The sequence below is a fragment of the Coregonus lavaretus genome, assembly GCF_964263955.1.
Source record: "Coregonus lavaretus genome assembly, chromosome: 11".
Taxonomy (NCBI): domain Eukaryota; kingdom Metazoa; phylum Chordata; class Actinopteri; order Salmoniformes; family Salmonidae; genus Coregonus; species Coregonus lavaretus.
In genome coordinates this window covers 41,899,453-42,003,036 of record NC_139998.1, presented here as the reverse complement: position 1 = coordinate 42,003,036, position 103,584 = coordinate 41,899,453, and the positions used below count along the sequence as shown (strand labels likewise).

The window sequence follows — 103,584 nt, the reverse complement described above, 5'->3', positions numbered from 1 at the left end:
CAAGACCATCGCCAAGCAGCTTGGTGAGAAGGTGACAACAGTTGGTGCGATTATTCGCAAATGGAAGAAACACAAAATAACTGTCAATCTCCCTCGGCCTGGGGCTCCATGCAAGATCTCACCTCGTGGAGTTGCAATGATCATGAGAACGGTGAGGAATCAGTCCAGAACTACATGGGAGGATCTTGTCAATGATCTCAAGGCAGCTGGGACCATAGTCACCAAGAAAACAATTGGTAAAAAACTACGCCGTGAAGGACTGAAATCCTGCAGTGCCTGCAAGGTCCCCCTGCTCAAGAAAGCACATATACAGGGCCGTCTGAAGTTTACCAATGAACATCTGAATGATTCAGAGGAGAACTGGGTGAAAGTGTTGTGGTCAGATGAGACCAAAATCGAGCTCTTTGGCATCAACTCAACTCGCCATGTTTGGAGGAGGAGGAATGCTGCCTATGACCCCAACAACACCATCCCCACCGTCAAACATGGAGGTGGAAACATTATGCTTTGGAGTGTTTTTCTGCTAAGGGGACAGGACAACTTCACTGCATCAAAGGGACGATGGACGGCGCCATGTACCGTCAAATCTTGGGTGAGAACCTCCTTCCCTCAGCCAGGGCATTGAAAATGGGTCGTGGATGGGTATTCCAGCATGACAATGACCCAAAACACATGGCCAAGGCAACAAAGGAGTGGCTCAAGAAGAAGCACATTAAGGTTCTGGAGTGGCCTAGCCAGTCTCCAGACCTTAATCCCATAAAAAATCTGTGGAGGGAGCTGAAGGTTTGAGTTGCCAAACGTCAGCCTCGAAACGTCTGACCTCTGTGATTGCCAACAAGGGTTTTGCCACCAAGTACTAAGTCATGTTTTGCAGAGGGGTCAAATACTTATTTCCCTCATTAAAATGCAAATCAATTTATAACATTTTTGACATGTGTTTTTCTGGATTTTTTTGTTGTTATTGTCACTCACTGTTCAAATAAATTTACCATTAAAATTATAGACTGATCATGTCTTTGTCAGTGGGCAAACATACAAAATCAGCAGGGGATCAAATACTTTTTTCCCTCACTGTAGGTCACCAGGGATTAAGTATTTATTGCACTCACAAATGCATCATCAATTGAAGTTACATAAGATTGATCAGATGTTACTTAAATTCAAACAGTGGGCCTATATGGAAAAGCCATAACATGAAAATGACAGTTGTGTTCTCTCAACTCTTCTATCTTGGCAATCCATCAAGTAGGTACAGCAGCACGGCATGAATTAGAATTCAGCAGAATGTAAATGTCCCATCAATAGCAAGGCGTGCGTAAAATCCTCGGGATGCCCTTAGTGCTCAATTCTGTCGACCACCTTTGGGATAAGTACAGCTGGGAGGGAGTTTGGTCAGAGGGAAGTGTGTCTTCATTTTTCCACGCTTCTCTTTTCCTAGAGATTATTCTCCCTCAGGCCCCTCTTTACTCCAGTGGTTTGGCGAGCGCAGCGTTGTGGTGCGTCGGGCGTCCGGTCATGCCTCTCCAAAGCAGTTTCTTTCCCCCTCGATTGTTTGACGCTCAGCTCACAGGCCGCGCGCTGTCTTTGGTTCAAGAGAAGAGACCTGCGTCTCTCTGCTTGACATTTTGAAGCTGAGCATTTCGGGAGTGCTGTGCCTGTGTAGATTTGTGCATAGTTGCATATTTAACGGTCAAATCCTTTTGATTTACAGGTGTAAACGAACCTTCAGATATTGTTACAATGGAATATGACTTATCTGTTTCAACAGGTCAGTTGGTAGGTTAAATATCATTGAAAAATGTTTGCTCCATGTGTGTTTCATTACTAATGGCAGAGAAAAGTAGGCAGGCCTACAGTCCTACAAATTATTTAATGTTTTACTTTTTGATTGTAGCTTTTTGTCTCCAAACAGTCTACTTTATAGCTTTATATTGTTCAAAAGATAAAATAACAATGAATACATCTGAATAAATTAGTACATGAATACACCTACAATATGTCCAGCAGCTGACAGCTAATAGCTATTATTAGCCTAAATCGGGAACAAATGAAAGTGGTCGGATTTCCAATTAGGCTACACATGATTTAATCACGCACATCCTGGCCTCTTGCCTATTGCAACCAAGACTGCTCTGCCTCCTGTTGGATAGTCGGGCGGGAAGAAGGGCTGAACTGCTCTTCCACTGTGACGTCATCCAGGTAGACCAAGGCCTTGCGCTGAGCGCGAGGGAGTTTGCGGACATTGGAATCGTCGTACGGCATGCACCCAGTGACCATGACATACAGAATCACACCCAGGCTCCACACGTCATATTTATTGGGGTCATATGGGACTCCGAGCAGTACCTCTGGTGGGGCATAGGCCGCAGAACCCCAGTAGGTGCTGCTCAGCTCAGGATAGCCCATGGCAAACCTCCCAAAACCAAAGTCGGTGATCTTGACCTGGTTGTCCCTATTCAGCAGCACATTCTCACATTTCATGTCTCGGTGGACAATGTTGTTTTGATGGAGATAGTTCACAGCACTGACAATCTGGAAGAACATGGTCTTGGCTTGGGCCATAGGGATGGAATTGACCTCTTGGATTTTTTGGAGAAGGTCGGTTGTTGCCGCTTCCATTACGATGTATAGTCGGCCGTTGCAAACCTCGATGAATTCGTGCACATGGACAATATTGTCATGTCTCACTCCCCTCAGAAGTGTCAGCTCCCTGGGTAGAGACTTGTGGACAAAGTCGTGAGGAGCCTTTTTGCGGTCCACAATTTTTATGGATACCTCAGAATTGTGTTTCTGGGAGCTGGCCAGTTTGACTTTGGAGTAGCTTCCCTCGCCGATTGTCACCCCCAATTTGTAGCCCATCCCGCGCAGAACTTTCTCCGTGCACATTTTCAAAAAGGTATGTTTGACTTACTGCTTCAAAATGTGTCTGGCTGCTGCCCCATCGGGTCATGAACCCCCGGTGGTCACACGCTCGACCAATTTGAGGAACAGTTGGGTGTCTCACTTGGTGGTGACAAAGTATTGATAAAAAAAATGGAGAAACATATTTATAAAGTTACGGTCGTGTTTGCGCGTGCATTATGACGACATTAGTATGACATAAAACCATAGACATTAAAACTAGCAAAACCTGCCAGCACATGAGGGTTGTTTAGCGTCAGTGGCATGTTGAAGCCTATATCACCACATACTACTGTATCTGATCAATAATAAATACATTTCTATCTTATTCTGCCTGCCTGGCTGTATGAAATATAACAAAATCCTTATGGTTGGATATTGTTAACTGTAATGTCATCATATGACCTCAGGGTGGCAGACTGCATCAATAATCTCCTTGGCCTCATGCATGTCTCTGTCTATTAATATACAGGTACAGCTGTTTGGGGTTTCCTTTTTTACAAGGACTTAAATAACTCAACAGAAGGAACAAAAAAAAGGAGTCTAATCTAAATTGTCCCCAAAATTGGTGTCCAGATGAGTGTTTTCCCATTGTCCTGTCACTCACCAGACTATACAAACTGACCAAAAACAACTGGAATTTCAATTGTTCATCAAATGAGCAGGCTGTTGGCTGACTGTTAGATAGCAGGCCTGCTGGAATGCTGAACAGGCTAGAATGTTCAGAGCAGCACTGACCTTTCCTGAACAATGTGAGCTATTGTTTGTTATCTTGACCCAGTTAGGAGCCATAGCCCTTGGCTTGGTAGCTATTGGCAATGGTTGTTTCTACTGTACTGTATACACTTCTACTTATGGAGGTTGTGTGTGTTTGTGTCATAGACCTGCATGCATAATTTGTGTGTGTGTGTGTGTGTGTGTGTGTTTGTTTGTGTGTGTGTGTGTGCAGTTGGGGATTTACCGTACATTTTAATTATCTTTCATGCTTCAAACATATGATCTCATCTACTTCAAGTTTCTCATCTACTTCAAGTTGCGGGCGCTGCAGTTGAAACCATCAATACATTCAATGCAATACATTCATCTGGTATTTATGGTATTCTGTGATTGTTGTATTATGCTCAATGCCACCAAAGATGTCAAATTCAAATGTTTCTATATAAATGTGTATGCATTTCCAGCCTCCCCCTCTATAAGATGACAGGCATTGTTATTGTGTGTGTGTCTGTGTGATTGTCATCTGCAGAGCTTTGAGGCATTCTCCATTCTACTCCAGTTTCTCCACTGAGGGTTTGTTGGTTTAGCCACTGAGGGTGGGGCTGCACTTTCTGTCTGAGCTTCTACGACTCACCGCAGGCTGGGCCAATCAGCTGGCTACGTCCGTATCTCCCTGCCTCTTAATTCGCTGTCTCTCTCAGAGAAGGGCTGCTGATACGAGAGAGAGAGAGAGAGAGAGAGAGAGAGAGAGAGAGAGAGAGAGAGAGAGAGAGAGAGAGAGAGAGAGAGAGAGAGAGAGAGAGAGAGAGAGAGAGAGAGAGAGAGAGAGAGAGAGAGAGAGAGAGAGAGAGAGAGAGAGAACAAGAGTGTATTCTAGAGAACGAACAAGAGTGTATTCTAGAGAACGAACAAGAGTGTATTCTAGAGAACGAACAAGAGTGTATTCTAGAGAACGAACAAGAGTGTATTCTGTAAAACAGTGCAGCTCATTCTACCCTTCTTCTTCTTCTGTGCTGATTCCTCCCAGACTGCCAAAAGATGAACCACAGCTCGACTGAACCGGCAGAGACCATCGAGCTACTGCGGTATCTCAGGTAGGCACTTAGCAGAATTAGGGCAACACAGCTATTCCTGCTCTCAATTCACTTAAATTCTCCAATGCCAGCTGGCGGTAGCCTACATCTTTTATTATGGATTGTGAACTCTATTTTACACATCCTGCTTGTAAATGTGAACTGACCTTTGATAGCTGATGGCGTGTGAGCTTTTATGCACGTTTTTATGTTATTATATTGTAGACATAAAGTTGGGTGTGTGACGCAGGTTTTCATCCAGAGAGGTGCTTCTCTGTGTAGAGACGTGTCCAGAGCAGTCCCCCCTGTGGCTGCCAGCTGCATTCATCACTGTACTTTTATGCAACCTGTCGCACCAACTCATGTTTCTCTCGCAGCCCTGAGAGAGAGAGAGAAGCACAGAAAGTGAGTGAAAGTGACACTGTTTGAAAAATAACAAAGGGGGACTCAAATCAAGGCGGCAGTGACACTAGCCCAATAATGGACTAAAGCAGCCTAACGTTACTCCTTATAGTCCATGGACCTTACATGTTTAAAGGTGAATTGGCTCTGGAAGCCGAAACAGCCGAATACTCCATCTAAACGTGAATTGATTCTCAATTGTGGTACAGTTCTAGAAACTTCCTCTACTTTCATATCACATTAAAATAATTTCACAAATACAAAATACACACTTACTGTACCCTGTTTGAACACAGTTGCAGGCGACAGTATTTTTCAGTGACAATATAATTGTGGCGTTAGACAATTTGAAAATTATTTCTCGCTGGTATGAAAGATAAGGACCTTATGCTTCCAAAACCGTACCGCAAGTGATGCGTGTTAATGTTCAGACCGAGCATAGAAAACGCCTTCGTCCAATGACTCTTATGTGTAATGTAATGGAACTGAGAGTCATGATCAAGGGCTACAGTGACGCCTGCCTGTTTGGTGCTGATGAGGAGCAGGATGTGAATCACCTGTCGGAGATAAAATCAAATCAAATGTTATTGGCCACATGCGCCGAATACAACAGGTGTAGACATTACCGTGAAATGCTTACTTACAGCCCTTAACCAACAATGCATTTATTTCTTAATAAAATAAATAAATAAAACAACAACAACAAAAAAGTGTTGAGAAAGAAAGAGCAGAAGTAAAATAAAATAACAGTAGGGAGGCTATATACAGGGGGGTACCGGTGCAGAGTCAATGTGCGGGGGCACTGGCTAGTTGAGGTAATATGTACATGTGGTTAGAGTTAAAGTGACTATGCATAAATAATTAACAGAGTAGCAGCAGCGTAAAAAGATGGGGTGGGGGTGGGGGGGCAGTGCAAATAGTCCGGGTAGCCATGATTAGCTGTTCAGGAGTCTTATGGCTTGGGGGTAGAAGCTGTTGAGAAGCCTTTTGGACCTAGACTTGGCGCTCCGGAACCACTTGCCGTGCGGTAGCAAAGAGAACAGTCTATGACTAGGGTGGCTGGAGTCTTTGACAATTTTGAGGGCCTTCCTCTGACACCGCCTGGTATAGAGGTCCTGGATGGCAGGAAGCTTGGCCCTAGTGATGTACTGGGCCGTATGCACTACCCTCTGTAGTGCCTTGCGGTCGGAGGCAGAGCAGTTGCCATACAAGGCGGTGATGCAACCAGTCAGGATGCTCTCGATGGTGCAGCTGTATAACGTTTTGAGGATCTGAGGACCCATGCCAAATCTTTTCAGTCTCCTGAGGGGGTATAGGCTTTGTCGTGCCCTCTTCACGACTGTCTTGGTGTGTTTGGACCATGATAGTTTGTTGGTGATGTGGACACCAAGGAACTTGAAGCTCTCAACCTGTTCCACTACAGCCTTGTCGATGAGAATGGGGGCGTGCTCAGTCTTCTATTTTTCCTGTAGTCCACAATCATCTCCTTTGTCTTGGTCACGTTGAGGGAGAGGTTGTTATCCTGGCACTACACGGCCAGGTCTCTGACCTCCTCCCTATAGGCTGTCTAAGACAGAATACTAAGTTCCAGGCTGATTGTAACACACTGTGTTGATATGAAAGATGATGATGGATAAGATAAACGTGTGTACAATAACTTTTGGCTCTCCATTGTGACTCGACCTAGAGGATGCCTAGGGTAGGGCTATAGAGGTGTTGCATGAACAAATCCCCAAGGTCGGATAATGTACTCTATAATGTACATTATTTATAAATGTATGGCGTTTAAAAAATATATATAAATATCAAACCATAACTCTGAAGACAATTTGCATACATTGATCTAAGAGCATTGTTTTTAGTACTTTGATTAGATATTGGCAGAGACTACGGACAAAACATACATCCGCCCTAGAAAATCGAACCGTTCCTGCTGCGTGTATTCTAGGCAGTTCCAATCTCTCTCCACCTGTCCTCCTTAGCGGGATCAAGATGCCTGAATGAATTATAATTACTGTTCCTATGATTGAATCAGCTAGTCATGTTTAATTTAGTGTTGGTATGCTAACCATGTCCCTGCTGCCGTCCTAAAGTGTAATTTCATCACTTGTAAATCAGGGCTGCCTGTTAGCTAATCAGTCCATTACATAACAGCATGACAGTGGTACCTGGCGGTGGGCACCTCACAGCAGGTTACACTCATCCACATGTCCTCATAGTCCACATACAAAAAAGTAATACATTTCAATATATTTAACTTAGCGTAAAATGAAGTTAAAATGCATGTAATGCCTTAAAATGTATTCCAGAGATGCATGTACATACATTTCCATCTTTACTAAAATGCATGTAATGCCTTAAAATGTATTCCAGAGATGCATGTACATACATTTGCATCTTTGCTCAAATGCATGTAATGCCTAATAATTCCAGAGATGCATGGCTATGACATCTGGTCTACAGGGTGGCCAAGGTATTTCCTAATTCGGCATATGACATAGTTTGGCCCTTCAGAGGATTCTTAAATTACTCTTTAAGTATTGATCAGTAGCTAGGTTTCCATCCAATTGGCAACAGTGGTGTGTTTCCACCAAACTGACTTGTTGCAGATAAAAATCAGTGTGTGATGAAGTAGTGCACACAAAATGTACTTTTTCGTTTACGTTTTCATGTACCGAATAAAAATCTGAAGTTCAATGTGTTTCCGTCGCATTTTCAGCTCTACGGATAGTTTTGTCACAAAAACTGTTGCATTAAATAGCAAATGTGCCTACTCTGGTCTTGGCACATTGCTCTAGCCAACAGTTCACAGATACAGTGTGGGTAGGCTGTGCGGGTGGGCAGGTCTATATGATGAGATTATTATGGATAAGAGCGAGAATATGTTTATTTGTCAAACAGCAGTCAAACATCGATCATCATGTCACCAGAAAAAGACCATCGATATTTATTGGAAAGGAGCATCAAGATCACCGTGCACTTTCACCACCCTGTGAAGTTCATCATAATTTATGTCATCTGTAGCCTAATAAACTGCATGCTTTCCCAAGTCATAGTGGGAGGACCACACACCATGTCATTGCATGACTCCCAAGTTTATTTCTATATGATGGTTGTTATATCAATATTTGCGCATAAAAACATTTCTCGAATAATACATTTTACAGACAAAAAAGATCACACCATGTTGAACGAACAAATTATGTCGGCATTTATACAATAGTACTGAAACTTCCCGTTTCCATCACAGCTATCGTGACTTTTGTCAATGTTTCTGCCTTGAAAAGTAAAATCAAATAATAGAGATTTCATTACATTATGATTGGTACATTTTTTATATTTGCCATACATTTAAATGTAAACATATATTTCTTACAAATACAATCAAAAGTAATATTTTTCACAAGACATTTCCAAATACATAAACAAATATATTTACTAAATATATCGATAAATACATGTGAAAAAATGTTTTTACGGTATGATATTTGTGCGTCTGTAACTTTCTCACTCCTCATTATTCACAATTCATTCAGGACTATCCATAATCATAGTAGCATCCACATGAATGTAGAAGTGTTTAGAAACATATTACAGTGGGGGAAAAAAGTATTTAGTCAGCCACCAATTGTGCAAGTTCTCCCACTTAAAAAGATGAGAGAGGCCTGTAATTTTCATCATAGGTACACGTCAACTATGACAGACAAATTGAGGAGAAAAAATCCAGAAAATCACATTGTAGGATTTTTTATGAATTTATTTGCAAATTATGGTGGAAAATAAATATTTGGTCACCTACAAACAAGCAAGATTTCTGGCTCTCACAGACCTGTAACTTCTTCTTTAAGAGGCTCCTCTGTCCTCCACTCGTTACCTGTATTAATGGCACCTGTTTGAACTTGTTATCAGTATAAAAGACACCTGTCCACAACCTCAAACAGTCACACTCCAAACTCCACTATGGCCAAGACCAAAGAGCTGTCAAAGGACACCAGAAACAAAATTGTAGACCTGCACCAGGCTGGGAAGACTGAATCTGCAATAGGTAAGCAGCTTGGTTTGAAGAAATCAACTGTGGGAGCAATTATTAGGAAATGGAAGACATACAAGACCACTGATAATCTCCCTCGATCTGGGGCTCCACGCAAGATCTCACCCCGTGGGGTCAAAATGATCACAAGAACGGTGAGCAAAAATCCCAGAACCACACGGGGGGACCTAGTGAATGACCTGCAGAGAGCTGGGACCAAAGTAACAAAGCCTACCATCAGTAACACACTACGCCGCCAGGGACTCAAATCCTGCAGTGCAAGACGTTTCCCCCTGCTTAAGCCAGTACATGTCCAGGCCCGTCTGAAGTTTGCTAGAGTGCATTTGGATGATCCAGAAGAGGATTGGGAGAATGTCATATGGTCAGATGAAACCAAAATAGAACTTTTTGGTAAAAACTCAACTCGTCGTGTTTGGAGGACAAAGAATGCTGAGTTGCATCCAAAGAACACCATACCTACTGTGAAGCATGGGGGTGGAAACATCATGCTTTGGGGCTGTTTTTCTGCAAAGTGACCAGGACGACTGATCCGTGTAAAGGAAAGAATGAATGGGGCCTTGTATCGTGTGATTTTGAGTGAAAACCTCCTTCCATCAGCAAGGGCATTGAAGATGAAACGTTGCTGGGTCTTTCAGCATGACAATGATCCCAAACACACCGCCCGAGCAACGAAGGAGTGGCTTCGTAAGAAGCATTTCAAGGTCCTGGAGTGGCCTAGCCAGTCTCCAGATCTCAACCCCATAGAAAATCTTTGGAGGGAGTTGAAAGTCCGTGTTGCCCAGCGACAGCCCCAAAACATCACTGCTCTAGAGGAGATCTGCATGGAGGAATGGGCCAAAATACCAGCAACAGTGTGTGAAAACCTTGTGAAGACTTACAGAAAACGTTTGACCTGTGTCATTGCCAACAAAGGGTATATAACAAAGTATTGAGAAACTTTTGTTATTGACCAAATACTTATTTTCCACCATAATTTGCAAATAAATTCATTAAAAATCCTACAATGTGATTTTCTGGATTTTTTTCCCTAATTTTGTCTGTCATAGTTGACGTGTACCTATGATGAAAATTACAGGCCTCTCTCATCTTTTTAAGTGGGAGAACTTGCACAATTGGTGGCTGACTAAATACTTTTTTCCCCCACTGTATATTCTTATTTACAATAAAAGTGACTCCAAAATGACACTATTGTCACGTTCACACCCTCTGTCCTGTGTTTATGTCCTGATGTCCTGTCACGCTGTCAGTGGCCTTGATAGCTATGGCCCATTCATAAGCATTACCCATAGACATTCTATATTTGTATTGATTTGTATGTATTAGTCTGCTGTGAAACATACCATGAGGTTGGCCTGTCCCACTGTCACTGCTACTGGCCTGATAGCTAACAGCCTATTTATATGCATTACATACAATGCTGTATTTGTATTCATCTCGTCTGCATTACCATGTTATGAACCAGACTAGTGATGTTGGTTTACATTTTCCTCACATTCACCAGTGGTGGGTCTTTCAGCATCAGAATAACGTTGTCTCAACATTATCCATGTCTCCTATGCCAGTAAACGTAACTGCCACTCTTTCTAACACTGTCTGTTTCTCATTGTAATGAGTCCTGTAGTGCCACTGTGCCACTGCCTTCCATATGTGAGCTGAGCCTCATTGACTAGAAAATTACCCTGGAGAGAAGGCTCCAGCCTCACTGATCTCCCCTGGTTGTTTTGGGATGGTTTATAAAGCTGCTGCCTGCGCAGTGTATTGCTGTTAATTAAGTTATAGCCGCATGAAGCCATCATGGTAACAGATTACACTGCTTTATAGTCTTTACCTCTGGGCTTTAGTTATACTGCAGGGAAACAGCCACTCACATAACCAGGCTGATCAAAGTGGTTCATTTACCAACCACCAATAACTCCCTTCATAATGCATAGGGATTTAATGTAGTGTGTGCAATGTATATTTTACATATGCATAAATTCTTTATGATGAAGGGGCGATACATCCATGCATATGCTATAATATGTTGTTGTCACAGCAACTGTTTTAGAGTCTGGGAAGGATATGTGATGGTGGTGATGTTTGGAGTGGAGTGTTGTCAGTGTTGTAGCTGTGAGGAGGTGGGCTGTGGGGGGTTGGGTGGAGGTGAGGAGGTGGGCTGTGGGGGGTTGGGTGGGGTGAGCAGGTGGGCTGTGGGGGGTTGGGTGGAGGTGAGGAGGTGGGCTGTGGGGGGTTGGGTGGAGGTGAGGAGGTGGGCTGTGGGGGGTTGGGTGGGGTGAGCAGGTTGGTTGGGTGGGGGTATTTGCGTAGCTGCGGATAGGCCCGCTTCAATTGAATTACAGTATGGGACTGAAAAAGGGTTTGCAGGGTTATGAGACCAGCAAGCAGGCAGGCAGGGAGATACACTGTGTCTTTGCCCACAGCGGTACATCCATGCAGTGCAGAGCTAGCTAGCCACTCCCGGTCCCGGGCAGTGTGGAATGAGGGACACAGCTGCCCAACATTTGCTGAGATTGGAGCTTTTGTTCTTATGCATGTCTAAATTCTTTAGCTACTCTTGACAGAACCCTGCCGAGTCTGGTTTATATTAGACCCAAGGCTTCATTCAGCAGGGTGTCCAGGCTTTGTCAACTTGGTATAAAAAGAGACAGAATGAGAGAGGGGGAGGGCAGGGAAAACACTTTCTCAGTACAAATGAGCTCTTTCAAAAAGCCTAACATTTGTTTTACATTATTCAAATGATCGAGCTAAATCTCGTTTATCTGACCTCTAAATATTGGATTTTTTTTAGGATGCCCTGGCAATTATTTTTGCCTGTGTGTAATCTCTAAGTGGATACACTGAGCTAGTCTGGCAGGTCTGGCTATGTGTATGTGTGTGTGTGTGTGTGTGTGTGTGTGTGTGCGCGCGCACGTGCGCGTATACGTGCATACGTCTGTGTGTATATACACTGAGTGTACAAAACATTACGGACACCTGCTCTTTCCATGACATAGACTGACCAGGTGAATCCAGGTGAAAGCTATGATCCCTTATTGAAGTCACTTGTTAAATCCACTTCAATCAGTGTAAATGAAGGGGAGGAGACATTATTTATGTGTGCCATTCAGAGGGCAAATGGGCAAGACAAAATAATTAAGTGCATTTTGAATGGGGTAGGGTAGTAGGTTTGTGTCAAGAACTGCAACGCTGCTGGGTTTTTCATGCTCAACAGTTTCTCGTGTGTATCAAGAATGGTCCACTACCCGAAGGACATAATATAATAATAATATGCCATTTAGCAGACGCTTTTATCCAAAGCGACTTACAGTCATGCGTGCATACATTTTTTATTTTATTTTTTGGTGTATGGATGGTCCCGGGGATCGAACCCACTACCTTAGCGTTACAAGCGCCGTGCTCTACCAGCTGAGCTACAGCCAACTTCACACAACTGTGGGAAGCATTGGAGTCAACATGGGCCAGCGTCCCTGTGGAACGCTTGACTAATTTAGGTATTAAGGTGATGATGAAGGAAGTGGGGGAGGGGGGGGGGACTCACAGCAGGAGTCACTGATGAGTAAGATGAACAGTTTCTCTTCTCTTCCAGACCTATTTAATGAGCATCAGCAGAGACTAAGTCTTAGTAATAAAGAGATGTGTGTGTGTGTAGGGGATGCGGGGGGCAGTTAGAGCTGGAAAGGGGAGGAGGGGAATCAGAGAGGTTATAGGTTGTTATGACGAGTTTCTCTGGTATCAAGTAATTCATGATACAAGAAGATATTTAACACTTAGATGGAAAGTTGATTACGGTACCGGGTTCGTATAACAAATGGCACATGCTTCGCATGTCATCAGAACTCTGGACAAAGGAAATCTCTCAGTTTATATACTTCATGTTATGTACCCGAGTGGCACAGTGGTTTAAGGCGCTGCATCGCAGTGCAAGCTGTGCCACTAGAGATCCTGGTTCAAATCCAGGCTCTGTCGTAGCCGGCCGCGACCAGGGCGGCACACAGTTGGCCCAGGGTAGGGGAGGGAATGGCCGGCAGGGATGTAGCTTAGTTGGTAGTTGTGGGTTCGATTCCCACGGGGGGCCAGTATGAAAAATAAAATAAATAAATACAAATAATGTATGCACTCACTAACTGTAAGTCGCTCTGGATAAGAGCGTCTGCTAAATGACTAAAAATGTAAAATGTAACATTTCTTCAACAACATCTGGTAACCATCAGTGGGATTCCCCCACTCTGATGGTATCACCCTATACCCAAGTCAGTATATTCTATCAATCATTCTAAGATAAGCTCCCTCGACATAATGGAATCCTTGGCATTCAGACTCTGTGGCACCAAGAGTTACATATCTAACAGATTTAACTTTGTTCCCACAACACAATGACAAGATGTAATAACATACAGTGGGGAAAAAAAGTATTTAGTCAGCCACCAATTGTGCATGTTCTCCCACTTAAAAAGATGAGAGAGGCCTGTAATTTTCATCATAGGTTCACGTCAACTATGACAGACAAAATGAGAAAAAATAATCCAGAAAATCACATTGTAGGATTTTTAATGAATTTATTTGCAAATTATGGTGGAAAATAAGTATTTGGTCAATAACAAAAGTTTCTAAATACTTTGTTATATACCCTTTGTTGGCAATGACACAGGTCAAACGTTTTCTGTAAGTCTTCACAAGGTTTTCACACACTGTTGCTGGTATTTTGGCCCATTCCTCCATGCAGATCTCCTCTAGAGCAGTGATGTTTTGGGGCTGTCGCTGGGCAACATGGACTTTCAACTCCCTCCAAAGATTTTCTATGGGGTTGAGATCTGGAGACTGGCTAGGCCACTCCAGGACCTTGAAATGCTTCTTACGAAGCCACTCCTTCGTTGCCCGGGTGGTGTGTTTGGGATCATTGTCATGCTGAAAGACCCAGCCACGTTTCATCTTCAATGCCCTTGCTGATGGAAGGAGGTTTTCACTCAAAATCTCACGATACATGGCAATTTCATTCTTTCGTTTACACGGATCATTCGTCCTGGTCCCTTTGCAGAAAAACAGCCCCAAAGCATGATGTTTCCACCCCCATGCTTCACAGTAGGTATGGTGTTCTTTGGATGCAACTCAGCATTCTTTGTCCTCCAAATACGACGAGTTGAGTTTTTACCAAAAAGTTCTATTTTGGTTTCATCTGACCATATGACATTCTCCCAATCCTCTTCTGGATCATCCAAATGCACTCTAGCAAACTTCAGACGGGCCTGGACATGTACTGGCTTAAGCAGGGGGACACGTCTGGCACTGCAGGATTTGTGCTCACCGTTCTTGTGATCATTTTGACCCCACGGGGTGAGATCTTGCGTGGAGCCCCAGATCGAGGGAGATTATCAGTGGTCTTGTATGTCTTCCATTTCCTAATAATTGCTCCCACAGTTGATTTCTTCAAACCAAGCTGCTTACCTATTGCAGATTCAGTCTTCCCAGCCTGGTGCAGGTCTACAATTTTGTTTCTGGTGTCCTTTGACAGCTCTTTGGTCTTGGCCATAGTGGAGTTTGGAGTGTGACTGTTTGAGGTTGTGGACAGGTGTCTTTTATACTGATAATGGTGCTTGCCTATGGAGCAGTGAGGAGCAGTGAGGGGAACGGCACCTCTGTACCTTCGGGCTCTGATCAGTCCCTACACCCAAACGAGGGCATTGCGTTCATCCACCTCTGGCCTGCTGGCTCCCCTTCCTCTGCGGAAGCATAGTTCCCGCTCAGCCCAGTCAAAACTGTTCGCTGCTCTGGCACCCCAATGGTGGAACAAGCTCCCTCACGACGCCAGGACAGCGGAGTCACTCACCACCTTCCGGAGACATTTGAAACCCCACCTCTTTAAGGAATACCTGGGATAGGATAAAGTAATCCTTCTACCCCCCCCCCCCCCCCCCAAAATTGTAAAGTGGTTATCCCACTGGCTATAGGGTGAACGCACCAATTGGTGAGTCGCTCTGGATAAGAGCGTCTGCTAAATGACGTAAATGTGCCCTTGAGCAAGGCACTTAACCCTAATTGCTCCTGTAAGTCGCTCTGGATAAGAGCGTCTGCTAAATGACTAAAATGTAATGTAAAAATGATAACAAGTTCAAACAGGTGCCATTAATACAGGTAACGAGTGGAGGACAGAGGAGCCTCTTAAAGAAGAAGTTACAGGTCTGTGAGAGCCAGAAATCTTGCTTGTTTGTAGGTGACCAAATACTTATTTTCCACCACAATTTGCAAATAAATTCATTAAAAATCCTACAATGTGACTTTCTGGATTTTTTTTCTCTCAATTTGTCTGTCATAGTTGACGTGTACCTATGATGAAAATTACAGGCCTCTCTCATCTTTTTAAGTGGGAGAACTTGCACAATTGGTGGCTGACTAAATACTTTTTTTCCCCACTGTAGGTGATGGAAGAAAACACCTCAACTAGTACCGGCAAGGCTCTCCAGGTCCTGGACAATTTAATGTGATTGAGATGCCCTTGAGAAAATGCCCTCTGTCCCCGCCATCCTCCCTCCATTGTTGTTGCTTTTCCTCTCTATCCAAATCAGTGTCCTCCTTGTCATTCTACTTTCAGCAGGCCTTACCCCATTTTAAAATGGGAAAGAAAGTACATTATAATGTGCTGAGCATTGCAGAATTTCACAGAGCTTTTATTTGTATTTTTATTTATTTTGGATCCCCATTAGCTGCTGCCAGTGCGTATATTATCGTGTGTATGCATGTGTCTGTGCCTATGTTTGTGTTGCTTCACAGTCCCCGCTGATCCATAAGGTGTATTTTTATCAGTTTGTTTTTAAAAAATCTAATTTTACTGCTTGCATGAGTTACTTGATGTGGAATAGAGTTCCATGTAGTCATGGCTCTATGTAGTACTGTGCGCCTCCCATAGTCTGTTCTGGACTTTTCTCTGTGCATTCAACATGTCAATACCTCTCACAAATACAAGTAGTGATGAAGTCAATCTCTCCTCCACTTTGAGCCAGGAGAGATTGACATGCATTTTATTAATGTTAGCTGTCTGTGTACATCCAAGGGCCAGCCGTGCTGCCTAGTTCTGAGCCAATTGCAATTTTCCTAAGTCCCTCTTTGTGGCACCTGACCACACGACTGAACAGTATTCCAGGTGCGACAAAACTAGGGCCTGTAGGACCTGCGTTGTTGATAGTGCTGTTAAGAATGCAGAGCAGCGCTTTATTATCGACAGACTTCTCCCCATCCTAGCTACTATTGTATCAATATGTTTTGACCATGACAGTTTACAATCCAGGGTTACTCAAAGCAGTTAAGTCACCTCAACTTGCTCAATTTCCACATTATTCATTACAAGATTTAGTTGAGGTTTAGGGTTTAGTGAATGATGTGTCCCAAATACAATGCTTTTAGTTTTTTTAAATATTTAGGACTAACTTATTCCTTGCCACCCATTCTGAAACTAACTGTAGCTCTTTGTTAAGTGTTGCAGTCATTTCAGTCGCTGTAGTAGCTGAGGTGTATAGTGTTGAGTCATCTGCATACATAGACACACTGGCTTTACTCAAAAAAGTCAGGGGCCTAGACAGCTGTCCTGGGGAATTCCTGATTCTACCTGGATTATGTTGGAGAGGCTTCCATTAAAGAACACCCTCTGTGTTCTGTTAGACAGGTAACTCTTTATCCACAATATAGCAGGGGGTATAAAGGCATAACACATATGTCTTTCCAGCAGCAGACTGTGATCGATAATGTCTAAAGCCGCACTGAAGTCTAACAAAACAGCCCCACTATCTTTTTATCATCAATTTCTCTCAGCCAATCATCATTCATTTGTGTAACTGCTGTGCTTGTTGAATGTCCTTCCCTATAAGCGTGCTGAAAGTCTGTTGTCAATTTGTTTACTGTAAAATAGCATTGTATCTGGTAAAACAATATTTTTCTCAAAAAGATTACTAAGGGTTGGTAACAGGCTGATTAGTCGGCTATTTGAGCCAGGTAAAAGGGGCTTTACTATTCTTAGGTAGCGGAATTACTTTTGCTTCCCTCCGGGCCTGAGGGCACACACTTTGTAGTAGGCTTCAATTGAAGATATGGCAGATAGGAATGGCAATATCGTCCTCTATTATCCTCAGTAATTTTCCATCCAAGTTGTTAGACCCCGGTGGCTTGTCATTGTTGATGGACAACAATAATTGTTTCACCTCTTCCACAATCACTTTATGGAATTCGAAATTACAATGCTTGTCTTTCATAATTTGGTCAGATATACTTGAATGTGTAGTGTCAGCGTTTCTTGCTGGCATGTCATGCCTACGTTTGCTAATCTTGCCAAAGAAAAAATAATTAAAGTAGTTGGCAATATCAGTGACTCCCGAGTGGCGCAGTGGTCTAAGGCACTGCATCGCAGCGCTAGCTGTGCCACTAGAGATCCTGGTTCGAGTCCAGGCTCTGTCACAGCCGGCCGCAACCGGGAGACCCATGGGTGGCGTACAATTGGTCCAAGGTAGGGGAGGGTTTGGCCGGCAGGGATGTGGGTTCGTTTCCCACGGGCGGCCAGTATGACATTTAAAAAAAATAATAATAAACGTATGCATTCACTAACTGTAAGTCGCTCTGGATAAGAGGGTCTGCTAAATGACTAAAATGTAAAAATGTGATGAATAAGCAATCTGATTCAATGAATGATGGAGCTGAGTTTGACTTTTTGCTCAAAACTTAATTTAAGGTGCTCCAAAGCTTTTTAACTTTCGTTCTTTATGTCATTTATCTTTGTTTCATAGTGTAGTTTCTTATTTTTATTCAGTTTAGTCACATGATTTCTCAATTTGCAGTACGTTTGCCAATCGGTTGTGCAGCCAGACTTATTTGCCATTCCTTTTGCCTCATCCCTCTCAACCAAAACATTTTTCAATTCCTCATCAATCCACAGGGATTTAACAGTTTTTACAGTCATTTTCTTAATGGGTGCATGCTTATTAGTAACTGGGATAAGCAATTTCATAAATGTGTCAAGTGCAACGTCTGGTTGCTCTTCATTACACACAACGGACCAAACAATATTATTTACATCAACAACATAGGAATCACCACAAAACGTATTGTATGACCTCTTATACACTATATTAGGCCCAGCCTTTGGAACTTTGGTTTTGCTAGATATGGCTACATCGGATGGATTTGGATACTGCTTTAAATCAAATTTCTCCAGCATTAGTAAAGAGGTGATCAATACATGTTGATGATTTCATTCCTGTGCTGTTTGTAACTACCCTGGTAGGTTGACTGATAACCTGTACCAGGTTGCAGGCACTAGTTACAGTTTGAAGCTTTCTCTTGAGTGGGCAGCCTGATGAAAGCCAGTCAATATTTAAATCACCCAGAAAATATACCTCTCTGATGATATCACATACATTATCAAGCATTTCACACATGTTATCCAGATACTGACTGTTAGCACTTAGTGGTCTATAGCAGCTTCCCACCAGAATAGGCTTTAGGTGAGGCAGATGAACCTGTAGCCATATTACTTCAACAGTATTTAACATGAGATCCTCTCTAAGCTTTACAGGAATGTGGTTCTAAATATAAATGGCCACACCTCCACCTTTGGCATTTCTGTCTTTTCTGTAGATCTTATAACCATGTATTGCTACCACTGTATCATCATACATATTATCTAATTGAGTTTCAGATATTGTCAGAATGTGAATGTCATCTGTTACTAGCAAATTATTGATTTCATTAACCTTGTTTCTTAAGCTACCTATGTTAGCATGGGCATTTTTTTAGCACTTTTCTGGAATGCTTGATTGTTTTTATTGCTTCACTTGGAAGCTTAGCAGAGGTAGACATGTTCATGTTATTTATGTTAGTGCAGGGTGAGCTGCACGCAGTTGACTTCCTACTAGGGCACACCGCCTCAGTGTTAACAGTATCACTCTGGTTAATAAGCACATGATTACTGCATACAATAGCTGTGGGATCAGCAGAGGCATTCAGGGCAGTAAGACGGACATAAATTAGGTTACTTACATTGTGTCTTCCAATGCCCCTGGGATAATGAACATTTGCTGAAGCATTATGACAACTCAGCAACACAATGGTAGGGATTAAATGAGCTGGGCTTGGGTAATTGATAAGTCATTGTCTCAACGTAGCCTTATAATGCTGTGAAAGATCTCATCCTCCTCATAATACGAGCTTTGTTTCCAGAAGGTATCAACATTTTCAATAAATATTATACCCACAGAGCTGCAATAGTCTCGTAGCCAGTTATGGAGGGCTAAAAGTCTGCTGAACCGTTCAATGCCACAATTTAGGGAGGGCAGAGGGACAGATACAGTGGGGAAACAAAGTATTTAGTCAGCCACCAATTGTGCAAGTTCTCCCACTTAAAAAGATGAGAGAGGCCTGTAATTTTCATCATAGGTACACGTCAACTATGACAGACAAATTGAGGAAAAAAAATCCAGAAAATCACATTGTAGCATTTTGAATGAATTTATTTGCAAATTATGGTGGAAAATAAGTATTTGGTCACCTACAAACAAGCAAGATTTCTGGCTCTCACAGACCTGTAACTTCTTCTTTAAGAGGCTCCTCTGTCCTCCACTCGTTACCTGTATTAATGGCACTTGTTTGAACTTGTTATCAGTATAAAAGACACCTGTCCACAACCTCAAACAGTCACACTCCAAACTCCACTATGGCCAAGACCAAAGAGCTGTCAAAGGACACCAGAAACAAAATTGTAGACATGCACCAGGCTGTGAAGACTGAATCTGCAATAGGTAAGCAGCTTGGTTTGAAGAAATCAACTGTGGGAGCAATTATTAGGAAATGGAAGACATACAAGACCACTGATAATCTCCCTCGATCTGGGGCTCCACGCAAGATCTCACCCCGTGGGGTCAAAATGATCACAAGAACGGTGAGCAAAAATCCCAGAACCACACGGGGGGACCTAGTGAATGACCTGCAGAGAGCTGGGACCAAAGTAACAAAGCCTACCATCAGTAACACACTACGCCGCCAGGGACTCAAATCCTGCAGTGCCAGACGTGTCCCCCTGCTTAAGCCAGTACATGTCCAGGCCCGTCTGAAGTTTGCTAGAGTGCATTTGGATGATCCAGAAGAGGATTGGGAGAATGTCATATGGTCAGATGAAACCAAAAAAGAACTTTTTGGTAAAAACTCAACTTGTCGTGTTTGGAGGACAAAGAATGCTGAGTTGCATCCAAAGAACACCATACCTACTGTGAAGCATGGGGGTGGAAACATCATGCTTTGGGGCTGTTTTTCTGCAAAGGGACCAGGACGACTGATCCGTGTAAAGGAAAGAATGAATGGGGCCATGTATCGTGAGATTTTGAGTGAAAACCTCCTTCCATCAGCAAGGGCATTGAAGATGAAACGTGGCTGGGTCTTTCAGCATGACAATAATCCCAAACACACCGCCCGGGCAACGAAGGAGTGGCTTCGTAAGAAGCATTTCAAGGTCCTGGAGTGGCCTAGCCAGTCTCCAGATCTCAACCCCATAGAAAATCTTTGGAGGGAGTTGAAAGTCCGTGTTGCCCAGCGACAGACCCAAAACATCACTGCTCTAGAGGAGATCTGCATGGAGGAATGGGCCAAAATACCAGCAACAGTGTGTGAAAAACTTGTGAAGACTTACAGAAAATGTTTGACCTGTGTCATTGCCAACAAAGGGTATATAACAAAGTATTGAGAAACTTTTGTTATTGACCAAATACTTATTTTCCACCATAATTTGCAAATAAATTCATAATAAATCCTACAATGTGATTTTCTGGATTTTTTTTTCTCATTTTGTCTGTCATAGTTGACGTGTACATATGATGAAAATTACAGGCCTCCCTCATCTTTTTCAGTGGGAGAACTTGCACAATTGGTGGCTGACTGAATACTTTTTTCCCCCACTGTATTATGGGGCATTTGTTGGTGTCAAGTCGTGACCCAATCAGTTCTTTAAAATCCATCTTCAGCTGTTCTGAGCTGCCCATCATAATGTCATTGAATCCCACATGAACTATGATAGACTCAATTTCCTGATGCTGGTTTAAAATGTTTGGGAGCAGCTTACTGATGTCCTGTAATCGTGCTCCTGGATAGCACAACCTTTTTGCTCCAGGGACTGAGACATTTCTCACCATTGAACTGCCCAATACAATGGCTGGAGAAGGGAATGGCAAAATCCGCCCCATTCCCACCCCTCACACAATTCGTTGAGTCTTTCACTGGTCCACAAAAAGCAGGATAGCGTACACCTGGCGATAGGTCCAGACCTCCCACAGCAGGCAGTGTCCCGTCAGGTCCAGAGAGCGGGAAAGGAGCCAAACTCAATGACCAAGCTGCTGCTGGAGTCAGCGTAGTTTGAGTCAGCACCGCCGTCGCAGGCACAGGCAGTCCCAGCGATGAAGGCGCAGGTAGATCAGGAACCAGTGCAGCGAAGCTATTCCTTATGTCAATCTGCTCCGAACCTCTCACTCCCGTCCACTTAGCAGCATGCCGCTGCCTTCGGTTTCCACGACTTGTGACATGGGACCAGCGCTGACTGGAACATTCTTCTTGCTGTTCTCCATCTACTTCACTACAGTATGGAGGAGGAGAAAGAGATGGAGATGATTTCCTTGGCAGGCAAATTCCAGGTAGCACAGGCCATTCGGATAGAGACAGATGACAAGGCGGGGAAACATCCATCAGGCCCGAGCGGCATCCATCCATAGGAGTTGAGAAAGTTCCAATTTTTGTATTCCCCATAAATTTGCGCAGAATTGAGATTTGTTTGCTAAGCATAGCCGCATTGGAACTCCGAATTGTCAATATTGTCCCGTACAAGAGCGTAATAAACACAGCTTCTACAGCGCTGGAAACATTTGTTAGCTATTCCAGGCGAAGTGGGCTCCATTGCAACCTAGCTAGCTAGCTAGCTGGCAAGTTGGTAGCAGGTGTTGACACAGGTATCCGAGTTCTTGAATTCCGAAGTTTTTGGCGTCGAGTCGGTGTCCCCCGACAACAGCTGGCAGGGAAACACAAGAAGAACAATGTGGGGCTATACTGATCACAATTTGGAATCACACTCACTCACACACTGGAAATAATCATTTTCCTTTAGCTTGTGCTATTGCGAGCTTTGAGATGCCTTCTAACCTAAAAGAACCCATTCTTTATTATTTATGCCCTCACCTCATGTATGCCTATGAGGAGGGATAGTTGAAGTATAATTCTAAATAGATTCCAAACTTCCAGACTAGATATCAAATGTTTCGCTGTAGCGACTGCATCAGTTCTTGGAGAGGCCATTGATCATTAGCATGGATATGGTATGAGTAGAAGTGTATTAGCAGACGTTTTGGTAACTGCGTACGTGCATGGAACCCTACTAACATGATCCACCGTGATAGGTGGGGTTAATGTGACAGGCAGGACCAATGAGAGCAGCATCCTGTCCCTTAGATGCCAGTATCTATTCAAACTGTTGTTTTATGTGTCTCTGTCCCCATTCAACTCCCGGCTAAATCTCCATCAAAGAGGTGGCTGGAGTGGCAGAGCACAGTAATACACCAGCAGCCCCTGTACTGCTGTCAGCTGTAAGGTTTCAGGGACAGCTGAATGATAGATTATCAATGTGTGTGTGTTTTAGAAGCCTAGTAATATTTACTCAGGCTACTGACTGCATATCAACCCTTATGGAGGGTACGAGCAGCGCCCTCGGTGAAAGTTGTTTTCTCAGGTCTAGTACTTTGTTATCTCCATATCTACCTGAGAGGGGAATGTATGGTACATTAGGGGCTCTGAGAGATAGTGGGCAGGACTGAAGTGTGTGTGTGTTTCTGTGTATGTGTTTCTGTGTGTTTGTGTTTCTCTCTCTGTGTGTGTGTGTTTCTCTCTCTCTCCTTCACTTTTATATCTCCATGACAACAGGAGGCCAAATTCCAGCACGGCAAGTGCAGGAACATTCTTGCTGGCCCAGGGTTATTTTAGGAAGGTCTCTATAACAGAGGATTATTTTCAGAGGCCTCTTTTACGCCATAGAATATCTGAGTTTAAACCTGTGCCTGAGGGTGGATGTCTGTTTGTTCACTTTTAATGAAAACACGATCAGTGTCAAAATATCTATATTCATTTCCAACAACCAGTGAGTTGTGCTCTGTATATTTCATCATTATGTAGAGGAAAAAAATCCCCTTGACAATTATGTAAGCACAACAGTGGTCACAGCAACTGATTTTTGTCTATGTCTGCAATTATGGATTTTAAGTGGTGGGAGAAAATCTCAAATTGATTGCTCTAAATTGCTTCTAGCCTGGCCTGTAAATCTCCAGTTGAACTGTGTACACAGCGAAGTCAGTAGGGTTATCGAGCATGTCCATGCTGTTATCTATTTGTGGATATGGCCCGGCTAGAACAGCACCGATCAATCAGATCCATAGAGCTCACCAGCTTTTAGTCTAAAAACAGGAAATTAGTTACCTCTGGTTCGTTCAGCCATCCCTATGGGGGAAATGAATGGGGAAAGAATAGGGTTTTGGGATACATACCGAAAATATGGTCTGAGGTTAACACAGGCTTTTATCCAAAACCCTCCAAAAACCCCATACATTTTCCCATAGGCTTCGACCAATGAGCCATGGCGGAGTAAGTGCCTACAAAAATACACCATTACTATTGCTCTCTATACTGCACCTTTCCACTGGGAGACCAGCCTGAGCTAGCTGGTCACAGGATGATATATAGCATGGTGGTTCTCACAGGAGCCAATCAGAAAGATGTATGGCCTGGTGATTTTGTACAATAGCCAATTAGAAAGATGTATGGACTGTTGGTTTTTTACTAGAGCCAACCTGGGGATAATACTGTATATAGTTTGGTGGTTTTCTGCATGAGTCAATCAAAGGGAAGATATATAGCATGCTTTTCTACAAGAGCCCTGTGTGTGCATTGATGGAGGAATGCATGACTGACTTTGCAGCTCCTGAAGCCCTTGTTGTACAAGGCAACATCAGAAACATAGTATAACCTCATATTATCCGCTTTGTTGACACCAAACTACCCATGACTAACTAATTTGTACTGGCACCCGAAATCTGTTTGACTTTGACAAACTCTGTGTATCTACAGTGGGGAGAACAAGTATTTGATACACTGCTGATTTTGCAGGTTTTCCTACTTACAAAGCATGTAGAGGTCTGTAATTGTTATCATAGGTACACTTCAACTGTGAGAGACGGAATCTAAAACAAAAATCCAGAAAATCACATTGTATGATTTTTAAGTAATTAATTTGCATTTTATTGCATGACACAAGTATTTGATCACCTACCAACCAGTAAGAATTCCGGCTCTCACAGACCTGTTAGTTTTTCTTTAAGAAGCCCTCCTGTTCTTCACTCATTACCTGTATTAACTGCACCTGTTTGAACTCATTACCTGTATAAAAGACACCTGTCCACACACTCAATCAAACAGACTCCAACCTCTCCACAATGGCCAAGACCCTGTGTAAGGACATCAGGGATAAAATTGTAGACCTGCACAAGGCTGGGATGGGCTACAGGACAATAGGCAAGCAGCTTGGTGAGAAGGCAACAACTGTTGGCGCAATTATTAGAAAATGGAAGAAGTTCAAGATGATGGTCAATCACCCTCAGTCTGGGGCTCCATGCAAGATCTCACCTTGTGGGGCATCAATGATCATGAGGAAGGTGAGGGATCAGCCCAGAACTACTCGGCAGGACCTGGTCAATGACCTGAAGAGAGCTGGGACCACAGTCTCAAAGAAAACCATTAGTAACACACTACGCCGTCATGGATTAAAATCCTGCAGCACACGCAAGGTCCACCTGCTCAAGCCAGCGCATGTCCAGGCCCGTCTGAAGTTTGCCAATGACCATCTGGATGATCCAGAGGAGGAATGGGAGAAGGTCTGATGAGACAAAAATAGAGCTTTTTGGTCTAAACTCTACTCGCCGTGTTTGGAGGAAAAAGAAGGATGAGTACAACCCCAAGAACACCATCCCAACCGTGAAGCATGGAGGTGGAAACATCATTCTTTGGGGATGCTTTTCTGCAAAGGGGACAGGACGACTGCACCGTATTGAGGGGAGGATGGATGGGGCCATGTATCGTGAGATCTTGGCCAACAACCTCCTTCCCTCAGTAAGATCATTGAAGATGGGTCGTGGCTGGGTCTTCCAGCATGACAACGACCCGAAACACACAGCCAGGGCAACTAAGGAGTGGCTCCGTAAGAAGCATCTCAAGGTCCTGGAGTGGCCTAGCCAGTCTCCAGACCTGAACCCAATAGAATATCTTTGGAGGGAGCTGAAAGTCCGTATTGCCCAGCGACAGCCCCGAAACCTGAAGGATCTGGAGAAGGTCTGTATGGAGGAGTGGGCCAAAATCCCTGCTGCAGTGTGTGCAAACCTGGTCAAGACCTACAGGAAACGTATGATCTCTGTAATTGCAAACAAAGGTTTCTGTACCAAATATTAAGTTCTGCTTTTCTGATGTATCAAATACTTATGTCATGCAATAAAATGCAAATGAATTACTTAAAAATCATACAATGTGATTTTCTGGATTTTTGTTTTAGATTCCGTCTCTCACAGTTGAAGTGTACCTATGATAAAAATTACAGACCTCTACATGCTTTGTAAGTAGGAAAACCTGCAAAATCGGCAGTGTATCAAATACTTGTTCTCCCCACTGTATGTCCTCAAGGCAACATCATCCACTACATTAGTCACAGACATGGGTCAAAACACAGTATCTACATGCATATGGGTCAAAATATTTAGCTGCAACAAGATGCTCTCATACTGACAGAATGAGAGCATTGTCCACCAGTTGTCTCATGTTATAATGTCACAGGATGTTGTCTAGAGGGGGTCATTGACCTCTGCTACTGTGTAGCTGATGACTAACACACACACACACACACACACACACACACACACACACACACACACACACCTTCCCAGAAAGACACATTCAGGAGCTGAGAGAAGCAGGCATCAGTTAATAAGATTTGTCGGATGATTTGTGAGCAGATGCTGCTTTATTATCAGTTATTAACACTTGCCACTCACATATGTTGAATACGATTCAGTCACCATGGAAACCGTGGGCGTGCAACCAGTTGGATGGGAAATGGAAAAGTAGGTTGTAAGTGTGATTTGTGCTAAATCTGGAGGGCTTTTCATTGTTTTTAGTCAGAAACACAGTTACCGGTATTCAGTTTGTTTCAGATAAAAGCGAGTATGTTATGTAAGAGCATGTGTGTGGTATTGTGTAATCTTCAACTACAATGTCCGAGAAGAGAAGTGACTGTAGGAGGATATCAGTGTGGGTGTTGGGCTGCAGTAGGTACATGTACGGCATTACATTTGCCTGTTTGACTATGTTTCCTCCTTTCACTTCATTGCTGTCTCTTTTCTCTGCCCCTGTGCGTGTGCATGTGTGTGTGTGTGTCCCTGTGTGTGTGTGTGTGTGTGTGACACAGGAGACAGAGAGGAAGGCTTTCCTCCGTAATTAGGTTCACTGTCTCGCTCTGCTGAGCTTTGACTGTTGCACTGTTTTGTTCCCGCTCAAGGAGTACCGGCTCATGATTTTGATTATGTAAATGTCCGTCCTGCACTTCACCAGCCATTTGTTGGACTAACACACAGAATGGAAAGTGCCACTGTCATTTGCATTAGCTTCACATTCCTTTCCTGTTTTCCGTCAGTAAATAGATGCATTTGAAGCTTTTCTATTAGGTCTATGTCTTGTTGCATGTTTAGTATTTTATGTATCACAACTTTGTTGCCTATCCATAAACAGAATAATTATAATGGTGCTATAACAAACCAAGACAATGCAACTGTCTCTGACACCTTTCGTAAAACGCTCAGTGACAGTAGGTAGGACAATTCCATTGTCAGGTCCTGTGATTCAATCTTGTGAGTGACAGTTGCTAAGGCCAGTTCCCCCACTGGCTACTTGTGACCAGTCATCCTGATAGTGATGTGGAGAGAATGCCAACGGCTGGACAGGGCCGACAGCCTATCAACATGACTCTCAGGACTGGCCAGCGGCCATAGTCACCCCTTTGGGGGGCAGGGGAGAGAGAGAGATGTCTCCTGTCTTAAATCAGTCTGTTGTCATCCAGTTGAATGGTGCTCCGGCCTAGAATTTTCAGAAGAGACCAGTGGATGATGTGCTGGGGTGCTATGAAGGGATGGGGGGTTTGAAATAATTTCAGTATTCGATTAGTATCATACATTTTTGTTGGATATCCGGATATTCAAAATACATGTGTTTTTTTAAACATACATTTTTAACCTGAGCACTGCTGCGGTGAGGGAGAGAGGCTGGCACTCTATTGTTGCAGCTGCGGAGGGGGCGGTGTGTGTGAGATGGGAGCGAGCAGACGGAGGGAGAGAGAGAGACGCCAAGGCAACTTGGCTACAGCCAAGACTAGCTAATTTGTTGCAGCCACAATGTTATTATCATCCCATATAACAGTGTCTGTCTTGACTGGAGTAGCCTAGAGAAGCCAGCTATAGCTAGCTAGGCGTATTGAGGCCACATGCTGCACTTTCTCCCCAACCCCATTCAGATAAAACAACACTCGTTGTAGCCTACTCCTTCTCATTTCGCTTACTTTGAATTCCGTAATTTTATTCCATCTTGCATTGCATTAGTGATTAAGACCAAAAAGGAATGTTTTGTTTTCAGCCAATTCTGACTTTGTGGCTGGGTTATCTAGTAGAGACCCCGGCCTCCTGGTCAATATAAACACACAGAGGGGTGTTTCCTCCATGTCTGTGATACCCTTTCAGTAAGGCTGTTGAAAGTAGCTCTTCTCAGCAATTTTCAGATGTTTAGTCTCCCGTAATTGGTGACATTCCTTGTGATATCATATCGCTATTTTATTACAGTCTGACTGATGCTATTGGCCCTACTTGTGTAATAACATCCCACTTGTGATGAACATGAATTAATAGTGTATTGTGCTCTCAATGTCAGGTGTCGGTGGATATTACACTGAGGTTTATTTGATGAATGGAGCGGTGGGTTAATGGGGCTGGCGAGGTGAAGTGCTTGAGAAACTAAATACATTCTAGCACTCCATTACACTCCCAGAATGTACTGAATGAAAACCAGTGTTTTGACACGCAATGCCTTCTTGCAGGGTTGAGAGATGAGAAGTACTGGCATTAGCTCATCTTCTCTTGGCCTGTTGGTGATTGGAGGTAATGTGAGTTGGAATTCCTCCATTAATGTCCTCAGTCAGAATGATAGTGTACTATACTGAATGTCCTGTCCTCTTTGCTTGGAGCTGCCCCTCTATGACTGTATATCAAACCAAAGTTTATTGGTCGCGTACACAGATTTGCAGATGTTATCGCAGGTGCAGTGAAATGCTTCATGTTTCTAGCTCCAACAGTGCAGTAATATCTAGTAATATAATAACAATACCCTTGACTTTTTCCACATTTTGTTACATTACAGCCTTATTCTAAAATAGATTAAATAGTTTTTTCCCCCTCATCAATCTACACACAGTACCCCATAATGACAAAGCAAAAACAGGTTTTTATACATTTTTGCAAATGTATAAACCCCCACCTGTATTTGGGGAGTTTCTCCCATTCTTCTCTGCAGATCCTCTCGAGCTCTGTCAGGTTGGATGGGGAGCGTCGCTGCACAGCTATTTTCAGGTCTCTACAGAGATGTTCGAACGGGTTCAAGTCCGGGCTCTGGCTGGGCCACTCAAGGACATTCGGAGACTTCTCCTGAAGCCACTCCTGCGTTGTCTTGGCTGTGTGCTTAGGGTCGTTGTCCTGTTGGAAGGTGAACCTTCACCCCAGTCTGAGGTCCTGAGCAGGTTTTCATCAAGGATCTCTCTGTACTTTGCTCCGTTCATCTTTCCCTCGATCCTGACTAGTCTCCCAGTCCCTGCAGCTGAAAAACATCTCCACAGCATGATGCTGCCACCACCATACTTCACTGTAGGAATGGTGCCAGGTTTCTTCCAGACGTGACGCTTGGCATTCAGGCCAAAGAGTTCAATCTTGCCTATTATTCAAAGCCTATTCCCCCTCAGGAGACTGAAAAGATTTGGCATTGGTCCTCAGATCCTCAAAAAGTTCTACAGCTGCACCATCGAGAGCATCCTGACTGATTGCATCATCGCCTGGTATGGCAACTGCTCAGCCTCAGACTGCAAGGCACTACAGAGGGTAGTGCGTATGGCCCAGTACATCACTGGGGCCAAGCTTCCTGCCATCCAGGACCTTTATACCAGGCGGTGTCAGGAAGGCCCTAAAAATTGTCAAAGACTCCAGTCACCCTAGTCATAGACTGTTCTCTCTGCTACCACACGGCAAGCGGTACCAGAGTGCCAAGTCTAGGCCCAAAAGGCTTCTTAACAGCTTCTACCCCCAAGCCATAAGACTCCTGAACAGCTAATCATGGCTACCCGGACTATTTGCACTGCCCCCCCACCCCACCCCACCCCACCCTGTCCCCCTCTTTTACGGTGCTGCTACTCTGTTTATTATTTATGCATAGTCACTTTAATCTACCCACATGTACATATTACCTCAATTACCTCGACTAGCCGGTGTCCCCGCACATTGACTCTGTACCGGTACCCCCCTGTATATAGCCTCCTTACTGTTATTTTATTTTTACTGCTGCTCTTTAGCCATTTGCTTTAATTTTTTACTTAGCTATTTTTTACTTAACACTTTTATTTTCTTTTTTCTTTTAAAAAACTGCATTGTTGGTTAAGGGCTTCTAAGTAAGCATTTCACTGTAACGTCTACACCTGTTGTATTCGGCGCATGTGGCAAATAACATTTGATTTGATTTGGTTTCAACAGACCAGAGAATCTTGTTTCTCATGGTCTGAGAGTCCTTTAGGTGCCTTTTGGCAAACTCCAAGTGGGCTGTTATGTGCCTTTTACTGAGGAGTGGCTTCTGTTTGGCCACTCTACCATAAAGGCCTGATTGCTGGAGTGCTGCAGAGATGGTTGTCCTTCTGGAAGGTTCTCCCATCTCCACAGAGGAACTCTGGAGCTCTGTCAGAGTAACCATAGAGTTCTTGGTCACCTCCCTGACCAAGGCCCTTCTCCCCAATTGCTCAGTTTGGCCGGGCAGCCAGCTCTAGGAAGAGTCTTGGTGGTACCAAACTTCTTCCATTTAAGAATGATGGAGGCCACTGTGTTCTTGGGGACCTTCAATGCTACAGACATTTTCTTCCCCAGATCTGTGCCTTAACAAAATCCTGTCTCGGAGCTCTACGGACAATTCCTTCGACCTCATGGCTTGGTCAGTCCTCCCGGCCTGAGTGAGGGCCAGTGGGGCTGGGCCAGAGTGGATGTGATGGTGGCACAGTGGTGAAATGATGGTGATTGTGCTGGATGGGAGCAGATGTCACTCCTTGGGACTCTGATGATAGATCAGGCCATGTAAGGAAATGGTTCTAGCCCCCAGGCTCAGTATGACACCCCTCATCTCTCCTGCACCTCCCCCACCCCACCCCTACTACGGCGAGTGATATACACATTCTTGTACCTCCTGTCCCTCCCTGCTGCTTCCTCTCTTAATCATCAGAGGTGTGCCAACAGTGGTAGACCCCCCCCCCCTCCCCTCCCTCTCTCTCTCCCCCTCTACCACCCTGTCTGGCTCCCCAAGCACCCTTGCTGGTGACATTCTGTGCATAATGTATCCAAATGGCAAGTGTGCATACATTATAAGTGAGCATCACAGGTTAAGTAGAAGCTTTAATATGTTAGGAGACTCACACTTTGTAAAGATCAGCGGTGCCCTGAGGTTAAGGTTAGCAGTACAAACAAGTTCTCAGCATTCTCTCTCGCCCTTCATCTTATAAACATTGAGGAGAACAGAGGAGGCTTTAACAAGGGCCGTAATTGATCTTTAACAGGCCTTTTAACTGGGCTGTTTTTGAAGCATAATTCGATTATTTCAAGGTTATCTGCCTGGAAGGTAATTGTAATTCGCTCGTTGCTGCAAAGTATCGACTTGATTGGCTGTTGTGTGGGCGCTGGGCTGGCAGGTTGCTTGCCCTGCTGTCACACCCACCACCACTACCACCTCTCTTCCTATTACCGATGTAACGTTACACATCTCCTCTGGGTGCAGTGAAGATCTATGGTCCTCTCCCCATTGCTCATTGGAGACAGCTCAGATACAAGGCATCTTTGGAGCAGTATACTGTAGTTTTCCTCCCCAACAGCCATGTTCTCTCTGTGGCTTGACTGGCTTCCCTCCACCCACCATCCACTTCCACACCCCCACATGCCACATGCTAGCAAACTGTAAACCCCAATGTGCTGTCATTACTCAAAACCTTTGTGGAAACCCGTTAAACTACCATATCAGAGTACAGTTACTTGAAGTGATTGTGCACCCAGAGTAAGTCAAGAAAGGTTTTAAGTACATTGAACTTTAAGATCATTGTTAATTAAATGTGGGAAAATGTATGCACTCTGGATAAGAGCGTCTGCTAAATTACTAAAATGTAAAATGTAGAAATGCTAAACTTATTAGTGGCTTAAACTCTAAACAGATGTGTTAAGAAATGGTTAATGTTAAGTTGATTGAACTACATACATTTAGTAACTCAATATTTTTTAGTTACATAAACATATAATATTTTCAAGCTTTTGCTACTTTAAAAAAAATCTAAACGTTATATTTTTATGTGCAATAAGCATATTTCTTTGTTTTTCCCAACTACAAAGAAAATACAACTTAAGTTCCAATACAAAATAGCATAACAGGGAATTCAGTAGAGACCATTACTGCTCACATCTGTCTCTTGCACTTCTGTAAGCTTTTTCAGTAGCTTCAGAACTGGCAGCACTCATCTAGAAAGTTGGCCAACCAACAGAACACCTACAATGACATTCTCCGTAACGGTTAGACACGTCCACTAAATGACCAAAATGTAAATGTAAAAATGAACAAAAATAAAGCATGCTGGGTCTTATTCTAATGAGCTTTTGAGTTGCTTGAACTCAAAACCAATTAAATGTTGAGAAAACGTAAACATTTTAGTACCTAGTTGTCCTGACAGCAGTTAGAACTACTTATAAAGTTAATAATAATATGCCATTTAGCAGACGCTTTTATCCAAAGCGACTTACAGTCATGCGTGCATACATTTTTGTGTATGGGTGGTCCCGGGGATCGAACCCACTACCTTGGCGTTACAAGCCCCGTGCTCTACCAGCTGAGCTACAGAGGACCACGTTAATGCTCAATAAACAATACATGTTTTTGTTATGTCAACAGTTTAAAATCAAGTTGTTTAAACTTTCTGTGATATAGTTGTACCTACTTAAAAAGTTATCATTTGTTCTCATAACTTAAAAAAGAATAGTTTATTTGACTTCTCATTTAGTTTTGAGTCAGTACCACATAAACATTTTAAGTAATAAAGACTTTTCATTTAATTTGAGTTCAACTTACTAGAAGTTTGAGGTAAAAATGCCTTGGGGCTTACAGTGCAGCTGTAAAGGTCACGGCTCCTTGCCAGGGTAGACACCTGGGCCCCTGCCCTCTGTCATGATCCCCCCCTGCTGCTCCACTCATCAATTATACTCAGGCCAGGCAGAGGAGGAGGCAACCCTGCACCTGGTGTGTGTTAGGAGGAGTGTTGCAGGTGTGTGTGTTGGGAGGGGGGTCGGGATTGTGTATGTTTGTGTGCATATCTGTGCCAGCATAGTCCCAACCATCTCCCTTGGTGGAGCATGCCTCCAGGATGCCCCAGCCCAGGCAAAGTGAACCTCATGACAGATTAGGTAAATTAGATGATCCCAAAGTGAGAAAAACAGTGTTTGTTTATGGGTTTTCAGTCCACCGCCCAAGACATTCTTCAGCAGCACTGTGTCCCATCTCCTCTCCTGGACCAAACCCAGGAATTTCTCATGTTGCCCTTTATTGGCGATTGGACTGCAGAACAGAACAGAGCCATCAGTGATGAGATAAATCTATTTCATACAGAGGAAGCAGCTCTCAATGAGCCTCTCTCTTCTCCCAAAGGCCCATAGATATTGTATTGCAGAGAGTTGATTCAGAGTGGCTGAAATAATCAAAATGCATACATTTACCCTCAGAGTTTCTGAACCTTCTTTTGAATCTGGGATTCACCTCTTTCAACACCTTTCTCTTTGTTGTCGTTCTGCTGGTGGCTTTTGAAGTGTCTCGATGAAAGGAATATTATGTGTGAATGACGTTGTCATCAAGTCTATGATGCTATTGGCTTTGTTACATTGAAATTGCCTTTCATGTTAAGATTGCATTTGAAATGGACATGAGATTATGTGACGGTGCTTTCTCTGAGAATGACAACACCTTTAAAGGTCCAATGCAGCCGTTTTTTTATCTCGATATCAAATCATTTCTGGGTAACAATCAAGTACCTTACTATGATTGTTTTAAATTAAAATGGTCAAAAATAAACAAAAATAGCTTAGCAAAGAGCAATTTATTAAGCAAGAATTTTGCTAGGACTGTCTGGGAGTGGTCTGAGTGGGGAGGGGAAAACTGAAAATGGCGGAGAGGCTTGGAACTGTCTTTCTTATTGGTCTATTAACTATATAATTTACCAGGCAGGCCAAAACTCCATCCCACCAAAACAGACTGACATTTCAGGTGGTCTTTTCAAACAGCTCTTGCACTAAAAGGGCATTATCATAATTTTCACAATTACACAGTATTATTCCGACCTCGTAGTGTGGAAATATATACAGTTGAAGTCGGAAGTTTACATACACCTTAGCCAAATACATTTAAACTCAGTTTTTCACAATCCCTGACATTTAAAACCTAGTAAAAATTCCCTTCTTTGGTCAGTTAGGATCACCACTTTATTTTAAGAATGTGAAATGTCAGAATAATAGTAGAGAGAATGATTTATTTCAACTTTTATTTATTTCATCACATTCCCTGTGGGTGAGAAGTTTACATACACTCAATTAGTATTTGGTAGCATTGCCTTTACATTGTTTAACTTGAGTCAAACGTTTCGGGTAGCCTTCCACAAGCTTCCCACAATAAGTTGGGTGAATTTTGGCCCATTCCTCCTGACAGAGCTGGTGTAACTGAGTCAGGTTTGTAGGCCTCCTTGCTCGCACACGCTTTTTCAGTTCTGCCCACAAATGTTCTATAGGATTGAGGTCAGGGCTTTGTGATGGCCACTCCAATACCTTGACTTTGTTGTCCTTAAGCCATTTTGCCACAACTTTGGAAGACCCATTTGCGACCAAGCTTTAACTTCCTGACTGATGTCTTGAGATGTTGCTTCAATATATCCACATACTTTTCCTTCCTCATGATGCCATGTATTTTGTGAAGTGCACCAGCCCCTTCTATAGCAAAGCACCCCCACAGCATGATGCTGCCACCCCCATTCTTCACGGTTGGGATGGTGTTCTTCGGCTTGCAAGTTACCCCCTTTTTCCTCCAAACATAACGAAGGTCATTATGGCCAAACAGTTCTATTTTTGTTTCATCAGACCAGAGCACATTTTTCCAAAAAGTACGGTCTTTGTCCCCATGTGCAGTTGCAAACCGTAGTCTGGCTTTTTTATGGTGGTTTTGGAGCAGTGGCTTCTTCTTTGCTGAGCGGCCTTTCAGGTTATGTCGATATAAGACTTGTTTTACTGTGGATATAGATACTTTTGTACCTGTCTCCTCCAGCATCTTCACAAGGTCCTTTGCTGTTGTTCTGGGATTTATTTGCACTTTTAGCACCAAAGTACGTTCATCTCTAGGAGACAGAACGCGTCTCCTTCCTGAGCGGTATGACGGCTGCGTGGTCCCATGGTGTTTATACTTGCGTAATATTGTTTGTACAGATACCTTCAGGCGTTTGGAAATTGCTCCCAAGGATGAACCAGACTTGTGGAGGTCTACAATTTTTCTTCTGAGGTCTTGGCTAATTTCTTTAGATTTTCCCATGATGCCAAGCGAAGAGGCACTGAGTTTGAAGGAAGGCCTTGAAATACAGCCACAGGTACACCTCCAATTGACTCAAATGATGTCAATTAGCCTATCAGAAGCTTCTAAAGCCATGAAATAATTTTCTGGAATTTTCCAAGCTATTTAAAGGCACAGTCAACCCACTGGAATTGTGATACAGTGAATTATAAGTGAAATAATCTGTCTGTAAACAATTGTTGGAAAAACTACTTGTGTCATGCACAAAGTAGATGTCCTAACCGATTTGCCTAAACTATAGTTTGTTAACAAGAAATGTGTGGAGTGGTTGAAAAACGAGTTTTAATGACTCCAACCTAAGTGTATGTAAACTTCCGACTTCAACTGTATAAAACAAAGGAAAATCACGTTTTTGATTGCACTGGAACTTTAACTTTGTGATTTAAAAAGTATTTTGATTCACACATTCACACAAAATCAGTCAGATAATGTTTCAAATAAACATAACCACACCAACAGAGTTGTTTGAATGGAACACATGGGCAAGCATGAGCCAACATTGACAGACAGTTTTGGTTTGAAAAGATGAGTCAATATGATATCACACACGGACCAACATGGGAGAGACACTGTAGGACTCCCAATGAGCACATTAACCTGCTTCTTAAAAAGGAACTGGCAGGGGACATGAGAATGACAGTAGAGCGAGAAAGAGAGGGAGGGAGAGAGAGAGATATATTACAATTATGCACCTCCATGATATAAAATAAATAAACCCACGTAGACCAAAACAATTCAGGTACTGTATGTCCCTAGCACAATGACAGTCTCTATTACCCTATTCAACAAACCCACTGACAAATATGCTTGAATGAATAACCATCTACCAAAGGGAGTATTCAACATTATTCATTCCACATCACTTCACTTCTAGTAATCTTAGTGTTCAAGAACCACCTTAAAACAAAACAAAAAAGACACAATGTATTTCAAAACAAACCAACCAGGAGGTATAATAAATCCAGGCACGTCACCTGTGATACAAGTCAGTATTCGACGTCCATCAATGTCTGAGGACGTCGGGAGATGACGTGGAACCGGCCACTAGGGGCAACAGTGAGCGCTGTTACCTTCAAGTAGGTTTCGGTTTTGCTAGGGCAGTGTGGATGGGTGTAAGCATCTGCTGTGATTCCAAAGGTTGCATGTTTGAATACAGTGATAGGTTGTTTTTGATATTTTTGTTTTAAGTCTATCCCAAACCTTAACCCTTACCTTAAACATTCAGAGTTAATGCCTAACCTTAAAAATGTGGAGTTAATGCCTAAACTTAACCATAAACACTTGAAATTTGACATTTGGAACAACTTCGAAATTTGACGTTTGAGAAAAATGGATGAACGTCTAATTCTGACGTGAGACTGTGAGAGCTTGTAGAATAAATCTGGCAACCATTGGCTATAAGGAATTGTGTTTGCCTGTAAATACTTACTTCCAAATAGTTTATCATCTATTTGAGACCTTAAAATGATAAATGCTGTATAAATGCTGTAGATTAATGATACCTTATCTATTTCATAGACAACTACCTGGTATCCCAAGAAACACATTTGTGTTTGCAAATACCTTGAATACTTTTAACAAAAATTAAACAACAGAATGCAAATGCAGTCAACTTTCAAACTCGTGTGATTGTATATTTTACACATTCGTTTCAAATTACTAAGGAATACATTATTAAAACCATCGATTTGTCCCACACAATCATAGAGTCGAAAGCTCTATGTATTTAAATTACTTTACAAGCCTTGGCTTGGCTCCAGAATTGTTTACCTTCTAACAGCGGTATTCCAACATTTCACAAAAGTTTACTCTGAAAAAAGTATTTTTCTTTGGTAAGTACCCCATTTGTATTTTTAAAGTAGAGTCCTTCCAAAACATTAGCGAACTGTTTCCTTACGTAAGTTATTTACCATTAAAATCCATTTAAATATATATGTGTATTATGAACCATACCATCAACACTCCGGCCAAAAGGTTTGGGGTTAGTAATTACTAACTAAACTTCCATCTGATAGACAGTCTTTTATAAATGATTGTTTTTTAACAGTTATTTTCCGGGCTTGTATCCCCTATTTCTTATTATCCTAGGTTAAACAAATAAGATAGACTATTTCACACCTGCTGTATCTTAGCTCTACATTTGATATTATCGATTGGCTTTTACCCCGGTTTAAAGGTTAAACCCCTTTTCATTAGATACAGTGAGGGAAAAAAGTATTTGATCCCCTGCTGATTTTGTACATTTGCCCACTGACAAAGAAATGATCAGTCTATAATTTAAATGGTAGGTTTATTTGAACAGTGAGAGACAGAATAACAACAAAGAAATCCAGAAAAACGCATGTCAAAAATGTTATAAATTGATTTGCATTTTAATGAGGGAAATAAGTATTTGACCCCCTCTCAATCAGAAAGATTTCTGGCTCGCAGGTGTCTTTTATACAGGTAACTAGCTGAGATTAGGAGCACACTCTTAAAGCGAGTGCTCCTAATTTCAGCTTGTTACCTGTATAAAAGACACCTGTCCACAGAAGCAATCAATCAGATTCCAAACTCTCCACCATGGCCAAGACCAAAGAGCTCTCCAAGGATGTCAGGGATAAGATTGTAGACCTACACAAGGCTGGAATGGGCTACAAGACCATCGGCAAGCAGCTTGGTGAGAAGGTGACAACAGTTGGTGCGATTATTCGCAAATGGAAGAAACACAAAATAACTGTAAATCTCCCTCGGCCTGGGGCTCCATGCAAGATCTCACCTCGTGGAGTTGCAATGATCATGAGAACGGTGAGGAATCAGCCCAGAACTACACAGGAGGATCTTGTCAATGATCTCAAGGCAGCTGGGACCATAGTCACCAAGAAAACAATTGGTAACACACTACGCCGTGAAGGACTGAAATCCTACAGCGCCCGCAAGGTCCCCCTGCTCAAGAAAGCACATATACAGGCCTGTCTGAAGTTTGCCAATTAACATCTGAATGATTCAGAGGAGAACTGCGTGAAAGTGTTGTGGTCAGATGAGATCAAAATCGAGCTCTTTGCCATCAACTCAACTCGCCTTGTTTGGAGGAGGAGGAATGCTGCCTATGACCCCAAGAACACCATCCCCACCATCGTCAAACATGGAGGTGGAAACATTATGCTTTGGGAGTGTTTTTCTGCTAAGGGGACAGGACAACTTCACCGCATCAAAGGGACGATGGACGGGGCCATGTACCGTCAAATCTTGGGTGAGAACCTCCTTCCCTCAGCCAGGGCATTGAAAATGGGTCGTGGGTGCGTATTCCAGCACGACAATGACCCAAAACACACGGCCAAGGCAACAAAGGAGTGGCTCAAGAAGAAGCACATTAAGGTCCTGGAGTGGCCTAGCCAGTCTCCAGACCTTAATCCCATAGAAAATCTGTGGAGGGAGCTGAAGGTTCGAGTGGCCAAACGTCAGCCTCGAAACCTTAATGACTTGGAGAAGATCTGCAAAGAGGAGTGGGACAAAATCCTTCCTGAGATGTGTGCAAACCTGGTGGCCAACTACAAGAAACGTCTGACCTCTGTGATTGCCAACAAGGGTTTTGCCACCAAGTACTAAGTCATGTTTTGCAGAGGGGTCAAATACTTATTTCCCTCATTAAAATGCAAATAAATTTATAACATTTTTGACATGCGTTTTTCTGGATTTCTTTGTTGTTATTCTGTCTCTCACTGTTCAAATAAACCTACCATTAAAATTATAGACTGATCATGTCTTTGTCAGTGGGCAAACTTACTAAATCAGCAGGGGATCAAATACTTTTTTTCCTCACTGTATCTACTTCAGGACTATAGCAAATAGACCATATTACCTTTTAAGTATGCAGCGCTGAGCTGTCATCTGCATTTTCACCAAACAAAAAGTCCTATCTACAATCCTTGCTGTGCTATGTTTCCAAACTTGATCTGTCATGTAGGCTACTTTGATTGAATTATCAGTAGTTCTATTTATTTAATTTTTATATTGTCCACATAAAAATAAAACATACTGTACCCCAGGATCATCCAATAAGTATTTCAAATTACACATACTCCTATTTTGATTTACTCTATAACCTGGAGCCCCAAGTGTGGCTCCCAACAAAAAGGTTTTAATAATTAAATAAAGAAGAGACCTTTTGTTCACAGGGATGCCACAACCCCCCTTTACGTTCTCCTTATCGGAAGGCCTATAAGGTCCTCTCCAACTACTACTGCTGCATCATCGAGAGCGTCCTGACCAGTTGCATCACGGCCTGGTACAGGAATTGCTCCATCCACGACCTCAATGTCCTCTAGTGGGTGCTGAAGACAGTCCAGTACATCACTGGGGCCGTGTTCCCACCCATCCAGGACATCTACTTGAAACGGTGACTGAGGAAGGCCCGCAGCATCATCAAGGACCCCACACACCCCAGCCACGAGCTGTTCACTCCCTTACCGTCGGGCATACGGTTTCGGAGCAGGAGGTCTGATACCAACAGGCTCAGAGACAGTTTCTATCTACAAGCCATCAGACTGCTGAACACTTGAACTGGACTGACCACCTGCACTGACTCTCTGCACTTTAAACACACATGCACTCTCTCACACACGCACACACGCGCACACACACACACACTCACACACACACACATATTCATGCTACACACACATCACAACTGCTGCTACCAGACCCTTATTTACAGTACTATTACTAATACTGCACAATTTAAACACTTGTCCCCCAATCCCCCCTTCCCTGATTCATGTGTAAATATTGGACTATAAATTGAGCCTTCCTGTATTATGCTTATGCTATGTTTATCCTATTCTACTGAGCCATTTACTTTATGTTCGTATTCTCATCTTTTATTATTTCTTATTGTTGTTGCATTGTCGAGAAGGAACCTGCAAGTAAGCATTTAGTTGGACAGTGTATACCATGTGTATCCTGTACATAGGACTAATAAAACTTGAAACATAGTTTATGTATTTTAAAAATATGTAATGGACCCAAATTATCAAATAGATCAGCCATATACCAATGTTCACATCATTTGAACTACTCCTTACAGCTTTTGACAATCAAAACATGCTTTCCCAACCACAGCCGCCTCTGCCCGATCACTCAGTAATGGTCTGATCATAGTCATACAATTTGTCAGACAACTCAAGATCTTCACATTAAAACAAACAATAGTGTTGCGATAAGTCAGAGAATCTTCCCATCATTCACCCATCACCATCACGGCGGCATTCTTAGCCTTATCTTTCTTATTTTAACTTTGTTTTACCAAAAGAAGCATCTAATAGGGGAGAGTGGCAATTCACAAATATAGAACCATAGTTACAAAATTAGACAGACCAACCAAATTGGGACAACATGAACCAACGAACACACAACACAGGCTCTACCCACCAGAGGTTATTCCTGACTTGTCAGAATGAATCTGAACAAGGTTTTTTCGCTCCGCTACACACAATACAAAGAGGAACACTGTACATTTTGCTATAGCAGTATTGAAAGTAGACCAGGGGTTGCTAATCCCTGGTCCCGGAGAGCTATCACAATTGTGTGGTCAGTAAAACATATTGGTTACTTTTCCACCAGGCCGACACCGCAGAGGCAGATGCCACTCGAGTTTTAAAGATGTCGTTTTGCGCCTCCAGTTAACAAACTATACACACAGCGGACTTGTCTTCCACTTGAGGAACACGTTTTTCCACTCTGCTGACCCCGTACCTACTGACCACGCTACGGAAAGGCCAGTGGTGTCTGATACCAGTATCACCTTTTAACCAAGTAGTTGACTACAACAAAACCAAGATCATCTATTGACAGTACAACAAGGCTCCCACTGGGCAAAAACTGGTTGAATCAACATTGTTTCCACGTCATTTCAACCTACAAAATCTATGTGATGACGTTGACTCTGTGGAAAACAAATTGGATTTACAAAAAGTAATCAATGTAAGGGAATTTCGTAATTTTTTTCACCCAACTTTTAACCTAAATCCAATGACATGGTGAATTGTGTGTTGATTTCACGTTAAATTCATGTTAGTTGACAACTCAACCAAACGTAAATCAAAACTAGACGTTGAACTGCCATCTGTGCACAGTGGGCTCATTCACCGAATTTTAGTGGTTCGTTTTAATACCAAGGAAACAAACCTGAAACAAGGCTGAAACCTTGAGTATTCCATCCTCGAAGCCATCTGTAACAGTTATTTTCAGGTGAACAAAAAGGAGAGGAGTTGTTGATAACATCAATCAAAATCATTTTGGTTTAATTACATGTTGCAACAGAGAAAATGTCTGACGGGCGTTCTCTGAGGAGACCTTTATATATTAGTCACACAGCACCAAATCTTCTGTAAACACCAGCCTGAGAGGTTTGTAAATAAGAATTTGTTCTTAACTGACTTGCCTAGTTAAAGGTTAAATAAAAATAAAAATGTGTAGGAAGTCACAAGATCAGCAGCTACAGAATCACACAGTGTCACCGATACATTATCAGTGTCACCGATACATTATCAGTATCACCGATACATTATCAGTGTGTCCTTGCCCCAGTCTGGTGTAAAACTTTAACGATAACATTGAACACGGGCAGACATTTGATACTAGCAGTTAATCAGGTCAAAGGTATGAACATCAGTACTTAGTTACAACAGATAATTATAGACTAACAAGTGACATGGTTAACCCATGTTTCCCTTCCCCCAAGGGAATGCATCTATTTGCGTCTCCTTACACATACAAGCATGTTTATTACATATCAATCCACATCAACACTGTATCAAATACAGGAAAATAATGAATCAAATATTTTCCCATTACAGAGAGAGAGAGAGAGAGGAGGACAGAGAGAAGAGGGTGGTGGAGAGAGAGAAAGAAATGGAGAGTGAGAGGAGAGAGATGGAGACAAAGAGAGAGCGATAAATGGAAAGAGAGAAATGAAGAAAGAGAGAAAAAAATGCAGTAATAAGGATAAAGTGAGAGAGGGCGTGAGAGAGCTAGGGAGAGAGGGAGAGGGATGGAAAAAGAGATCGCTCTATGCCTTATGACATCACAACAAACCAAGCCCTCAGGCTTACAGACTCAGAACAACAACACCTAGCTTACTAATGTTTTTGTTTGTCAATGTAGAGAAGCCAGTCTTACCTAATCTAGCAACATCATTGGATGTCATGTAATCCTCTTCACTCTTCTTGCCATGGTTTTGCTTGACAAATACCAAATCTTCCCTCTAGGTTACGCACCACCATTAGGTCTGTCAGTGCACTGCTAACATTATACTGCTGTTTTCTACGTTTCTAGAGAAGAATAGAGTACAAAATGGAGGGTCCACTGTTACTGTAGCTCCGTAGGCTTAACTGATGCCCTGACTCTGATGTGTTTCATAGGGCAGGTAGATGAGAACATCTCATCCTTGGTGTCTCTGTATGTCTCTATGTGTATGAGAACACTGGTCAGAGGTGTAAGACAGGAAGCTGAGATGGTAGGAGGCCACCGGGGAGATGTCAGAGAGGTCAAGCGAAAATATGGTATTCACTGGACAATTGGCTAGTGCTGCCTGCCTGCCCATCCCACAGCAGGAGAGAGCTACAGTGAACTGCTTGTTGTTTACTGCTGAGAAGCAACCTCCAGGGTCAAAACACTATTTTGTCCAAACTGAGCAGTGAGAGAAAAGAGGTGAGGTGATGTGAGGGTGGTTTATTATGTTGCTGTCTGAAAGCACAGCTCAATAGATGGAGAGTTGACTACAGTGTAACTACACTGAACAACAATATAAAGGCAACATGTAAAGTGATGGTCCCATGTTTCATGAGCTGAAATAAAATATTCCAAAAAATGTCCATACGCACAAAAATATTATTTCTCTCAAATTTTGTGCACAAATTAGTTTACATCCCTGTTAGTGAGCATTTCTCCTTTGCCAAGATAATCCATTCACCTGACAGGTGTGGCATATCAAGAAGCTGATTAAACAGCATGATCATTACACAGGTTTGCGTTGTGCTGGGGACAATAAAAAGCCACTCTAAAATGTGCAGTGTTGCCAGATAATTAAATGTTCTGAAACAAAGCTGAAAATGTCCCAGTTCTTCCATGGCCTGCATACCCACCAGACATGTCTCCCATTGAGCATGTTTGGGATGCTCAGGATCGACGTGTACGACAGCATGTTCCAGTTCCTGCCAATATCCAGCAACTTCACACAGCCATTGAAGAGGAGTGGGACAACATTCCACAGGCCACAATCAACAGCCTGATCAACTCTATGGGAAGGAGATGTCGCGGTGCATGAGGCAAATGGTGGTCACACCAGATACTGACTGGTTTTCTGATCCACGCCTAGGTATTTATATGCGGGAACACGTTCGATTTGAGAACCATCTAATGAGTGAACATGTAGTTCTTACAAGAGTTTGAAAACAACATGTATTTAGTTTTGTCCGTATTAAACACAAGTTTTAAATCAGCAAAGGATTCCTGCATAGCTATAAAATCTGACTGTAGTTTTGACACAGCCAGATCAACAGTCGGCAATAGCATACATAATAGTATCATCCGCATGTAGATGAAGTTTACAATTTTTAACAGATTCACCAATGGTGTTAATATAAATAGTGAAGTGAACAGGTCCCAAAATCGACCTCTGTGGTACACCTTTATGTACTTCAAGAAATTCAGGCTTAACCCCATCTATCACGATGGCCTGAGTTCTGTCACTAAGATAATCATGAAACCAAGAACATGCGTCAGAGCTCAGGCCTATAGAGGACAACTTATTCAATAAATTAGCATGATCAACAGTATCAAAAGCTTTTGACTGGTCCACAAACAAAACAAAAAAAAGAATGAAATAAGAAAGAGTTGGCAGCGAGAGGGAGAGAAAGTGAAAAACTCTCACAGGCACGTAACCAGACCCAGACTGTCTATTCATGAAAACAGGACAGTTGATGCGTTGTTGTTATGTTTCAGTTGGGTAGTCGGGTAGAAGTGGAGAATGGTCATCAGTCTGGGCTGTATCCAGGCCAACAGCTTTTTAAATTGAGTTAGTGATCCTCTCACTGGTATCTGCAGCATGTTTTAAGGTCACTGAAACCCAATGGGATGTGACAGGACTTGGTCTTTAATGTATCTGTTGATTCCCAGTGCCCAGTGGCTGACAAATGGTTTTACTGCTGATCCGTATAGGGTATTGTAATGGTAGCCAGAAGTTAGCGCTAGTAGCACCCGCTAAAATGATGACTCCCTGCCATCCAGGACCTTTGTACCAGGACCTCTATAAAGACTCCAGCCACCCAAGCCATAGACTGTTCTCTCTGCTACTGCATGTAAAGCAGTGCCAGTCTGGAACCAACAAGACCCTGAACAGCTTCTACCCCCCAAGCCATAAGACTGCTAAACAAAACAGCTAAATAGCTAATCAAATGGCTACCCGGACTACCTGCATTGACCCTTTTTTACACTAACTCTTTTGCACTGACTCTATGCACACACTGGACTCTACCTACACACTCACACTGACATCCCAACACATACATCACACACACACACGCACGCACGCACGCACGCACACACACACACACAATCACACACACACACACTCACCACATACGCTGCTGCTACTGTCTATTATCCATCATATTGCCTAGTCACTTTGCCCCTGCCTATATGTGCATAGCTACCTCAATTACCTCATACCTCTGCAAATCAACTCTGTACTGGAACTCCCTGTATACACTGAGTATACAAAACATTAGGAATACCAAGACTGACCAAGTGAATCCAGGTGAAAGCTAAGATCCCTAACTTCAATCAGTGTAGATGAAGGAGAGGAGACAGGTTAAATATGGATTTTGAGCCTTGAGACAATTGAGACATGGATTGTGTATATGTGCCATTCAGAGGGTGAATGGGCAAGACAAAATATTTAAGTGCCATTGAATGGGGTATGTTAGTAGGTGCCAGGCGCACCAGTTTGTGTCAAGAACTGCAACGCTGCTGGGTTTTTCACGCTCAACAGTTTCCTGTGTGTATCAAGAATGGTCCACCACCCAAAGGACAACCAGCCAACTTGACACAACTGTGGGAAGCATTGGAGTCAACATGGGCCAGCTTTCGACACCTTTTAGTCCATTCCCCGACATATTGAGGCTGTTCTGAGGGCAAAAGGGGGTGGTGCAACTCAATATTAGGAAGGTGTTCCTAATGTTTTGTATAATCAGTGTATAGACATGTTATTGTTACTCGGCATTGTTATTCGTTATTCACTGTGTATTTATGTGTCACTATATCTGTGTGTCACTATTTCAATATTATTATTATTTTTATTTATTTTTTATAAATCTTTAACTCTGCATTGTTGGCAAAGGAACCGTAAGTAAGCATTTCACTGTTAGTCTACACCGGTTGTTTACGAAGCATGTGACAACATTTTATTTTATTTTATTTGATCTATTGATGTGGCTCAGTCTGGTGTTCTGTGTAGTCATCCATCCAGATAAAAGTCCACACACACACACACACACACACGGCACTTATCGTAAGAGTAGGGATGTTAACCCCGGTGTCCTGGCTAAATTCCCAATCTGGCCCTCATACCATCATGGCCACCTAATCATCCCCAGCTTCCAATTGGCTCATTCATCCCCCTCCTCTCCCCTGTAACTATTCCCCAGGTCGTTGCTGTAAATGAGAATGTGTTCTCAGTCAATTTACCTGGTAAAATAAGGGTAAAATAAAAAATATAAATAATATATGCCATTTAGCAGACACTTTTATCCAGAGCGACAGTCATGCGTGCATACATTGTCCATACCATACATACATTGTCCATACCATACATACATTGTCCGTGCCATACATACATTATCCATGCCATATATGCATTGTCCATAAATGTCCATACAATATGTCCATCCACCCCCAGGATTCATTATAGCCCTGAAATTAATTGAATTATGACTCACTGTTGTGAGTGGCACTGTGACTATAGTTTTACCACTCTGATATCCCAGTGCACTGTTCATGGGTGAGAAGTGTGACAATCTGAATAATTTCTAAGATTAGAATCAATGGAGGAGATTGAAGGTATAACACAGGCAGGATCTGACCATATGTGGCCAGGCTGAGGCAAGGTAAACCCAGTCTTCTCGGTGCCAGCTGAGGGTGTGGTCAAGGCTGTGGGTGAGAGTGAGGCTGTGGCTATGGGTGAAGTTGAGCCACGGCTGTTCCAGCACCTTCTCCAGCTTCGCTGACGGCCAACAGCGAACTGCTCCGCAGATCTAATCTCCTTTGGCCCTTCAGATTTACACAAACACGCACACCCACATACACGCACACACGCACTCTCTCTATCTCTCTATTTTTCCTCGCTTTTAGTCCTCGCGCCACTAAATAATGTTGTTCCCCTCAGGCTGAGGCTGGATTGAGACAGTGATGGATGATTTTACTAATCTCTGTTCTCTCTCTCTGCTCTGCTCTCTGCTATCGTCAGCCAAGCCTGGCCTCTTTTTCCTCGCTCTCCCTGTCCTCTCAGATGGGAGGCTTCCTGTAACCACACTCGTCTTGATTGATGAGGAGAATGTACTTTGGTACTTTGTGTCTTTTGTGTGTCCTTAGGTGACCTGTCGCCTTCGTGCACACACATTTACATTTTAGTCATTTAGCAGATCTCTTATCCACACACACATACGCACCTGTGCAAACACACAGACCTGTGCACAGACACACACACGCACCTCTGCACACAGCAGGATCAATAGTCAAACATCAAGTGATCTGAAGTGGTTGCAGCAGGAAGAGGCTGAAGCATGCATTAGCTAAATAAAGGAATATTGATGACGCTAGGCTGTCCATGATTTGTAAGCCAGGAACTTCTTGAGTGCTCAGCAAGGAAGCATCTCCACAGCTCTTCTCCTCAAAGTCTCTATGTGCTGCTTAACTCAAATATTATATTTCCCTGGCCGCCATGAGCCCAACTTATGACCAATCCCTTTTTGCTCTAGCACCACTTAAGCTCATAATGACATTAAATGTGATTATCTTAATGCTAATGTAATAAAGGGGAATATTTTTCTGTCTTTATTTTGATAATGAGATGCATTACCTTGATTGTTTCTCAGGCCTTTGCTGAATGTATTCAGTGGCTTAAAAACCTCAGTGTTAGAAATATAACACAGGAGACAGGAATGAGCTGGTGTCTATGAGTCATCTCTCCCTCTCGCTCTCTCTAGTACCAGTCAAAAGTTTGGACACACCTGCTCATTCAATATATTTTATAATTTAGATTCTTCAAAATAGCCACCCTTTGCCTTGATGACAGCTTTGACATGCCAAGAGTGTGCAAAGCTGTCATTAAGGCAAAGGGTGGCTACTTTGAAGAATCTCAAATATAAAATATATTTTGATTTGTTTAACACTTTTTTGGTTCCTACATGATTCCATATGTGTTATTTCATAGTTTTGATGTCTTCACTATTATTCTACAATGTAGAAAATAGTAAAGAATAAAGAAAAACCCTTGAATGAGTAGGTGTGTCCAAACTTTTGACTGGTACTGTACATGCAGTATACAGTGCATTCAGAAGGTATTCAGACCCCTTGATTTTGTCCACATTTTGTTACTTTACAGCCTTATTCTCTCTTATTTTCCTCATCAATCTATACACAATACCCCATAATGACAAAGCAAAAACAGGTTCTGACATTTTTGCAAATTTATTAAAAATAAAAAACAGAAATATCACATTTACATAAGTATACAGAACTTTTACTCAGTACTTTTTTGAAGCACCTTTGGCAGTGATTACAGCCTCGAGTCTTCTTGACGCTACAAGCTTGGCACACCTGTATTTGGGGAGTTTCTCTCAATCTTCTCTGCAGATCTCTCAAGCTCTGTCAGGTTGGATGGGGAGCGTCGCTGCACAGCTATTTTCAGGTCTCTCCAGAGATGTTTGATCGGGTTCAAATCCGGTATCTGGCTGGGCCACACAAGGACATTCAGAGACTTGTCCCGAAGTCACTCTTGCATTGTCTTGGCTGTGTGCTTAGGGTCGTTGTCCTGTTGTAAGGTGAACCTTCGCCCAAGGCTGAGGTCCTGAGCGCTCTGGAGCAGGTTTTCATCAAGGATCTCTCTGTACTTTGCTCCGTTCATCTTTCCCTCGATCCTGACTAGTCTCCCAGTCCCTGCCACTGAAAAACATCCCCACAGCATGATGCTGCCACCACCATGCTTCACCATAGGGATGGCCAGGTTTCCTCCAGATGTGACGCTTGGCATTCAGGCCAAAGAGTTCAATCTTGGTTTCATCAGACCAGAGAATCTTGTTTCTCATGGTCTGAGTCCTTTAGGTGCCTTTTGGCAAACTCCAAGCGGGCTGTCATGTGCCTTTTACAGAGGAGTGGCTTCTGTCTGGCCACTCTACCATAAAGGCCTGATGGTGGAGTGCTGCAGAGATGGTTGTCCTTCTGGAAGGTTCTCCCATCTCCACAGAGGAACTCTGGAGTTCTGGGTTCTTGGTCACCTCCCTGACCAAGGCCCTTCTCCCCTGATTGCTCAGTTTGGCCAGGCGGCCAGCTCCAGGAAGAGTCTTGGTGGTTCTTCCGTTTAAGAATGATGGAGGCCACTGTGTTCTTGGGGACCTTTAATGCTGCAGACATTTTTGGTACCCTTCCCCAGGTCTGTGCCTCGACACAATCCTGTCTCGGAGCTCTACGGACAATTCCTTCGACCTCATGGCTTGGTTTTTGCTCTGACATGCACTGTCAACTGGGGGACCTTATATAGACAGCTGTGTGCCTTTCCAAATCATGTCCAATCAATTGAATTTACCACAGGTAGACTCCAATCAAGTTGTAGAATCATCTCAAGGATAATCAATGGAAACAGGATGCACCTGAGCTCAATTTCGAGTCTCATAGAAAGACTGTGGTGGTCCTCTGTAGCTCAGCTGGTAGAACACAGCGCTTGTAACACCAGGGTAGTGGGTTCAATCCCCGCGACCACCCATACACAAAAATGTATGCACGCATGACTGTAAGTCGCTTTGGATAAAAGCGTCTGCTAAATGGCATATTTTTATTATTATTATTATTATTATTATTAATTAAAGGGCCTAAATACTTATGTAAATAAGGTATTTCTGTTTTAGTTTTTTATAAACTTGAAAGAAATTCTAAAAACCTGTTTTTGCTTTGTCATTATTGGGTATTGTGTGTAGATTGAGGAGGAAATTGTTTTATTCAATCAATTTTAGATAAGGCTGTAACGTAACAAAATGTGGAAAAAGCCAAGGGGTCTGAATACTTTCCAAATGCACTGTATATATATACACTACCGGTCAAAAGTTTTAGAACACCTACTCATTCAAGGGTTTTTCTTTATTCTTTACTATTTTCTACATTGTAGAATAATAGTGAAGACATCAAAACTATGAAATAACACATATAGAATCATGTAGTAACCAGAAAGCTGTTAAACAAATCAAAATATATTTTATATTTGAGATTCTTCAAAGTAGCCACCATTTGCCTTGATGACAGCTTTGCACACTCTTGGCATTATCTCAACTAGCTTCATGAGGTAGTCACCTGGAATGCATTTCAATGAACAGGTGTGCCTTCTTAAAAGTTAATTTGTGGAATTTCTTTCCTTCTTAATGCGTTTGAGCCACTCAGTTGTGTTGTGAAAAAGTAGGGGGGGTATACAGAAGATAGCCCTATTTGGTAAAAGACCAAGTCCATATTATGGCAAGAACAGCTCAAATAGGCAAAGAGAAACGACAGTCCATCATTACTTTAAGACATGAAGGTCAGTCAATACGGAAAATGTTAAGAACTTTGAAAGTTTCTTCAAGTGCAGTCGCAAAAACCATGAAGCGCTATGATGAAACTGGCTCTCATGAGGACCGCCACAGGAATGGAAGACCCAGAGTTACCTCTGCTGCAGAGGATAAGTTCATTAGAGTTACCAGCCTCAGAAATTGCAGCCCAAATAAATGCTTCACAGAATTCAAGTAACAGACACATCTCAACATCAACTGTTCAGAGGCGACTGCGTGAATCAGACCTTCATGGTCGAATTGCTGCAAAGAAAGCACTGCTAAAGGACACCAATAAGAAGAAGAGACTTGCTTGGGCCAAGAAACACGAGCAATGGACATTAGACCGGTGGAAATGTGTCCTTTGGTCTGGAGTCCAAATTTGAGATTTTTGGTTCCAACCTCTGTGTCTTTGTGAGATGCGGTGTGGGTGAACGGATTATCTCCGCATGTGTATTTCCCACCGTAAAGCATAGAGGAGGAGGTGTTATGGTGTGTGGGTGCTTTGCAGCGATACGCCATCCCATCTGGTTTGGGCTTAGTGGGACTATAATTTGTTTTCAACAGGACAATGGCCCAACACACCTCCAGGCTGTGTAAGGGCTATTTGACCAAGAAGGAGAGTGATGGAGTGCTGCATCAGATGACCTGGCCTCCACAATCCCCCGACCTCAACCAAATTGAGATGGTTTGGGATGAGTCGGACTGCAGAGTGAAGGAAAAGCAGCCACCAAGTGCTCAGCATATGTGGGAACTCCTTCAAGACTGTTGGAAAAGCATTCCAGGTGAAGCTGGTTGAGAGAATGCCAAGAGTGTGCAAAGCTGTCATCAAGGCAAAGGGTGACTATTTGAAGAATCTCAAATATAAAATATATTTCGATATGTTTAACACTTTTTGGGTTACTACATGATTCCATATGTGTTATTTCATAGTTTTGATGTCTTCACTATTATTATACAATGTAGAAAATAGTAAAAATAAAGAAAAACCCTTGAATGAGTTGGTGTTCTAAAACTTTTGACCGGTAGTGTGGATATATATATATACATATTTGTCTCTCTCTGTGTCTTTCTTTCTGCTCTTGTCAGGCCCTCTTTCGTCGTTCTGCATCAGGGAGACTGGCCGGGCCTTCATCATAGCAGGATAGAGTAATAAAACAGAGGGAAAGAGAGAGAGAGGTATAGAATAGAGAGAGAGGGATACATGGAAAAAGAACAGAGGGAAATCAAAGAAACCGACCTGGCCTTCATCAGAGCAGAAGAGAGAGAGAGATAGAACAGTGTAAGAGAGAGATAGAAAAGAGAGAGAACATGTGTGTGAGAGAGAGAGAGCGGGAGAGAGAGAGGGAGAAAGAACAGAGAGAAAGAATTACTGGAAAAAGACACGTCTCTTTTACCTCATGTGATGTGGGTATTCTGTGTTGTGTTCGGTCAGATCAGAACAGAAAAGATGGCAGAGGAGGAACAGAGAGGAGGACAGAAAGAATCACAAAGAAAGACAGTTACCAGGACAGAAAGGAGGACAGAGTAGGATAGAAAGGAGGACAGAGAGGAAGAAGGACAGAGAGGAGGACAGAGAGGAGGACAGAAAGAAAGAAGCACAGAAAGAAGGACAGAGAGGAGGACAGAGAGGAGGATAGAAAGAAAGAAGGACAGAGAGGAGGACAGAGAGGAGGACAGAAAGAAAGAAGCACAGAGAGGAGCACAGAGAGGAGGACAAAGAGGAGGACAAACAGGAGGGACACCAGGTCTAATAGACAGTTATTTAAGCATCAGCAGAGAGGAGCCTGGGTAATTACTGTGAAGTGAGTGAAAAGACAGAGTTGCCATGGTGATCCTGATTACTTTAGGAGCTGTTTAGTTCATGTAGATCCTGGATGGGAGGAGGGCATGGGAGAGGAGGAGAGGAGGGCATGGGAGAGGAGGAGAGGAGGGCATGGGAGAGGAGGAGAGGAGGGGAGGGGGGCAGAGGAGAGGAGGGCATGGGAGAGGAGGAGAGGAGGGCATGGGAGAGGAGGTTATGGGAGGAGGAGAGGAGGGCATGGGAGAGGAGGTGAGGAGGAGAGGAGAGGAGGGCATTGGGAGAGGAGGGCATTGGGAGAGGAGTAGAGGAGGGGAGGGGGCAGAGGAGAGGAGGGCATGGGAGAGGAGGAGAGAAGGAGAGGAGGGCATGGGAGAGGAGGAGAGGAGGTTATGGGAGATGAGGAGAGGAGGACATGGGAGAGGAGGTGAGGAGGAGAGGAGGAGAGGAGGAGGAGAGGAGGGCATTGGGAGAGGAGGTGAGGAGGAGAGGAGGTTATGGGAGAGGAGGAGAGGAGTGGAGGAGAGTTGGGCATGGGAGAGGAGGAGAGGAGGAGAGGAGGGCATGGGAGAGGAGGAGAGGAACAGCCTCAGTACTCAGTTATTTAGTTCTTTAAAAATAAAAAATAAAAACACTTTCAGCTCCTACACTCATTTCACTGTAACTTTGTCTTCAGGAGAGAGGGGGTTCCTGTAAATTAAGATGGAGGGACACTCCGTGCAAGTAACAGGCTGCAATTGATATTAATCACTTCATCATCCCAGACCTAATCAGTCTCCTGAGAGTGTACTGCGTTAGTACAGCGTTAGTACAGCGTTACTGCAGGCACTCTGTTTTCCATCTGTTTTGTCAGACAGCTCTGACTCTCTCCCATAATTATGTGCTCATTAGTCATTGTTAAGTGTTGTCGGCACAGCCTTAGTCGTGTGTATTTTGTGTGTAGGCCCTACTGTATGTTTTGGCGTGACGTGGTGGAAAAGTGTTTTGCGAGCAGCCCTCTGCTTATATGAGTAAGTGTGTGTTTGAGAAGGTATGTGCGTGTACGTGCGGCGCATACATGTGTATGTATTCCCCTCTGTTTGTGTATGTGTGTCTGCTCCCCTCAGGGACAACGGGGCTGTGGAGGTAAACAGGCTCATTAAGAGGCATGTGATCACAGCTGAGCACCCTGGGCCACAGCCTGAGTGGCGAGGAGTAATGACACACCATAGGGATGCCGTGGCCGCCACACACACAGGTAGATTCATGGAGACTCCAGGGGAGGGAGGGGTGCAACACTGGGCCTCTCCAGCTTGTTACTGTCTCTGCTGCTGCTGTTCCAGCCACTCAAGCGTATGTCCAACACCCCCTCCCCTCCCCTCCTCCTCTGCTCTTCAGAGCACCTTCACTGACATATGGTCCCCCTTGGTGAACCTAAGTTGGATCCATCTCTCCCTTTCCCTCTAGGGCTTTTATGTGCTTGAGTGAAGGACTACGGTACTGTGTGTTATCTGTTCACTGGGGACTTGGGAGGAACATGAACTTCACTGTATGCTGTGTTTTCCTCTGTAGTCACAAGTGGAGGATGATTAAGTCCAGAGGCATCATGCCCATAGGGGGCACAGGGGCATGTGCCCCCTCAGATTTGTCCTGTTAATTATAATAATTAAAAAAAAAACATTTTAATAATAATAATGTTTAGTTTTTTTCTGTGTAATTCTACTAACCACTAACCAATTTTATGAAGTTGGCTTTAGCTAGGCCAGATAGGTTCCCAATCTCATAACCTAATAACCAAGAAGCCATTTCAGGCTATCAATCAAGTTAGAGTAGCTAGCTTGTCTAACTAAGCTGGCATGCCTGCTGGCAAGGTTGGTAGACTTTAGAAAAACAAACAATTACTAAATGTATGTACAGTGGGGGAAAAAAGTATTTAGTCAGCCACAAATTGTGCAAGTTCTCCCACTTAAAAAGATGAGAGAGGCCTGTAATTTTCATCATAGGTACACGTCAACTATGACAGACAAAATGAGAAAAAAAAATCCAGAAAATCACATTGTAGGATTTTTTATGAATTTATTTGCAAATTATGGTGGAAAATAAGTATTTGGTCAATTACAAAAGTTTCTCAATACTTTGTTATATACCCTTTGTTGGCAATGACACAGGTCAAATGTTTTCTGTAAGTCTTCACAAGGTTTTCACACACTGTTGCTGGTATTTTGGCCCATTCCTCCATGCAGATCTCCTCTAGAGCAGTGATGTTTTGGGGCTGTCGCTGGGCAACACGGACTTTCAACTCCCTCCAAAGATTTTCTATGGGGTTGAGATCTGGAGACTGGCTAGGCCACTCCAGGACCTTGAAATGCTTCTTACGAAGCCACTCCATCGTTGCCCGGGCGGTGTGTTTGGGATCATTGTCATGCTGAAAGGCCCAGCCACGTTTCATCTTCAATGCCCTTGCTGATGGAAGGAGGTTTTCACTCAAAATCTCACGATACATGGCCCCATTCATTCTTTCCTTTACACGGATCAGTCGTCCTGGTCCCTTTGCAGAAAAACAGCCCCAAAGCATGATGTTTCCACCCCATGCTTCACAGTAGGTATGGTGTTCTTTGGATGCAACTCAGCATTCTTTGTCCTCCAAACACGACAAGTTGAGTGTTTACCAAAAAGTTCTATTTTGGTTTCATCTGACCATATGACATTCTCCCAATCCTCTTCTGGATCATCCAAATGCACTCTAGCAAACTTCAGACGGGCCTGGACATGTACTGGCTTAAGCAGGGGGACACGTCTGGCACTGCAGGATTTGAGTTCTGGGATTTTTGCTCACTGTTCTTGTGATCATTTTGACCCCACGGGGTGAGATCTTGCGTGGAGCCCCAGATCGAGGGAGATTATCAGTGGTCTTGTATGTCTTCCATTTCCTAATAATTGCTCCCACAGTTGATTTCTTCAAACCAAGCTGCTTACCTATTACAGATTCAGTCCTCCCAGCCTGGTGCAGGTCTACAATTTTGTTTCTGGTGTCCTTTGACAGCTCTTTGGTCTTGGCCATAGTGGAGTTTGGAGTGTGACTGTTTGAGGTTGTGGACAGGTGTCTTTTATACTGATAACAAGTTCAAACAGGTGCCTGTAGAGTCTCCTCAGGTAACGAGTGGAGGACAGAGGAGACTCTTAATGAAGAAGTTACAGGTCTGTGAGAGCCAGAAATCTTGCTTGTTTGTAGGTGACCAAATACTTATTTTCCACCATAATTTGCAAATAAATTCATAAAAAATCCTACAATGTGATTCTCTGGAAAGAAAATTCTCAATTTGTCTGTCATAGTTGACGTGTACCTATGATGAAAATTACAGGCCTCTCTCATCTTTTTAAGTGGGAGAACTTGCACAATTGGTGGCTGACTAAATACTTTTTTTCCCCACTGTATGTACTCATATTTCTTTCAATCATTTACCCAGATTTTAGCAGAGATGCAGAAAATAATATTTAGTTTCTTTAAAAAAATAACCACCAGTCAGGAGGATACAGACAGCTCAAGAGGTATGCTTAGATACTGTATGCAGAAAAATATACTTTTTTTTTTTTTTTACATAGAATTAAGCATAATGATTATGGCTCTAGATTGCAGGAAAATACAGTTTCAGGTGTTTGAAAAATATAAAATTCTCCAACTGCGTGTGCATGCATGTGTGTGTGTGAGCAGAGCATCAGCTGACAAATAGATTCTGCTGTAAACAAAAATACTCCTGCTGGAACCACAAATGTCGCCTTTGAGGAAAGGGGGAAATCTAGTCAGTTGCACAACTGAATGCATTCAACCGAAATGTGTCTTCCGCATTTAACCCCTCTGAATCAGAGAGGTGCGGGGGGCTGCCTTAATCGATATCCACGTCATCGGTGTCCGGGGAGCAGTTGTTGGGGGTTAACTGCTTTGCTCCCACCTTGCCGGCTTGGAGATTCCAACCAGCGACCTTTCGTTACAGGCCCAACGCTCTTAATCGCTAGGCTACCTGCCGCTCCCACACATTATGTAACATTTGGGCAAAGCAGCAGACACACACACACACACACACACACACACACACACACACACACACACACACACACACACACACACACACACACACACACACACACACACACACACACACACACACACACACACACACACACACACACACACAATCAGCAGGGTTCGACCCTGCTGCTTCTGTATTGATCTTGATGGAAGTTCTCTCTTTCTCTCCTTCTCTTCCCCTCTCTCTCTTCCTCTCTCCTGTTCTCTGTTGCCTATGGCTGAACTCCTCATGCAAACTAAATTAATCTATGTTGTCTTGATAACACAGGAAAAAACTATCCAAAAACATCTGGGAACATTTGAGCAAATAGGACATCTACATTACTGACTGCAATACAGTTTTGTTATTAGAACGTTGTGACTCCATTGATCAATTCTCACGCTAACAAAATATGTTTGATTACATCTCAGTGCAGATATACACTGAGTATACAAAACATTAAGAACAACACCACCTACAGAGGTGGTCCTCTGTAGCTCAATTGGTAGAGCACGGCGCTTGTAACGCCAGGGTAGAGTTTCGATCCCCGGGACCACCCATATGTAAAGATGTATGCACACATGACTGTAAGTCGCTTTGGATAAAAGAGTCTGCTAAATGGCATATTATTATTATATTATATCCTCTTTCCATTATATACACTGAGTATTCAAAACATTAAGAACATCCTCTTTCCATGACATAGACGGACCAAGTGAATCCAGGTGAAAGCTTTGATCCCTTATTGATGTCACTTGTTAAAATCACTTCAATCAGTCTAGATGAAGGGGAGGAGACAGGTTAAAGAAGGATTTTTAATCCTTGAGACAATTGAGACATGGATTGTGTATGTGTGCCATTCAGAGGGTGAATGGGCAAGACAAAAGATGTACGTGCCTTTGAACAGGGTATGGTAGTAGGTGCCAGGCGCACCGGTTTGTGTCAAGAACTGCAACGCTGCTGGGTCTTTTCAAGCTCAAGTTTCCTGTGTGTATCAAGAATGGTCCACCACCCAAAGGACATCCAGCCAACTTTACACAACTGTGGGAAGCATTGTAGTCAACATGGGCCAGCATCCCTGTGGAAATCTTTAGACACCTTGTAGAGTCCATGCCCCAACGAATTGAGGGGGGGGGGGGGGGGTGCAACTCAATATTGGGAAGGTGTTCCTAATGTTTGGTATACTCAGTGTATGTTATTATACTATATGCTTTGATTATAATATTCTCCATCGTAGTCCCCTGTAGCTCAGTTGGTAGAGCATGGCGCTTGCAACGCCAGGGTTGTGGGTTCGTTTCCCACGGGGGGCCAGTATGAAAAGGTATGCACTCACTAACTGTAAGTCGCTCTGGATAAGAGCGTCTGCTAAATGACAAAAAATGTAAAAATGTATTCAGAGAAAGTATTGATGTAGTACTCCAGCTCTCCACCAGGTGTCTCTAGTGTAATATGGAATAGTGTACTTTCTCTGTGTTTCCACAGCAGCTCCCTCTCTGGTTTAAAGAGCCCACATGCCAGTATTATGACATCAGTTCAGGCCTGGACCTGTTTCAACTGTCAGCCTTACCTGTATACCTGTTTCAGAGCCATGTAAATACCTACTTCATAAACTTCAACTTGGTAGTGTCTTTACACTCAAAGGAAATACCTCAGGCATCAGACAATCCCCAACCAAGCATTTAATCTAACACGCAACACAGCAACAGATGTTTTTGAGGTTTAGGTCTAGTTTGCTGAGAGATGCATAAACAGTGCTACCGTACACAATATATAATTGAATTGTGATTGATTGAATCTGATTGATGATGCTAATGCTATTGCTCTGTGTTGTGTTTCCCTACAGTAAAGTGGAGACAGCAGCCATTGAGACAGAGCTGGTGAGGGACTACAGGTTTGGCCAGCAGCAGCTGATAGAGATCTGGGGGCATGCCTGTGCCATCGCCATCACCAAGGTACTGTATGTACCACCCTTATCCCCCCACTCCTTTTTCCTTCCTCTCTCCAATAATCACCTTTTTCGGGCTACTCATCAATCCATGTATCCATCAATCAATCAATCAATCAAATGTATTTATAAATCCCTTTTTACATCAGCAGATGTCACAAAGTGTTTATACAGAAACCCAGCCTAAACCCCCAAACAGCAAGCAATGCAGATGTAGAAGCACGGTGGCTAGGAAAAACTCCCTAGAAAGGCAGGAACCTAGGAAGCAACCTAAAGAGGAACCAGGCTCTGAGGGGTGGCCAGTCCTCTTCTGGCTGTGCCATCCTTCCTTCCATCCATCCATCTATCTATCCATCCATCCATCCCTCTCTCCCATTCCCAGTCTCTGATGCTGTTTCACCTAATAGTATTTCAAAACCATGCAACTTTCTAAGGGCTCGTGACATATGAACTGTGAATAGAGATTTAGGGAACACACAGGGACTGTTCTGTTCTCTGTGTTTTTGGAAAAAACTTGTTTTTTTGTGTTGACTGGGTCTTTACTTACAGTTGTGGGATAACTGTCCCTCTCATCAGTGCTGTGTCTCTGCTCCATAAATCCTGAGGCACACCAGAGCCTCTGTTCCTCTGTTCACTACTGGGCCTGATGAGAGACTGATCTGCTCCTCTGCTGGGAGCCAGTCTGGCAAGTCCACATGCCCCTTACATCAGACCCCTACATGTGTGTGTGTGTATGTGTGTTCGTCTCTTTGTGTAATGTGTGGTGAGCATCCTGTAAGTTAGTTCTCCCAGCCAGACTGCCTATGGTCAGCAGTAGCAGGGTATGGAGTGTGGAGCTGTCAGTAACACACGCGGTTCCTTTGACCAGACGGTCGGTTGGTTTAACCCTGTAGTCGTTTCCTCCACAAGAACCCAGTGTGGTGTGATTAATGTTCCCTGAGCTTCCAGACATATGAGACACTTTCCTGTCAGAGAAAAAGAGAGAGAGAAAGAGACCAAGAAAGAGTGAGTGCTCCCCTCAGAGCGTCTGATTACCTCAACCACATCCACCTACCACCATTATCACCAAAAGCCAATGGTCCATGGCTAGAGCGGACCCAGCCGCAGCACACATACTGTAGCTAGACAAACAGTGCCTGGCTCGGCCTGGGCCCGGAGCGGCCAGGGGCTACTGCACCCACACGCATTAAATCACTGTTATTAAGGAAAAGTGCAGTAGTAGGGCTTTGTGATTTCACTGCAGTGGTTGCGGTTGCCAGATAACATTAATTTCTCACAGAGTAAACGCTCCATATACGTCCAAAGACACCCAACCTCCCTGGCAGCAACCACACGGGCCCATCAAGGGTCCATCTCAGCGGTGTTCCTCTGTGATCTGGTGTGCGTGAGTGCAGCGCCTGTGTTCAGCCAAGGGGTTAGGATAGCAGGCAAAGGCCTTTCAGCACCTGGGGAGACAAAGAATGTTCCGCTTCCACGGAGCAGTAAACGCTGGAGTCTGTTGTCCCTAGGTCCCTGTTCTGTCTACTCAAGATGTGTTCAATATGTCAACGTGTCCATTTGAAAAACACATTGATTATCCTGCTCAGCTTTCATCAGGAGTGTGTAGCTGTATGTTTATGTTTGGGTGATTCCTCACGAAACTAGATTAAAAAAAGACCATGATATTTGGGATTTTCACGAAATGTAATCCATAAAAGGGTCCTTTGGAGGAAAGATTGTTGACATATGTTTGACATTTGTATCTTAAAGCATAATTGAGAAATAATTAATTGAAGTTGGAATATTTGTGCCATTTTGGCCTTACCCAGGCTCCATAATGTTTCATCTGTAGATGCTACAAAGCAAAAATGTGTAATACGAAGCTTTATCACCTGCTCTGTAATATGAGTCGTATTTATATATTTTTTATTTTTTTTATACATTAATTTATGAATATTGAAAAATATAAAAAGGTATTTTGTGAAAATACAAAATATCACAGTATTTTTTTGTTCTAGTTTTGTGAGGAATCATCCGTTTATGTGTTTGTATTTGTGGGTGTGTGTGTGGTGGGACACATGGGTGTGGGGGCATGTGGGTGTGGGGGCATGTGTGTGTGGGGGCATGTGTGTGTGTGTGTGTCGTGTGGTGGGACACGTGGGTGTGGGGGCATGTGGGTGTGGGGGCATGTGTGTGTGTGTGTGTCGTGTGGTGGGACACGTGGGTGTGGGGGCATGTGGGTGTGGGGGCATGTGTGTGTGTGTGTGTCGTGTGGTGGGACACGTGGGTGTGGGGGCATGTGGGTGTGGGGGCATGTGTGTGTGTGTGTGTCGTGTGGTGGGACACGTGGGTGTGGGGGCATGTGTGTGTGTGTGTGTGGTGGGACACGTGGGTGTGGGACACGTCGGTGTGGGACACGTGGTGTGGGACACGTGTGTGTGTGGGGGCATGTGGGTGTGGGGGCATGTGTGTGTGTGTGTGTGTCGTGTGGTGGGACACGTGGGTGTGGGGGCATGTGGGTGTGGGGGCATGTGTGTGTGTGTGTGTGTCGTGTGGTGGGACACGTGGGTGTGGGGGCATGTGGGTGTGGGGGCATGTGTGTGTGTGTGTGTCGTGTGGTGGGACACATGGGTGTGGGGGCATGTGTGTGTGTGGTGGGACACGTGGGTGTGGGACACGTGGGTGTGGGACACGTGGTGTGGGACACGTGTGTGTGTGGGGGCATGTATGTGTTTGTGTGTGTGGTGTGTGTGTCTGTGTCTGTGTGTGTGTGTGTGTGTGTGTGTGTGTGTATCAGGTGGATGAGAGCAGAGGCCCTATAGTGCAGGGATGGGCAACTTTGATGGGGGTGGGGGCCACAAAAATGTTATAACAAATTTTATGCAATTTTACTCATTTTGCCATGGGGCGCAGATTTTTTTTGGCAGTTTTACAGATAATTTCCTGAAATTATGCACATTTTGTCATAGGGTGGAGGCAAATGTTTGCAGTTTTTAATATGATAACTGATGATCAATGGGCCACACCCCGGTTCGTAATTTGGCCATGCTTGCTACAAGTTTATATAGTCTAGCGGTCAGCTAACTTACCAATCAAAAACAAAATTGCTGACATGAACAAAACATTTTTTCGTTTATTGGTCCACGGGCCTACGAAAGGGCAGGCCGCCAGTTGCCCATCCCTGATATAATGTACCTCATTACTATGGATATCAGGTCTTTAGCTCTGATCCCCCCTCCTCTCTCAGTCAACTTACCTTGTAAAATAAAATTAAAAGTAGGCTTAGCCTCTGGGACCTTATTAGAGTCAATACAGCCATTGCTCCTGTGTGTGTGTGTGTGTGTGTGTGTGTGTGTGTGTGTGTGTGTGTGTGTGTGTGTGTGTGTGCATGCGTGCGTGCGTACGTACGTGTGCATGCGTGTGCGCACGTGTATGAGGATAGGTACCATGAGCTGACATAACAGCATTCCTCCAGATAGGAGCAAGGGGCAGGGTAGCAGGGTAGCATGGTAGCAGGGTAGCAGGGCTACACCCTGACTACTAAACCCAGACCAGGGCATGCTGCTCCTCTAAAACCAGCTTGTTCCACTGGATGTGAATTTTCGACATCTACTGAAACGACCATCTCTTTAAATCAAATCAAATCAAATCAAATTTTATTGGTCACATGCGCCGAATACAACAGGTGCAGACATTACAGTGAAATGCTTACTTACAGCCCTTAACCAACAGTGCATTTATTTTAAACAAAAAAAGTAAAAATAAAACAACAACAACAAAAAAGAGTGTTGAGAAAAAAAAGAGCAGAAGTAAAATAAAGTGACAGTAGGGAGGCTATATATACAGGGGGGTACCGTTGCAGAGTCAATGTGCGGGGGCACCGGCTAGTTGAGGTAGTTGAGGTAATATGTACATGTGGGTAGAGTTAAAGTGACTATGCATAAATACTTAACAGAGTAGCAGCAGCGTAAAAAGGATGGGGTGGGGGGGCATTGCAAATAGTCCGGGTAGCCATGATTAGCTGTTCAGGAGTCTTATGGCTTGGGGGTAGAAGCTGTTGAGAAGTCTATTGGACCTAGACTTGGCACTCCGGTACCGCTTGCCGTGCGGTAGCAGAGAGAACAGTCTATGACTAGGGTGGCTGGAGTCTTTGACAATTTTGAGGGCCTTCCTCTGACACCGCCTGGTATAGAGGTCCTGGATGGCAGGAAGCTTTGCCCCAGTGATGTACTGGGCCGTACGCACTACCCTCTGTAGTGCCTTGCGGTCGGAGGCCAAGCAGTTGCCATACCAGGCGGTGATGCAACCAGTCAGGATGCTCTCGATGGTGCAGCTGTAGAATTTTTTGAGGATCTGAGGACCCATGCCAAATCTTTTTAGTCTCCTGAGGGGGAATAGGCTTTGTCGTGCCCTCTTCACGACTGTCTTGGTGTGTTTGGACCATGATAGTTCGTTGGTGATGTGGACACCAAGGAACTTGAAGCTCTCAACCTGTTCCACTACAGCCCCGTCGATGAGAATGGGGGCGTGCCCAGTCCTCTTTTTTTTCCTGTAGTCCACAATCATCTCCTTTGTCTTGGTCACGTTGAGGGAGGGGTTGTTGTCCTGGCACCACACGGCCAGATCTCTGACCTCCTCCCTATAGGCTGTCTCATCGTTGTCGGTGATCAGGCCTACCACTGTTGTGTCGTCGGCAAACTTAATGATGGTGTTGGAGTTGTGCCTGGCCATGCAGTCATGGGTGAACAGAGAGTACAGGAGGGGACTGAGCACGCACCCCTGAGGGGCCCCCGTGTTGAGGATCAGTGTGGCAGATGTGTTGTTACCTACCCTTACCACCTGGGGGCGGCCCGTCAGGAAGTCCAGGATCCAGTTGCAGAGGGAGGTGTTTAGTCCCAGGATCCTTAGCTTAGTGATGAGCTTAGAGGGCACTATGGTGTTGAATGCTGAGCTGTAGTCAATGAATAGCATTCTCACGTAGGTGTTCCTCTTGTCCAGGTGGGAAAGGGCAGTGTGGAGTGCAATAGAGATTGCATCATCTGTGGATCTGTTGGGGCGGTATGCAAATTGGAGTGGGTCTAGGGTTTCTGGGATAATGCTGTTGATGTGAGCCATGACCAGCCTTTCAAAGCACTTCATGGCTACAGACGTCAGTGCTACGGGTCGGTAGTCATTTAGGCAGGTTATCTTAGAGTCCTTGGGCACGGGGACTATGGTGGTCTGCTTGAAACATGTTGGTATTACAGACTCAGTCAGGGACATGTTGAAAATGTCAGTGAAGACACTTGCCAGTTGGTCAGCACATGCTCGGAGTACACGTCCTGGTAATCCGTCTGGCCCTGCGGCCTTGTGAATGTTGACCTGCTTAAAAGTCTTACTCACATCGGCTACGGAGAGCGTGATCACATAGTCATCCGGAACAGCTGGTGCTCTCATTAGTCTTTAATCATTCTGTTAGCGCTAATGGCCTAATCCTAAAGCAAGGTGAGATAAGATAGAAAAGATAAGAGGATGCTGCTGTAAAAGGCACTCAGGTTTCACACTGCATTCACAGTATGTGCATATTGAATGTCACTTCCACTCCTATCAGAGATGGCTGGTCCTTATTGGGCTACGGTGCTAATTAGCGTTAGCATTTACCACAGGGGAACAGGTCAGAGAGGGTGTCATCACATCAGCGCAGCGAGAGACACACATGAAAACCCTGTTGCACAGCAGGAGACACACTACTACACCCTTAATGACACCAGGAAGCCGTTTCATCTGTTTCAGCCACTTAGATAAGAAAATGTTGCCTATCTCTTTCCTCTTTCTCGCTACGCGCAGAATGTAGCTTCTGCTGCCGTCATTATCCTTCCACCTCACAGACTCGATGCCGCCATTACCATCCTTCTTTCATCTCATTTAGAGTGTATCTGCTCCCAGACAGAACATTTATGTTACAGATAATGGCTGCTGTCTCTCTTCTACCGGCATAATTACTGTAATTAATGCTTTCATGTCTGTATTAATCTGATACAGCAATTAGAGTATGGCTCCATTTGTTGCACGGTAATGTACCACTCCATTTAGAGTCCCGGTTTTAGCGGCCATATTGAAAGTGGTCCAGTATAATACTTAGTGTTAGGCTACACATTTGGTTTGGTAAAGCTGTTGGAAAGTGAGGTGAGACACCTTTAGCTGTGATGTTGCTAGTAGCTAGCAACACTACATGTTTCACTCCCCTACTGATTCTATTTAGGTGTGAGGAGGAAGATTGGACCACTTAAGTCAACATGCCGTCTCCAGCGGGATAAAGTGGCGGATACCTTTGCTGCCTCTCTTAAGGACGTGTGAGGGGATTTACTGGGGTATGTGCTCTGCCCCTGTAAAACAGAGAAGGGGAGATGCCAGTGGCCCAGTGGGGAAACTCATGGCTCAGGCCTGATGGAAAGTAGTGTGTTATTTAAAGGGAGCAACCTGTGGTGTCCGGCTCTGTTTTTTTTTTCATTCCTGTCAGGGTTATTTTAATGAGTTTGGTGCTTTCTGTCATTAAAAAAAGACCTGGGTGCCATTTCCCCTGGCCATGGCATGGCGTCCCTGGCACGCGAAGGAGAGAGTCTGACAGTGATGGAGGGTCAGTCTGGCGGATGTAATGACCTGTACACTGGACAATGAGTCTACTAGGCTAACTGGTGATGTTTCTGTCTCACTCTCTGTCTCTCTCTCCCTCCAGGCCTTTCCTCTGACCTCCCTGGGTAAGAAGCAGCCAACAGTGTTGGTGGTCTGTGGTCCTGACCAGAACGGCTCCATCGGCCTGGTGTGTGCCCGCCACCTACGCATATTTGTAAGTATACCACAGAAGACTGCACTGGCCATGCACACACCAGCCATCTCACACACATGGCCATGTGGACAATATCAGACTATAGTTACTAATGAAAGAAATGGTTCAGTGAGTTTATTGCAGGATAAAATAACAAGGCTTCCACTATGTTTACGAGATTTTCATAAAATCTATAAATAGACCTTAATGATTAATTGATCCATTACGGGATTGAAAATGTCGATGGCATCACTTCATTGTTACCCTCATTAAATACTGTCTGGTTACAGTTGGCACTGGTAGCGTACCATGATGTCATGTTGGTGATGTCATTACTTTAGTCACATTAGTTTGCATGACTGTGGATATGCTGTTCTGTGGTGTGAAGACATTTATTGCAATATTACAGACGATTACAGTACATTAACTAAAAACATAATTTGAATAAGGATTTACACGTTATGATATAGTGAGGCAAGTCTACTATCTTTATTCTATTTGGCCTAAACCATAAATGCGTTTTGGTTTTCCTGCCTTAGAACAGAATGTATCTATATAACTTCACCAAATGTGTCTGAAATGGCAAATATATGGAGCATCGATATATCTGATTAAAACCATGTTGACAGCAGCTGTTAAAGTTGCAAGATGACTGTCTGTGAAGCTCTCAGGGCAGTGACTGGGCCTGGGGTCAACACAGATATATTTTACACCAGGATTCCAGGAATGAATAAAGCACTTCCACATAACTTCGATCCAAATAAAGAAATCATCAGTCGATGAATCCCTGACCGTTGAATCCCATTAGTCTTATTCCATGCAGGATTCACAAGTTCAGGTCTTAAAGAGGTAGTGCACTGCAGCAGATAAGACCAAGGTCTTTAGCTCTGATCTGGGAACTGTACATTTGATTAAACAGAGCGTAGATTACTATTTGGCCACTGGCAAATTAGTTAAACCAGACTGATTTCAAATCAAAATCAAATCATATCCATTTTTATTGGTCACATACACATATTTAGCAGATGTTATTACGGGTGTAGTGAAATGCTTGTGTTCCTAGCTCCAACAGTGCAGTAGTATCTAACAATTCACAACAATACACACAAATCTAAAAGTAAAATAATATTAGGACGAGCAATGTCTGAGTGGCAGTGACTAAAATACAGTCCTGGGCAGTCCTGGGCTAGCCATCCATGTTCACTGAGCTAGCATGTGTCTCAGTATGTTTGGCATGCATCTGTGGTTCTTTCCACTGCTAAATAAATGGCGAGGCAAAATATTGCACACAGAAAAGACAAATAGTCCCCAAGTCAAAGCTCATCTTCATCAGATTCTGTCTGAATATGATTATGTCTGTGACCGTTAGTCCACCCTGTTGTTCAGGCAAGGGAGGATGCACATGATGTTCTACAGTTCTTTCGGAACATAATGCGGTTCTTTCGTGTTTCTTGTGAACAAAAACACCTCGGTGTCTGAAAGAATCAAGTTTATCACATGACTGATGAATCCCAGAGATTCTACAATGTCTTTTCAATGTGGCCTTTGTGTCACTGTTTAAACAAACCACCGTGAATCTCAACGGACTGTGACCAAAGAGAAGACGCTCCTTCAAGGCCTACTCAGAATGCTCATCTTTCAGGAAGAGGAAGTTCAACGGTGGGAACGCTTAACATCAACAAGAAAAGGCGTGTGACCTGTCTGTAACTTGTAGTCATACCTAATTTCTCCTGTATGCCTCTTAGTTGACACTTGTTGACGCTAGAGAGCGTCCTGATGGTGCCTCCGTCCCCGAGGTATGTCTGTCTCATGTTGACGCTGTAACCTTTTCTAGGTCAGGGCACCAAGGGGTCACTAAGGGGTCGCAGCCACCCTAGAGGGACGTCTCTCTCTGGGTTCTTTAGCGGCGGTTATGAAAGATGACGTCAGTTTCCCGTTCTCCGGCCACTGTCGTTGAAGCCTGATTGGTTTAATGTCTCCCAGGAGCGAGTTGGAGCATGTGGACCGACGTCTGGGCTGACAGACCACTTCCCCCTCTGACTGACCAGGGCCAGCTAGTCAGAAATGGAGGGACCTGAACCTCTCACTGCCTGGTTTACATACCCAGCATGACCAGAAAACACAGCAGCACACTGAGGCCCTTTCACATAGACTATTTATCACTGTGATTGAGGCCCATTAGCGGTGGGGATCACGGCTGGCCATCGTTTAACATCACAAGCCACAGGTGTCTGGCTTTCCACTCTCCCTAAACATCTATCATTAATCATGTAGGTGTAGTTTAGTCATCCCAGAGTCCAGAGGGCTAGTAGGCGTACAACGCTGTGCTAACCAGTCTCTGTCTGTCTGTCCAGCCCTGATCTACACACAGACCGACAGACCAGAGGGAGAGAGGGGTAGGAAAACAGCAAAGTATGTTCTCTCTTAAATTGTCACCTTGTTAGAGGGCCTGTATTAATTTATATGGTTACAGAATATTTCATTCATACTTCATTTTCATATACTTTTCCTTTAACTCTGTGTCATTCTCTCTCTCTCTCTCTCTCTCTCTCTCTCTCTCTCTCTCTCTCTCTCTCTCTCTCTCTCTCACTCTCACTCTCACTCTCACTCTCTCTCTCTCTCTCTCTCTCTCTCTCTCTCTCTCTCTCTCTCTCTCTCTCTCTCTCTCTCTCTCTCTCTCTCTCTCTCTCTCTCTCTCTCTCTCTCTCTCTCTCTCTCTTTCAACAGGAGTATGAGCCCACCATCTACTATCCCAAACGCACCCCTCACACCATTCACCAGGACTTCACAGTTCAGTGTGAGAAGATGGACATCCCATTCCTCTCCTATCTCCCAACAGAGGTGAGCAACATAAAAAAGGACCATAAAACATTAAATGTTAGATGTCAAGTTTAATTCAAGTATTAATTTATGTCTTATACTTTTTATAGACACAAATGAATCCTTGAATTAAACTTGAATTAAACATCTGCTAGCGTAACTGATTTATGAAAGTGCACCTTGCTGGAGCTGTGAGCACAATGTAAAGCTCTTGTCTAGATGCTGACCAGAGTTTGGGTTGTGGTTGTGTTATGGTTGTGTGTTCAGGTGTTGATCAGAGTTTGGGTTGTGGTTGTGTTATGGTTGTGTGTTCAGGTGTTGATCAGAGTTTGGGTTGTGGTTGTGTTATGGTTGTGTGTTCAGGTGTTGATCAGAGTTTGGGTTGTGGTTGTGTTATGGTTGTGTGTTCAGGTGTTGATCAGAGTTTGGGTTGTGGTTGTGTTATGGTTGTGTGTTCAGGTGTTGATCAGAGTTTGGGTTGTGGTTGTGTTATGGTTGTGTGTTCAGGTGTTGATCAGAGTTTGGGTTGTGGTTGTGTTATGGTTGTGTGTTCAGGTGTTGATCAGAGTTTGGGTTGTGGTTGTGTTGTGGTTGTGTGTTCAGGTGTTGATCAGAGTTTGAGTTGTGGTTGTGTTATGGTTGTGTATTCAGGTGCAGTTGATCAACGATGCCTATAACCTGGTGATCGATGCCATCCTGGGGCCAGAGACTGACCACACAGACGTGAAGGAGCCCTACGCTGGCATCCTAGTCACTCTGAAGCAGGTCAAGATCCCCATCGTCAGTGTGGACATACCCTCAGGTAAGGCTGAGCGCTCTGCTGCACATTCAACATGTACCAGTGTTGCACAGATGTACAGAAATTTGCCCAAAACAGGATTTTAGCTCTGAGCTAAACACGAATAAGCCATATGAAAAAGAAGAGCCTGTACATGCTCTACCACAGGAGGTTGGTGGCACCTTGATTGGGGAGGACGGGCTCATAGTAATGTCTAAAATGGAGTCAATGGAATGGTATCGAACTCATCAAACACATGGTTTCCATGTATTTGATACATTTTACATTTTAGTCATTTAGCAGACGCTCTTATCCAGAGACCGACTTACAGTTAGTGAGTGCATACATTATTTTTTTATATATACTTTTTTATTTTTCATACTGGCCCCCCGTGGGAATCGAACCCACAACCCTGGCGTTGCAAATGCCATGCTCTACCAAACTGAGCTACATCCCTGCCGGCCATTCCCTCCCCTACCCTGGACAACGCTGGGCCAATTGTGCGCCGCCCCATGGGTCTCCCGGTCACGGCCGGCTACGACAGAGCCTGGATTCGAAACAGGATCTCTAGTGGCACAGCTAGCACTGCGATGCAGTGCCTGATACCATTCCATTCACTCCATTCCAGACATTACTATGAGCCATTCTCCCCTCAGCAGTCTCATGTGTGCTCCACAATACACCTGACCACATTTGCAGCTGCGATAGCCTTTGTCAGATCAACCTCAAGTCATCCTCAACACTGCTGAGCTGTTGAGGCCAACCTGGATGGACTGAGATAGTAAAGCATGTAGCTAAGTGCAGTACATCTATTTGGCCCATTATATCACACCCTCTCCCCATTTCATTTGTTCTGGAATGCTGCTACCTGGCAGGTGTCTCATCTGTAAGATATTAAATGCCGATTAAAGTTGAAAGGAGAAGATCAAGTGAGATACTCACTCTCTCCATTATGTTATTTCACGTGACATAGCTAGTAGATGTCAGCAGGCTAGTTGCCCCATCAATGGAGATGGAATTAAAATGGTGATCATCATTTCTCTGTTTATTAAAGGTTGGGATGTGGACCAGGTGACCTCAGATGGGATCAACCCAGACGTCCTGATCTCGCTTATGGCACCAAAGAGATGCGCCACCAGTTTCACGGGGAAGCACTACTTGGCGGGACGCTTCCTGCCTTATGACATCCAGAAGAAATACGATCTGAACCTGCCAGAATACCCAGGCATAGACAGTGTTATAGAATTGTAAAATCTTCTGTACACCCTCACCAGTCCTCATTTTGGATAAATATGGATAATATATTCACGTTTTGTATTTTATAGATTGTTACTGTGCTTTATTGTTCATGTGCTACAGTGCTATGAAAAAGTATTTGCCCCCTTTCTAATTTTCTCTACTTTTGCATATTTGTGATAATGAATGTTATCAGATCTTCAACCAAAACCTAATATTAGATAAAAGGAACATAAGTGAACAAATAACACAACAATTACATATTTATTTCATTTATTTCATAAACAAAGTTATGCAACACCCAATTCCCCTGTGTGAAAAAGTAATTGCCCCCTTACACTCAATAAATGTTTTTGCCACCTTTAGCTGCAATGACTCCAACCAAATGCTTCCTGTAGTTGTTGATCAGTCTCTCACGTCGCTGTGGAGGAATTTTGGCCCACTCTTCCATGCAGAACTGCTTTAACTCAGTGACGTGTGGGTTTTCAAGCATGAACTGCTCGTTTCAAGTACTGCCACAACATCTCAATTGGGATTAGGTCTGGACTTTGACTAGGCCATTCCAAAACTTCAAATTTGTTGCTTTTTAGCAATTTTCATGTAGACTTGATTGTGTGTTTTGGATCATTGTCTTGCTGCATGACCCAGCTGCGCTTCAGCTTCAGCTCATAGACGGATGGTCTGACATTCTCATGTAGAATTCTCTGATACAGAGCAGAATTCATGGTTCCTTCTATTAATGCAAGTCGTCCAGGTCCTGAGGCAGCAAAGCATCCCCAAACGATCACACCACCACCACCATGCTTTGCTGTTATTTGTTCACTTATGTTCCCTTTATCTAATATTAGCTTTTGGTTGAAGATCTGATAACATTCAGTATCACAAATATGCAAAAGTAGAGAAAATTAGAAAGGGGGCAAATACTTTTTCATAGCACTGTATCTCTCCAATGGGAGTAGACTAGAGCAGGTTACGCCTTACCAAGAATCCACTCTGTTTGCTTAAATACCATAGAAAGATGATATTTAGAATCTGTGGGTGGTCTGAGTTGTATGTCTGTTTTGGAAATGGTTTGAAAAGTTTCCATGTGAGTTACCATGTGAGTTGCCATGTGAGTTGCGTCATTCTCATTTTAGTGATTTCTTCTTTGCAAAGTTCAGAGATTGTCTTTCTCCCTCAGCAAAAAACGATGAATGTTGTACGGAAGAGGTATTTTGTACCTTCGAGTTAACTGCTATTTTTAAAATGTATTATTATGTTTTGAGTTCTGTTGTTCTTATTGAAGAATGCTTGGTTTTTGGGTCAAACTGTACTTTCCAGCAGCTGTGTTCTTTTTGTTTTATTTTTTAATTCAGTCTACACTTCTGCATTTCCTTAGTCCAAGTAACACCTGTTCATTGATTTTCAGTTGCAGAGTTAACTCTTTGTCCAATAAAATATCTAATTTAACAGTTATTTTGATTCCTATGTGATTCGGTGTAAGAAAGTAGGAAAGATGAAAGCTGACACGATTAAAGGTAATCATGACAGTAAATCTTCCACAGGAGTTAAAACTGTGTAGAATCTAAACTGTGTTGGTGGATAAAACTGCCATTATGCTTCATAACATCAGAGATCACACAGTAGGCTATGCAAATCCATGCCAAGCCTCAGACATTGTTAGAAGAGATCAGGCAGGAGATCAGACGGATTATATTACATGCAGAATGATTTCCGCAATAATTCTCTCTAAATTCAGAGTCGACGGAGTGGACTCAGAACTTGAGTCTGCAGTGTGCTCAGTTCATATCAATTCTGCATTTGAGAGGCAATTTTTTCATATTTGGGATGCTACAGTAAAACAAGCTATCTCTGGTTTATTGGTTTACAACTGAATTAAAATATACACTGAGTGTACAAAACACCTTCCTAATATTGAGTTGAACCCCCCGCCCGCCCTCAGAACAGCCTCAATTAATCGGGGCATGGATTCTACAAGGTTTCGAAAGCGTTTCACAGGGATGCTGGCCCATGTTGACTTCCCACAGTTGTGACATTGGCTGGATGTCCTTTGGGTGGTGGACCATTCTTGATACACATGGGAAACTGTTGAGCGTGAAAAACCCAGCAGCGTTGCAGTTCTTGACACACTCAAACCGGTGCGCCTGGCACCTACTAACATGCCCCATTCAAAGGCACTTAAATCTTTTGTCTTGCCCATTCACCCTCTGAATGGCACACATACACAATTCATGTCTCAATTGTCTGAAGGCTTAAAAATCCTTCTTTAACCTGTCTCCTCCCTTTCATCTACACTGATTGAAGTGGATTTAACAGATGACATCAATAAGGGATCATAGCTTTCACCTGGATTCACCTGGTCAGTCTGTCATGGAAAGAGCAGGTGTTCGTAATGTTTTGTACACTCAGTGTAGAATCAATGTGGTAAACAAGTGTAGTGCAAGCTAGTTAGTTGATGACGAATGTCTCTCATCATTTTGACCTGACTCTAAACATGTTTATAATAGGCCTGTGAATGGATGTGAGCTAGCGTATTTATACCAAACCCTGCACTGTCCTCTAAGTGTTAGCACTGTGCGCAGGAAGTCATAGTGTCGAAATGTTGTTAAACCTGTCTAGATCAAAGAGCCCACCCACAAGGCACACACTGGTTGAATCAATGTTGTTTCCATGTCATTACAATGGCCAACGTGGAATAGACGTTGAATTGACGTCTCTGCCCAGTGGCAGAGGCTTTTGGAATACAGCTGAACATTTACTGCTCATATTTTTCATTCTGTTCCTCTGCATTTTCAGAGACCCTTTCTCATATATTTAAGTGAGAATGTATTTTTATAATGTTTAATTAATGGTATTCAAAGTCTTCAGAGGGTGGAAGAGAATGAACAGATAATAACCGATACTAACGTCATATTGAGGAGACCAGAGGAGGCTGATGGGAGAGAAAGATAATAACCGATACTAACGTCATATTGAGGAGACCAGAGGAGGCTGGTGGGAGAGAATGAACAGATAATAACCGATACTAACGTCATATTGAGGAGACCAGAGGAGGCTGATGGGAGAGAAAGATAATAACCGATACTAACGTCATATTGAGGAGACCAGAGGAGGCTGGTGGGAGAGAATGAACAGATAATAACCGATACTAACGTCATATTGAGGAGACCAGAGGAGGCTGGTGGGAGAGAATGAACAGATAATAACCGATACTAACGTCATATTGAGGAGACCAGAGGAGGCTGGTGGGAGAAGCTATAGCTTTTTATATGTTTTATGTGTTTGATACCGTTCCATTTATTCCATTCCAGCCATTTCAATGAGCCCATCCTTCTATAGCTCCCCCCACCAGCCTCCTCTGGAGGAGACATGTTCTAATACAGTTGATTGGTAGGCTGCTCTGGATTTCAGTGATTTAGAACTAAGGGCAGAACATCTAAGTAAGAGGGCAGACTAGAGCATATTTTTTCACAGATCTGCATAGAATTATCCCACCTGCCTGAGGGAATTTTACGGAATAACTCCTAAATATCATTACAATTGCTGATGATGCATTTGCAACTAGTCAGTGCATTCTATCTCACAAGCATGTCTCTGTGTGTTTTGAAGTGAGTGTTTGTTGAATGGCATAACATATGACGCCACTTCCCTCTTTGGCAGAGAAGCATCGTGCAATCAGCAGTTGTTAAAGTTACAAAATCGAACCAGAAGTTGACCATCTGGCATTGTCATGCTGTCTGCGAGTACACAAACGATGTGAAGCTCTGCTCTAGTGCCGCGTTCAAGACAACTCGGAAACTCTGAATCTCTGAGTTAAAATGTGCGTACATTTTTTGCGTAGCGCTTCCTATTGGTTGATTCTGATACGTTCCTAGTGGGAAACTCTGAGCTTATCTTTCTTTCAAGTCTGAAATTTCAGAGTTTCAAAGTTCAGAGTTGTCTTGAAAGCACCATACTGGCTTCACGTCCTCATCAGAAATGGGAAACTGGGAAGCAGGAAGTCGTAAGTCTGACATGATTGTGTTCAAGTGCTTTTGAAGTCGGAACACTTTTTTTATCTAGCTTGATAAGTTATCTAACGTTGCTAATAATAAAGTTAGCTAACATGGACAAATGGTCAAACTAGCTACATTCTCCATATTGATAAGGTTGTAGTTGTCAAAACTGATTTGTTGTCATCTTTTGGTTGAAAAGGTTAAAGGTCAGTGGTGAAACGTCACAACTCGGCAACAGCATTTTCTCAGAGTTTCCCACATGTAATAGCACGTGAATGTGGCAATAGTCATGGGCTCCGACAGGGAGAGGACATGACAGTCTGTGGTAGAGCTCAAAAACTCTGGGCATGTTTACAGCTGTCCAGACAATTTAGACAAGAAAAATTGTTAACGAACCTTTTTACACTGAACAAAAATATAAACGCAACATGTAAAGTGTTGGTCCCATGTTTCACGAGTTGAAATAGAAGATCCCAGAAATTTTCCATACGCACAAAAAGCTTATTTCTCTAAAATGTTGTGCACAAATTGAGAATTTCTCCTTTGCCAAGATAATCCTTCCACATGACAGGTGTGGCATATCGAGAAACTGATTAAACAGCATGCTCATCACACAGGTGAACCTTGTGCTGGGGACAATAAAAGGTCACTCTAAAATGTGAGAATTTGACAGGACGTCCAACCGGCTTCACAACCACAGACCACGTGTAACATCACCAGCCCATGACCTCCACATCCGGCTTCTTCACCTGCGGGATCGTCTGAGACCAGCCACCCAGACAGCTGATGAAACTGTGTGTTTGCACAATTGAAGAAGCTCATCTGCATGCTCGTCGTCCTCACCAGGGTCTTGAAGTAACCGCAGTTTGGTGTCGTAACCGACATCAGTGGACAAATGCTCACCTTCGATGGCCACTGGCACGCTGGAGAATAAATCCTGGTTTCAACTGTACCGGGCAGATGGCAGACAGCATGTATGGCATTGTGTTGGCGAGCGGTTTGCTGATGTCAACGCTGTGAACAAAGTGCCCCATGGTGGCGATGGGGTTATAGTATGGGCAGGCATAAGCTACGGACAATGAACACAATTGCATTTTATCGATGGCAATCTGAATCCACAGAGATACCGTGACGAGATCCTGAGGCCCATTGTCGTGCCATTCATCCGCCGCCATTCCCTCATGTTTCAGCAGGATAGTGCATGACCCCAAGGATCTGTACACAATTCCTGGAACCTGAAATGTCCCAGTTCTTCCTGCATACACACCAGACAGGTCACCCATTGGGCATGTTTGTGATGCTCAGGATCGACGTGTACGACAGCGTGTTCCAGTTCCCGCCAATATCCAGCAACTTCGCACAGCCATTGAATAGGAGTGGGACAACATTCCACAGGCCACAATCAACAGCCTGATCAACTCTATGCGAAGGAGATGTGTCGTACTGCATGAGGCAAATGGTGGTCACACCAGATACTGACTGGTTTTCTGATCCATGCCCCTACTTTTTTTGTTAAGCTATCTGTGACCAACAGATGCATATCTGTATTCCCAGTGATGTGAAATCCATAGATTAGGGCCTAATTTATTTATTTCAATTGACTGATTTCCTTATATGAACTGTAACTCAGTAAAATCTTTGAAATTGTTGCATGTTGCGTTTATATTTTTGTTCAGTGTAGTTCCTTTGATGAATGGTATAACAAAAACATGTTTTGCATGCCGAAGTGTATATTTTTGGTTATGGCCAATTTCAATGCCATTGTTACGCTGTTGACAGGCTTGTTTCATCAAACACACTACACTGCGGTTGAGCATACTGTAGAAAAGCTGTCAGTGTTTACGTGTTCTGGATACAAACATATTCTAAAATATAATCATATCTTAGTGTGATGCTTTCTCCGTGTATTCTGGTGGTATCTACACACCTGTTCTGAGAGGATACAACTTTCAGTAACAGCCCAAAAACGTATTACAAAGCAGGGAAAAATGAAGACCGTAAAGCAGACAGAACAGATAAAATCTTACTCTGTGGAAAGTAAAAAAACACCCTTTTATTTGAGGTAATATTCCGCCCCGCTCTCCCCTGCCTTTTTCTGGGAGTGTTATGGAAGACACAGATGTGAGAGAGCACTGGCCAATGGTGAGCAGAGGGGGGCTGGATTAGACTGCTCTCTGGGTGTCCCTTCTTTTAAAACTTCTGTTCTCCGTCTAACTCACAATCCTCATATGGCTGGGTTTGGGGACAGGAGCAGGTTTCCAACCAGCATCATTCACACCTGAGAGCACTCACAGACTCTGTAGCTTGCCATTTTGAAGAAAAACACATTGTCCTCTTGACTTGACTATATAATACACACACAGAGAGAGAGAAAGAAGGCATCCAAGTTTGTGATTGTGGGACACCATGTGGGACGTTACAAAAGTGACACTACTCCTGTCTTTCCTGACTGTGGCCGCGGCTCAAGGTATGTCAAGTTAATGTCCTCCTCAAAATGTGATGTTAGTTCAGATTCATTACTGATGTGCAAATAATTACATCACTCTGCCTTTTCACATATTTGTTGAAGTGTAACATGTGTGTTTTAAGTTGATTATACACCTATCCCACAAAAACTCATTGAAATTGTTTGTGTACTCATCAGCAGAACTCATTTTCCAGAATATTTTAAAATATGTTATTCGTAACACTGTGCCACTGTGTTTTGTATCATTGCCTTTATCTTGCATGCCATTTATCTGTCACTTTGGTAAGCAATGTCATTACTCAAATGAGATAACTTCATAAGAGCCAACTCAACACTGCAGCCTGAACAGCTGCATCATTCTGACACATGCTGTCAATGATCCACTGCTTGTCTGTAGTAGCTCATTCTTATGGCATTACAGTATACAGTGAGTGTACAAAACATTAGGAACACCTGCTCTTTCCATAACAGACTGACCAGGTGAGTCTATGATCCCTTATTGATGTCACTTGTTAAATCCACTTCAATCAGTGTAGATGAAGGGGAGGAGACAGGTTAAAGATTGATTTTTAAGCCTTCAGACAATTGAGACATGGATTGTGTATGTGTGCCATTCAGAGGGTTTACAGTGCATATATAATTGGATGGCAACACATTGAAGGTCAGTGTAGTACTCTCTCTCTCTCTCTCTGTGAGATTGTATGTGTGTGTTTGTGTTTGGAGTGTTTGGAGTGAAGGCACTAAATGGATGAAGGCAGGCCCACGCCACCATTCCCCTTGTGCCTGCAGTCACCTGACTGAGAGAGGAATAAAGAGGATACAAACTAAACTCACACAGCCTCAATTAACAGCCAGTAGATATGCTAATTAACTTCCATCCCATCACCCTCCCCGTGGCTAATTAAAAAAGAAATATGGAAATGTCTGCTCTACCCAAAATTACAACCAAATAATTGCAGCATTACTGCAAAAATGGAAGAGGAAAGTTGAAGGAGGAATAGGTAAGGAACTTGTCTGTCGGCCTTGCATTAAAGAACATAATTGGTTAAAGAAAATTGTGATAAATAAAAAAGTTTACCAGTTTCATTTAAGGACCAAAAGATTGAAAGCCGTCCCATATAGATTGCAAAATAGTTGGGAAGAGATTTTTGACTTACCGATTCCATGGCATAGTGTTTATGAACTGATACGCAAAACGACGCCGGATTCAAAACGTAGAATTTTTCAATTTAAATTATTATATACAATTCTTGCTACCAATAGAATGTTATTTGTATGGGGGATACAATCTTCCCAGATCTGCAGATTTGGCTGTGAAGAGACAGAATCATTAGATCATTTGTTTTGGTACTGTCAATTTGTAGCTTGTTTCTGGACACAGGTCCAGGAATGGCTAAAGGATTGCAATATTTGCATGGAGTTGACCCTGCAGATAGCACTACTGGGTGATCTGAAAAGTCATAGTCAATCGATCAATAATATAATAATACTTTTAGCAAAGATGTTTATTTTCAATTCACAAACTGTAGAAACAATGAGAATAGAAAGGTTCAGAACTTTTGTAAAACATCATAGTACAGTTGAAAAATATATGGCAAATAGAAATCCAATATGGATGGTGTTAAGAGATAGATGGGAGGTGTTGAATGGAGCTGAAGGATGGGACTAATAACAACAACTAATAACAACAAGATAACTAGTGTAAGACATGCTGTGTCCATAATAAGTATATAGGTTATATATTGTGAGCTTTTGTGAAAGAGCACAGTTAGAAAGATATGGCATATAGAGGCATACCAGATGGACATAATGAAAATGATCGGAGGAAGTTCAGGAGTAAAAACAAACAAAATATAATTATTGACTGTGTCCATAACATGTATATAGTATGTATAAGCATGAAGTAGAGGCCTAAGCATTGTTGTTCACTAGTTTACTCCAATTAGGGAAGGGATGGTGGGGTTGGAAAGTAATAAAGGGATATATATGTATGTATATATGTATGTATGTGTATATATATATATATGTGTATGTATGTATATATATGTATATATATGTATATACAGTGGGGAGAACAAGTATTTGATACACTGCCGATTTTGCAGGTTTTCCTACTTACAAAGCATGTAGAGGTCTGTAATTTTTATCATAGGTACACTTCAACTGTGAGAGACGGAATCTAAAACAAAAATCCAGAAAATCACATTGTATGATTTTTAAGTAATTAATTTGCATTTTATTGCATGACATAAGTATTTGATACATCAGAAAAGCAGAACTTAATATTTGGAATAGAAACCTTTGTTTGCAATTACAGAGATCATACGTTTCCTGTAGGTCTTGACCATGTTTGCACACACTGCAGCAGGGATTTTGGCCCACTCCTCCATACAGACCTTCTCCAGATCCTTCAGGTTTCAGGGCTGTCGCTGGGCAATACGGACTTTCAGCTCCCTCCAAAGATTTTCTATTGGGTTCAGGTCTGGAGACTGGCTAGGCCACTCCAGGACCTTGAGATGCTTCTTACGGAGCCACTCCTTAGTTGCCCTGGCTGTGTGTTTCGGGTCGTTGTCATGCTGGAAGACCCAGCCACGACCCATCTTCAATGCTCTTACTGAGGGAAGGAGGTTGTTGACCAAGATCTCGCGATACATGGCCCCATCCATCCTCCCCTCAATACGGTGCAGTCGTCCTGTCCCCTTTGCAGAAAAGCATCCCCAAAGAATGATGTTTCCACCTCCATGCTTCACGGTTGGGATGGTGTTCTTGGGGTTGTACTCATCCTTCTTCTTCCTCCAAACACGGCGAGTGGAGTTTAGACCAAAAAGCTCTATTTTTGTCTCATCAGACCACATGACCGTCTCCCATTCCTTCTCTGGATCATCCAAATGGTCATTGGCAAACTTCAGACGGGCCTGGACATGTGCTGGCTTGAACAGGGGGACCTTGCGTGCGCGGCAGGATTTTAATCCATGACGGCGTAGTGTGTTACTAATGATTTTCTTTGAGACTGTGGTCCCAGCTCTCTTCAGGTCATTGACCAGGTCCTGCCGTGTAGTTCTGGGCTGATCCCTCACCTTCCTCATGAATATTGATGCCCCACGAGGTGAGATCTTGCATGGAGCCCCAGACTGAGGGTGATTGACCGTCATCTTGAACTTCTTCCATTTTCTAATAATTGCGCCAACAGTTGTTGCCTTCTCAACAAGCTGCTTGCCTATTGTCCTGTAGCCCATCCCAGCCTTGTGCAGGTCTACAATTTTATCCCTGATGTCCTTACACAGCTCTCTGGTCTTGGCCATTGTGGAGAGGTTGGAGTTTGTTTGATTGAGTGTGTGGACAGGTGTCTTTTATACAGGTAACGAGTTCAAACAGGTGCAGTTAATACAGGTAATGAGTGGAGAACAGGAGGGCTTCTTAAAGAAAAACTAGCAGGTCTGTGAGAGCCGGAATTCTTACTGGTTGGTAGGTGATCAAATACTTATGTCATGCAATAAAATGCAAATTAATTACTTAAAAATCATACAATGTGATTTTCTGGATGTTTGTTTTATATTCCGTCTCTCACAGTTGAAGTGTACCTATGATCAAAATTACAGACCTCTACATGCTTTGTAAGTAGGAAAACCTGCAAAATCGGCAGTGTATCAAATACTTGTTCTCCCCACTGTATATATATATATATAAAAAAAAAAAATATATATATATATAAATATTTAAAAAAGAAATATGTATACATCTTTACATGCTGCTGCTTTAAGATTAACCCGCACCAAAGGTCTGACTGGCAACCACTCTTTCCATGACATACAGTGCCTTCGGAAAGTATTCAGAATCCTTGACTTTTTCCACATTTTGTTACATTACAGCCTTATTCTAAAATTGATTCAATAGTTTTTTCCTCTCATCTGTCACGAATTCAGCCGAGGCTGCCCCTCCTCCTTGCTCGGGATGGCTTCGGCGTTCGTCGTCACCGGAGTACTAGCTGCTACCGATCCATGTTTCTATGTTCTACTTGTTTTGTCTGTATTGGTCTCACCTGTTTCCCATCATGTAATTATGTCTTCCCTATTTAACCCTCTGGCTCACACTGTGTGTTGTGCGTGTTTGTCCATGTTTTGGTTGTCGTATGTGAGCGGGTTTGTTCCTCCCTGCGTGGAGGTATGTTCATTAAGATACCTACAAGTAAAGTACGTTTTTCGATTAGCTCTGTGTCCTGTGCCTGACTTCGTCCTACCGCATTACACTGACACCTTGACATCATCAATCTACACACAATACTTCATAATGACAAAGTAAAATACGTTTTTATAAGTTCTTGCTCATTTATTAAAAATATAAAACTGAAATATCACATTTACATAAGTATTCAGACCCTTTACTCAGTACTTTGTTGAAGCACCTTTGGCAGAGATTACAGCATTGAGTCTTCTTGGATATGACGCTACAAGCTTGGCACACCTGTATTTGGGGAGTTTCTCCCATTCTTCTCTGCAGATCCTCTCAAGCTCTGTCAGGTTGGATGTGGAGCGTTGCTGCCCAGCTATTTTCAGGTCTCTCCAGAGATGTTCGATCGGGTTCAAGTCCAGGCTCTTGCTGGGCCACTCAAGGACATTCAGAGACTTGTCCCGAAGCCACTCTTGCGTTATCTTGGCTGTGTGCTTAGGGTCGTTGTCCTGTTGAAAGGTGAACCTTCACCCCAGTCTGAGGTCCTGAGCGCTCTGGAGCAGGGTTTCATCAAGGATCTCTCTGTACTTTGCACCGTTCATCTTTGCCTCGATCCTGACTAGTCTCCCAGTCCCTGCCGCTGAAAAACATCCCCACAGCATGATGCTGCCACCACCATGCTTTACTGTAGGGATGGTGCCAGGTTTCCTCCAGACGTGACGCTTGGCATTCAGGCCAAAGAGTTCAATCTTGGTTTCATCAGACCAGAGAATCTTGTTTCTCATGGTCTGAGTGTCTTTTAGGTGCCTTTTGGCAAACTCCAAGCGGGCTGTCATGTGCCTTTTACTGAGGAGTGGCTTCTGTCTGGCCACTCTACCATAAAGGCCTGATTGGTGGAGTGCTGGGAGAGATGATTGTCCTTCTGGAAGGTTCTCACATCTCCACAGAGGAACTCTAGAACTCTGTCAGAGTGACCATCGGGTTCTTGGTCACCTCCCTGACCAAGGCCCTTCTCCCCCGATTGCTCAGTTTGGCCGGGCGGCCAGCTCTAGGAAGAGTCTTGGTGGTTCCAAACTTCTTCCATTTAAGAATGATGGAGGCCACTGTGTTCTTGGTGCAGACATTTTTTGGTACCCTTCCCCAGATGAAGGGGAGGAGACAGGTTAAAGAAGGATTTTGAGCCTTGAGCGGACTCCGACCGCGTCAACCAAATACCACTGGGGAGGGACCGGGTGGGCACTCTGCCTAGGCGGCGGATCCGGCTCCGGGCCTAATCCCCGCTCCCTCTCCAACCCCCCAAAGTACCCCTGGTCCGGTCTGGCCCCGCTGGCCGGAGCTGGACTGCACACTGATGGAACGGATTGCTCTAGCTCCGGCGTAAAACATCTGACCAGTGCCGAACCAGGCACCAGTGGAACAGGCACGGGCCGTGCCGGACTGACGACGCCCACCACTGGCTTGGTGTGGAGAACAGGCACGGGCCGTGCTGGACTGACAACGCACACCACTGGCTTGGTGTGAGGAGCAGGAGTGAGCCGAACCGGGCTGACGAAACGCACCACTGACTTGGTGCGGGGAGCAGGAACGGGCCGAGCCGGGCTGACGAAGTGCACCACTGTCTTGGTGCGGGGAGCAGGAACGGGCCGAGCCGGGCTGACGAAGCGCACCACTGACTTGGTGCGGGGAGCAGGAACGGGCCGAGCCGGGCTGACGAAGCGCACCACTGACTTGGTGCGGGGAGCAGGAACGGGCCGAGCCGGGCTGACGAAGCGCACCACTGACTTGGTGCGGGGAGCAGGAACGGGCCGAGCCGGGCTGACGAAGCGCACCACTGACTTGGTGCGGAGAGCAAGAACGGGCCGAGCCGGGCTGACGAAGCGCACCACTGACTTGGTGCGGGGAGCAGGAACAGACCGGACCGTACTGGGGACACACACCACTGGCCCTACACCGGGATCTGGAACGGGCCGGACCGGACTGGTAACACACCCCAGTACCTCTCGCCGTGCCTCTACACCTTCCATCCCCTCTTCGACCAGTGGCCCCCGTAACCTGTCGGCCTCCTCTGCCAACCCGCTGGACCGCTCTATCGCGGCCTCCTGCTGCCCCGACGTCGTGAGCCCCCCCCTAAAAAAATTCTGGGGGTCTCTCTTCCCCGTGGGCCAGGCCTCTATAGTTCTCGCCCAACTCTCGCTCTTCTGCTTCCAACTCCCGCTATTCAGCTCCTCAATTGGCTTGACCCAGTCGAAGCTCTTCCTCCACTGTTCCCAAGTCCACCCTCTCTGCTCTTCACTCGGCTTGACCCAGTCGAGGCTGCCACGGAGATCTGCTAGGGATTTCCCTGGCGATGGCTCCTCGACTCGCTGCTTGGTCCAGTAGTGGTGGGATTTTCTGTCACGATTGTCAGGAACAGATGAGGACCAAGGCGCAGCGTTGCAGGCAAACATACTCTTTATTTAGCGTCAAACGACCAAAACAACAAAACGATATCGTGACAGTTCACGGTCTAACACAAACCGACTGGAAACAAAATCCCACAAACACGAATGAAAAACAGACTGTTTAAATATGGCTCCCAATCAGAGACAGCCAGCAACACCTGACACTCGTTGCCTCTGATTGGGAGCCACTCTGGCCAACATAGAAATAGCACCCATAGAAACAAAACACATTGATCTACACACCCTGGCTCAACATAACAGTGTCCCCAGAGCCAGGGCGTGACAGTCATCCAGCCAACTTGACACAACTGTGGGAAGCATTGGAGTCAACATGGGCCAGCATCCCTGTGAAACACTTTCGACACCATGCCGCAATGAATTGAGGATGTTATGAGAGCAAAAGGGGTTGAAACTCAATATTAGGAAGGTGTTCCTAATGTTTTGTCAACTCAGTGTATAAGGAAAATAGCGACAGATCTAGCCCTTCCATTTTAACATTTTGAAACGTTTTTAATAGTTACGATTAGTAATATTGAATTGAATTTGTTAAATGTAATTTTGTTTTCTGTTTTGTGCACACGTACTTTAAGAAATAATGTCTTATAAGCCCATACAGGCTTGGCACCAATTGGTGTATGACACTGAAATAAAATAAATAAATCAAATCAATCATTAAATGGTGTTTATGGTCATGAAATACTTGCACACATCTCTGTCTTCCTGAACCTAAACTTTGCAAGGTAAGAAAGTAGCCTATCCCAGTGGATGTGAGTGTTGGACCAGTAGTGGTTCTTTAGTTGTTAATGGTGAGATCATACTGTAGCACCATAGGGGTGCTGTCTGTCTCTGCAGGGTTATCCCACCACTGGGGGTGTAATCATGTGGTGTTTAGTCATCAGCACGCTCATTTTACTAACACGCTGTCATGTTAATGAGAAGCAGATGGATGTTAGGGGCAACACGTTTCTCTGGGGTTGATTGTACAATGTCGTTGTAGGTATCAGGGTCCCTCAATCTGAGGGGTGTGTGAAAGTGGCAGTAGACTAGTAACTTTACAGTAAGTCTGTTATAATGGATGGATAGCCTTGGGATTCTTTTAGAATTCAGTGCATGTACTGGACAGTTTTGCCTGTTCAGGAAAAGTCACACACTGACTAGATGTTTGATAGAATGGATAGTGATGTATTCACTCGCCAACACATTGTGGCAGACGTGGGTAGTATTTGTCCCCATCTCACCTCGTGGGACTCATTCAGCACTCACCAAGAAAACAAGTAAACACAAATCCTCTATCCCACTTTCTCACCTAACTGACAGGTGAAATGACTCTCTCTGGCTTCCCCTCTCCCTGTCTCACTCTTTCCTTTTACTTTTCATTTCCCCTCCTGCTCCTTCTCTATCACCGTCCCTCTATCATTATCTCCGTCCCTCTCAGGGTTCAGAGATTTATGATCTGTTTCCCTATTTGAGGAGACAGCTGCTGCTCGTGGATGCTTGGCGCTACTGAGACTATACCAAAACGGAACAGTGTGACTATCAGTCAGTCAGGCTAAACTAAGTCCCAGGTCTTAGTGGAGTGTTTTAAATAGCCAGATGCCACACAGGCTGCCCGTAATGAACTGTAATCTCCCGTACCCGTGCCAGTCTCGGGGTAGAGGGGGAGGTGGGCCAACTGGGACCATGAAGAAGCCGTCTCAGAGCTCCAAAGACAATGTTGTCCCTGTGCTAATTGGCTTCATTCAGAGGGACTAGCTAATTCTCCAGATGCTGGCCACAGACTGACTGGAGAGCAGTGGTCCAGCTAAACCACAATCACCACACCAGGATGTCTAGCCCATTGACTTAAATGAGAATGGGAGGGAGAAGAAAGGGATCAAAGTCAGTCCCTTGTATTCCCAGCAATCACCACATCAAGGCCCTTCAAATGAAATGACTCTCTGGCTCGCTACCGTTTCAAAATGCTAATGTCTGCGTTTGAGGAGCAAAGTGCACAAGCATTACATTCTGAGACATAGAACTAGGCTAATGCTCAAGAAGCAGTTGTTTCTTGCAGTGGATTTAATGGGGAAATACCATTGAGGCTATTCGTTTTTTTTATAGCCTGAATGAGGAAATGCAGTGCGGTAGAAAAAATCGGATGAAGAACACAAAGCCTCTGTGTTCTTTTTTAAAATTCCCCCAAATCTTGTGGTGGATTTGCATCATTAGTTAATGTCAGGGGCAAAACTGGATTCAGGATAATGGAGCACAGATGCCGTTGACCAAGAATCAGTCAGTGGCTCCCCAAACAGCCCTGAAGCCAAGATTGATGGAGGGAGGGAGGGAGGGAGAACGAGAGAGAAAGAGAGAAAGAGAGAGAGAGAGAGAGAGAGAGAGAGAGAGAGAGAGAGAGAGAGAGAGAGAGAGAGAGAGAGAGAGAGAGAGAGAGAGAGACCATCTGATTCTTCCACCACAGCACACCTCAGCCAGATAATAGGCCAAATAAACAAAACAGCTTCCACATGTCTGCAAGGCCATGGCATAAAAACTCACATACACACACGCACACTTTCTGGGCAATCATCTAATGCCCATTGGTTTGCCACAAACCCTTGTCTAAATACAATGCTTCTGATTTTGAACAAATATCTCCTTATTGCCTAAATCTTAAGGCCAGGTGGTGGATGTTTCCAGCGATCTAACACTTCACTACACACACCTGTTATTACAATTAAGTGTGGGGCTATGGCATGGCAAAGTTGCATCAACACTGTGAGAGACGCTCAGCGTTCAGCCCAGTGCTTAGCCCAGAGCTCAGCCCCGCGAACCACCACTCCATCCAAGCTGTTACATAACACAGAAAAGTGTTTTTACATTTTCTTCTTGTAAGGCTCTGGAATATTTTAAACAACCTCCAGACCTGCTGAAAGGCCTGTATCTCTGCCAATCCAAATCTGGCTGGGCTATCTGTCTAATCTGACTGAAGTCCTTTCTCTGGGTAACTTCAAAACTTATTTTTTCATTTTCTGCAACTTTTTATTAGCTTCTGGCAGCCGTCGAGTGTGCATGCAGCTCTGTCTCGGAAAACACCCGGCTGGGAAGGCAACAGGAGAGGAGAATGGCCTTTAGAAGGCCCTGCGGTATTAATATATGGTTTTGTCCTTGTGTACCCTGTAACTAAAGCACAGCACCACTTTATGATGTGGATGGGAGACTGGTGAACACACACCTCAAATAGCAGCATCCCCAGAATAAGGACCATAGTTCAGTAGGAACAACAATGCCAGGCATTGGCACCAGAATGGCCAAAGCAGCGCAAGGGCAAAAGCGTGGAGAGGGGAGCTAGAGACAATACTGGATCTGACGTAGAAATTCCAACACCCAGTTGAGTTCGCCTCCATCCCTAATATAACATTGCATGGTATTCAGCTTTATTAAGAGAAGCTAGCCTGTGTGTCTATATTAAGGGGAGAAAGACGGTCTGCTAATAGGCACAGAAACATACTTGGAGCCATTGCTAATGTATTGTTTCCATTACATGGGACTATACTTTGACCTCTTTCAGTATCTTGTTACTGGGTTGAGGTTTTACGAGGGTGGTGGCGAGGTAGGAGAGAGGCCTCTATTGGGGAAGGTTAACCAGGAGTATGGACCTCAAACAGAGGAGGAAATCCGGTTAAGTTTAAGTGTGTTTCCTCTAACATAACAGTGTGTTTCAACACGTTTTAGATGAGGTAAAGCCACTGACGTACCATTAGCATGAAACAGCACATATAAAATCACTGGCTTTTTAAATTCACATATAAACTGTTAACAAGCCACACTTAGACAACTGCCATAGCTGAAAATGCAAGGCTGACGTGTTCATTATATTAAATATGGATTCCTACATAAAAAGCTTTCATGCCATTATGCACCTCATAAAATGACTCTCGTAATCGTTTAATGGTTTAGGTTTCATTATCAAACATCTTGAAGTGATAAGTGTAAGCAATGTGCCCCTGTTGGAGTATCCAAGGCTGGTAATAGTGCAGTTCTCTGTAGATTGTTACTTCATGCCCACGCCCCTGCCCACAAAAACGGCAAACAATATCGATTTTTCTGATTTCCAAAAGCAGGAAGTAGAATGAGCACAATAGCGCCTACATTTACATTTTAGTCATTTAGCAGACGCTCTTATCCAGAGCGACTTACAGTTAGTGAATACATTTTTTTTTTTTTTATACTGGCCCCCCGTGGGAATCGAACCCACAACCCTGGCATTGCAAACGCCATGCTCTATCAACTGAGCTACATCCCTGCCGGCCATTCCCTCCCCTACCCTGGACGACGCTGGGCCAATTGTGCGCCGCCCATGAGTCTCCCGGTCGCGGCCGGCTGCGACAGAGCCTGGATTCGAACCAGGATCTCTAGTGGCACAGTTAGCACTGCGATGCAGTGCCTTAGACCACTGCGCCACTCAGGAGTAGCCTACTTAACTAACGATGGTATGTACACTTCCTGTAGCAAACCGCTCCATCAAGTCATAGTCACAGCAGTGATTGCAACCCGCACGCCATTAAACTGTAATCAAATCAACGTTCATTTAATGTGACAAGGTCACTTGGAAGTGTGTCCAAGCCTGACATGCTTATTTTCCTCCACAGTTCATCTAGTAAAGAATAGGAAAGCTGAAGAGAGAGAAACTGTTAGAGGTAGTTTGCCGCATAGGCACACCTGCAGTGCAGAGGTTGTGTGGAGAGACATTTGTTTCTATTCATCCAGTCATTCCATCATGTCAATTAAGGAAAACTGACATAAAATATTAAAACCCCTGTCTATGGTCTACAGTATCAAGCCAGATATGAAAAGCCCACCTTGCATTGAAAGATAGCCCCTTGCTTTAATGTTACACGCACACCTGCAGTATGTAGACCTACAAAGGTGAGGAAAGAGGTCAGTCTGGTTTAAGCAGACTGCAAAGACTGACCTGGAACTTACGTAATACCACTTGTAAGAGAAGCCATTCATTGGGGTGAACACCATACTAGGAAAAAATGCTCCAAAGCCATAAAATTGGGAATCGTGTTGGCGTAACAAAAAAAGACCCACAGTCAGCAATAAAAAGCAGAGGGACTGGACTGAAGCTTGCCCCTGCTTCGGGTCTTTGTGTCTGTGTCCATAAACTCAGCTGTGTCCCTGCTAAAGTGGTAAGCGCTCTCACAGCCAATCAGTCAGGCAGGCCATGAGACAGTCCGTGGTGTGAATGGCTTTCTCAGGCCGCGATGGCTTCAGGCAGGCGGTTGGGAACCGAAAGAAAGGACACTCATCTCCGCTGTCAGCCGTTTGATGCCTGACACTGATGTGGGACGTGAATGTAAGTGTGTTGGTGTGTGTAATATCAAAGGGGACAACTGGCTGCGTTGCTGCATTGGCCATTCCAGCATAATGACAAGATCAGATGAAGATACAGAGGAAAGTCAGAGAAGGGAAGAGAAGGCAGATGTAGAGATGACAGAGGGACTGATGGATCAAGGCCAAACCGTATCTGAGACGGGGATGAGGTGGAAAATAGGGAAAAGTAAGGCATATTGGCAGCATATGCTGGACAAGTCACTACTAACGGATGGCTTTACATGAGCTGATTCCTCTCAGCTGTGTGTGTCTCAATGGGTCTCCTCAGCATCCTGGCTTTATTGCTGGAGACGTGTTCATTTAAGGGGGGACGTTTGGGCTGTGGAGGGACCCAACAGCCAGGACTTGTTTCAAAGAGGCCAGCCAGAAAACTTGGAAAGGCACACACACACAGTACACACACAGTATCACGCCACTAGACAAGGTTTCCCTCAGAGAGTGGAGGAATGTGACCTCTGGTACATGGCTCATTGAGAACCACGGGGAATCATCTCTGCTTGTCCTTCCCACTTTCCCTCTCTCCATCACTCTCCCTCTCTTTCTCCCTCCCTCCCTCCACTCCATCTCGCTTTCCCCTTATAGAGACTCCAGCTCATTCCTCGGCTCCTGATTGTTTCAAAATAGATGAGGAACAGGGGGAGAGAGAGTGGAGGAGAGAGAGAGAGAGAGAGAGAGAGAGAGAGAGAGAGAGAGAGAGAGAGAGAGAGAGAGAGAGAGAGAGAGAGAGAGAGAGAGAGAGAGAGAGAGAGAGAGAGAGAGAGAGAGAGAGAGAGAGAGAGAGAGAGAGAGAGATCAAGCACAGTGCTTTTCCATATGGACCCAGGTCCTTAATGAGACTGGACAGTGTTTCGCTGAGGGCTGCGGAAAAAAAACCTACGTCTAGAACAGGAAACTGAACGTGCTCAGACTGTGGTGTAGTGTTGGTGTAGTGTGACTGCGTTCAAGTGTGTGTGTGTGTGCGTGCGTGCAAGTGTGTGTGTGTGTGTGTTATCAGGTGTTCTCACACACATCTGGATGGAGCTCTTCCAGACTGACTGTTGGCACCTAGCTAGCTCGCGGGGGCGGTAAAAGAGAACCAGGCTTGTCTTTGTATTCTGGTGGCACCCAGACAAAGCCAGGAGATCTGGAAACACAGACACCCCAGCGTCAATGCACCGAGATCAGGTGTTCCACCCCAAGACTACTCCCTGGCCTTCAACCACGGCCCACAGAGTGAGACGTAGAAATTCCTCTCACATTCACAGACTCTCAGACAAATTGATGAAAACATGCCGAGGACCCACTCCTCAGACAAGTAGCTCCGCAGACTCGAAAACCGGCTTCCATAAATCTTGTTCTCCCCATTGTAAAACGTGGTGGATCCATTGAGCAGAGCTCTTGAGGTCACTGTTACAGTGTTACAGTGTGGTAGTGGTGCAGTGGTGCAGGTAAGGTTGGGCCCTGCTGGTCATGGCATATGGTGTATTCATGGTGTGGTTCTCCCCATCCAGGGCCCATCAGGAACAGCTCTCTGCTCAGGAAGTGGAGTCAGACAAACAAGAGTAGGAAGCTGGACTACAACATGCTGACCGAGCCACAGCAGACCACAGGTGAGTGAGCTCACTCCTAATACCACCTGGTTGACCTATACAACCTGAGGAGGGAAGACTCATCCAACACTGTATATTCTGCCTCAGATAGAGGGGTTTCCTTCCTTTGATGTACTGAAACTCCCAGGCTTTACACACCCATGGCAAGTGCAGAAAATCGATTGTTACTGTACAGTTTTATTACATACTAGTAACATTTATACAGACAGCCTATCATATTTAGGGGTGAAGTCCATTTCCAGTCCAAGGCCAATGTTGAGACTCTATAGCCCCCCCATCCCTCCAATTCATCAACCATACCCTGCTTCTAATGTGTAATCAATGTTCAGTTCCCACTCAGCACTCACATTCCATTATGCTTACATTCAGTCTCGCTCCTTTGAATGAGTATTCTGGTGGAACGAGACAATGGCGTTAACCTGCCAGGATCATAGCAGAGCAAACAATAGCATGGAGTTTATATTCACATGAGTGTAGTTTAATTTAAGCAACTATTCATTAAATCCCGTCCAAAGTAATATGTAAGCCAACACACACATTATCCAAGTACAGGAAATTAAAACTAAGTACCTAATGTCACCACAGGGTTGAAAACCACTGGCTTTTGATCACTTTGCAAGTGTTTTTAAATGAAAAGAGAGAGAGAGGGGTCACTACGTCTGTTGAGATTGTCTACCGACAATAGCACACATCCAGACAACGTCCACCAATAGATCACTTCACTTCTCTCTCCATGCCTCCCAAGGGGCTCGTTCCAATGAAGAAATCTATTGTTCAGAGATCGATGGTATGTTGCTAATGCAATGCAGCGAGTTTCTTCACATCTTTGGAAATCCTCAGAGTTGAACATGTGGCAGACAAAAGCTAGACAACGTGCCTCTTTCCCTCCTCCTCATCTGCCATCTGAGTTGGCTTGGAAAAACGCAGGCTCCCCTGGGCGTCTCAACTCAGCAGAAAATGGTAGTAGCAGACTTCTCTTAAACTGTGTAACCTTCCCCCCCGGTTGTGACCCGTATCTCCTTGTCTATGTCTCCCTCCTCCCAATCTGCATGTATGACAGGCGTGACTGAATGGACATCCTGGTTCAACATTGACCATCCAGGGGGGAATGGAGACTACGAGCGGTTAGAGGCCATCCGGTTCTACTACAGGGAGAGGGTGTGTGCCCGGCCTGTGGCCATGGAGGCCCGCACCACGGACTGGGTGGCAGCAGCAGAGACTGGGGAGGTGACTCACTTCAGCCTGGAGAAGGGCTTCTGGTGCATCAACAAGGAGCAGCCCTACGGGCGCATCTGCTCCAACTACTACGTCCGCTTCCAGTGCCCACCAGGTACCCACAGACCACCATACCTCATTCACATGGGTTATAAAGTAGATGTGCTATAATAGCTTTGAGTTCAGGATTCTGAACCCATACTGTGCTTAGGGGATAGTGGAATTTTGTGAAGGGATTAGCCAATTATCCCTGTCACCCCTAGTTACTGTGCTGTATACTGAGTCGAAACAGAACCTCAGTGGAGGTAAGGCCACTTAAGCCATGCATCTGCTGCTCTGTTATGGCCACTAATGATCTGTTAGTCTTTGTTCAACTGTGAAAGTCCTGGACTTATTTTTGCAAACTACAGGCTACGTTACTTACTTAAAGATGCCGTATCTTAATTTGAGCCAGTTTGCTACAGCAGGAGAAGAATCCTGGAGCAACAGGAAAGGTGAATTATGACGTGGATTGATACATTTTTAGTCAGGGCAAATCAAGTCTGACATTTTAAAGTGGAAATTACAATCTTTAGAAGGCTTTTTAAACCTTGAATACACTACACTTTTGCATTTCCTGCTGTGCAGGGAAATTCTCAGCAACAAAAGAGTGATCCAATTAATATACTACATGTGTAATTCTCAGTTCAGGACTGGATTTTAGGTCTGTGACCATTCTACCCATTCTATTTCTGTGTGGATTCCATACTCACCCTTGTCACAATGTCTTGTCTTGTGTGTCCAGTTCAGGCCTACTGGACGGACTGGGCTGTCTGGGGCCCCTGCTCTGCTACAGCCTGTAATGACGTGGGCATTCAGGTCCGTCAGAGGAAGTGTATGAGCATCCAGCCCCTGCCCTTGCTGCTGGTTCCCCCATGCCAGGGGCCCCAGACAGAGAGGAGGGAGTGTGCCACCCTGCCATGTGAAGGTATCCTCACAACACAACTTACACATAGACCTACAGTATACATCTATCTCTCTATCGTAATTGCTCCTCTTTCACCCCAGCTGCCAAACTAACCCTGATTCAGATGACCATCCTACCCATGCTAGATTATGGAGACGTAATTTATAGATCGGCAGGTAAGGGTGCTCTCGAGCGGCTAGATGTTCTTTACCATTCGGCTATCAGATTTGCCACCAATGCTCCTTATAGGACACATCACTGCACTCTATACTCCTCTGTATACCCGTCGCAAGACCCACTGGTTGATGCTTATTTATAAAACCCTCTTAGGCCTCACTCCCCCCTATCTGAGATACCTACTGCAGCCCTCATCCTCCACATACAACACCCGTTCTGCCAGTCACATTCTGTAAAGGTCCCCAAAGCACACACATCCCTGGGTCGCTCCTCTTTCCAGTTCGCTGCAGCTAGCGACAGGAACGAGCTGCAAGAAAACAGTCAGTTTTATCTCCATCTCTTCAAGGACTCAATCATGGACACTCTTACTGACAGTTCTGGCTGCTTCGTGTGATTTATTGTTGTCTCTACCTTCTTGCCTTTGTGCTGTTGTCTGTGCCCAATAATGTTGAACCATGTTTTGTGCTGCTACCATGTTGTGCTGCTGCCATGTTGTGTTGCTATCATGTTGTTGTCATGTGGTGTTGCTACCATGCTGTGTTGTGATGTGTTGCTGCCATGCTATGTTGTTGTCTTAGGTCTCTCTTTATGTAATGTTGTGGTGTCTCTCTTGTCGTGATGTGTGTTTTGTCCTATATTTGTATTTTTAATCCCAACCCCCGTCCCCGCAGGAGGCCTTTTGCCTTTTGGTAGGCTGTCATTGTAAATAAGAATTTGTTCTTAACTGACTTGCCTAGTTAAATAAAGGTTAAATAAAAAATTAATAAAAAAAGACATACCATGCCGATATTGAACATCAAGCCAATCATAATCATTATCATTTTACATAATTAATTCACTACCAAGAGACATTCAGCTGATCAGGGTCATTATTGACATGAAGACAATCACACTAATCTATCCGCTGCCAACAGATTGGAGATGGAGCAGCAGGGACATTAGTGATGTGGCTGTTAATAAATACAGTGACTACGGCCAAAGTAGAGCCAATGGCAGCAGTACATTCTTAGAAAAAAGGGTTAAGCTGTCCCCATAGAATAACCTTTTTTGGTTCCAGGTAGAACCCTTTTTGGTTCCAAGTAGAACCCTTTTGGGTTCTATGTAGAACCCTCTGTGGAAAGGGTTCTACATGGAACCAAAAAGGGTTCTACCTGGAACCAAAAGGATTCTACCTGGAACCAAAAATAGTTATTCAAAGGGTTCTCCTATGGGGACAGCCGAAGAACCCTATTAGGTTCTAGACAGCACCTTTTGTTCTAAGAATGTATAGACTATACATTCTTAGAAAAAAAGGTGATGTCTAGAACCTAACACATAAAGCCATCTTCTCCACATGCCAGGGGCTTTGATCAGGAGGAGGCTGTCACTGTGCACTTCCCTCTCTAATGGTCATCAGTGGCAGCACTGTCTCTGCTATCTCCCGTAAAGAGGAGGAAACGACCTAATATGTAACAATTCTGTTAAGGCACACTTTCATCAGGTGACCAGTAGCCTGGCAAAAGTCCTGTGATAATATGTTTACAATGCATCGTTCTTTTCACCTTTCCTTGAAGCTACAGTTACATTATATGGATCATTCATGTTTATGTTTCATGTCTCTGTTGTTTGACTAGCCAAGTGGACTCAGTGGGTTCCGTGGGGCGCATGTTCAGTGACCTGCGGCAAGGGTCGCAGGATCAGGAGGAGGACCTGTGTGAGAACCTCTGTAACGGTGCAGTGCGTGGGACGAGCAGCTGAAATCCAGAAATGTGGGAAGAATCCATGCCGACGTAAGTCTTGAATCTAAAGAGAAATACACAATATGGCTGTAAAATCTGAATAATCATTCTAATCATGTGTAAAGGTATGCTGAATGTATTGTGTGTGGGTGTTATTGTGTATTTCTGTGTGTGTGTATCTGCAGCCAAGTGTAAGCGTGAGTGTCCCGAGGGCCGTCCCAGTGAGGACTGTAGCTGCTGTGTGTGTGTGGGCCACATGCTCCAGGGAGAGGTACTCAGTATGACCGGTGTCCCCGTGGTGGGGGCCAGGATAGCGCTGGCCAGCCGACCCAAGATCATCCGTGCCCGCACTGACGCCAAGGGCCTCTTCAGGCTCCCAGGGGTGTGCTCCATCTCCCCCACCCAGCTCTACATCAGGAAGGAGAAGTTCGCCCCCGCCACTGCATCCACCTCCAGCAACAGCACCGGGTTATCCTGGGCACGGGCGGTCCTAAAGTCTGCAGGTGAGATGTACTAAGTTAGTAATATCAACAAAAAGCCCAATGATAAAGTATGTTCTCTATATACTTAGTACTGCTTTGAGCCAGTCAGTCTGTCATTATAACCATCCATCTACTGTAGCCAGACTATGGGAAGGACATATAAAACTACAATATGGACCACTGGAGGAAAGTCTGAAGTAGTTGAGTCCGTTACATGCACATATACATGGAAACTAAATAAACATAAATGTAGTCACAGGGGCAGTATTTTAACCATAATCCCACACAAATATTTTTTCTGAAGTATGGAGACCAACAAGAAACTATAGGCCTGATTAAGTTTTATGGGATCATGATGCCTCGGTGGTACCATTCACAACAGTCCCAGAGCCAGGTTTTTAAGGATTTGTTTCCTACTGCTTTGCTTTGCAGAGAAGCCATACATTGTAAAGCACCCAGAGGACAAAGTGCGTTATGAGGGACAGCGTGTGATGTTATGCTGCAAGGCAACAGGGTCGCCCATGCAAGACAAATACTACTGGTATGATAATGCATTCCTTTGTTCATTTGCCAGAAAAAAATCTTACAAAAGTTTCTTGGAAGCATGACTAGATAACACATTATATTAAACAACTTACAAACATTAGATTTTCAGTATAGGTTTTTAATCGCATGTTCTTCTCCCCAGGTATCACAATGGGACCCTATTGGACAGGAACGTGTTCAAATATGAAGAGGATCTGGTGCTGAGAGACCTGAAGTCTGAGCAGACAGGACATTACTACTGTAAAGCCAGCAGCCAAACAGGAAGCATCAAGTCCTCCCAGGCATTCCTCAGCGTTATCGGTACGTATAGACCCTATCCATCAAATCCTGTACTGTACCTGTAGGAATGGATAGTATGGAAAGACACTGCAGCAAACTGAATGAGAGCGAGGGGAAAAAAACACAGAAAATCTACTGTATCTGTTACATCAAATAAATACACCCAAGAAAAATAAGATCATAAAATATCAAGGCCTCCAGAATCTGGCAGTATGTGGCGCAGTAAGGTTTTATTATGTTTACATTGGTCGAAAGCAGCCTTTTCTAAACAAAGATTATTTACATTATTTATAATGGACAGTAAAAACCAAAATCCCACTTCTCCAGAGCTCCCCTTATTGAAGTGAAATCCAAGATTGTCAATAAATCCTGTTAGTCAGACAGGTATGCGTTTCTGCATCCGTGCGGGGTAGATACACATTGTGCGTATTCCCCAGTTGCTTGTTAGCCACGAGAAAGATTGACAAAAAGGGGCTGCGGGGGAGTGTGCTAAAGCAATCAATCTACAGGAGGATATGTTCTGGCTCTGAGTCACAACAGCCTGAGAGATTTGCCCCTGTGAATAGAACAACACCTGGTTCACCAAGGCTCTGAGTGAAGAATGATTAACCTGCTTTACGCTACCAACCCAGTGTGGTTCCCTTCACTAGGGAACATTAGGCTACACTCCAGTTAGTTAGTTAATAAAATATTCTATTCAATTCATTCATATTAAAAGACAGGACTACCATTTTCTTTTTGTTTCTTTTAGTTGTTGTAATTTTAATTCGTTTTTGAAAAATGCAGAGGGGCCAGGAAATTACACATTTGGTTAATCAGGCTGTTCCATCTGTCTGCAACAATCTGCTTATTTAGAGGATGGGGAATTTAACAGGAACACTGGAGCGTAAACTCAGCCATGATATCATGCACATGATTCCTTTTGCCAACATTTGGTCAACATTTGGGCGAACAATATTCCTTTCTTTCCCATTCCCATCTGGATGCTTGGTGAACAAATGTTCTCCCCAAGTTCACATCTAATTACCCCATTATGAATGTTTTGTAGTGCAACTTGGCTGATCATGGATGTCTCTCAGCAATGTGAAAAGAAATAAAGGGTGTGTGTGTGTGTGTTTGTGTGTCTGTGTGCGTGTTTGTGTGTGTGTGTGTGTGTGTTTGTGTGTCTGTGTGTGTGTCTGTGTGTGTGTGTGTGTGTGTGTGTGTGTGTGTGTGTGTGTGTGTGTGTGTGTGTGTGTGTGTGTGTGTGTGTATAAGTAACCACCAGATACAGTGGGGAAAAAAAGTATTTAGTCAGCCACCAATTGTGCAAGTTCTCCCACTTAAAAAGATGAGAGAGGCCTGTAATTTTCATCATAGGTACACGTCGACTATGACAAACAAATTGAGAAAAAAAAATCCAGAAAGTCACATTGTAGGATTTTTTATGAATTTATTTGCAAATTATGGTGGAAAATAAAGATTTGGTCACCTACAAACAAGCAAGATTTCTGGCTCTCACAGACCTGTAACTTCTTCTTTAAGAGGCTCCTCTGTCCTCCACTCGTTACCTGTATTAATGGCACCTGTTTGAACTTGTTATCAGTATAAAAGACACCTGTCCACAACCTCAAACAGTCACACTCCAAACTCCACTATGGCCAAGACCAAAGAGCTGTCAAAGGACACCAGAAACAAAATTGTAGACCTGCACCAGGCTGGGAAGACTGAATCTGCAATAGGTAAGCAGCTTGGTTTGAAGAAATCAACTGTGGGAGCAATTATTAGGAAATGGAAGACATACAAAACCACTGATAATCTCCCTCGATCTGGGGCTCCACGCAAGATCTCACCCCGTGGGGTCAAAATGATCACAAGAACGGTGAGCAAAAATCCCAGAACCACACGGGGGGACCTAGTGAATGACCTGCAGAGAGCTGGGACCAAAGTAACAAAGCCTACCATCAGTAACACACTACGCCGCCGGGGACTCAAATACTGCAGTGCCAGACGTGTCCCCCTGCTTAAGCCAGTACATGTCCTGGCCCGTCTGAAGTTTGCTAGAGTGCATTTGGATGATCCAGAAGAGGATTGGGAGAATGTCATATGGTCAGATGAAACCAAAATATAACTTTTTGGTTAAAACTCAACTCGTCGTGTTTGGAGGACAAAGAATGCTGAGTTGCATCCAAAGAACACCATACCTACTGTGAAGCATGGGGGTGGAAACATCATGCTTTGGGGCTGTTTTTCTGCAAAGGGACCAGGACGACTGATCCGTGTAAAGGAAAGAATGAATGGGGTCATGTATCGTGAGATTTTGAGTGAAAACCTCCTTCCATCAGCAAGGGCATTGAAGATGAAACGTGGCTGGGTCTTTCAGCATGACAATGATCCCAAACACACCGCCCGGGCAACGAAGGAGTGGCTTCGTAAGAAGCATTTCAAGGTCCTGGAGTGGCCTAGCCAGTCTCCAGATCTCAACCCCATAGAAAATCTTTGGAGGGAGTTGAAAGTCCGTGTTGTCCAGCGACAGCCCCAAAACATCACTGCTCTAGAGGAGATCTGCATGGAGGAATGGGCCAAAATACCAGCAACAGTGTGTGAAAACCTTGTGAAGACTTACAGAAAACGTTTGACCTGTGTCATTGCCAACAAAGGGTATATAACAAAGTATTGAGAAACTTTTGTTATTGACCAAATACTTATTTTCCTCCTACAATGTGATTTTCTGGAGAAAAAAATTCTCATTTTGTCTGTCATAGTTGACGTGTACCTATGATGAAAATTACAGGCCTCTCTCATCTTTTTAAGTGGGAGAACTTGCACAATTGGTGGCTGACTAAATACTTTTTTTCCCCACTGTACATGTAAGAAAAATTGTACAATTTTTCCAACAATAATTACACACAAATGCATACTAATTACACACAATTATACTAATGCTACTTATGAAAACGGAATTATAGGTAATTAAACATCAATTTGGTTGGTTAATGGGAAGTGTGACAGAGTGGGCCATTTGCATCTGTAATTTTGTATGAGTGAATGACTATACAAAACATTAAGAACTGCTCTTTCCATGACATAGACTGACCAGGTGAATCCAGGTGAAAGATATGATCCCTTATTGATGTCACTTGTTAAATCCACTCCAATCAGTGTAGATTAAGGGGAGGAGACAGGTTAAAGAAGGATCTTTAAGCCTTGAGACAATTGAGACATGGATTGTGTATGTGTGCCACTCAGAGGGTGAATTGGCAAAACAAAAATGTAAGTGCCTTTGAACGGGGTATGTTAGTAGGTGCCATGCGCACCAGTTTGTGTCAAGAACTGCAATGCTGCTGGGTTTTTCACGCTCAACAGTTTCCTGTGTGTATCAAGAATGGTCCACCACCCAAAGGACATCAAGCCAACTTGACACAACTGTGGGAAGCATTGGAGTCAACATGGGCCAGCATCCCTGTGGAACGCTTTCGACACCTTGTAGAATCCATTGAGGTTGTTCTGAGGGTAAAAGGGGGGATGCAACTCAATATTAGGAAGGTGTTCCTAATTTTTGGTATACTCAGTGCATAATGTGCATACATTATGCATGTGTGTGTTTACATCCATAAAACATGAGTGCAATATCATAGCTCACTCTATGCACTGTGTATTCCACAGCTAAAGGCACGCTGGCATGCAACCCCACACCTGAGAACCACCTCATTAGGCTGCCTGTGGACTGTGTTCAGCCTGGGACTGACTCTAAGCTCTACAACGCCGGCCGCTGCCCCCACAACAAGTGTGCAGGCTCCCTGGACTTCGACCTGCGCTGCAGGGATGGAGGTGGCTATTGCTGCGGGGTCCAGAAGATGGAGAGCCGGGTGATCGACTGTGGGAGCTACAGCCTGCCCATCAAAGCTGTGACTGAGTGTGGATGCCAGAAGTGTGTGGTGCCCAAGGTGCTTGTACGTGGCAGGGTGGTCACAGCTGACAATGATGAACCACTGCGTTTCGGGCACATGTACATTGGCAAGGAGAGAGTGGGCACCACAGGGTACAAAGGAGGCTTCACGCTCAATATAACCCCAGACACAGAGAGGCTGGTGGTCAACTTTGTGGATCCCACAGAAAAATTCATTGACACTCCTAAGGTGTTTATCTTTGACAAGAGAGGGGGCTCTGTTTACCATGACGTGAAGGTGATGAGAAAGCAGGAACCCATTGATATCAATGCTGGAGAGACAAATACCATTGACTTAGGAGAAATCAAAGGAGAGGACCCCATTGGACAGATTGTCATACCTCCAAATTCTTTCCACAAAAACAATGGGGAGGTGTACGAAGGTACGGTGAAAGCCAGTGTCACCTTCATTGACCCCAGGAACATCACCACAGCTGCTGCAGCGCCTGGTGATCTCAACTTTGTGGACGATGAGGGTGACATGCTTCCACTGAGGACATATGGGATGTTTTCCGTTGACTTCAGAGATGAAACGAACCAGGAATTCCTGGGGGCTGGAGCAGTCCAAGTACTCCTAGACACGCAGCACGTCAAAATGCAAGAGCACATTCCCAAAATGAAACTGTGGTCCCTCAACCCAGACACAGGTGTCTGGGAGGAGGAGAGTGACTTTCACTACACTCAGACCACATCTGGTGGTAATGGACGGAGCAAGCGAGAGGAGCGCACTTTCCTCATAGGTAATATGGAAATCAGGGAGCGTCGACTTTTCAACCTGGATGTGCCTGAGAACCGCCGCTGCTACGTCAAAGTGAGGGCGTACATGAGTGACAAATTCCTGGCCACTGAGCAGTTGGAAGGTGTGGTCATCAGCCTGATAAACCTGGAGCCCAAGCCTGGATTTTCCTCTAACCCCAGAGCATGGGGTCGCTTTGACAGTGTGATAACCGGACCCAACGGAGCCTGCCTGCCAGCTTTCTGTGATGCTCAGGTGCCTGATGCTTACACAGCTTACGTCACAGGCATTATGGGTGGTGAAGAACTGGAAGCAGCTCCCTCAACTCCCAAGATGAACCCAAACATCATTGGAGTGTCTCAGCCATACTTAGACAAGATAGACTACCAGCGTTCAGACCACGATGATCCAGCTCTCAAGAAAACAGCCTTCAGAATCAACTTGGCAAAACCCAACCCCAATAATTTGGAAGAGACCAACGGGCCAATATACCCCTATCAGAGTTTAATAGCCTGTGAAAATGCTGAAATCAATGCTAACCATTTCCGATTCTTCCGAGTGGAAAAGGACAAATACGAATATAACGTTGTGCCCTTTCAAGAGAACGACTTAACATCGTGGACAGGTGACTACCTCTCTTGGTGGCCCAACCCTCAGGAGTTCAGGGCTTGCTTCATCAAGGTCAAGATCCAGGGGCAAAGGGAGGTCATGATAAGGTCACAGAACCATGGAGGCACACACCCTGAGACTGTAGGCCAGCTGTACGGCATCAGAGACATCCGCAGCACCCGTGACATGCACGTGACCAACATCTCCGCAGCTTGCCTCGAGTTCAAGTGCAGTGGCATGCTCTTCGACCAAGCCGCAGTCGATAGGTCCCTCGTATCAGTCCTCCCACAGGGCAACTGTCGGAGAGTGGGCATCAACAGCCTCTTAAAGGAGTACCTGACCAAGCACCCCCCTACCTCACCGAACAACGAGTCACATGCCTTCAACATTCTGGCCCCCGTCGACCCCTTGGGGCACAACTATGGGATCTACACAGTCACGGACCAGAACCCAAGGGTGGCAAAGGAGATCGCCATTGGACGCTGTTTTGATGGTACCTCTGACGGCTTCTCTAGAGAGATGAAATCAGACACTGGAGTTGCTCTGACCTTCAGCTGCCCAGAAAGGACTGTGCCCAGGGAGAGTCTCTTCCAACGCCTCCAGACGAACCCCAGCCAGACCCTGTCTCAGATGGCCCGGGACATGAGGGAAGCGCAGGGGCTGCAGGTCAGAGGAAGGTCCTCCCGGGTAGTGACCTACCCCTCTGGGTCCACTAGCCGCAGATCCAGCTCCTCTACCAGGAGGAGATCTACGATGCGGACACAGGACAGGCAGTAGATCTGCCGTTTGGTGAGTTACAAGTTTTCGTTGAGCCACAGAGTGAAAACAAAAGTAGCATTTTTGGTGTGTGTAAAGTTTTCCACTTTCTGGACTTGCATCCTAATAACTTTTAATTTACTCCTAGGTCTTTGGGTTAGAAATCAATCAGATGACGTCCTCTCACAAACAAAATAAGGAAATGTCAAGTTGGGTCAGCCTGGTGATGTTGGATGTGAACTTTCTCTGAACACAGTATGGTAATCTATTGAAACAGTCACCACTCCAGCAAAACCACACGGAGGAGAGAAAAAATAAGACCTTTTTTTTCTCTAAAACTTACTTGAAGGGTTTGGCAATACATATCAGTATTAATTGTATTCCTTGAGAAGAAGTACATTTCTTTAGCTTTCATCAGTCCAGTAAAGCAAAGGATATTTATTTAATTGGCGTTAATAGGAAGGAAACCAATTTCCAAGAAATATTTGGATTTGTAGCATTCCACATTAACCATTGTTAACCAACCGTCTTTTCCGATGTCTCTGATCGCTTGAGATATAACCAACTGCAACTGTAAAAGCCAGTCTAAATGCTAAACACTTCATAATTGGTCAACGCTTTCCATTGCACTCATGAGTCCCTCAAGATCAAAGGAACATGAGTCCTAGTGATCTAGTCTGTTTGTAACAGACAGTCGGCCCCTTTTCTAGAAACCGGGAAGTCTTCTCTGCCAAAAATAGGCATTATTTAAGAGGACGCAGCGGGGTGCAAGGAGTTATCGCGTTCGTGGAACAGAGGACGCTTCTTAGTACGCTTGTTTCTAGCTTTTTTCTCTCCAAATAAGCATGTCACATTGCCAACTGAGATCCAGAAAAACTTTTCTCTAACCTAACTAGAAAATGCACCAGGGTCCCAGCCAACACAAGCATCCCTAAACAAAACGGATCTTAGCAGTAGACTAAACAGAGCCTGCGGTAGGGGACCTGGGAGAGAGAGGAGATTGTGAGGGATGACACAATTCCCTTCAGTCCTCAGTTCCCACGAAGTCCCCAAGTACTCATCCAACACACCTCTCTGTCTGTTCTTCAATATCCCTCCAACATTACTGTCAGGAATGTAAAAAACGAAAACAAATCAACATCAGAGATGAAAACCCTATTTATACATTGCAGATAATTAGCTAGGCTAATTCTGAGACTAAATTGACTGTGTTGTTATTAGGTGTGGGAGTGTCTGTCTTTGTCTCATTAAGGCAATAGCTATGTTCTATTTTGACTTGAGAGCCCTTGAAAATCATCACGTGAAAAGCCAATTATATACTGCACTAGGTACTGCTGGTAAATACGGTAAATCCTTCAGTAAGTTTGGCTATGGTACAGTGGGGAAAAAAGTATTTAGTCAGCCACCAATTGTGCAAGTTCTCCCACTTAAAAGGATGAGAGAGGCCTGTAATTTTCATCATAGGTACACGTCAACTATGACAGACAAAATGAGAAAAAAAAATCCAGAAAATCACATTGTAGGATTTTTAATGAATTTATTTGCAAATTATGGTGGAAAATAAGTATTTGGTCAATAACAAAAGTTTCTCAATACTTTGTTATATACCCTTTGTTGGCAATGACACAGGTCAAACGTTTTCTGTAAGTCTTCACAAGGTTTTCACACACTGTTGCTGGTATTTTGGCCCATTCCTCCATGCAGATCTCCTCTAGAGCAGTGATGTTTTGGGGCTGTCGCTGGGCAACACGGACTTTCAACTCCCTCCAAAGATTTTCTATGGGGTTGAGATCTGGAGACTGGCTAGGCCACTCCAGGACCTTGAAATGCTTCTTACTAAGCCACTCCTTCGTTGCCCGGGCGGTGTGTTTGGGATCATTGTCATGCTGAAAGACCCAGCCACATTTCATCTTCAATGCCCTTGCTGATGGAAGGAGGTTTTCACTCAAAATCTCACGATACATGGCCCCATTCATTCTTTCCTTTACACGGATCAGTCGTCCAGGTCCCTTTGCAGAAAAACAGCCCCAAAGCATGATGTTTCCACCCCCATGCTTCACAGTAGGTATGGTGTTCTTTGGATGCAACTCAGCATTCTTTGTCCTCCAAACACGACGAGTTTAGTTTTTACCAAAAAGTTCTATTTTGGTTTCATCTGACCATATGACATTCTCCCAATCCTCTTCTGGATCATCCAAATGCACTCTAGCAAACTTCAGACGGGCCTGGACATGTACTGGCTTAAGCAGGGGGAAACGTCTGGCACTGCAGGATTTGAGTCCCTGGCGGCGTAGTGTGTTACTGATGGTAGGCTTTGTTACTTTGGTCCCAGCTCTCTGCAGGTCATTCACTAGGTCCCCCCGTGTGGTTCTGGGATTTTTGCTCACCGTTCTTGTGATCATTTTGACCCCACGGGGTGAGATCTTGCGTGGAGCCCCAGATCGAGGGAGATTATCAGTGGTCTTGTATGTCTTCCATTTCCTAATAATTGCTCCCACAGTTGATTTATTCAAACCAAGCTGCTTACCTATTGCAGATTCAGTCTTCCCAGCCTGGTGCAGGTCTACAATTTTGTTTCTGGTGTCCTTTGACAGCTCTTTGGTCTTGGCCATAGTGGAGTTTGGAGTGTGACTGTTTGAGGTTGTGGACAGGTGTCTTTTATACTGATAACAAGTTCAAACAGGTGCCATTAATACAGGTAACGAGTGGAGGACAGAGGAGCCTCTTAAAGAAGAAGTTACAGGTCTGTGAGA

The 103,584-nt window shown here is 44.0% G+C and overlaps 3 protein-coding genes across 3 annotated transcripts; 2 read left to right on the top strand and 1 right to left on the bottom strand.

Annotated features, from left to right (window-relative positions):
• Positions 1-2,112: 2,112 nt before the first annotated feature.
• LOC311136849 (testis-specific serine/threonine-protein kinase 6-like) lies at positions 2,113-2,886 on the bottom strand (the record flags this gene model as incomplete). The annotated part of the gene is made up of 1 exon (XM_084171141.1): positions 2,113-2,886. One exon carries the CDS (start codon positions 2,884-2,886, stop codon positions 2,113-2,115), a length of 774 nt encoding a protein of 257 aa, XP_084027267.1.
• Positions 2,887-4,418: 1,532 nt separating this feature from the next.
• Positions 4,419-70,861, top strand: LOC311136824 (yjeF N-terminal domain-containing 3-like). Its single transcript, XM_084171112.1, has 6 exons — positions 4,419-4,712; positions 57,688-57,796; positions 64,484-64,594; positions 67,301-67,414; positions 68,045-68,195; positions 69,226-70,861. The coding sequence occupies exons 1-6, from the start codon at positions 4,657-4,659 to the stop codon at positions 69,420-69,422; spliced, it is 738 nt and encodes a 245-aa protein (XP_084027238.1). The 5' UTR covers positions 4,419-4,656; the 3' UTR covers positions 69,423-70,861.
• A 4,947-nt stretch (positions 70,862-75,808) lies between these two features.
• On the top strand, positions 75,809-100,852 carry LOC311136848 (cartilage intermediate layer protein 1-like; the record flags this gene model as incomplete). The annotated part of the gene is made up of 9 exons (XM_084171140.1): positions 75,809-75,869; positions 89,341-89,439; positions 90,500-90,769; positions 91,439-91,621; positions 93,391-93,546; positions 93,681-93,998; positions 94,410-94,518; positions 94,666-94,823; positions 98,448-100,852. 9 exons carry the CDS (start codon positions 75,809-75,811, stop codon positions 100,850-100,852), a joined length of 3,759 nt encoding a protein of 1,252 aa, XP_084027266.1.
• Between the last annotated feature and the right edge of the window lie 2,732 nt (positions 100,853-103,584).

Excerpts from the sequence above, each read along its gene's own strand:
- LOC311136824 (XM_084171112.1), top strand. The coding sequence starts at position 4,657 with ATGAACCACAGCTCGACTGAACCGGCAGAGACCATCGAGCTACTGCGG. Across the intron at positions 57,797-64,483 it reads GTGCCATCGCCATCACCAAG|GCCTTTCCTCTGACCTCCCT; the intron begins GTACTGTATGTA and ends CTCTCCCTCCAG. Across the intron at positions 68,196-69,225 it reads CAGTGTGGACATACCCTCAG|GTTGGGATGTGGACCAGGTG; the intron begins GTAAGGCTGAGC and ends TGTTTATTAAAG.